Below are 125,282 nucleotides of genomic sequence, written 5' to 3'. Positions count from 1 at the left end.
GTGCTTTGAGAGCCACAGATTGAAGACACCAGCTAGAGGGGAAGGATGGCCCAGTGGTTGTTGGGCACTACTCTAGGACTTGGAAACTCAGGCAATACACTACAGACTTCCTCTATGGGCTGGGGCAAGTCACTTTAGGCATCGAGATTCCATTGAAATCAACGATGCTGCCTGAGTCTGCAGAGAGCCCAATGTAGCAGTAGGATTTTATGTTTGCATTTTATATAATGTAGAATGAAGAATAATAATGCATCATGTATTAAATGTATTGGTGTATGAATTGATTATATTCTGCCAGCCACCCTTTTTGAATAGCAGAACGGAATGGCCTAATGGGCCATTGGTAGAGATGCATCAGTCAGCATCTGTGTCTGAAGCTGATTTTTAAGGCAGTGACAGACCTTTAGGGTCACCACTTTGTTGTAGGTTTAGCATTTTAAAATAAGTAAAAGAATGCAATGAGTGTTTTCTCCTGCGTTGCAATTTGATGTTCCTGTTCACATGCCCTGTGTAAATCAATCCTGGTTTGTGTGCGAATAAGGAACGTGTGTGTTAGAAGATAAGTGTGAAGGCCATCACCGAACCAGATGTTCTAGGGAGGAACCGAGGACAGACGCAAGGGCGCTAGAAAATTACAACACACCCCTGTTGACATGTTGGAAGAGGGCAGATTGAGACAGGCACCTATTAATGGGAGCAAGATAGCTGTGATCAAAACCAGCATGGGGTAACTCCCTGGGAGACTTAATTAAAAATAAGAAAAACAATTTAAGAAAACAAGCACTCATCAAACAACAATTGATTACAGCATGATGGTGCAAAACTCATTGGCCCCAATGAAGGAAAATCTCTATATAAACAGGGGGCCTTGCCATGAAACTTTGGGTTCGTCCTGCCAAGACTTCCCTGGGTTCGATGGAACCCGGCTTTTCCCTACCTGTGATCAACCTAGCTGGCCACTAGATTGATCCCGACTCTGGACTGGTAACTATAACATCAACTGGCAGGATAGCGTGTGTGTGGTGTGATTGAATGCCTATGCTAATCGTTGTATTTCCAATACACGCGGCGTATTGCCTTCCCCCCCGAAAAAGATCCTGTGTGCTTCTTACAAGCATAACATTTTTGGTGGAGAATTGCGAAAGGGGAAAGACATGCAGCATGATTATTGAAAATATTGCTAAAAGCTGCACCATACGTATAAAGTGATCAATCATTCAGGTGTGCACACCCCCGGTCATAAAGATACCGGGCAATAGGGGGAGGATTAGCGTCTTTGCTCCGACCCGTCCGTCAGGGAAAACTATACAGATAAGATATATGTGTAAATTGTACAAACTGTCCAGGTACAGGTCTGGCCCATCTTACGCGGGATTCCGTTCTGCGGTTAGCGTGTAAAGCGAAAACCGCGTATAGCCAAAACCCCATTGAGTTCAATGGCGGGCGAAATTGCCCACACTACAGGTATAGTATTAAAATTGTTGTTTTTCTCTTGCTTTTTTTGTTTTTGCTGACCGCGTAAAGTTGAAATCGCGCATGTTAAATGCGCGTAAGATGCAACAGACCTGTACATGCACCCCCCGTCGTAGAGGTACCGGGCCCTAAGGCCTGTTTGTCCGGGAAAAATTGCATAGGTGAATATACCCTCAGTCGTAGCAGGATTGAGCCCAAAAGGTAGAGGGCTTAGGGTTCCCCCCTCCTGGTCTGTCAGGAAGAGTTTTTAGTGGGTATTGATGTTTTGTGTTGTGTACGTCCCAGCACAAGCGTGGGCACGGAAAAGTTATAAGGGTAAAAAATATATATATATGTTCAGGTGGTATTTTCTATGTGAGACCCAACTCTGAAGGATATAGGAGTTTGGGCAGTGTAGTATTTTTGTGAGTGATATTGTGGTAATTTCACAATTTTGAGAGAAATGTTTAAGGAAAGGGACCAGGAGGGGGTGGGGGCTAGTTGAGAAGCCCACTCTCCTTGCTAAATGGGTAGTGGAACAAAGCCTGTGTCCATGGAAGGTTCAGCGAGAAAAGCCGGATCGGGCCCAGACAAGCAGGCAGGCAACAAATAAAGAGATTGGAAAACAGGTTGGAAGCCCTGAGGGGCAGCGTGGCAGGAGTAAGGAAAGCAGTAAGTGCAGACATGGGGATTTCAGATCCCTGGGACAATACTTGGAAGGGTGATATCTGGGCTGATGGAGGAGTCATTTTGGAAAATAAGCAAGTGATTTAAGGAAAGAGAGTGAGACGTTAACTCTGCAGAGGCTGGAGGGAAATAAGCAGTTGAACGTTGTAAAAATGTTTTTTAAAAAAAGTGTTATAGAAAGCGAATTCTTGGTTTCCTTGCAGCCATTCTGAAGGGAAAATGGGCCTCTTTCCAAAGGAATGTATGTAAAGAAGCCAGGCAAAGAGACAGTCTGATTGAAATCATCTGACTATGAACAATTTAGTCCGATTCGCTAAAAGAACGTAAGGGGTTTCTATTGGAACTTAACTGCCCCCAAATGTATACAAATATAATCTGTGAACAGCTGTGTAAAAATTAAAGCAGTGTAAGGGATGTTAAGCAAAAGAGTATGTATGTATCTGTGTGTATAAATATATTGGGTAAATATGTGGAGTGTTTAGGAGCTAAACCAACACTCCTGGTTTGTAAAACTCTTGTTTTGTAGGTTTAAAATGAACTGGTTTGGTTTGGTTTTGAAATAATACCACTCAAATCCATTTGAATCTTTCATTCAAAGTTGCACAACTGAGAAACACTTTTTGCCAGACACAGGTAACTAGTGTGGTTTGGCTTTGGGATTTAGCATTTAACCCTTAAGGTACCTCAATGCTTTATAATGTTCACTATCTTCTCAAAGACCAAAGTCGTGGCTGCAGCAGGGCAGTCCAACCCAGAAGAATGGGAAGAAAATCTGGATTTGTTTTGTGGTAACAAAATAGCAAATAAAAACTGTAGGAAAATAATAAAAAAAGTTAAAAAAAGACAGAGCCCCTCTGGAGCAACAGCAGGGGTGAGGTGCACAAAATAAAAAAGGCAACATTAAAACCACTGAGCCTTAAGGTGGCTCTGAGTAATCAGACTGTCACTTTGATAAGGATACATAAAAACTCTAAGCACAAAAGAAACAGTTCCACCTTATCTACAAATTGATATGGCTAATGTTATAGAAGTTAAACTATGAAGGGAATGTGCATTCTCCCCAGGCCGTGTGCAGTGTATATTGTAGAAGGGATACAAGAAATGCAAACAAAACATGCCACTTAAAATCCTATTAGGGCTCCAAAGGGAGCCACCATAGGTTGTGTTTTCTTTTTCAGATCGCTGGGTGTTTTGGAAGCAGGAGTTGAAAGTGGAAAGAAATCAAAACTCTGGTGGAAGTTGATTGTGTCCCTTTTAAAACAAAGTCTCTGAGCTGCTTGGCTTTGGACCCAAAAGCAAGCCAGAAAGTGTCTGAGTTAATGCAAATCACCTGACTGATAGAGGAAGGAGAGAACTGTCCATAAATGGCAGCACAAAGGAGCCGCAGATAAAGGACAGACCTGGTCAGCAAACAAACTACCTGAAACCAAAAGGCTCAAATTCTGACCCTCCAGAGAAAGGTGGAAAAAGGAGTCAAACCTACAAAAAAAAAAAAAGAATAAAACAGGTTAACCCTAAGTAGAAAAAAATATTCTTTTTGTATTTGTGTGCAGTGCTAAAGTCTAAAGATAGGTACAAAAGGGGTCTGCTTATATACGACACCCCTACCTTTCAATTCACCAAAACCCCAAGGCTATAATTAAATTAAAAAGCCTATGCAAAAATTTCAAGAGGGCATTGAACACACTGGCCTCAAAAACAAATTGTCTAAATAAAAGGCCTGGTATAACAAAATACTTTTAATACATTTGATAATATTAAACGTTGGAATAAATGTAAAGTTAATAAGTACTGCTAAAAGGATTCGATTTCCTTAGCCCACACATTTATAAATATGCTGAAATCACTCACCCATTGTGGAAACTGCTAAAGAAAAAGACAGAATGGGAATGGGGAAAAGAGCAGGACTCCGTGTTAACCCTGCTAAAACACAAGGCTCTCCCAACCCTAAGGTTACCATATTTCCACAAGCAAAAAAGAGGACACTGGGAGGGGGGAGGAGCCCCGCCCCTGCCCCACCCCCATCCACTCCCTCCCACTTCCCACCCCCTGATTGCCCCCCTCAGAACCCCCCACGCTCCTTGTCCCCTGACTGCCCCCTCCTGGGACCCCTGCCACTAACTGCCCCCTAGGACCCCACTGCTTATCTAAGCCGCCCTGCTTCTTGTCCCCTGACTGCCCCCTCCTGAGAACGCCCTACGAGCCTACCTGTCCCCTGACTGCCCCGACTCTTATCCACACCTAGGGTTACCATATTTAAAAAAATTAAAAAAGAGGACACTCCACGGGGCCCTGGCCCCGCCCCTTTCCCGACCCCACCCCAACTCCACCCCTTCCCTGCCCCAACCCCGCCCATTCCCCAAAGTCCCCGCCCTAACTCCCCCTCCTCCCTCCCAGCCACGCGAAAAGGGCTGCCCAAGCACTACCGGTTTGCCGGGCAGCCTCCAGACCCTGCGCCCCCGGCCGGCGCTTCCCCAGCACAGCTGGAGCCCGGGAGGGGAAGCGCCCAGCCGGGGGCGCAGGGTCTGGAGGCTGCCCGGCAAACCCGTGAAGCGGGTAGCGCTCGGGCTTCGGGCAGCCCCTATGCCTCCGGACCCTGCGCCCCCGGCCGGGCACTTCCCCTCCCCAGCTCCAGCTGCTCTGCTCCTCCCCTGACTCTTCGGCTCTGTTTAAGAGCCGAGCTGCCCAAGCCAGCGCTACCGGCTTCGGGCAGCCCCCCTGCCTCCAGACCCTGCGCCGCTGGAGCAGAGCAGCTGGAGCCTGGGAAGGGAAGTGCCCGGCCGGCGGCTGGGGTCCGGAGGCAAGGGGGGCTGCCCGAAGCCGGTAGCGCTGGCTCGGGCAGCTTGGCTCTTAAACAGAGCCGAAGTCTGAGTTAGGGGAGGAGCAGAGCAGCCGCGGGAGGGGAAGATCCCGTCCGGTATTTTTCCCGGACATGTTCGGCTTTTTTTTTTTTTTTGGCAATTCCCCCCGGACGGGAGTTTGATTGCCGAAAAGCCGGACATTTCCGGGAAAAAACGGATGTATGGTAACCCTACCCAACCCCAGCCCTGCGTTTCCCTGATGAATCACAGCCTTGTGTTATTTGTTTGGCAGCTAATAACATGGCCTTGGCTGCCACACTATTAAAAATCAATGAAAAGGAGAAACTAGTGCCAGTAGCATACGACTCTAGAAAATTACAAGGAGCAGAAATAAATGTTGATCCCTGTGAATGTGAGTGTCTAGCAGCCGTCTGGGGCAGTACAATCTCTTGAGCCTCTCACAGGTACAGCCCCGATTACTATCCAAAGCACCCACACTCCTCTCAAGTACATTTGATCAGGGAGACTGATGGGAGGTAAAGTCTCAAACACCCGAATGGCCCAATGGACGCTGACTTTAGTTAACAGAGGGGTGATAACAGAAACAGGGTCCAAGCCGGACATGCTAACACATGCCCTGATTGAGAAAGGGAACCGACATGAGTGTCCAGAGGTCATTCTGGAGCAAAGAATTGCCTTGGTAGAGGCACCCCCACTGCAAGAATTAGATACCGTGGGTCAAGAAAAGCACGTCTGGTTTACTGACGGGAGTGCAATGGTAGTAAAAGGGAAAAAAATGTGTAAAATATGCTGCCATTAACTTAGAAGAGGAAGTCATTCAGGGATGTCTACACCATGGATCAGCTCAGAGTGCCGAGCTCCATGCAATTTATCAAGTTTTAAGGCAATATGAAAATTCCCCACGGCCCGCGTATATTTATGCTGACGGTGATTTTTGTGTGAACGGGATACAGTTTTGGATACATGATTGGTATAGGAACAGGTGGAAAGCAGCATATGGAAAGGATATTGCATATTCAGAGGAATGGAAATGGATTTACCAGTGGGTAACAAAGAGCCCTGAACAGTTAAAAGTGCAACATGTAAAGACACACAGTAAAGGAACGGGTATGGAATAATCAAGTAGATCAGGCCAGCACAACAGGCGGCCCGCGGGGGTTGAGTAGATGGGCTCACTGTGCGGCCCGCGGGGGAGTGAGTAGGCAAGCGGCGGGTAAGGGAGGGGGGCTGAGTAGGCAAGCGGGTGGGCAGTGGCGAGGAATGAGTAGGCGAACCGGGCCAGTGGAGGGCTGAGGAGGCGAGTGGGTGGGCAGTAGCGGGGGGGGGGGGCGGGCAGGTGAGCTGGTGGTGGGGGAGGGAGGGCTGAGGAGGGGAGTGGGTCGGCAGTGGCGGGGGGTAAGTAGGTGAGCCAGCGGGCGTGGGGGGCTGAGGAGGCGAGTGGGCGGGCAGTGGCGGGGGGTGAGTAGGCGAGCCGGAGGGGTGGGGGGGCTGAGGAGGCGAGCGGGCGGGCAGTGGCGGGGGCAGGTGAGCCGGCGAGCCGTGGGAGGGGGGCTGAGGAGGCAAGTGGTGAGTCGGTGGCTGACCTGTTCTACTGATCTGGTCTGGCTCCCATCCCCTCTCCCAGGGCCGGCTCCAGGCACCAGCAAAACAATCAAGTGCTTGGGGCGGCACATTTCTAGGGGTGGCATTCTGGCGCCGGCCATCATAGGTGCTGACTCCGGGGCATGGGGAAAAAGGGCCCCTGCCGCCCCAGCTCGCCGCCCCAGCTCGCCTCTGCCTGCTCCCCTGAGCGCGCCGCCACCGCTCCGCTTCTCCCCCTCCCTCCCAGGCTTGCTGCGCACGACAGGCTGGGAGAGAGGAGAAGCCAAGTGGTGGGGCGCTTGGGGGAGGCGGCAGAGGTGAGCTGGAGCGGGGAGTAGTTCCTCTACCCCCCGTTACTTCCTGCGCCCCCCCACCCTAGCTCACCTCCACTCCGCCTGCTACCCATGAACGCGCCGCCACTCCGCTTCTCCCCGCTCTCTCCCTCACAGGCTTGACACGTGTGAAACCGCTATTTCGCGCAGCAAGGCTGGGAGGGAGGAGAAGCCGAGCGGCGGGCGCTCGGGGGAGGCGGTGGTGGTGGAGCAGAGGTGAGCTGGAGCAGTGAGCGATTCCTCTACCCCCCCCCGTTACTTCCTGCGGCCCCCCCACCCTAGCTCACCTCTGCTCCGCCTGCTCCCCTGAATGCGCCACTGGTCTGCTTCTCCCCCCTCCCTCGCCTGAGAGGGAGGGGGGAGAAGCGGAGCAGCGGCACACCCAGGGGAGCAGGCAGAGTGGAGGTGAGCTAGGGCAGGAGGTCATGGGGGGGCCGCAGGAAGCAATGGGGGGGGGAGAAATGTGGCACGCCGGGGGAGGAGGCGGTACTGGGGATTTGGGGAAGGGGTTCGGAAGGGGTGGAGTCGGGGTGGGGCTGGGGGAAGAGGGGCACAAAAAAGAAAGAGGAGGCAGGCAAAAGTTTTTTGCTTGGGGCGGCAAAAATCCTAGAGCCGGCCCTGCCCTCTCCAAGGGTTGCAGCTGTCTGCGTGCCTGCCTTCCACGCCTTCCTCATTCACACCTCATTTATTCAACAGGGCAATTGATTACAAAGTGGGGGGGGGGAAGATCTTATTCTACTTCTAGCAAAAAGACATTTTTCTTTTACCTTAATTATACTACCTTAGGGGCCCGCTATAACATATTACCGAGGTTCAATACTGCTGTTTCGGTGGGGCGGCGCTGGGGAAGGAGGTTTGTTTCCACGGGGCAAGTGGTGCGGGGTGTGTGTATGTTTCGGTGGCACTCGAGTGGTTGTTTCCGTGGGGTGGGCAGCGCTGGGGGAGGGTGTTGTGTTTCAGGGGGGGTTGGGTGGCGCTGGAGGGGGTGGCGGCGCTTGGGGGGTTTCGGCCCTCAGCTGTCTTCTTTGGAGTAATATGGCCCTCGCCACTTTACAAGTTGTGCAGGCCTGATGTAGATACAGTAGCCCAACAGCACGACATAGCAGTTGTAACCAGAGGTCAGAAAAGGAACGTCTGTGCTGACACATCTGAGCAACAGATGGCACTACAGACTGCCCTAATCGAGTTCTGGGAAAAACGGAAAGACAGGAGTTACTTAATGTAGCCCATCAGTTTATGCATGAAGGAGTGGAAGAGACTTTAAGAAGGCTAAAGCAAGTAGAATGGGAGTGTATGGAAGATGATGTTAAAACATGGGTGTGAAATTGTGTGCGGTGAGCTCAGGGCAAGGCTCGTCCTCTGCACTGGCAACCCATGATGCACCAATGAAGGCTTGGGCCATGGCCCAGGGTTCAAATTGATTTTATTAATAAATTGCCAAGGAGTAAGGAAGGATTCCAGTATTTATTGGTAATAATTGATTCCTTTTCAGGATGGGTGGAGGCATTTCCCACTAAAAATAACAGCACCAGGGTGGTAGCCCAAAAGTTCTTTCACGAGGTAGTGTGGAAATATGGCACCCCCTGAAATAATAAATTCTGACAGTGGGGGAGCCTTTGTAGGAGAAATCTTTACAACAATGATACAAGCCTTGGGAATTAAACAAAAGCTCCATATACCATACTGGCCTCAGTCCTCAGGCCAAGGAGAGCGCATGAGTCGCATTATTAAGAAAGCGCTCCGGAAGGTAGTAAATCACACAGGGAAAGACGGGCCGGATAAACTGCCTCTGATTTTGGCTGTCATCCACAGCAGTAATAGACTAAGGACAAAAATTCAACCCTTTCAAATTCTGTTTGGACGTCTAATGTGCCTAATAATTGATCCTAGTTACCAGGTACAGGGTCAAGAAGAGAGCTCAGATATAACCCAGCATGATTATTTTCAATGGCTCAAACAGTTACAAGAAGATAAAACCACCCTCCAGTATGGGGTTAATCAGGCCTTTGAACACACGAACAACAAAATTCAGAACCAAAGGCCCACAAAGGCAGCCCTGTGGGAAACAAGGGACCAAGTCATGTACCTTAAAATGGGAAAAAGGGGCCACTCACTGAAATCAAAATGGATAGACCCTTACTCCATAGTGGACCTCCTTAGCCCACTGGTACACCGGACTGAAAAAATGGAAAACGAAAATGGGTCCATTTTTCATGAATTAAACTGTTTACATAAATAATGTCTGAATTCTTTACAGAAAAGGACTTCCCAGAACCTGAGCACAAGGCGCTGCTTAACCACCACCATTTTAATCCACAGAAAATGAGACTCCAGTGCAAGGTTTGGCTTTACCTGCTTCCGGGAACTTTCAGTTCCCAAACAATTAGAGGAATCATAGAATATCAGGGTTGGAAGGGACCTCAGGAGGTCATCTAGTCCAACCCCCTGCTCAAAGCAGGACCAACCTCAACTAAATCATCCCAGCCAGGGCTTTGCCAAGCCGGGCCTTAAAAACCTCTAAGGAAGGAGATTCCATCATCTCCCTAGGGAACCCATTCCAGTGCTTCACCACCCACCTAGTGAAATAGTGTTTCCTAATATCCAACCTAAACCTCCCCCACTGCAACTTGAGACCATTGCTCCTTGTTCGGTCATCTGCCACCACTGAGAACAGCCGAGCTCCATGCTCTTTGGAACCCCCCTTCAGGTAGTTGAAGGCTGCTATCAAATCCCCCCTCACTCTTCTCTTCTGCTGTCTAAATAAGCCCAGTTCTCTCAGTCTCTCCACGTAAGTCATGTGCCCCAGCCCCCTGATCATTTTTGTTACCCTCTGCTGGACTCTCTCCAATTTGTCCACATCTCTTCTGTAGTGGGGGCCCCAAAACTGGACACAATACTCCAGATGTGGCCTCACCGGTGCCAAATAGAGGGGAATAATCACTTCCTTCGATCTGCTGGCAACGCTCCTACTAATACAGCCCAAAATGCCGTTAGCTATCTTGACAACGAGGGCACACTGCTGACATATCCAGCTTCTCGTCCACTGTAATCCCCAGGTCCTTTTCTGCAGAACTGCTGCTTAGCTAGTCAGTCCCCAGCCTGTAGGGCCGTCCCTACCCATAAGCAAAGTACGCAGCTGCGTAAGGCACCAGAAAATGTGGGGCACCAAAGTTCCTGGTGCCCTATACAGCTGTGTGCTATTCCAGCCCCTGCTCTGCCTCTTCCCCATGGCCTCCGCCCCTGTTGTGCACCAGCCCTGCCTCTTCCCATCCCTGCTCTGCCCCAGCCCCACTCCACCCCTTCCCCAAAGCCTCCGCCCTGTCCCGCCTCTTCCCACCCCCGCTCTGCCCCACCCCCACTCCCCTGAGGACTGCAGCAGGGGTCAGGCACCCTGCCCTCACCATCAGCAGGAAGTGGAGCGACCCGGCCCCAACCTACTCCACTCCGCTGGTTCGTGCTGGGGGGCGGTTCCCCCTTGCCCCCGAAGCCTGCTCCTGCCCCACCCCTGCAGAGGCCTGGGGCCAGCCCCCCACTGGAGGCCTGCCCCTCCCCCTGCAGGGGGGCTGCGAAGGGGACCAAAATGGCTAGGGATGGCCCTGCCAGCCTGTAGCAGTGCATGGGATTCTTCCGTCCTCAGTGCAGGACTCTGCATTTGTCCTTGTGAAACCTCATCAGGTTTCTTTTGGCCCAATTCTCCAATTTGTCTAGGTCCCTCTGGACCTTATCCCTACCCTCTCCCCCCAGCTTAGTGTTATCCGCGAACTTGCTGAGGGTGGAATCCATCCCATCATCCAGATCATTGATAAAGATGTTGAACAAAACCAGCCCCAGGACCAAGCCCTGGGGCACTCCGCTTGATACCGGCTGCCAACTAGACATCGACTGAAGTCCCCCATTAGAAATAGGGACTGTGTTCTGGAAACTTCAGTTAGTTGTCCAAAGAAAGCCTCGTCTATGTCATCCTCCTAGTCCGGTGGTCTATAGCACACGCCCACCACGACATCACCCCTGTTGCTCTCGCTTCTAAACTTAACCCGAACACTCTTAACAGGCTTTCCTCCAGTTTCATACTGGAGCTCTGAGCAATCATATCGCTCTCTTACATACAGTGCAACTCCTCCACCTTTCCTCCCCTGCCTGCCCTTCCTGAACAGTTTATACCCACCCATGACAGAAGAAGCAGCCCTCCTCATAAGCTAATATCTAAGAACGAATTCACTCCCCGCCACCAATCATGGATTCCTACCCGTGATCCAGTACTCCTCATGGAATGGTATAATAAAAACACCAGCCAACTCTTAAGACCCTTAGGAAATACCAATGTATTTGCCTGGGAAGGGGAAGTGAGGCTTAAAGTGTACCTTATAAACACCACAGAAATACCAAACCACGGGAAAATAGGGATTAAAATAGAAGTTCCCTATGGGGATACCACCTGGAGTTCCAGCTACACACAATTACCATATCAGTGGGATGAGCCTGTTAAGACAGGAACAATTCTAACAGTTACTGTGGGTTATTGTCCAATACCCCATGGTGAATTGAACCTATGGTTCCTGGACACATACACCTGAACCTGTACCAGGGACTATGCGTTCAAAAGAGGTCCCCCAATTAAAATAAAGAAACCAAAATCGTTTGTGACTCAAAGTAATCCATTAAAAGTCTTGTTAAATCCACTATTTGTAAAAATAAAAATTGGTATGAATTGGACTCAGCTGAACGTGTCTAAATTGGAACCCAAATGTTCACCCTACTCCCTTCCCATTATAACGGCCTAAATAAAAACACATCAACGTCCCTATGGCCGAGCAAAATGATTCATAGATTCTAGGACTGGAAGGGACCTCGAGAGGTCATCGAGTCCAGTCCCCTGCCCTCATGGCAGGACCAAATACTGTCTAGACCATCCCTGATAGACATTTATCTAACCTACTCTTAAATATCTCCAGAGATGGAGATTCCACAACCTCCCTAGGCAATTTATTCCAGTGTTTAACCACCCTGACAGTTAGGAACTTTTTCCTAATGTCCAACCTAAACCTCCCTTGCTGCAGTTTAAACCCATTGCTTCTTGTTCTATCCTTAGAGGCTAGGGTGAACAAGTTTTCTCCCTCCTCCTTATGACACCCTTTTAGATACCTGAAAACTGCTATCATGTCCTCTCTCAGTCTTCTCTTTTCCAAACTAAACAAACCCAATTCTTTCAGCCTTCCTTCATAGGTCATGTTCTCAAGACCTTTAATCATTCTTGTTGCTCTTCTCTGGACCCTCTCCAATTTCTCCACATCTTTCTTGAAATGCAGTGCCCAGAACTGGACACAATACTCCAGTTGAGGCCTAACCAGCGCAGAGTAGAGCGGAAGAATGATTTCTCGTGTCTTGCTCACAACACACCTGTTAATGCATCCCAGAATCATGTTTGCTTTTTTTGCAACAGCATCACACTGTTGACTCATATTTAGCTTGTGGTCCACTATAACCCCTAGATCTCTTTCTGCTGTACTCCTTCCTAGACAGTCTCTTCCCATTCTGTATGTGTGAAACTGATTGTTCCTTCCTAAGTGGAGCACTTTGCATTTGTCTTTGTTAAACTTCGTCCTGTTTACCTCAGACCATTTCTCCAATTTGTCCAGATCATTTTGAATTATGACCCTGTCCTCCAAAGCAGTTGCAATCCCTCCCAGTTTGGTATCATCTGCAAACTTAATAAGCGTACTTTCTATGCCACTATCTAGGTCATTAATGAAGATATTGAACAGAGCTGGTCCCAAAACATACCCCTGCAGAACCCCACTTGTTATGCCTTTCCAGCAGGATTGGGAACCATTAATAACAACTCTCTGAGTATGGGTATCCAGCCAGTTATGCACCCACCTTATAGTAACTCCATCTAAATTGTATTTGCCTAGTTTATCGATAAGAATATCATTCAAGACCGTATCAAATGCCTTACTAAAGTCTAGGTATACCACACCCACAGCTTCTCCCTTATCCGCAAGACTCGCTATCCTATCAAAGAAAGCTATCAGATTGGTTTGACACGATTTGTTCTTTACAAATCCATGCTGGCTGTTCCCTATCACCTTACCACCTTCCAAGTGTTTGCAGAGGATTTCCTTAATTACTTGCTCCATTATCTTCCCTGGCACAGAAGTTAAACTAACTGGTCTGTAGTTTCCTGGGTTGTTTTTATTTCCCTTTTTATAGATGGGCACTATAGTTGCCCTTTTCCAGTCTTCTGGCATCTCTCCTGTCTCCCATGATTTTCCAAAGATAATAGCTAGACTAGAGGCTCAGATACCTCCTCTATTAGCTCCTTGAGTATTCTAGGATGCATTTCATCAGGCCCTGGTGACTTGCAGGCATCCAACTTTTCTAAGTGATTTTTAACTTGTTCTTTTTTTATTTTATCTGCTAAACCTACCCCCTTCCCATTAGCATTCACTATGTTAGGCATTCCTTCAGACTTCTCTGTGAAGACCGAAACAAAGAAGTCATTAAGCATCTCTGCCATTTCCAAGTTTCCTGTTACTGATTCTCCCTCTTCACTGAGCAGTGGGCCTACCCTGTCTTTGGTCTTCCTCTTGCTTCTAATGTATTGATAAAAAGTCTTCTTGTTTCCCTTTATTCCCGTAGCTAGTTTGAGCTCATTTTGTGCCTTTGCCTTTCTAATCTTGCCTCTGCATTCCTGTGTTGTTTGCCTATATTCATCCTTTGTAATCTGTCCTAGTTTCCATTTTTTATATGACTCCTTTTTATTTTTTAGATCATGCAAGATCTCGTGGTTAAGCCAAGGTGGTGTTTTGACACATTTTCTATCTTTCCTACCCAGCGGAATAGCTTGCTTTTGGGCCCTTAATAGTGTCCCTTTGAAAAACTGCCAATTCTCCTCAGTTGTTTTTCCCCTCAGTCTTGATTCCCATGGGAACTTCCCTATCAGCTCTCTGAGCTTACCAAAATCAGCCTTCGTGAAATCCATTGTCTCTATTTTGCTGTACTCCCTTCTACCCTTCCTTAGAATTGCAAACTCTATGATTTCATGATCACTTTCACCCAAGCTGCCTTCTACTTTCAAAATGAGATGTAGTAGACACCATATTAGGAGGAATTGGTTTTGGAGCAGGGATTATGAATACTTTAGACCTGGAAGTAATTAAGAATAAGTTAAGTTTCTTGTCACAACTGCAAGATATTCTCATTCACAAGCAGGCAGATACTACTGTGGACTTGGTACAAATAGGTCTGGGAAACCTAAAAGCAACATGGAATATGGGTCAGTGGCTGAGCGCCACCTCCTGGCTGCTGTATAAACAACCAATAGAATTAGGGAATAAAACTGCCTTGGCCATAGGATATACTGAGATGCAAATTCTTAGTTTAGCATCACTTAAACACTAAATGTTTTGGGTAATATCTGGGAATGTTTGGGTATCTTTTAAAACAACAGATGCGGTCCTTGTCCGACACCTACAGACATGAATGGATGCAATATGTTTCCAGCATGGTTAAGCCTGATTTGTTATTAGGTGAAATTATTGTTCGAATTGCTCACCCAGTCTGTGGACACAGACATATGGAAAGCGAGCCCGCTCCCAAAATTGACCATGGGATCCTTTTGGCTACCCCAGTATGGGTCAGTGGGCTGGGAAAGAGGAGAAATTATTGGACATCCGCGGGTGTATGGAGTGGAGCCCTCAGAATTAGGTGTGCTTGTCCCCTACCTGTCACTACAGAACCATATAGCAGAGATACATCATTGGAAACGTGTTTGGGACGAACTAGAGAATGTGACGTGTGTTTTGTACAACGGACAATGTGTCTGTGTTACAACCTGGAAACAGTATTTTGGGAAGATGCAAGTATCAGCCAACCCTCAGTGGATGAATGTAGATGTAACGCCCGTGTATTACATACTAGCAATCACACGTACTATTTACCAAAAATAGAAAAAGCACAGAGCATTATAACCTCTACCCTGGTTAATTTCTCTGTTACCCTTGGTCCTCATTGGCGAGATCTAACTGATCACTTGTTGTCAGAAACCAAGGTGACTCCGTTTTTACAACAAACACAGAGAGATGTAGGGAAACATGTCATTCAGATATTACATGCAAATGGAGACATGCTAAACATAGCTAGGTCTGAAAAGAACTGACAGCCTATCACTGGTACGACATTTTTACAGGCTGGTCCCCGACTTCTAAGGGCATATTGTCCATTATGTTTCACCCATTAGTAGTTGTGTTAATATTGTCCTGTGTTTGCGTGCTAGGAATGTGTCGTATGTGCGGTTGGACAAAGCGAATGTTTGTTAAATTACAACTACAAGCTCAAATGGCCATGAAATAGTTGTATAAAATAGGACCCACTCAAGAATTGTTCTTGAGGGGTCAAAAGGGGGACATGCACTAGTAGGATTTTATGTTTGTATTGTATATAATTTAGAATGAAGAATACAGAATAATAATGTAGCATGTATTAAATGTACTGGTGTATGATTTGACCATATCCTGCCAGCCACCCTTTCTGATTAGCAGAAAGGAATGGCCTAATGGGCCACTGGTAAAGATGCATCAGCCAGAACTTGTGTCTGAGTTGATTTCAAGGCAGTAACAGACCTTTTAGGGTCACCACTTTGTTATAGGTTTAGCATTTTAAAATAAGTATCATAGAATCTCAGGGTTGGAAGGGACCTCAGGAGGTCATCTAGTCCAACCCCCTGCTCAAAGCAGGACCAATCCCTAGACAGATTTTTGCCCCAGATCCCTAAATGGCCCCCTTAAGGATTGAACTCACAACCCCAAGTTTAGTAGGCCACTGAACTATCTCTCCCCACAAAATGTGTGATTGGCATGACCCAGATGGGACTTGAACCCACAATCGCCAGCGCTAGAGGCTGATACCTTATCCATTAGACCACTGGGTCAACCAACTGTGAGTAGATGAGACCAAGGCACTACTGGGACTTGAACCCAGGATCTCCGGCTTCCTAGACAGGTGCTTTAGCCAGCTAAGCCATGGTGCCTGAATTCAATGATTGTTTTCTCCTGCATTTCAATTTGATGTTCTTGTTCAAATGTTCTGTGTAAATCAATTCTGTTTTGTGTGCAAATATGGAATGTGTGTGTTAGGAGATAAGTGTGAAGGCCATCACCGAACCGAGGACAGACGCAAAGGTGCCAGAAAATTTCAACACACCCCTATTGAAATGTCTAAAAAGAGCAAATAACAACTCTAAAATTAAAACAGGCACCTATCAATGGGGACAAAATAGCTGTAATCAAAACCAGCATGTGGGTAACTTCCTAAAAAAAATAAAAAATTAAAAAAAACAAGCACTCATCAAACAACAATTAATTACAGCATGACGGTGCAAAACTAATTGGTCCCAATGAAGGAGAATCACTATATAAACAGGGGGTCTTGCCGTCCTGCCAAGACTTCCCCGGAGCATCGTGTTGCGACCGATGGAACCCGGCTCCTCCCTACCCATGATCAACCTAGCTGGCCACTAGATTGATCCGGACTCTAGACTGGTAACTATAACATCGACTGGCGGGACAGTGTGCGTGTGTGTGGTGTAATTAAATGCATATGCTAATTGTTGTATTTTCAATAAATGCAGCGTATTGCCTTTTCCCCTGAAAAAGATCCTGTGTGCTTCTTATAAGCATAACATGGCCAGGCTGCAGCTCCGACTCCCCTCCCTCCCCCAGCCACTGGAGCTGGGCCGGAGAGAGCTGTGCTGGCAGCTGTGGGGAGCCTGGGTCCCCCCACTTGCCCTGGGTGGGAGGCCTGAGCAGCCCTCGCCCAGCGTCTCTCAACCCTGCCCCCCAGACCCGCTGTCCAGGGCAGGTGGAGGGTCCACACCACGGTTCCTCACAGCTGCCCACACGGCTTTTACCGTCAGAGCCCTGCGCGGATACAAAATTGGTATTCGCCTCTGTCACGGAGTCCTTGGGCGATGCTCTGGAACTGCTCCCCACAAAGCCAGTCAGGACTTTGGGGAGCCTCCTCTCCCTCGGAGCAGACCGTCTTCAGGGCAAGAAGCTCACACGCCTTCACCTCCTGGGTCTGACCTTGGAGCATTCAGCATATGCCCCTCCGTGCGCATCCCACAGTGAGTCCGCCCAGGCGGGGTCTTGGGGAAGACAGAGGTCCTGCATGCGCCCCCACTTTGCAGTCAGACGTGACTCTTAGCCAGCCAGTAAAACAGAGGTTTATTAGATGGCAGGAACACGGTCTAAAACAGAACTTGTAGGTACAGCGGCAAACGGGACCCCTCGGCTGGGTCCATTATGGGGTTCAGAGAGCCAGACACCCACGACTGCTCTCACTCCTCGTCCCCAGCTAGCTCCAACCCTGAAACCCCCTCCAACCCCTCCTTCTCTGCGCTTTGTCTCTTTCCCAGGCCAGGAGGTCACCTGATCTCTTTGTCTCCAACACCTTCAGTTGGCACCTTTGCAGAAGAGGGGCCCAGGCCATCAGTTGCTAGGAGACAGAGTGTCGGGCATTTAGGTACACTGGCCCTTTGCTCTGCAGCAACCATACACCCTTATCCCACCCCCTAGATATTTAAGAAAAGCATAGGGGAAACTGAGGCACCCACACAGTATTCAGAGAAAACACTAAGAACATTCCCAGTGCGTCACAGCCTCCACCCGGGTATCCGAAAAATGGTCTAAGTTATACAGCGGATCCCTACGGATTTGCAGGCTCTAGTGATGGGTGCACGTTCCCAGCTGCGTATGGCAGTGATACTGGGGGCTCTTCCCCCTGCCGAGCGCGACTGTGGATACCAGCGAGATCCCCGTATCTCAAGCCAGAGAGATGCCCAAGAAGCTGCAGGCAGCGGCGTGTGTTTAATGCACCTTTATTAAACCAGCGTGGTGACTGTCAACCCAAAGGCAACAAATACCGAGATTAGTGAATGAAGGTAAATGCGATACACGCTGGCTGGCGGGGGTGGAATGTAACGGCGTTATTACATTAAACATAATCTGCCGCAGGGAGTGAATGAGTCAATAAGAATGATGGCAAGACGCTGTGATTAGAATCGATACTGACTGTCAGCCTGTTGATACAGCGATGGCACACGGTACCCGGTCAATCATTGTGAGTTGTTTGTATTACAGTAGCAAATAGAAACCAGGGCCCCATTGTGCCAGGTGCTGTACGAAGATGTAACAAAAAGACAGGCCCTCCCAGAAGCGCTTTCACTCTAAGTGTAAGACTATTGGCAATAGGTAGATTCAACAAACAGGCCAAGAAATAGTGCGAGGAAACAACCAGATGATACTGGTCAGAATGAAACACCCCACGCAGCAAACCACTACCCCAGCATTGCAGCTAAATGCAACTGATCAGATTCACAGGGCAGGATTTTAATGAGGCTTTTAGGCCTTGTCTTCAAAGGCCAGGTGTACTGGGTCTGCTGCTCTAACCCCCTGCCCCAGGGACGCTCTTGTGCCGGTAGAACAGTGACATTCTCCAACTCAACTTAACCCCCTCCCAAGTGACATAAACGAAACTGAAAAAAAGTCATTTTTCTGCTGGAGTGAGAGCGTTCACACACGAGGTTACGCCAGGATCATTCTATCGGTTTCAATTCACACCTTAGGTTATACCGAAAAACTTTCCCATGAGGACAAGGCCTTTAGCTTCTAACCTGCAATGGAGCTACAGCCGACTGACCCCAGCTGGGATCTGGCCCCATTGACCCGAATGGAGTGGCAGCTGATTTGACCCAGTGCGGGGATCCGGTCCATTCATGGTTGTAAGGTGCTCAGATACTGAAGGGATGGAGGAGCCCAGCGGGTCCTAGGTTGATAGAACCGGATTCAGTATAATTTTATTTTTGTTGTATGCATGTCCAGAAGGAAGCTGCCTCATTCCTTGTGGGGTAAAACTTCAGGAGCGTTGAGCTGACACTGAATGTGTCTCCTTCATGATGGGGGCTTTGACTGGTGTGCAACGGCGCCCCAGATGGCTTATGGGGGCTGAACATGTGTTATGCTTATAGGAATCACATGGAATCTTTTAAAGGGGATAAGGCAATACGCCACATTTCCTGAGAGTACAATTTAATTATTAAAATCAGCATGTGCTTCCATTCACACACTCTCTCTCTCACTCTCACACTCACACACACACAAAGGTTGCAGTTGGATCTTATAGTTACCAGTCCTTAGTGCTGCTCGGTCAGTTCCAGTGGCCAGCTGAACCTGCACAGGAGGGAAGGGAGCTGGGCCTCTGTCGAACGTGTTCGAAGCTCCGATGTTGATGCTGAATGAACCCAAAGTCCCATGGCCATACACCCGCCTTTTATAGTGATAAGTTCCCATACAAGTCTCTGGGCCTTGCTGTGTCACACCGGCGCTGTCAATCACGAGGTAGTCAAGGTTGCTCTTAATTAGCATTATTTTGAGTTGTTATCGGGAGGATCTGCAGCTGTTTCTTATCTCGTCCCTTTGGCTCAACTCTTTATCTCGTCCGCGGGGCATATGCCTTTGGTTTACGGTCGTCAATCTGCCATCCGGGGATTGATAAGAAAGTTGGTTCCTCTTGACTCCTCCACTCCCTTCTTGACCATCCAGCCCAGTTGTCCTATCTCAGTTAATTACCAGACATTCTTCCCTCACACCAAACAGTAAATAAGGCAATTACAGCCATAGAACATCTATCCTTCTAAGCACAAATGTTAACACAATCAGCAAAAAATAAACTCAGAACAATGTCTTCGTACTAATTCAAAGCTGGCAAAATGGAGTATAAGGCAAAATAAGCAAAATTTTACTTGAGACAATTTCTTCCAACTAGGCTTTTGGCCTACACATGCAACTCCTGGATGGAGAAGCATGAATCTTTCCTGCTTGAAGTCCAAGACTGTGTCTTCTACAGCAGCAGGCTCATCCAATGCAACACCAAATCCTAGATGGTGTTTTCCCTTTCTGCTTCCAGTGCTTTGCTCAGAACCCGCTGGGTGTCGTCAGCTACAGAGGCCAAACACTTCCGCAGCATGAAGTACGTGGTAACGAGTGCCACCCCTCCAGACACCATGGCACCAAATACGGGGAGGCGCTTCCACGAATATTCCCTTACCATCACAGCGGCCCCCACCGAATCCAACAACAGCTTCAGAGCCGTCATGGGGGTCATTCCCAAGGACGTCATCACGGCCGTCAGCTCCTCCACGGGCTTCCCAACCTGTCGGGCGAGAGCAGAGAGGGACCTGTTGTCCACGCCGAAGTTGCTATAGTATCGGAACAGGTGTTTCCTGAAGACGACGAAGGTGCCCAAGAAAGAGAGACCTGGGACAGGAACGGCAGCGAGAAGACATGAGAAAAGGGCTATTTTCCAAATCTCCCCCTTCAGGGCGGCTTTTTTCTGGTTGATGATGGGTGAGGTGACAGCAGGCAGGCTAAGCAGGAAGGCGTGTCTCTTCAGGTGCGGCAGCTCCGTCTGCAAAGTTTGTCGCAGGAGTGGGAAATCGTAGCGGTTGGGTTCCCAGCTGGACACGACAAAAACCTGTGGGTGGCCCACTCCTTCAGCAGCTACGCCTCTCCTGCAATCCTCCCTGATCTGCTCCAGGATCCTCTCCTCGTTGTAGCTGGAGGGACGCTGCCTCCTGGAAGCGTCCAGGTCCATGTCGGCTTTGGAGCGCACAAAGTAGAACCTCTTGCCCATTCTCTGGATCTCACAGGCCAGCCTCGCATGGTCGGAGCGGAAGCGCTGGGAGCCGACGATGATGTAGAACTCAAATCGGCTCAAATTGAGCTGCTTACAGTAGCTGTCTAGAGGGAAAGAGGATGTCCCCACCCCTGGCAGGTCCCAGAGGGTGACACCTGGGAGGACGGGATCTGGATAAGCCACCGGCATCGTCATGGTATCGAGCATCCCGGTTTCAGCAGCGCCTTCATCACCAGCACGTAGCCCCCGCATGGCGTTGATGAGGGAGGACTTCCCAGAGCCCGACTCCCCCGTGACGGCGATGTGGAGGGTGTGGCTGTTAAACGACTCTGGTGTTCTCTGCTGCACATTAGAAATCGCATCTGTCAGGCTCCCTTGCTTAACAGCGGCTCTGAACCCATCGAGAGCCATGGCGCTCTATCTGCGGCAGAGAAGAAGAAACATTTTAGCTCCTCGTTAAGGCTGCGTCTGGAAAATCCTGCACTGACAGTGCAGTGTCAAGCCCTCAAAAGTTAGGAACAGGCACATTTATGGTGGCTCATGCAACCTTAACTCTGCCCCTTGCGTATCCAACCCGTGCACTGAATGAGGCAGGGGCAGAGTGGAAAAAACAGGAGTTGTTTGGTTTTAATCCTTATTTATTATTTGTAGTGTAGTGCATAGAAACGCCGACCGAGATCGGGACCCCATTGTGCCGGGTGCTGCACAGACCCCGACCGAGATCAGGGCCCCGTTGTGTCAGGTGCTGCACAGACCCCGACCGAGCTCAGGGGCCCGTTGTGTCAGGTGCTGCACAGACCCCGACCGAGCTCAGGGGCCCGTTGTGTCAGGTGCTGCACAGACCCCGACCGAGATCAGGGCCCCGTTGTGTCAGGTGCTGCACAGACCCCGACTGAGATCAGGGCCCCGTTGTGTCAGGTGCTGCACAGACCCCGACCGAGCTCAGGGGCCCGTTGTGTCAGGTGCTGCACAGACCCCGACCGAGATCAGGGCCCCGTTGTGTCAGGTGCTGCACAGACCCCGACCGAGATCAGGGCCCCGTTGTGTCAGGTGCTGCACAGACCCCGACCGAGATCAGGACCCCATTGTGCCGGGTGCTGCACAGACCCCGACCGAGATCAGGGCCCCGTTGTGTCAGGTGCTGCACAGACCCCGACTGAGATCAGGGCCCCGTTGTGTCAGGTGCTGCACAGACCCTGGCTGAGATCAGGGCCTCCATTATTCTGAGCGTTGCGCAGCCCCACAGGTGAGAATTTTCACTAGATCTCAGCTCCCACGAACTCTCGGAAATAAGTGGGGAGATTTTCGAGCCAGCCCAGCACCCTGCCGCTGACGGGGACAATATCTCAGCTGTGAACAGGCAGAGCCAGGCTCAGACCCAGCCTTCTCCCTTGGCTGCCCTCTAGACACAGGAGCCGCGGGGAGCCCTGCAGCTGCTCTCCGTCGCCCCAAAGGCCTGGCAGGAAGACGGGGAGCGCACGGCTCTCTCGGCCCCCATCCCAGCTCCGCGCACAGGAACAGAGGACACTGGAATTGGGGCCCGGCTATTTCAACTGAAGCCAAGGGGGAGTCTGAGGACCCAGAGCTGGACGCAGTTTTTTCAGCCGCAACTTTTGCAGGTGAAAAATGCAGATACATGGATTGCGGAGCCGGAAGGGGACTGCCCTGGGGCCCATCTAATCCGCCCGCCCACGGGCCACAGACCAGACACGTCCCCAGCACGAGTTCCTCTGCAGGGCCCCGTAGCAGCTGCCCCTAACACAGCCCCGAACTGCAGCCACACCGGGGGGGAGCGAAGGGGGCCCGGGGGCCGGGTGTTCCCCAGGGACTGACAGGAGAGGGGATGTGCCACTGTACGGGGGGGTGGAAAATGGGTAAATTGACAACAGTGCAGCTGACCACTAAGGGGGGGAGGGGGTGGTAGGAAGAATTCAAGGGGGGGGCAGTAAAATCCCAAGCAGGGGGAATCTCTTACCCCCCCCAGGCTGGGCTGCGCTCAGGTGGGGTTGCTGGTCTCCGGGAAGGGGCAGCAATCTGTGGGCACAGCTCACCCCGCCCCGCCCGCAGTGTCTCCGCTGCTCCTCGCTCCCCCTCTTCCTGCCCCCCGCTTTGCCGGGGCCTCCCCCGCCTGCCTTTGTCTGGGTCCCCGGCTCCCTCCTGCGGCCCCGCTCCGGCTCCGGCTCCGGCTCCGGCTCGCTCCTGACCGGCGAGCAGGGGAAAGGGAAAGTGAAAGCAGCAGCTGGTGAGGGAGCAGGGCCGGGCCTCACCCCGGGGGGAGGGACAGAGCGGGGCCTAGATACCTCCCCCCCCAGCGCGTTTCCAGGTGGAGACACAGCCCTAAGTGTCACCATGCAGTCAGGGGGTGACAGTGTGTACTTACAACACACACACACACAGCAGGGCTCATCATACCCAGCAGGGGGCAGCAGGGACAGGGACACACACACACACACACACACACACAAACACACACACCCAGCACTCATTTCATGCAGCAGGGACACACACACACTCTTTAGGGCTGTAGGAGAAAGCGTGGGCTTTCCCTTGAGTCCCTGCCCCCAGCCCGTCCCTTTCCCCGAAGCCCCAACCTGCCCCTTCTTCACAAGCCCCTGACCTCACACCACCCCTTCCCCTGAGGCCCCGCTCCCACACCGCCTCTTCCCCCCCAAGATCACTATAACCCCCCCATTGTTCCTCCTTATGGCCAGTAAAAAGTGGGAGCGCCATGGCCCTGGTCCGGCACCCCTGCCCCAACGCTGTCCAAGTCATAGCTATAAATCCTCTTGGCCTCTCAGCCGTTAGGCATTTGAGAGCTAAATGCTTTTGCTCTTACGGGTGTGAATTCTGCTCCCGTATGGAGAATATGGGGGGCAGTGTCACAGTCCCCACCTGTTGTTTTGTTTCTGTAACCGCTACGGGACAAGGATCGTCTCCCTGTGGTATGTGTTTGTGTAGCACTAAACTCCATGGGGCACTGACCTGTGACTCTCTGACCTAGGATAGACGGCAGGTCCCACTAAAACAGTGATTCTCAAACTTTTGTACTGGAGACCCCTTTCACATAGCAAGCCTCTGAGTGCGACCCCCCCTTATAAATTAAAACTTTTTTATATATTTAACACCATTCTAAATGCTGGAGGCAAAGCAGGGTTTCAGGTGGAGGCTGACAGCTCGCGATCTCCCACATAATAACCTCACGAGCCCCTGAGGGGTCCCGACCCCCAGTTTGAGATCCCCTGGGCTAGAGTATCACCAGGGTCCCTCCTGGTCTTAAAATCTATAACTCTGTGAGCATGAGTATATAACTGGGACCCCCTGGTGCTGCTGTAAGACCAATAATCACTATGGATACGATTTTTGTCATGGTAAAATTAGACAAAATTCACAGAACAGTCATGGTAAAAATGTACAAAATCAGGATATAGTCACAGAAACAAAACATGTGTTACAGTTTAACAATAAAGTATTACAGTGTCACATTTACATGAAACAACGTTAATGCAACAGTTTTCATTTCCTTGTCAAAGTAAACGATTTTGAAATGAGATATGCATATTGTGCAATCATTTTTTAAACAAAAATAAGGAAAAATTATATAACAAAAATAATGGATTCTTTTTAGTAAAGGCCCTTTTGCAAACTGTTGCGATTTTGGTGTAACAAGTTACGCGTAGGTAGATTGTTATTTTTTATGCGGCGTCTGTTGTCCCCAAGCACATTTGTATAAGACAAGAAGGCGCGTTCTGTAGCCGGGTACTGCTAAGCATCGCAGGGTAACTACAGACAGAGCTGGGAATTTGTCCATCCTGCTTCTCCAGAACTGGAAAAAGTCCTCGTTCCTCAGTTCTTGAACTGCTCCCAGTAAGACCGATATTCTTTGGGCTGGAATGTTGTCTTCAAACAGTGGTATATTTCCAAATACGATGGTCTCACATGTGCCAAGGTATTTGACTTGAGTTGACACATACACAGCATGCAGTGGAGAAAGCGGCATCAGGTTGGCAAAAAGTTTAGTCAGTGTCCATGTCTGACTTGTTCTTTTTTGAGTTTTCCAAGAGCGTTGTTTTTGCTGTTGGCAAGTTTCGGAGCAGGTCTCTGCCCACAACGCAAGCTCATGAACTGTGGGCTCTTCATAAGCTGTAAGCATGTTCCTGATTCAGGGTGCAAACTCTTTTAGAGCCGGGACTTCTTCAATAACTGCTGCGGATTGGCAAAGATCAACAATCTCTTGAACACTTGAACTGCTTCTGTGACCATTCTCCTCTGTAAAGAATGAAACGGAATCCTCAGTGTGTTTACTGTGGTAAAGAGAAGCATTGAACCAGCTGTTCCAGCTGGTTATTATGGGGTTGGTGGGAGGGAAGGACTTTTCCCTCTTTCCATTAGAAACATGCAGAACCAGGCTTTTCTTGCAGGACAGGCAGTGAAAGCACATTGTATAACCACAACTAATTCATTTACTTTCAAAAGTATCTGCTTCCACAGATCGCCCACAATGTTAAGCAAATATGCCATACATGTAAGATGTACAACATTTTAAAACAAAGGTTTCAAACCTCGATCCTAAGTTTCCCCCATGTACGTGGCATGATTGGTCACAAACACAGTGATGCAATCAAATGGTATTGTGAATTTTTCAACAGTTTCCCATATTGAATAATTCATTTGAGCAATTGGAGACTCGGATAAATTGCTGCTGGTTTGGCCATCTGTATAGCCAGTGTGTCAGCCTCTGTCTTCCCTCAATAACCCATTGATTTGTTGATTTTGTTTCCATAAAAAGAAGAACAGGAGTACTTGTGGCACCTTAGAGACTAACAAATTTATTAGAGCATAAGCTTTCGTGGACTACAGCCCACTTCTTCGGATGCATGGGCTGTAGTCCACGAAAGCTTATGCTCTAATAAATTTGTTAGTCTCTAAGGTGCCACAAGTACTCCTGTTCTTCTTTTTGCGGATACAGACTAACACGGCTGTTACTCTGAAATTTGTTTCCATAATTATTAGAGGTCCAGTTCTCGATCCTTTCACACCCCCAGAACGGGCCCCTCTTGTCTTGTAGAAATGATTTAATATTTCAATTATAATAAACTTGCATTTAATCTGGACTAAGAGCCCGTGTCTCTGAATTTCACCATTGCTAAAGGCCCATGGTTTAAGGGCATTGCTCTGACTAGACAGGAGCTCTTCCCTCCGAGTGTCACTAACTGGGAGATTTAACGAGGGGGGGGGGGATGCAGCCGTAGGGTGTTTGTGAGGAGAAGAAGCAAAACCCTGAAGCAGCAACGTCACCAGCAACAAGGGTCGGGTCTTTACCTGAGGGGATTCTCTACAATTCCTTAACTGTGACTTGAGCCCCCACCCAGTGATCTGGGAACCTGTATCCAACTCTGGGCACCTTTGCTGGGCAAATCTGTACCCACTTGCCAGCACAGTCACCAGAGGGTTAAACAGAAGAACTTTGTTGGCGGAGGAAAGAGAAAGGACGGGGTGAGCTGGGACAAACCTTTACTGTTCAACACCTTCCACCATCTTCTGTCTCAGGGTGTATCTGTCACAGCCCCGACCAATTGCCCCCTGAGCGGCTGATACAGTTTGTTCTGCCTCCCAGCCCCTCACTCACAGTTTGTGGCTGCAGGAGAATCAGGGTCCTTGTGGCTCTACCCCCATCCTGCTCTGATGATGTCAGAAGTGGGTTTAAACCTGTGCAGGGACACGTCCATTGGACCTTAAACCTAACACTGCCACCACTCAGCCGTTCTGGGGCTGTTACAATGATTTCAGCAGCTAGAACAGGGAGCCTGCACCAGGGTCTTTAGGTGAACGTAGACCCTGAACCCAGTCACTGTTCAGGCTTTGCCCAGCTGGTTCCCACCAGGGAACTCTCCAGAGTATCAGTCCAACTACAGAACTTGGCCACGTTTAACCCCGATGTCCTCAAACCATCCGCAACTGATATGTAAATGAGCTACGGCCTCACTCAGTCCCTTTGCCCTCCAGCAGATGGCAGCAGAGAGCTCCCTCTGGTACCGTCCTTCTCTCATGGACTTCAGGCCCCAGGGCTCCCACTCCTCTCTCCTGGCTCTGCCCCAACTGAGTTCCCCTCCTTTGTGTCCTCTTTTCGTGGCCCTGGCCCAGCTGGGGTCACAAAGTATCATTAGAAATAAACCATCAGAAATACCCATTGCCTCCTGGGGGGAGGGGGAGAGTGCTGCCTGTCTCCTGCAGCAGCTCTGATTGGCTGCCCTTCCCCAGGAGATGGGGCAGTGGGTATTTCTGATGGTGCAACAGTGACACCTGGTGACCAGTCTGGGTAACGTTTCCCTCATTAGCACAGCAGTGACATCCAGTGGCGAATTAGGGTAATGCAGAGAGTGTATTTTGTAAGTGGTACAGCAGTGACTGTGCATTGCATGTTACTGCTGCTTCATTAAGTAATAAAATCTGAATTTAGAGCAGTTGCACTGGGAGCCAGGACTCCTGGTTGCTATTGTGAGCTCGATGTCTATAGCTGTTGTGCAATCTTGAGCAAGTCACTTATTTTCTCTGTGCTGCACTTTTCCTCCTGTGAAAGGGGGAATCCTGCTCCTTTGAGATCTGTGGCACAAACCCTACTAGCTCCAATGGGAACAGTGCTGTGCCCAGAGAGGGCTCACAGGGTTAATTCATATGTAGAAAGCTCTGTGGTGAAAGTCTCAGGAATAGCTCGTTATTAGTCAGTAATTCAAGGGCAGTGGGAGCAAGACAAACAGTTTCACAAGACAGTGAGAAATCGTGTGTGAGGGGAGAGGGGACCTTAATTTTGTCTTATGATTTAAGAACAAACCTGCGTACGTGACTGGGAGATTCTTCTCCTGAGACTCAGGCAGGTTTCTGTGATTCCCAGACCACCCTGGACTCTCTTCACTTTCCTGCCGGGTGTTAAACGAGGTGACTGATGTCTGTCACGGTTCCTCTCAGCCTCTCTTTGCACTGTGTGTGCAGTGGGGTGGTTGATTGTGGGAGGTGTCACAGGCTGGCCGGCCCTTTAAGGCAAGCCAAGCTTGGCCTGGCCTGTGAGCTAACAGCGAGCCTCCCCCCCCCCCCCCCCCCCCCCCCGCTGTGGGCGATAGGGCAACTTAATGATAATTGGTGACCCCAGCTGGGCCAGGGCCAGGAAAAGACAAGAGGGAGGGGGAACAACTCAGTTAGGGGCAACCCCAGTAGAGAGGGCTGCTGTGTGTGTGTGTCCAGGGGCCAACATCTGGTTAATTATGGAGCCAGAGCTGTGGTGTGAATACCGATGCTCCACAATTGTGTCACTCACACGGGAACTTGGCTTTGGTTCTTGGCTGAACGTTCGGCTGAGCAGGTTCATTTCATGCCTGCGGTACTGCCCGGGCCTGTGAACATCTGGCTCCTTGGGGTCCTGTTGGAAGCCGTCCCCATGGGGGAGCAAGTAGCAGCTGTCAACAGCTGGAATCTGGAGTCAGGGCCAGGCCACGATGTTTTGCTGCCCAGGGTGTGTCTGTGCCCTACCCCGAGTGTGTTGGGTCTCTGCACCGTGTGTCTGTGCCCTACCCCGAGTGTGTCGGGTCTCTGCACCGTGTGGCTGTGCCCTACCCCGAGTGTGTCGGGTCTCTGCACCGTGTGTCTGCGCCGTGCACTGAGCGTGTCCGGTCTCTGCACTGTGTGTCTGTGCCGTGCACTGAGCGTGTCCGGTCTCTGCACCATGTGTCTGTGCTGTGCACTGAGCGTGTCCGGTCTCTGCACCGTGTGTCTGTGCCTTGCACTTAGCGTGTCCGGTCTCTGCACTGTGTGTCTGTGCCGTGCACTGAGCGTGTCCGGTCTCTGCACCGTGTGTCTGTGCTGTGCACTGAGCGTGTCTGGTCTCTGCACCGTGTGTCTGTGCCTTGCACTTAGCGTGTCCGGTCTCTGCACCGTGTGTCTGCGCCGTGTACTGAGCGTGTCCGATCTCTGCACTGTGTGTCTGTGCCTTGCACTGAGTGTGTGCGGTCTCTGCACCGTGTATCTGTGCCTTGCACTGAGCGTGTCCGGTCTCTGCACCGTGTGTCTGCGCCGTGCACTGAGCATGTCCGGTCTCTGCACCATGTGTGTCTGCGCCGTGCACCAAGTGTGTCGGGTCTCTGCACCGTGTGTCTGTGCCATGCACTGAGCATGTCGGGTCTCTGCACCGTGTGTCTGTGCCATGCACTGAGCGTGTCCGGTCTCTGCACCATGTGTGTCTGTGCTGTGCACTGAGCGTGTCGGGTCTCTGGACCGTGTGTCTGTGCCGTGCACCGAGCGTGTCGGGTCTCTGCACCATGTATCTGTGCCGTGCACTGAGCGTGTGTGCTATCTGCCCTCTGTGAATCTGCCATGCACCGGTGTGTGTGTGAGTGTGTGTGTGTGTGTGTGTGTGTGTTTCCCTGGCGCCCCATGCTGGAGGGGCTGAGTCTGCTCTTTCTCTCTCTCTCTGTGGGTGAGAGAGAGGGTCCCCCTGCGGGTATGATGTGTGTGTGTGTGTGTTGTAAGTACACACTGTCACCCCCTGACTGCATGGTGACACTTAGGACTGTGTCTCCACCTGGAAACGCGCTGGGGGGGGGAGGTATCTAGGCCCCGCTCTGTCCCTCCCCCCGGGGTGAGGCCCGGCCCTGCTCCCTCACCAGCTGCTGCTTTCACTTTCCCTTTCCCTGCTCGCCGATCAGGAGCGAGCCGGAGCCGGAGCCGGAGCCGGAGCCGGAGCGGGGCCGCAGGAGGGAGCCGGGGGCGCAGACAAAGGCAGGCGGGGGAGGCCCCGGCAAAGCGGGGGGCAGGAAGAGGGGGAGCGAGGAGCAGCGGAGACACTGCGGGCGGGGCGGGGTGAGCTGTGCCCACAGATTGCTGCCCCTTCCCGGAGACCAGCAACCCCGCCTGAGCGCAGCCCAGCCTGGGGGGGGTAAGAGATTCCCCCTGCTTGGGATTTTACTGCCCCCCCCTTGAATTCTTCCTACCACCCCCTCCCCCCTTAGTGGTCAGCTGCACTGTTGTCAATTTACCCATTTTCCACCCCCCTGTACACTGGCACATCCCCTCTCCTGTCAGTCCCTGGGGAACACCCGGCCCCCGGGCCCCCTTCGCTCCCCCCCGGTGTGGCTGCAGTTCGGGGCTGTGTTAGGGGCAGCTGCTAGGCCGCCCTGCAGAGGAACTCGTGCTGGGGACGGTGTCTGGTCTGTGGCCCGTGGGCGGGCGGATTAGATGGGCCCCAGGGCAGTCCCCTTCCGGCTCCGCAATCCATGAATCTGCATTTTTCACCTGCAAAAGTTGCGGCTGAAAAAACTGCCCAGCTCTGGGTCCTCAGACTCCCCCTTGGCTTCAGTTGAAATAGCCGGGCCCCAATTCCAGTGTCCTCTGTTCCTGTGTGCGGAGCTGGGATGGGGGCCGAGGGAGCCGTGCGCTCCCCGTCTTCCTGCCAGGCCTTTGGGGCGAGCGAGAGCAGCTGCACGGCTCCCCGCGGCTCCTGTGTCTAGAGGGCAGCCAAGAGAGAAGGCTGGGTCTGAGCCTGGCTCTGCCTGTTCACAGATGAGATATTGTCCCCGTCAGCGGCAGGGTGCTGGGCTGGCTCGAAAATCTCCCCACTTATTTCCGAGAGTTCGTGGGAGCTGAGATCTAGTGAAAATTCTCACCTGTGGGGCTGCGCAACGCTCAGAATAATGGAGGCCCTGATCTCGGTCGGGGTCTGTGCAGCACCTGACACAACGGGCCCCTGAGCTCGGTCGGGGTCTGTGTAGCACCCGGCACAATGGGGTCCTGATCTCGGTCGGGGTCTGTGCAGCACCTGACACAACGGGCCCCTGAGCTCGGTCGGGGTCTGTGTAGCACCTGACACAACGGGGTCCTGATCTCGGTCGGGGTCTGTGCAGCACCTGACACAACGGGCCCCTGAGCTCGGTCGGGGTCTGTGTAGCACCTGACACAACGGGGTCCTGATCTCGGTCAGGGTCTGTGCAGCACCTGACACAACGGGCCCCTGAGCTCGGTCGGGGTCTGTGCAGCACCTGACACAACGGGCCCCTGAGCTCGGTCGGGGTCTGTGCAGCACCTGACACAACGGGGCCCTGAGTTCGGTCGGGGTCTGTGCAGCACCTGGCACAATGGGGTCCCGATCTCGGTCGGCGTTTCTATGCATTACACTACAAATAATAAATAAGGATTAAAACCAAACAACTCCTGTTTTTTCCACACTGCCCCTGCCTCATTCAGTGCATGGGTCAGATATGCAAGGGGCAGAGTTAAGGTTACATGGGCCACCATAAATGTGCCTTTTCCTAACTTTTGAGGGCTTGACACTGCACTGTTGGCGCAGGATTTTCCGGACGTAGCCTTAACTAGGAGCTAAAATGCTTCTTCTTCTCTACCGCAGACTGAGCGCCATGGCTCTCGATGGGTTCAGAGCCGCTGTCTATCAAGGGAACCTGACAGATGCGATTTCTAATGTGCAGCAGAGAACACCAGAGTCGTTTAATAGCCACACCCTCCACATCGCCATCACGGGGGAGTCGGGCTCCGGGAAGTCCTCCCTCATCAACACCATGCGGGGGCTACGTGCTGGTGATGAAGGCGCTGCTGAAACCGGGATGCTCGATACCATGACGATGCCGGTGGCTTATCAAGATCCCGTCCTCCCAGGCGTCACCCTCTGGGACCTGCCAGGGGTGGGGACGCCCTATTTCCCTCTAAACACCTACTGTGAGGCGCTCAATTTGAGCCAATACGACTTCTTCATCATCGTCGGCTCCCAGCGCTTCCGCTCCGACCACGCCAGGCTGGTCCGTGAAATCCAGAGAATGGGCAAGAGGTTCTACTTTGTGCGCTCCAAAGCCGACATGGACCTGGACGCTTCCAGGAGGCAGCGTCCCTCCAGCTACAACGAGGAGAGGATCCTGGAGCAGATCAGGGAGGATTGCAGGAGAGGCGTAGCTGCTGAAGGAGTGGGCCACCCACCGGTTTTTGTCGTGTCCAGCTGGGAACCCAACCGCTACGATTTCCCACTCCTGCGACAAACTTTGCAGATGGAGCTGCCGCGCCTGAGGAGACACGCCTTCCTGTTTAGCCTGCCTGCTGTCGCCTCGCCCATCATCAACCAGAAAAAAGCCGCCCTGAAGGGGGAGATTTGGAAAATAGCCCTTTTCTCATGTCTTCTCGCTGCCATTCCTGTCCCAGGCCTCGCTTTCTTGGGCACCTTCTTCATCTTCAGGAAACACCTGTCCCGATACTATATCATCTTCGGGGTGGATGACAGGTCCCTCTCTGCTCTCGCCTGGCAGATTGGGAAGTCTGTGCTGGAGCTGACGGCCGTGATGACGTCCTTGGGAATAACTGCCATGATGGCTCTGAAGCTGTTGTTGGATTCGGTGGGGACCGCCGTGATGGTAGCGGAATATTCGTCGGAGCGCCGTCCCGTATTTGGTGCCATGGTGTCTGGAGGGGTGGCACTGGTTACCACGTCCTTCATGCTGCGGAAGCATTTGGCCTCTGTAGCTGACGACACCTGGAGGGTTCTGAGCAAAGCACTGGAGGCAGAAAGGGAAAATGCCATCTAGGATTTGGTGTTGCATTGGATGAGCCTGCTGCTGTCTAGAAGACACAATCTTTGATTTCAGGCAGGAAAGATTCATGCTTCTCCATCCAGGAGCTGCATGTTCAGCCCCCATAAACCATCTGGGGCATCGTTGCACAGCAGTCAAAGCCCCCATCATGAAGGAGACAGACTCGGTGACAGCTCAACACTCCTGAAGTTTTACCGCACAAGGAATGAGGCAGCTTCCTTCTTGACATGCATACAAAAAAATAAAATTATACTGAATCCGGTTCTATCAACCTAGGACCCGCTGGGCTCCTCCATCCCTTCTGTATCTGAGCACCTTACAAACATGAATGGACCGGATCCCCACACTGGGTCAAATCAGCTGCCACTCCATTGGGGTCAATGGGGCCAGATCCCAGCTGGGGTCAGTGGGCTGTAGCTCCATTGCAGGTTAGAAGCCAAAGGCCTTGTCCTCATGGGAAAGTTTTTCGGTATAACCTAAGGTGTGAATTGAAACCGATAGAACGATCCTGGTGGAACCTCGTGTGTGGACGCTCTCACTCCGGCAGAACAGTGGCTTTCTTTCAGTTTCGTTGATGTCATTTGTGGGGGGGGGGGGGGTTAAGCTGAGCCGGAGAATGTCACTGTTCTACCGGCACAAGAGCGTCCCTGGGGCAGGGGGTTAGAGCAGTGTAGCCAGTATACCTGGCCTTTGAAGACAAGGCCTAAAAGCCTCAGTAAAATCCTGCCCTATGAATCTGGCCAGTGGCATTTAGCTGCAATGCTGGGGCAGTGGTTTGCTGTGTGGGGTGTTTTATGCTGACCAGTATCGTCTGTTTGTTTCCTTGCACTTTTTCTTGGCCTGTTTCTTGAATTGACCTATTGCCAATAGTCTTACACTTAGATTGAAAGCTCTTCTGGGAGGGCCTGACTTTGTGTTATATCTTCGTACAGGACCTGGCACAATGGGGCCCTGGTTTCTATTTGCTACCGTAATACAAACAACTCACAATGATTGGCCGGGTACCGTGTGTCATCGCTGTATCAACAGGCTGACAGTCAGTATCGATTCTAATCACAGCGTCTTGCCATCTTGTGATGCTTTATTGACTCATTCACTCCCTGCCGCAGATCATGTTTAACGTAATAACGCCGTTAGATTCCACCCCCGCCAGCCAGCGCGTATCCGCATTTACCTTCATTCCCTAATCTCGGTATTTCTTGCCTTTGGGTTGACAGTCACCGCGCTGGTTTAATAAAGGTGCATTAAACACACGCCGCTGCCTGCAGCTTCTTGGGCATCTCTCTGGCTTGAGATACGGGGATCTCGCTGGTATCCACAGTCGCGCTCGGCAGGGGAAAGAGCCCCCAGTATCACTGCCATACGCAGCTGGGAACGTGCACCCATCACCAGAGCCTGCAAATCCGTAGGGATCCACTGCATATCTTGGACCATTTTTGCGATACCCGGGTGGAGGTGGATACCAATTTTGTATCCGCGCAGGGCTCTGACAGTAAAAGCCGTTTGGGCAGCTCTGAGGAACCGCGGTGTGGACCCTCCACCTGCCCTGGGCAGGCCCCCCACAGTTGCCAGTGCAGCTCTCCCCGGCCTGGCTCCGGTGGCTGGGGAAGGGAGGGGGTTGCAGCTTCAGCCTGGGCATGGTAAGAGCCGGGTGGGCAGCTGTAGGGAGCAGCTGCAGACCCTCCACCTGCCCTGGATGGGGGCCCGGAGCAGCCCCGGGGCAGCTCCACAGGTCACCTCCTTTCCCTCCCCCACCCCGGCCAGGTCAGCGTGGAGCCCAGCCGGGGAGCTCTGGGGAGCCGCGGCAGACCCTCCACTCCCTGCTGTGTTCCCGCCCCCCCAGGCTCCCCACCTGGCCGAGGGCAGGTGGAGCGTCCACGACTCCGCACCGGCTCCCCACAGCTGCCCATGCAGCCCTCCCCAGCCCGGCTCTGGCAGGGCTGGAGGGTGCCTCAAAACCTCAGCCTGCCCCGATGTAAAGCCCTGCAAAGCCGCTCATATCTGCAGATCTCCACAGATAATTTTTGCAGCGCGCACATCGGATATGGAGACACAGTTTTATATCAGCGCAGGGCTCTACCCGTAATAAACAAACTCCCAGACGCCGCACCGGCTTCATCATCAGGGCAGATTTCAGCTGCAGCTCCAGTTAGAGTCCTCGGCTGGAATATGGGGTCCAGTTCTGGTGTTGGCACGTTCCAAAAGGGTGTTGAAAAAGCTACAAGGATAACCTGCCTGACCCTGAAAGCACGATCGGATTGGTTTATCCAAGAGAAGGTTAAGCGGTGCCTTGATCACTGTCTGTAAGAAACTCTGTGGGGAGACTGATTTTACTGGGGGGGGGAGGGAATGTTTGGGCCTGAGGGTCACATTGGGGAATAGAAATTGTATGGCGGGCCATGAATGCTGACAAAATTGAGGTTGGGTTGCGGAAGGGGTGCAGGTCCTGGCTGGGGGTGCGGGCTCTGGAGTGGGGCTGCGGATGAGAGGTTTGGGATGCAGGAGGGGATGAGGACTCTGGTTGGGGATGCGGGCTCTGGGGGGGGCTGCGGATGAGAGGTTTGGGATGAAGGAGGGAGCTCTGGGCTTGGATCGAGGGGTTCGGGCGGGAGGGGGATCAGGGCTGGGGAGAGGTGCGGGAAGGGGTGCAGGTTCCATCTGAGTGTGCAGGCTCTGGGGTGGGGCTGCGGATGAGAGGTTTGGGATGCAGGAGGGAGCTCTGGGCTGGGATCGAGGGGTTTGGAGAGCGGGAGGGGGATCAGGGCTGGGTAGAGGTGCGGGAAGAGGTGCAGGTTCCGGCTGGGGGTGCGGGCTCTGGGGTGGGGCTGCGGATGAGAGGTTTGGGATGAAGGAGGGAGCTCTGGGCTGGGATCGAGGGGTTTGGAGAGCGGAAGGGGGATCAGGGCTGGGGCAGGGGGTTGGGGCCTGGGGAGAGGCTCAGGGGTGCAGGCTCCAAGCAGCACTTGCCTCAAGTGGCTCCTGAAAGCAGCGACATGTCCCTTCTCCGGCTCCTACGTGTGGTGTGGCCCTCGGCCCAGTGCCCCGGCTGGAGCGAGGCCGAGCCGCGTGGTGTGACCTCACCCCTGTCCCCAACGGGAGATTGCGGGCCGGCTTAAAATGGCTCCGGCCCGAGGGCTGTAGTTTGCCCATCCATGTGTTAGAGGAATTTTTGACAGGGTTAAACAAAGACAGAACCAGACCCAGGGGTTGGAAGCTGAAGCTAGACAAATTCAGACTACAAATAGTTCCCCACCTCTCCCATCTGCATTTGCCCTCTAGCGGCCCTGGGCCATGGTGTGTCAGGGACTCTGTCCCCCGTACAGGGTCCGGACTGGGGAGAGAAAGGGCCGGAGCTGCCCCGACCCAGGATTTTGTGGCTGGGGGCGGGTGGGGGGGAAGTGGCACCAGGAAGGGAGAGGGGGTTCAGGGAGCTGCCTGTTTGCACCCCATGCATGGACAGGCTGCGGGTTTGGAATGCTGGAGGTGCTGTGGAAATGTGGGTACAATCCTGCCATGGTGGGGGGGGTCTCTCTATGGTTACGGCTCTCCTGTGGGGTGTGCGCGGTCTCTCTATATAGAGTCTTTACATGGTGGGGATTCTCTATGGTTAGAGCAAGGGGGGCTGGGAGCCAGGACTCCTGGGTTCTAGCCCCAGCTCTGGGAGGGGAATGGGGGTCTAGGGGGTTACAGCAGGGGGCTGGGAGCCAGGACTCCTGGGTTCTATCCTCAGCCATGGGAAGGGAGTGAGGGTTAGTGGGTTACAGCAGGAATGGCTGGGGGTCTGGACTGATGGGTTCTATCCCCAGCTCTGGGAGGGGAATGGGGTCTAATGGGTTAGAGCAGGGGGTGGAGTGGAGCTGGGAGTCAGGACTCCTGGGTTCTTATCCCGGCTGGGGGAGGGGATTGTGCTGAGCAGTGATGGCACATCTTGAATGGGCCACAAACACCGCGTCCCTTTTCTCTCGGGCAGGGGGGTGACATGTCTGCAGCGTATTTGCATTCGGGGGTGGGGGGTGGCTCTGCTTTCCACTCACCCTGCGGTGGGGAGGAACACAGCACCCGAGCTCTGGGAGCACCGTGCCTGTAGCTCAGACAGATGTTAGAAGCTTGTTGCACAGCTGGATTCCCACTCGGTCTTTTTTTCCGTGTTGCCTGATACATTGGATGGTTCAGAACACGTGCATTGGTTGCCCACTGAAGTGATGAATGAGCTGAGGGGAAGAGGGTTCTTGTCCCAGAATCAGGCTACACAGAACTAAACCAACGAGTTCAATATCTCGTCGGGAATCTCGGGGTGAATGACGAGGACACACACAATGAAGGCAAAGCAAAGCCTCGATGATTTTTATTAAAATCAGTGATAAAGCCAAAAACGCTCCAACCCACATAACCAGATAGGAATAAGACAGTACTGGGGATATCTATGGTATCATTCTTAGCATATGCTCTTAGACAAACTAAACATGACATTAAACACTAAACTAGCAAATAATAACAAATGAGTAACTGTTCCCCAGGAGTGCAAGGCTCAGAAGGCAACTCCACATGCCTTTGCTGCTGCAAACTGCCCTTGCTTGTAACAGGTCTCTGTTTGGAGCCACAGCCTTCTCGATAGACAGGGTGGCCAGCAAAGAGAGCCTGTCGTCTCCCATGGTCAATCGCAAATAGGTTTTTATGAGCTTCAACGTCAAGAAGCTCCGTTCGCTGCTCACCAGCAAAACGGGCCTGGTTAACAGGCTCCTGACAAGCCCTTTCGTTTGATATATAAAACCACAGCATCCGAGATGAACCTGTACTTGACCCTTAACCTTTAGCCCCAACTTTTCTAGCTTGCAGAGACAGTTGTGCCTGGACTCTTTGAATCAAAATGGTTATTGTTAACACCCTCTTGACCATGGCGCCCTGGGGGTCGCCCACATGTAAGGCCGGCCCTGGGGATGGGATCTGCCCCATGGCTGAGCGGTGACCAGTACCGGGTTTATAATGGCACCAATGGCGCCAAGCCCATTATGGAAGGGGCCCATTATGGACCCGTTTAGCCCATCCACACAGCTGGGACTGGCCCCTCGCCCAGAGCAGTCCAGTGCCCAGGCCTTGCTGTGCCAGTGGCTCCCAGCCAGCAGGTTCTGCCTGCCTGTAGGGGGCTCACTGCCCAGCAGCCGGGCTCTGCCATGTGGGCTGGGCAGGGATGCTGCCTGTGGCCGGGCTAGGTGGGCTCTCGGGGGTTGCGTCCCAGGGGTCTGCCCTGCGTGGCAGCAGTTGAGCATAGTTATTTAACCCATTGTCGTTGCCCCCTTCCCCTCTCCCCCCCCCCCAGCCAGGCAAGTGGGTACTGAAGGCCCCACTCCAGCTCTGGCCTGGCTGATGGTGCCACTCGCGGGGGGCTGGAGCGATTCCCGACCGGGACCGGCCCTGGCCGTGCTGCCGGCTCAGCCTGCTGGACATTGTAACGGGGCCGCTGAGTGCGGCTGGGGGGCAGGGCGCAGGGAAGTGGGTCTCGGAGGTTTGTAGGGGGGGTGCTGGGCAGTGAGGGGGCGGGGGTGCTGGGCGGGGGGGAGGTTTGTGTGTTTTGGGGTGCTGGGCAGTGGGGGAATCTGTGGGGGGGGTGCTGGGCAGTGGGGGATCTGTGGGGGGGCACTGGGCAGTGGGGGATCTGTGGCGGGGTGCTGGGCAGTGAGGGGGTGGGGGTGCTGGGCAGGGGGGAGGTTTGTGTGTTTTGGGGTGCTGGGCAGTGGGAGATGGGGGGGCACTGGGCTGTGGGGGATCTGTGGCGGGGTGCTGGGCAGTGAGGGGGTGGGGGTGCTGGGCAGGGGGGAGGTTTGTGTGTTTCGGGGTGCTGGGCAGTGGGGGAATCTGTGGGGGGGGTGCTGGGCAGTGGGGGATCTGTGGGGGGGGTGCTGGGCAGTGAGAGGGTGGGGGTGCTGACCAGGGGGAGGTTTGTGTGTTTTGGGCAGTGGGAGATCTGTGGGGGGGCACTGGGCTGTGGGGGATCTGTGGCGGGGTGCTGGGCAGTGAGGGGGTGAGGGTGCTGGGCAGGGGGGAGGTTTGTGTGTTTTGGGGTGCTGGGCAGTGGGAGATCGGGGGGGCACTGGGCTGTGGGGGATCTGTGGCGGGGTGCTGGGCAGTGAGGGGGTGGGGGTGCTGGGCAGGGGGGAGGTTTGTGTGTTTTGGGGTGCTGGGCAGTGGGGGAATCCGTGGGGGGGTGCTGGGCAGTGGGGGAATCTGTGGGGGGGGTGCTGGGCAGTGAGAGGGTGGGGGTGCTGACCAGGGGGAGGTTTGTGTGTTTTGGGGTGTTGGGCAGTGGGAGATCTGTGGGGGGGTGCTGGGCAGTGGGGGATCTGTGGCGGGGTGCTGGGCAGTGAGGGGGTGGGGGTGCTGGCCAGGAGGAGGTTTGTGTGTTTTGGGGTGCTGGGCAGTGGGGGATCTGTGGGGGGGCGCTGGGCAGTGGGGGAATCTGTGGGGGGTGCTGGGCAGTGGGGGATCTGTGTGGGGGGATGCTGGGCAGTGGGGGATCTGTGGGGGGGCTGGGCAGTGGGGGATCTGTGTGGGGGGATGCTGGGCAGTGGGGGATCTGTGGGGGGGCTGGGCAGTGGGGGATCTGTGGGGGGTGCTGGGCAGTGGGGGGGGTCTGTGGATGGAGAGGCGCTGGGCGGAGGGTGGTGGTGTGGTCTTGGAGAGGTCTCTGGGCAGCAGGAGTGCTGGGCGTAGGGGACTGTGGGGGACGGTCTCTGGGTAGGGGGGCAGTGTGGTGCAGCGCACTGGCTGCCTTCAGAGTGGGGTGGCCAGAAAGTGGCAGCTGCTGGCTGGGCCCTGAGTTCTGGAGGCAGTGCTGCTGTCAGCAGCTGCCCCGAAGTCACAGTGGGCCCGGTACTGACTGATGAGTCATTGAAAGAGTTCCTGCTTGTACAGTACAGCGTTAGGCACACATCTTCCAAAGATTTTCCTGGCTACTTGGTGAGCAATCAACCACTGCTGAGTAAGATACGCTCTACCGAGGAATGTGCCTGGGTACAACAGGAAGAGATGCAGTAGAAAAGGCCTGACTGCATGTAAAAAGGTACATTTCAATTTGCTGTACATTTATTTTTGAGGCCTTTACACTTGTTGTTTATAAATGTTAGGTAGTCAAGGTAAAAAGAAACTGTTTAGTAGAAACTTGTACCCTCATCCCCCTCCAACCCCCTCTGCCCTTTCAGTGTTCTCTATTTGGGAACTTGAAATAGGGTAACGCTAAAACTGTCAAAGGTCTGGGGCATAGACCATGGCTGAGATTTCTCTCACTGGCCCTATTAGCAGCTACACTCTGCAAACATTTCGCAGCGGAACCATTATCCCCATCACACTGTAACACAATGTACAGGAGAGGGGAGGAGCCCTGAGGAGTCACATGGCAACTGCGTGGCCTAGTGGGAGACCCCGGGACTGGGACTATCCCTAGCTCTGCCACTGGCCTGCTGGGTGACCTTGGGCAAGTCACTTCCCCTCCCCTTGCCTCAGTTTCCCATCCATGAATGGGGGACAATGATATACAATTCTTTGAGATGTCCTGGTGAATAGCACTGTGTAAGATTTAGGTATTAGCATTACCTGGCCATAGGGTGCCTCAGCTGCACATCTGCATGATAATTACAACTGCCTAAATGACCATGAACTCCTACAAACATTTCTCTTCCTGTAGGAAACACCCAGGAGCCTGATTGACTAAAAACATGGTTCCGGCAGAGTTGTGGTTGCCCAGAGGTACATTGTGCCTTTCCAAAACATCCAGTTCAGCACAGCTCAAACGTCTGAAAGCCAGGAAATACAGAGGAGAGGTAAACGCCCAGACAACCCGAACTCAGCACCCCGGAGCTGGCAACAGCCACTGGGAATTGTCTGTAACTCCAGCTGTGCAATCACCCTGCTAGGTGCAGCTGTACTGAGTGATGGAGGCATTAGCTGGAGCAGCATGGTAGAGGAATGACTGTGATATGAGGCAATCCCTCCTCCCCTCTGGGTGTGTGATCAGTGGAATGAGGAGCACATGTTCCTTGGGGGATCCAGTATGCACCATTTCAGTGCTCCATTGTATTGGTTGTGTCATAGCAGGACATCGTGGTCTTCCTGGAAGAGTAAGCAAAAGTGCAATGGTAGATGGCAGTGTGTGCAGAAGGGTGACGGGGATGCAAAACTGAGCAAATGGGGGGTTGTTTCTGGGGGTAGACTCAGTGTCTGACTGTAGAACAGGTGTAGGTAGCTCCTGGTCAGTACAGCTCATCTAAACACAAGGTCTGCCTTAGCACAGGGAAGGTGTTTGAATTTGTGCTGCAGCTGACATGGGCCCTATTCCCTGAGGGACATGCACTGTCTGCAAAGGCAGAGGGTGAGTATGTGTGTTAGGGGTGTACTGGGGCATCACTGAAAGAGGGCAGAGTTAAGGGTGTGGGGGCTTGTAGCTAACTCTGTATTTCCTGCTGTTCACAGGCTGGAGTTTTGCTGAACTCGCTGTTCTGGAAGGGCCCAAGCTATTGCCAGGCGAGCTGAACTCTGCATTAATAAGATTTGTTTGTCAGTGAAGGATAATTGCTCCTGCCTCCCCTTGCCCCGTTACATTAGCAGCTGATGAGCAGGAGTCACTCCAGTTTTAGCCTATAGCGCCTCTCAGGCCAGCTAAACCACCAAGTTGAAACCACCACCACACTTGAGTGAAGCCCTTTATGTGTTTGCACAGCACCTACCCCAGTGGGGCCTGATGATTCATTTATGCTGCAGCAATACAGAAAATAAGGGGGGAGGGATAGCTCAGTGGTTTGAGCATTGGCCTGCTAAACCCCAGGTTGTGAGTTCAATCCTTGAGGGGGCCACTTGGGGATCTGGGGCAAAAATCAGTACTTGGTCCTGCTAGTGAAGGCAGGGGGCTGGACTTGATGACCTTTCAGGGTCCCTTCCAGTTCTAGGAAATGGGATAAAAAAGAAGATTTTCTGGGGCATCATCTTACTTCTCCAAATAACTGTTTTCCCAGGGGCTGAAGACAGGAACCATTTAACCTGACACTTAATGGGAGAGGAAAAATGAAAAAGAAAACAGAAATGGAAGCAGAAAACATCCCTTGCTGGTGATGCTGTTCATTGGTAACATGTTTCCGGCACTGAATCTGCTTCAGGAGACCCTCTGCACTGGTGATAGATAATCCTAACCCTATAGAATATATAACTGGAGTTCACTGATCCATCTTTAATGCAATGGTTAAAACATCCCAATCAGAAACCCTGGAAATCTCATCTGGTCTCGCTCTCATTTTTTTGCAATCACTTTAAGAATTTTTGATGGTGGTTAAGTCCGTTAATGGCTATTAGCCAGGCTGGGTAAGGAATGGTGTCCCTAGCCTCTGTTTGTCAGAGGGTGGAGATGGATGGCAGGAGAGAGATCACTTGATCATTGCCTGTTAGGTCCACTCCCTCTGGCGCACCTGGCATTGGCCACTATCGGTAGACAGGACACTGGGCTAGATGGACCTTTGGTCTGACCCGGTACGGCCGTTCTTATGTTCTTATGATATTTGATGCACTGGATTATTTGCTCTTATTTGAATTTTTCATCCTCAAGAGCCTTGCTCAGAACTTTCTGAGCATCTTCCGCGGCCTCACTCAGAAAGCTCTGCAGCATGTAGTACGTGGTCCCGAAAGAAACTCCTGCAGCCAGCAGAGACCCCACCACTGGTATTGGGATAAAACTCAGAGCCGTTTCAGCTGCCATCGCTGCCCCACATGCAGCCTTGCTTAGCAGCTTGATTACAAGCTCTTTAGATATTTCTGCAGCCAGTGGGGACTTCATAACCGCCCTCAGCTCTGGGACGGTCGTCCCCACCCTGTTGGCGAGATTAGTGAGTGAGGTTGTATCCAGTCCAAAGGCCTTACAGTAACATCTCATGGATGTCACCAGGATGGTAATATCACAAGCAAGACCAAGACCTGGGAGAGGGATGGCAGCGGCAGCAGAAGACACAAGGGCTAGTTTCCATATCTGCTTCTGCAATTCGGCCTTTTTCTTTTCCAGGATCTTTTCCGAGATGTTGGGCAGGGCCAGGATGAAAATGAGTCTTTTGTGAGCATCCAGATCCCGCTCCAGTGTCTCCTGCAGGAAGTGGAAATCATATTTAAGCAGTTCCCAACTGGAGATCAGGAAAACCCGTGGGGAGGCCTCACCTGCTTCCCTCAGGTTCTTGATGCAGTTCTCTCGGATGACCTGCAGGATCTGTTCCTCGTCGTAGGTGCTGGGCCGGCGGATCTGAGCTGCGTACAAGTCGGCATCCACTTTGGAGCGCACGTAATAAAACCTCTTCCCCATCTTGTGAATCTCTTGGGCGAGGCTGGTGTGGTGGGAAGTGAAGCGCTCTGAGGCGATGATGATGAAGAAGTCGAAGTTGTTGAATTTTACCTGCTTGAGGTATTCGTCTGGCTGAAAATTGGGTGTCCCGATTCCTGGCAGGTCCCACATCGTTACGTTGGGGAGTACAGGGTGTGGATAAGCCTTTGGCTCCATCGTTGTTTCTACCACCCCAGTCTCAGCGGCACCTTCATCCTCATCTTCCAATCCCAAGATGGTGTTGACAAAGGATGATTTTCCAGAGCCTGAATTCCCTGTGACTGCAATGTGCAGTGGGGTATTTTCTGATGACTCTAGAGACTTTTTCAGTTTCACTGCTATTCCTGGGAGGTTTCCTGCTCTGGCAGCAGCTTCTAATTCTTCACTGTCCTCTTTGGAGAACATTGGCATGTAAGCTGCTGGCAATGGGTCACTGGGTTTTAGCTGCAAGTCTTAGAAAAGGGAAAGACAGATTGCAATTAGTTATTTTATCAGACAACGTCACAAGAGCTGGTTCATCTGTAGTTTGTTGAGGGACAAGGTTAATTTCAACACCATGAGTTTAAAATGCACAAGTTTGTAATGGAAATGTAACAATGGATAATAATATAATATATGGAGATACACCTGTCTCATAGAACTGGAAGGTCATCGAGTCCAGCCCCCCGCCTTCACTAGCAGGACCAAGTACTGATTTTTGCCCCAGATCCCTAAGTGGCCCCCTCAAGGATTGAACTCACAACCCTGGGTTTGGCCAATGCTCAAGCCACTGAGCTATTCCTCCCAGCCTTGGATGGGATGATTTCCCAGTCTATTTTTGCAGTGTTGCCGTAGCTGTGTTGGTTCCAGGATATTAGCGAGAAGGTAAGTGAGGTAATAGCGTTTGCTGGACCAACTTCTTTTGGTGAAAGGGACAAGCTTTCAAGCTCTGCTGTACGTGCTGGGCCGGTAGGTCTGAGCCACATACAAGTCAGCATCCATTTTGGAGCTCTGTGGAGTTTGAAATCCTGTCTCTTTTGCCAACAGAAGTTGGTCCAAAAAATGATATGACCTCATCCACCCTTCCTGCATATCACAATGAACATCACAATGACATGCCTCACATCCAGGCTCACACAGCCCAGTAGGACCATCCTAATAGCAGAAGCTACCTGCCCATACTGGGAGAGCGCAGATGTCACAGTCTCATTGTGAAGCGGGGGGGGGGGGGGGGGGGGGGGGGGGCGTTGAAAAGAAAAACAACTGTAGTGACAGGAGTAACTGAGGGAAAAGTGGAACAAAAGATTCCTTGACACAGAGTCGATCCTGGACCAAGAGATTCATAAACTGCTCCTAGGCCAAAAACATCACTATTGATTTGAGACAGATTTCATAGTAATACAGTCAGTAACCTTAGCTACGCTCCAATACATCCCCAGAGAGCAGGAGACAGCGGGCACAGGCGGGACCCCACGTCTGCGGGTCAGAATGTTCCCCCATTCAACCTCAGCTCCTGCCTTTATTGGCCTCTATTTCCCTTCATGTCCATGTCAGCTCCCCCTTGCCCCCACCTTCCTTTCAACTCCTGCCTCCCTTTTCCCCACTTCCCTCTACCCCACCTCAGCTCCCTCCCCCTCATCCTCCTCCCCCCACCCCACCTGCGGTCCTGCCCCTGTGTTCCCAAATCCCATCTACCCCACTTAGCTCCTATCCCTTGGTCTCACTTCCCCTCTATCCGCCCCAGCTCCCATCCCCTCGTCTCTCCTACTGCCACCTCCGTGGAAGAGCCCTCGAGCAGTTCTCCAGTTCAGCACCCTGCACTGAGGCAGGACCTAGACCTTCCCTGGCAGGTGTTTGTCCAACGTGCTCTTGAAAACCTCCCGTGGCGGGGCTGCCACAACCTCCCGTGGCAGCCAACTCCAGAGCTTCACTCCCCTGAGAGTTGGAAAGATTTTCCTAATAAATGAGGCTAAGATTTTGGCATGGGTATTTTTAGTAAAATTCACGGCCAGGTCACGGACAGTAAAGAAAAATTCATGGAAGCCCGTGACCTGTCCGTGACTTTTATTAAAAACATCTGTGACAAACTGGGGAGCTACAGAGTCCCCACACTGCCTGCAGCAGCTGGACAGCTGCAGGGCCCTGGCTCAGAGCTCAGGGGTCCCCCATCGCCTGCGGCTCGGAGCTGTGGGTTACCCCCACCGCCCACAGTGGCTCAGAGCTCCTGGGAACCACCGCAGGTGGCAGGGGGACCTTGCAGCTCCCAGCTGCCGTGGGCCGAAGTCATGGAGCTGTCTGGATTCCTAGACTTCCGTGACCAAATCGTAGCCTTACTAATATCTAATCTAATTCTTCCTTATTGCCGTTTGTGTCCATTATTTCTAGTCCTATCTTCAGTGGTCACAGAGAACAGTTGATCACCGTCCTCTTTATAACAGCCCTGAAAATGTCTGAAGACTCTTATCAGGCCCCCCTCAGTCTTCTTTCCTCAAGACTAAACATGATCTCAGTGAGGAACTCCTTGGGGTGAGGATCAAAGGGGGCATGGGGTGTGGGAGGCATTAGATTAATTCTGCATTTCCTTGTTCTCAGAGGTTTTACTGTTAGGGTTTCAGCTCCCTACTCTGGAAGGGTTTATGGATCAGAGGTTCTGCTGAGCCACCTTAACTTTACCGATGACTTTTGTGTGTTAATAACAGAGGTCAGCTCTGTGACGGGCATCTGAGCTTATCGGAAAGATCAACGTCCAATGCCTTGTTCAGGCAAAAGTAAATAACCCTGGATGGCCCCAAGGGCACAGAGCAGTCAGACTGGGGAATGACTTAGTGGTTCCTTCCCAAACTCCGCCCTCAGACTAAACTCTGCCCACTTCAGACGTCTCTCACAGCAGACTGTGCAGACTCTCCTTTTCCTCCCTCTCCCCTGCTGTCAACAGCAGTGAAATCATTCACAAAGGCACCATTTAAATGATCATCACCAAGGTTAACACCTCAGCTGATGAGCATGGGGCAGTTCACCACTCTCGGAGTGATTGTTTCAGGCTCTCTGCAGACTCAGGTAGACAACACAGCAATGGTTATACGCGGGTCACATTCTGAAGGTTTTCTATGTAAGCATTAGAGCCAGAGACTAAATTTTTGCAAATAGTGGATATTTTAGAGAACAAGATGGCCTCACGGGACAGGTGCTGATAAACCATCCTGCTATGTAACCCCCTGATTCAAGCCCTATGATAATATCACAAGCAAAAGTAAAACCTGGGTCAGGATCAGCAGCGACAGCAGATGAGACCGGGGCACATTTCGATCTATGCTGCAGTGGTTTCACTTTATTTTTTTTCACGATCTTTTCCGAGATGTCAGGCCGGGCCAGGATGAAAGCGAGTCCCTTGTGAGCGTCCAGCTCCCTCTCCAGTGTCTCTTGCAGGAGCTGGAAATCGTACTTGTGCGGTTCCCAGCTGCACAGCAGGAAAACCCGTGGGGAGGCCTCACCCCCTTCTCTCAGGTTCTCTATACAGTCCTCCCTGATCTCCTGCAGGAGTCTCTCCTTGTTGAAATTCTTTTTCCTTTTCCCAGCATTCAAGTCATTATCCACTTTGGAGCGCACGTAGTAAAACCTCTTCCCCATCTTCTGAATCTCCTGGGCGAGGCTGGTGTGGTGGGAAGTGAAGCGCTCTGAGGCAATGATGATGAAGAAGTCGTAGCTGTTGAATTTTACCTCTTTGAGGTATTCGTCTGGCTGAAAATTGGGAGTCCCGATTCCTGGCAGGTCCCATATTGTTACATTGGGGAGTACAGGGTAAGCGTTTGGCTCCATTGTTGTTTCTACCACCCCAGTCTCAGCGGCACCTTCATCTTCATCTCCCAGTCCCCGGATGGCGTTGACAAAGGACGATTTTCCGGAGCCCGACTCTCCCGTGACAGCAATGTGGAGTTGGGTGTTTTCTATCAACTCTACAGACACCTTCAGCTTTGTTGCTATTTCTGTGAGGTTTCCTGTTTTGGCAGCAGCTTCTAATTCTTCAATGTCCTTTTTGGAGAACTTAGCACCCATGGCTGCTTGGCAGCGGTTCGATCAGTCTCAGGTATTTCTTAGGAAAGGGAAAGAAATATTGCAATTAGCTGTTTTCATCAGGCAAAGTCACAATAGCTCGTTTGACTAAAATTTGTCAGGGGAAAAGGTTGATTTCAGCAAAGATAAGAGTTAAGAGGAGGAGGTAAAAGCAGAGGGAGAATTTTGTTCCGAACGGGGGAAATCTGTGTCTGGCCAGTGAGCAAACCCAGCTCCTAGCTCAGTCCCTCTCTGAACCTTCATCTTTCCAGAATGGTGCTCATTTCTCCTCCTTTACTGACGGCCTCATCTTGAGAGAAGGCTCTGCCCTATCGACCGAGGTACCTATGCAACGCCCATCACAGTGATATCTGAGCACCTGATTGGGTACCACGGATGGATTAAAAGTGGATTCTGGGATCTGAGGCCCACAATCTGAATAGGACAATAAGTCAGGAGCAGAACAGCTATTGGCAATGCATGGGGCCCTGCTGATTGGCATCATCCAGCCAGCTGCTGGGGTGAGCTTGGACTGGCCAGACTGCAGGGAGATCAGAGAGGGACAGAGGAGAGAAAGATCAGCACGTCTCTGGGGGCAGGTAGCAGAGACAGGAGTCAGAATTGGCCATGGGCTGGGAGCCAGATCACTATGCTGAGGTGTTGAGGGGTCTGAGCCCCATCTTCCCTCCACCACCTTCTGCCTGACACTGAATCAGCCACAGACACTGGGGGTGAGGAACCCGTCACAGTGCCACCAAACTCTCAGAGTCCGATTCCACCGCCTGCTTCCAGAAAGGAAGTAACGACCCTCAGAGCAAGTAATGAACCTCAGAGCAAGTAGCCCTGCCCAGGGAGCAATCAGAAATCAGCAGCATCTCCCATCCTGCTGGCAATCACAGCAGATTGGTTTTTGGATTCTTCCTATGGGTGGAGACAGCTGCTGGGCAGGGCCGGCTTTAGGAAGTGCAGGGCCCAATTCGAACAGTTTCGACGGGGCCCCAGCAGGGATGACTAAAAAAAAAGCCATTTAAAAAGAACCCCTTCATTTCTTCCACGTATTATTTACTTTCCATGACTATATAAATAATAACAAAATGATATATTACATACGTTGCGTCATATATTAATTAGCTGATTTTCACTTTCATATTAGGAAAATAATTCTTGTTTTGATAGTTGTACAACTGATTTTCTTCAATAATGTTTATTTTATTAAAATTTATACAATATTTCCTTATTAATATAAAATTGTGCCCTCCTCCCCCCCCCCCCCCCAGCGCCTCCCGGCCCACGGAAACAAACCCTGCTTCCCCAGCGCCGCCCCGCCGAAACAGCTGTGGGCCAAAAAGGAAGGTTTGCGGGGGGGGGGGGGGGGGGGGGGGGCGGAAGAAATGGCACACATAGGGTGACCAGATCACAGCAGTAAAATAGGACCCGACCCCTCCCCGCGTGGCCCCACCATCACACCCCTCTTCACCCCCTAGCCCCCCGCTGGCTTGCTACATCCCTCCTAGTTAGTCCCCCACCAACCACTTGCCTCCTTTCACCTTCTCCCTCCCCTGCCAGAAACCCCCATGCCCGCCCCTAGAACCCCTGCTGGCTCACTGCTTGCCTCTTTGCCCACCTGCCCCTTGCCCACCTGCTTGCCCCCCCCCCAAGTATAAAGCCTCATTCAAAGACCCAGGGATCACTATATTACTGGACACAGCAGTCAATCAGTGCAGTTGTAGATAAATCTCTGCATTATGCATTTTTGTATAACTTTTGTATGACTTTGTATTGAACCTTGGTAATGTTATAGCTGGCCCCTAAGGTAGTATAAATTAAGGTAAAAGAAAAATGTCTTTTTGCTAGAAGTAGAATAAGATCTTCCCCCCACTTTGTAATCAATTGACCTGTTGAATGAATAAGGAAGGTGTGGAAGGCAGGCACTTCCAGACAGCTGCAACCCTTGGAGAGGGGCTGGGAGCCAGCCAAGGAGAGCTTTGCCCAGGGCTGAGTGGGACAGAGTTTGGGTGCAGGCTCTGGGCTGGGGCATGGTGTGGGGTGCAGGATGGGTGGAGGGGTGCAGGCTCTGGGAGGGAGTGCAGAGGGGTGGGTGCAGGCTCTGGGACAGAGTTTGGGGGCCGGAGAGGGGGTGGTGGGTGCTGCGGGGGAGGGGACTGCCATCACATGTGGCTTCCTTCCTCCCCTGCTGCCCCTCACCATAGCCTCGGTGGGGGATGGGGCTGCCCCTTGCCCAGTGTTTGCAGGAGGGGTGGCTGGGGGGGAAACCCAGTCAAACTCTCATTTTACTCTTTCATTGATGGGTCACTTTAACCCCTTACAAACCCCTTCCTGCCTCTCTCACCCCCCCTTTTCTACTGGGCTTGTTTGATCTTTTCGGTGGAGCCAGATGAAAACCACAAATCCCAGAGAAAGCAACAGGCTGGAAGACTAGACTGAACCCACCACCCACCCAGCCTAGTCCATCCCAGGGCCCAGGACTGAGGGCAAATGTCCCCCCACCCCCGGGCCACCTGCTTCCACTCCTGGCCTCTCCTAGCGCCGCCAGAGATTCTGTGTGGCTGCATCGGGTGGGATTTCAACTGGACCCCCCCCCCGCTAAATTCACCCCTGTTTTGTGACCACTCTGCACCAAGAGCACCTTCCTTCCCTGCCCTAGAGCTGCTGGATGGCTAGAAAGCTGAGTGGGCGTTTGATCGATCCAGAATATTATCGTGCCCCTCCCCCCAAACCTTAATGTCCACACAGCTTTGGGGGGGATATTCCTCCCCCCAAAGCCAGTCTATTTTATTGTTGCAGAGCAAATGAAGGAGCCAGAGTTTAATGGAAATATTCAGCCCCTACAGTGGTCTTGCAGCAGGGGAAGCAGAGTTGATGGGAAGGGAACTGGTTTGGATAGGCGCCCCCGTCCCCCTCCTTTGCAAAATAATTTGGGGAGGGGAATCAGATCACTCCGTGCCTCAGTTCCCCCTCTCTCGGGGGAGCGGGGAGAGATAAAAGTCTCAGCCTGCCGTGTTGCAGACCTTTCACATTCTCCCCTCTTGATGTATTTGATTTCCTCCTCCAACCCCCCCCTCCCACTCTCACCTGGAATTCACAGCACTAAGTACCGGCTCGGGGCTTTCTTCCTGGGTTACATGATCCCGAGTTTAGTTTTGAAACAGACACAGGCAGGCACAAACTCACCCTCAAACAGCAACACCAGCGAAAACCACAAAACCAACCCAATATTACACACCTAGGGGGAATCACGGGGTCAAACTCTCACCGACCGGAGCCCCAGCAGCTGCTCAGTGAGTGAGGTCCACTGCCGAGATTCCTGTCTCCCACCGACCGGAAGCCCCCTCGGCGTCTCCTCCAGGTGAGTGCTGGGGGGAGGGGAGGGGAAGGCTGCAAAGCACATGTGCCTTCCTCCCCCCTCCTGACCTGCAACAGCCCCCGCTGCCTCTGCCTCAGCCCCCCCCACCCCCCGCCAGCCAGCATCTCTCGTTGCCTAGCAGCAACAGCTGCTGCTTCCGGGAGAGCCTCAGAGCTTTGCTTGAGGCAGGGACACCGCCCGATCTGCACGGGGCCCTCTGAAGGGCGGGGCCCAATTCAGGGGAATCGGTGGAATCGGCCTAAAGCCGGCCCTGCTGCTGGGTGCTTCTCAGCTGCATCTTCATATGCAGGGCCGGCTCTAGGCACCAGCAAAACGAGCTGGTGCTTGCTTGGGGCGGCACATTTTTAGGGGCGGCCTGGCCGGCGCCAGAATGCCGCCCCTAAAAATGTGCCCCGGCCGCCCTAGCTCACCTCCACGGCGCGCGAAACAGCTGATTCACACACCGCTGCTCCCCCTCCCTCCCAGGCTCTCAAACCTGGGAGGGAGGGGGAGATCCCGAGCGGCCGCGGTGCGCGAAACAGCTGATTCGTGTGCCGCTGCTCCCCCTCCCTCCCAGGTTTGAGAGCCTGGGAGGGAGGGGGAGACTCTGAGTGGCTGTGGTGCGCGCGCCGCTTCTTCCCCACCCTCCTATGCTTGAGAGCCTGGGGGGAGGAGGCAGGGCTGGGGATTTGGGGAAGGGGCGGAGCTGAGGTGGGGCCGGGGGTGGGGTAAGAAAAAACGGGGGAGCGGCCAAAATTGTTTCTGCTTGGGGCAGCAAAAATCTTAGAGCCGGCTCTGTTCATATGGCCCTGATTGTCCCTCCCCTTCCGGTAGAAGTTGCTGAAGCAAGATGGAAGGACACACATCAGCGGGGGGCTGTATTACCTGGCTATGAGCTATACAGGCAGGACAGAGGAGCTGAGGGAACAGGGGCAGATCAGAGGAGGGGAGGGGGCATCTCAGGACTTCTGTTGTTTTCAGAGATCTGTAGCCTCAAGTGCTTTAAGAGTCAAGTGGCTGCGGTTAAGCCTGTGTGCCTGGTTCCCCCACCATGCTGTCCCTGAAGGGGTTAAACGAGAAGGCCAGAGTGCCCCCAGCTGGGTGAGCTCTGGGGCAGCGTGTGTAAATGGCTGGAGCTGGGGGAGGTCTCAGCACCGGTTACAGGTCTGGATGACAGTGTCCCACATCCCAGGGAAGGGCATCAGACAAGAGGTTGACCCTGGGGTTGGGCTCTATAGACCCAGAAACAGCGACTAGCCCCTGCCTAGACTCAGCTGGTCTGGAAGCAGCAATTGGCTCCACTCACACCAGACTGGGGACTGTACAGTGTGTAACTGGGTCAGTTTGTAACAGTCTCCTCTGCTGCGGGGCCGACGGGAAACTTGAGGGTGGTTAGGGGACTGGTGTGCTGTGACTTCTGCCTGCCACGCTGGCCACTGCTGTCTCATTGTTACCCGGTGCTCTTCCTGTCTCTTTGTTGTCCCCACCTGTTGCTTTGTGTCTATAAGCGCTATGGGGCAAGGGTCGTCTTGCTGTGCTCTGTGTTTGTACAGCACCAAGCACCACGGGGTGCTGATCTATTACTCTCTGACCTAAACAGCAGGTCTGACTAGAGGATCCCAAGGATGCCTCCTGGCCTTAAAATCTATACCTCCGTGAACATGAGTGTATAACTGGGGCCCCCTAGTGCTACTGTAATAATAATTTTAATGAGTCTTCTCTCCCCTCACCAAGCTCTACGCAACATGGCAGACAGGAGAGACACCCCCTCACTGCCCAGCTACCAGTCTCAACCATGCCTGAGGCCTGTCCTACAGCCATTCTGTGTCACCTGAGTGCAGCGAGATTGGGGGGTTCAGCTCAGTTCCCAGGGGCCCCACCCAGCACCCCCAATCCTGTCAAAGGCACTAATCTTCCCCATCAGCACAGAGGCCAAGGACTGGATGGATCTGGATCTCCCCTCTTGCCTATCGAGGAACGTCTCGCTGGAGTACGTTGGCAGAGCCATGTCCTGGCGAGAGGGGGAGAGAGTTTCAGTCTCCAGGAACTGCCTCTCACCAGCCCCTTTGTGCATGTCCGTCCGTCTGTCTGTCCTTCTTATCCCTCATCTCCGCCCTGTGATTCCCAGAAGTCCTGAGCACCGGCAGCTCCAACTGCAGCTCCCGTTGCAGCTGTGGGAGCTCAGCGCTTCTGGGAGAGAAGGTGCATGCACAGACACCAAGGTTTTTTGACCTGAAGCGCCAATGCTCGGGAATTGGCGGAAGGGGAACATTTTTTTAGTACGGGGAGGCACTGTTTGAGGGGTACATGTAAGGGCTTTTGATACTTAAAGCGCTTGATATTTTTTGCCCTTGGGGGTGGTGGGGGCTGGGCAGCAGCTTTCTGCCCAGTTTCGTTTGGGGGGAATTGCAGGCTAGGGTGATTTTTAGTGTACCAGTTTTACTGGTTGAGGGACCATAATTGGAGTACATGTACACGGCAGGAGTGCCCTTTTTTGGCATGGGAATTTGCTTAGATTCTCCCGCCCCCATTATGGATACCTGACAGACAACCACAACCAAGGGGCCAGGCACCCACAAAGGGCTAATTTAACACATAGGCTAGCACAGTGGACAAAACATACACCACCAAAACATATAACATTTACCATTTACCATTTACTGCGTGCCCCCTTTTTATACCGGCGAGGTGTGACCAGTGGTGAGCTGGAGCCGGTCCGCACCGGTTCGCGGGAACCGGTTGTTAAAATTAAAAGTCCTTTTAGAACTAAAAGGGCATTTAAATTTAACAAGCGCTCCCCGCCGCGGCCCCAGCTCACCTCAGCTCTGCCTCTGCCTCCTCCCATGAACGCTCCGCCCTGCTTCTCCTCCCCCCTGCTTCCCGCGAATCAGCTGTTCGTGCGGGAAGCCTGGGAGGGCTGAGAAGCAAGCAGGCTTCCCGCTCAGGTCCAGGAAGACGGAGCTAAGGTAGGGGGTGGGTGGGAGCGAGGAGGGCCATGCGCCCCGGCAGGTCTCCGGCCACGTCCCCGTCCGGCCCCGCCCCGCATCCCTGGCCATCCGTCTCCGGCCGCGGCTGCCCGTCTCCGGCCGTGGCCCCGGCCGCCCAGCTCCTGCTGTGGCGCGACGCGGCCCGGCTCCGGCAGCACGGGTTCAGGCGCGACGGTGGCCCCGCATCCCCAGCTGCCCAGCTCCGGCCGCGTCCCCGGCTCCGGCCGCGTGACTCCAGGCACGGTGGCGGCCTGGCCCCGCGGCTCTGGCCGCGGCCCTCCCCAGCCGCCCGGCTCCTGCCGCGTCCCTCTCTCGCTCTGGCCGGTCGCCCGGCTTCCGCCGCGTCCTCTGGCCCCGGCCGCCTGGCTCCCACCGCGTCCCCTGGACCCGCGTCCCCGGGCTCCGGCTGTGCGACTCCTGCCCCGGCCCCGGGTCCCTGGGCTCCGGCATCGCTACTCCTGCCCCGGCCCTGCGGCCCCGGCCCCCCAGCTCCGGATGCGGCCGGACTGTAGCGCAGCCAGCCAAGTCCAGTCAGCGCAGTAAGGGGGCAGGGAGCAGGGAGGGGATGTTGGAGAGAGGGCAGGGGAGTTCGGAAGGTTGTGGGGGGGGTGGATAGGGGTCGGGGCAGTCAGAGGGCAGGGAACAGGGGGACTGAATGGGGGCAAGGGTCCCAGGGGGCAGTCAGGAAGGAGCAGGGGTTGGATGGAGCGGTGGGGGGCAGTCAGGGGCAGGAGTTCCAGGGGCAGTCAGGGGACAGACAGAAGGGGTGGTTGGATGGGGCAGGGGTCCCGGGGGGCCATCAGGAATGAGAGGAGGGGTTGGATGGAGTGGCGGGGGGCAGTCAGGGGACAGGGAAGGGGGGTGGATGGGGGGGGGTCCCTGGGGTGGGGGGGGTCAAGGAACACAGGGGGTTGGATGGGGCAGGAGTCCCGGGGGGGGGCCATGACCCCCTTGTGGGGTGAGGAGGGAACCGGTTGTTATGATTTTGGCAGCTCATCACTGGGCGTGACCCAAACCCCAACATTTAGACATTTATACCAGAAAGGGTTTGGAAAGTCGGGGTTTTTGCACATACCCCTTCCGGCAAAGATTACCAGCCCATTTTTAGGAGAATGGTGTTGCTTGCCCTACTGCCTTTGCTACGGTGGGCGGTTTTTAGGGGCCCCCCTCTCTTTAAGAGGGGGAGGGAGCCTAAGGCTTTAAGAGGGGAACTGGGGAAGGGAACTCGGTTGCAGGGCATACAGACCAGAAGGGGTCAGGAAAGGCTCGGTTTTTGCACACCCTCCCCCAGCAAAGGACACCAGTTTGTTTTTGAGAGAGTGGAGACAGTTACCCTACTGCCTAGGAGTTTGTGGACGGTTTTTTAGGGCTTCCTCGCACTCCGAGCGGGGAAGGGAGCCTAGGGCTTTAGGAGAAAAACAAGGGTAGGGGACCCTGCAACCCCTACTTATTTACAAACATACGACACACCCTTTAAACTGGAATTTAGCCCCAATTACAGCCCCTCCACCACCAGCCTATTGCTGGTGGTAGCTTTGGCCAACCTTAATCTTAGGTCTACTTTGCGGGCACTGACTTTTCTGAGATTTGTGGTGGCCCCTATCTTGGGGGTTTTAGCCCCGTACCTAGGACAGACACAAAACAACCAGAACAAGACAAAACGAAAGGGCGTTAGGCGTGTCTGTCAGCAAAAAGTTTAGATTCAGCGTGCAACTCACCCAACCCTGAGCCTATGGGCAAATCCTCCACCAGAAACCCACGATAGAGATTTTAAAATGTTTTTTACCTTTTAGATGGGCCCCGGGTCTGGTGGGAGATTGCCCATGGTCCTCCGGTTTGGGGGAGTTTTTTGTGGATCCCGGATGAGCCCCCAAATTGTTGTGGAAAATTGACCAGACGGTTGATTTTGGATTAGACAGCCTGAGGCTCCTTTATTGATTAATTAAACCTTCATGCATGGGGGAGTCAGCCAAGACATCCAACCCCCCCGTCCCCCCTCGACAGATAAAATGCGAGAGATTATATAGGATAAAACCACAAATATGACATATACTTCCTTAAAGTTTTACATCCATATAAGGAATAAAGCAAAGCAAGCTTTCTCCTGTTTTTCCTTATATTTGCCCTTTGTGGTTTTTTCCTCTGTTACCTGGCATTTATTAATTATAGTCTGTTACAAAGGTTAATTCTTTTTTATAATTTTTACAGTTAGTTCTGCTTTTATAGTTACTACAGTTAGTTTTGCTTGTATGATTTTTGTCTACCCTTCTCCTTTTACTCCTCCCCCTTTTCTCCTTCCTCCAGGCCACACATACAGTTTACCTGACCATACATACAGTTCACTTGACCAAAGTTTAGGCCCCAGACCATTTTTCCTCCACAGGAGAGAGATGGTATAAAGGCAGGGGTGGGGGGAGCTCAGCACAACCTGTAAATCTGCTACACAGCCCCTAAATGAGCCCCATTCCTACTTACTGTGTAAGTAGGGGAAATGGCCCCGCTATTGTGTGGAACTTTCCTGGCTTGTACACTACCCCGGTGAAGTGGGCGAGCAAAAGGATCTGAGTCCTTGCTCCCACTTCCTTTACCCAGAGGCCTCCCTGCCCTGGAGGGCTCCCCTTCCACTCTCCTGTCTGGCAGAGTCCTCGTAACCCCGACAAGACTGGGCCCAGGATTCCTGGAAGGCTGGACCCCAACCCTGCTGTGGTCACCTAGGACAGGGGCTAGGGTGTCCCCACTCCAGGGGGCTCTCTCTGCACTGGACGCTTCCCCGACCCACTGATCATTTCATACAGTTCAAAGCAAATGCAATTTATTAAATAGCAGGCTGACCTGGAGCATTGGCCTCTCCGCATTGCTCCTGGGGACTGTCAGTCTCAGGTTTCTGATTTCCCATCGACCCCTCCCCTTCCTTTGGTACTGGTGTAACCCTTCTGCCAGGCGGAGCCGGCAGCAACCAGGGCTGGGTTCAGTATCTAGGGGTTCCTTTCCATCGATACAACACAGAACTGGCTCGAGCCCCCACCCAGTAACCTGGGAAAATTACACACCACCCCTGGGCACCTCTGAGAGGTAAAACTTCCCCACTCGCAAGCACAGAGTCTGAGTGTAGAAAAGAAACTTTTAATGAAAGGAGGGAAGTAATTCGGAGTTAATTTGGGAAAACACCGCAAACAGGGTTCAGAAACATGGGCGGCAGGTATCAGCGGCAGGCGGAGGCTGAGTCTCTCCAAACAGCCAGATGTGGCCCGCCCACCCTGCAGTCAGCTGGCTCTCCCATGGCTGCCTGGCTTCCTGGCGCTCCAGGGCTGGGAATGCTGGAGCCATGCTGCTTGGCCCCCTGGCGCTCTGGGGGAAGGACAGCTGGGGCCACACTATCCGGCCCCCGGCATTCTGGGGCCGGAAAGGCTGGGGCCATTCTGCTGGGGCCGGAGAGGAGGGGGTTGTGCTGCCCAGCCCCCAGTGCTCTGGGGGGGGTGTGCGCTATAGTGGCCACAATGAGGGGAGCGGGGGCATGGGCAGGGGCCAGCGGCCACAGTGGGGGCTGGGCTCTGGTGGGCACAGAAGGGGAGGGGCCTCAGGTGGAAGGGGTGGGGCTGGGGGGCTAGTCTGCCCAAGCCAGCTGTTCACCTACCATCCATGTTCATAAACACAAACCATGAGCAAAATACCCACCCCCACATAGGTTACCCAGTGTCCTTTTCCCCTCAGGTTCTTAAGTCCAGCAACCCAAAATTCCCTTTCACATGCCTGATCCTTTTCTGAACCCTACCCACAGTTGCTGTCCTTGGTCAGTGCAGAGCCAGAGTTCAGAGATGCATCTGCAGGGTTCAACTCCCACCCTGGGTGGAGCGGGAGGGGGGGTAAAGAGGCACCTTACTCACTCTGCTGCTCAGGCACTTGCTCGCCACCTCTCTCTGCCAGCCACCCTGCTGGCCACCTGCTCACCGCTCTCGCCACACCTCTCCACAGCCTCTCACTGCACCTGTCTGCCTCCCCAGCCACTCATTCACCATCAGTCACCTTCTGCTTCCATCCACCTCTCTACTGTGACCTCTGCACATCAGTCTCTTAGAAATTGTCAGTTTTTTGCAGGCTGGGCAGAAACACTGCCCCCTGCCAAGCAATTTCAGCTCTCAGTGATTTTTAGCTCTTTGCAGACAGGGTAGAAACACAGTCCTACCACAACCAATTTCAGCTCTGATTGAGTATTTAACATAACAAAGAGACTCCTAATGAACTCTATGTAGCTTCTTCTTTGAACAGTGGGGGGAACAGGTTAAACCAATCCAGGGAAGACCCTTGGGGGAGGGCCCACACCTTCTGGCTGGGATATCTGTCCCCACCCCTCTTATTTTCACAGGGCTCTGGCATTCGAGCCCCTGGCTTAAAGAGGTTCTTTCAGTTGAGGCTGACCCCCTCATCTGGGACAGGTTCAGCACAGTCCTGCTTCCCTGTATTCATACAATAATGAAACAACATTGAAACAGCATTTCACTACCCCTGCATTCAGTTTTTAAATTTTTTTTAGGATGATGTTTAAAAAAAGTGAACGGTACAGAGTTTAAGCATAGAAGTTTCTGGTTATCAGGGAATAATGTACAGATTATCAAGGGGTGCAAAGTTCGATTTAAGATCGGATGGCGTAAGGAATACATAAAATGCAATATCCCGACTGGGTGTAAAAGGTTAACAGGTCAAAGTACAGACATTGAGATATGAGGGTATGTTGCTCATATAATGGCTATGTTCAGGTGTGGAGTATAATGAGTGGATATGATGGTGAGGATGGATTGACCCTCATTTGGTGAGATTTCACATTCAGTGAGTTTATGATTCCAGTTCATATGGTCCAACGGAAAAATGATTTGTAACCCAACACCAGCCAAAGTTGGTTATTTTGAGCAGCACGGCTCTGTCTGCCGGATGTCTAGGCAAAGTAGGTGTGTTCATGCAAATACAGTCTGCTCCAGAAATCTCTCCCCCTTCCAGCTAGCTGTCAGGGGAGAATTCATTCAATTCATTTTAGACCCTTACATCAGGATAGCGTTGCCGACTTTCTACTCACACAAAACCTAACACCTTTGAGAACCCCCTGCCCTGCCCTTCTTCTCCTCTGAGGCCCCACCCTGCCCCTTCTCTGAGGTCCTGCTCTCCAATCACTCCATCCCCCCCCGCCTCTGTTGCTCGCTTTCCCCACCTTCACTCACTTGCTCATTTTCTCCGGGCTGGGGCAGAGGGTTGGGATATGGGAGGGGGGATGAGGGCTCTGCTGTGGGGCCACGGATGAGGGATTTGGGGTCAAGGGCTGGAGCTGAGGGGTTTGGATTGTTGCTGATTTAGGAGGTTAATAATATTAATCTGGATAGAATGGGTTTTAGGCTCACCAATCTGTTTGATCAGAAGATATTAAGGTTCTTGTCCCAAATCAGGCTCCACAGAATTTGCAAAGGACCCTCGGGGATATGACACACTGAGACCGATACAGCCTTAAAGAATTTTTATTAAGATAAATGAAGTAGTAATTAAATGGTAAAATAATCGGAGTTACAAAGTTACAATTGCATTACTGCTATTCAAAAGATCCATATGGTATTATGGTATTTTATGCTATAAAGCAGGGGTTGGCAACCTATGGCACGCGTGCCGAAGGCGGCACGCGAGCTGATTTTCAGTGGCACTCAAACTGCCCAGGTCCTGGCCACCGGTCCGGGGGGCTCTGCATTTTAATTTAATTTTAAATGAAGCTTCTTAAATATTTTAAAAACCTTATTTACTTTACATACAACAAGAGTTTAGTTCTATATTATAGACTTATAGAGAGAGACCGTCTAAAAATGTTAAAATGTATTACTGGCATGCGAAACCTTAAATCGGAGTGAGTAAATGAAGACTCGGCACACCACTTCTGAAAGGTTGCCGACCCCTGCTATAAAGCTTTGGTTAATATACTCACACCCTTCCTTGATAACCTGGAGGTGAGAGACATAGAACCAGCCTCACCTCTGGTGGTTCCGGTGCCTCAATTCTCGAGGGAGAGGCACAAAGCTTAGAAGAAGCTGGAGCTAAGAGCTATCGAAGCTAACTTAGAGTTTATTTCACTAACTTAAACTTCAAATTAAAACCTAATAAACAAAACTAAGAGCAAAAGGTTAGGGAAACCAAGCTTAGCCTAGTCCCCTTGGAACTTAGAAAGTTTAAGAAAAACAAGCACAGACACTAGTCTACTCTAACGAGGTGGGTCACTTCTCTTATAGGGCACAGGTGCCTGAAATCCTTCCTCCTATGCCCAGACTTCATTCCTCACCCACAAAAAATGTTAGGGCCACTTACTCCATAGGCTAGTATGTTTGTACATATTGATGACATTAGATCATACACACATGTTATTTTTGTTCTCCTGGTTATTTTGGTTCTTTCCTTGTGGTGTGCATGTTAAGTTTGAGGGTACAGACTTGGAACCCCCCTATGCCATTCTACCATTATCTATCTGTCTAGGTGAAAGATCTTAAACATGTGTGTTGACTTTGCTATCTGGGTGAAAGGTCCCAGACATGTTAACTTTGCCTTAGCTCAACATACAGGATATGGCCTGTAGGTCCCTTGCATTACAGCCTAACTTACTTTAATATAAATCTATAAACCTATTACAATGAACCAAATACTTAAACTATAAGAATATATATATATATATATGCGCAAACAAGCAGGTTAATCCTATAGGCTACAAGATGAATCAGTCAATTGAGAGAGATCACCTGATATAAACAGCAATAGACTATGTAATATAGTAAATCCAAAGGGTCAGGTTCAGAGATACACATACAGCCCCCATTGGAATCTGATGCTGGGTACAGAGAAATGAATAAGAAAAAATATATAAACTCCTAACCAATAACTCAAATCACAGCTCTGCATGGAAGCGATAATTTCAGCTCAGATATTTTCACCATAATGCCTTTGAAATGGATTTAAGAACATCCAAACCTATCTCAGTTTACAATGAAGTGATGATTACAGGGTTAACTCTCTGCCCAGGCTGCAGAAATGTAGGGACATGATGACCCAGTTATTCCAATCATCCAGGAGTTTCTTAAAGAGTTTATTCCTCATGCTCTCAGAGTACAAAGATGATGTGCTGGATACAAGCATTGGGAGTGGGGCAGAGTCATCTTTGTGGTTGGAAAAAATATATCGTGTGTTTTTGTTTCGACCTTCACACAGCCCGATTCCATTTTAATTTGTTTTGCCCTCGTCCCTAAATGCCACAATGTGGAACCCATCAAACCTGGCATTTAATGGCAAGGGAAACATGAAAATCAAGTTTCAGAGTGGTAGCCGTGTTAGTCTGTATCAGCAAAAAGAACGAGGAGTACTTGTGGCACCTTTGAGACTAGCACATTTACTTGGGCATAAGCTTTCATGGGCTAAAACCCACTTCATTGGATGCATGCAGTGGAAAATACAGTAGGAAGATATATATACACAGAGAACATGAAAAAATGGGTTTTGCCATACCAACTGTAACAAGAGTAACCAATTAAGGTGGGCTGTTATGAGCAGAAGAAAAAAAAACTTTTGTAGTGATAATCAGGATGGCCCATTTCAAACAGTTAACAAGAAGGTGTGAGTAACAGTAGGGGGAAAAATAGCATGGGGAAATAGTTTTTAGTTTGTGTAATGACCCATCCACTCCCAGTCTTTATTCAAGCCTAATTTAAGGGTGTCCAGACTAAAAACTATTTCCTCGTGCTATTTTTAGCCCCTACTGTTACTCACACCTTCTGATTATCACTACAAAAGTTTTTTTTTCTCCTGCTGATAATAGCCCACCTTAATTGATTACTCTTGTTAGAGTTGGTATGGCAACACTCATCTTTTCATGTTCTCTGTGTATATATCTATCTTCCTACTGTATTTTCCACTCCATGCATCTGATGAAGTGGGTTTTAGCCTATGAAAATCAAGGGAAGCTGCAAGCATCTATTGCTGTTGGTGCTGGAATCTAATAACAGGTTTCCTGCATTCAATCTGCTGCACTAGATACTTTCCACTAGTGAGAGAGAAATGGGAAAGTTTAACACTTCCTTAACTATCCTTGTACGGGGCTGAACATTGATTAGGGAACTTTCTCTCAATTTCAGGTGGCTTTATCACTTTACTAATATATCTTTGACCCCATGAAAAAAGAATTTCCAACCAAAACTCCGAGGAGTCTGGTCCGGCCTCTTTCTCTCTCCTCCTCTTGTTCACTTTGTTTTTAATTTTGTTTTATTTGGGCTGGTTTTGGTTGATCCACTTTGAGAGATTCTGGCATAACTGAAATGGGATTTAAGCCTTTTTTCTGGGTGGTAGCAGTGGATCTTTTGTTGCGGATATTTGTGCTCTTTACCTTTTGCTTAAGACAGAGCTTTGGCCAGAACATTTTGGGCATCTTTGACAGCATCATTCAGAAAGCTGTTCAGCATGTAATAGGTGGTTCCAAAGGAAACTCCTCCAGATAAGAAAGGACCAATGATTGGTATCAAATCTAAAGCCTCTTCAGCTGTCATCACTGCAGCACATGCAGATTTAGACAGAAAACTCACTACCCACTCTTTTGATATTGAGTTGGCCATAGGAACTGTTTTAATTACAGACTTCAGTTCTGCAACGGGCTTGCCAACCTGCTTAGCGAGTCTAGTAAGGGAATTATCATCCAAGCCAAAGGCAGTGAGGTAAAGTTTCATGTTTACCATCAAGATGGCTACATCACAAGCAAATGAGAGACCGGGAAGAGGAATAACGGCAATAGCACATGACACAAGGGCCAGTTTCCAAATATGTTTCTTCAGTTCAGCCTTTTTCTTTTCCAGGATCTTTGCCGAGATGTTGGGCAGGCCCAGGATGAAAGCACGTCTCTTCTGAGCGTCTAGCTCATTCTCCAGTGTCTCCTGCAAGAGCGGGAAATCATACTTGTCCCAGTTCCAGCTGCAGATCAGGAAAACCCGTGGGGAGACCTCACCTGCATCCCTCAGGTTCTTGACGCAGTTGTCCCGGATCTCCTGCAGGATCCGCACCTCATCGTAGGTGCTGGGCCGGCGGGTCTGAGCTGCGTACAAGTCAGCATCCACTTTGGAGCGCACGTAGTAAAACCTCTTTCCCATCTTGTGAATCTCCCGGGCGAGTGTGATGTGGTGGGAAGTGAAGCGCTCTGAGGCAATGATAATGAAGAAGTCATAGCGGCTGAAGTTTACCTGTTTGAGGTAACTGCCTGGCTGAAAATTTGGTGTCCCAATTCCCGGCAGATCCCATACTGTTACATTGGGGAGTACAGGGTGTGGATAACCCTTTGGATCCTTTGTTGTTTCGACCACCCCAGTCTTCGCAGCACCTTCGTCTTCATCTCCCAGGCCTCGGATGGCATTGACGAAGGATGATTTTCCGGAGCCCGACTCTCCTGTGATGGCGATGTCCAGTGGGATTTTTTCTAATGATTCCAGCTCCTCCTTCAGTTTTGCTGCTGCGCCATTGAGGTTTCCTGTTTCATAAGCAGCCTTCAGCTTTTCCAATTCCTCTCGGGAGAGTTTTCCGGCCATGGCAGCTCCTGGCAATGGTACAGCTGGTCTTACCAGAAAATCTTAGAAAAGGAATAGAAAGATTCTAACAATGTATTATTAACTGTATTATTAATTATTAATAATTAATTAATTATTAAATTCCAAATGACCTGCTCACATGGGAAACTGTCGTTTGCTGGGGGTGAAAAGGATAATTTCACCAATCTCAGTTTAACGTGAATGAGTTTTCAACAAAGGCAGATCAATTTTGCTATCTAGTCACTGCCTAAATAATGATGTTAAAGTAGAATTAAGGCTGCCCAGTTCTGCCTTATGTTTGGGGAGTGGCCAAATGCAACCCTCTGAACACTATGAAATGCAGAGTTAAGGTACCACCTCACACCCCGCACACCTCCAGCCAACCGAAGCTCTCTGCTAAGAAAGGTTTTTGGCCACTGTGATGGATCTCTAAGAAGGGACTACAACTGCAATTGTGCCCACAGAAATCAAGCCTGGATGTGCACTGGCAGAGGCAGGGCCACACAGAAGGCAGGGAAACCCTCTGAAGTGTCCCATATCTGGCCCGAAATTTAAAGTTGCCCCAAGCAGTCCTGCATTGCCATTGCAAAGTCCCCACACTGGCTGCTCTGTCTAGCAACAGGTTTCACTTGCCTAGGGTTACCATATTCTGTGCCTCCAAATGGAGGACACTCCACGGCCCCCGGCCCCGCCCCCAGCCCCGCCCATACCCCCGCCCCAACCCCGCCCCCTCCCCAAAGTCTCCGCCCCCTCCCCTGCTTCCCGCGAACATTTGATTCGCGGGAAGCCTGAAGCAGGTAAGGGAGGTGTGGGGGGGAGGAGGCGCGGCCCAGGCTGGCCCCCCGGCGGCTCCAGCCTGGGTCGGCTCGGGCCCTGGGGTGCCGGCCCCGGCCGACCACCCCCGGCCCGCCCAGCACTGCCGGCCCCCGGCGGCCCGGCGCACCCCCGGGCTCCCCGCGGGCCCGCCGGCCCGGCTGACCGGCTCCCCGCGGGCCCGGCTGACCTGCTCCCCGCCAGCCCGGCTCCCCGCGGGCCCGCCGGCCCGGCTCCCCACGGGCCCGGCTCCCCGGCTCCCCGCGGGCCCGGCTCCCCGCGGGCCCGCCAGCCCGGCTCCCCGCCGGCCCGGCTCCCCGGCTCCCCGCCGGCCCGGCTCCCCGCCGGCCCGGCTCCCCGGCTCCCGGCTCCCCGGCTCCCCGCCGGCCCGGCTCCCCGCGGGCCCGGCTCCCCGCGGGCCCGGCTCCCCGCCGGCCCGGCTGACCGGCTCCCCGCCGGCCCGGCTCCCCGCGGGCCCGGCTGACCGGCTCCCCGCCGGCCCGGCTCCCCGCGGGCCCGGCTGACCAGCTCCCCGCGGGCCCGGCTGACCGGCTCCCCGCCGGCCCGGCTGACCGGCTCCCCGCCGGCCCGGCTCCCCGCCGGCCCGGCTGACCGGCTCCCAGCCCGGACCCCGGCCCGGCACCGCGCTCCCGGCTCCCCGTCCGGCCCCGCGCCCTGCACTGCGCCCCTAGTTCCCGGCCCGGCACCATGCCACCGGCCCCGCACCGCCGGCCCCGGCCGAGCACCACCCAGCCCTCCCGATTTTCCCGGACATGCCCGGCTTTTGGGGATTTCCCCCCGGACGGGGATTTGAGCCCCCAAAAGCCGGACATGTCTGGGAAAATCCGGACGTATGGTAACCCTACACTTGCCAATCAAAAATTCAGCAGAGCAGCCAATTGACATCAGCTCCAAGCTGAGTCACAGAGCCAGGAAAAGGGAGGTTTCTCTACTGGCAACACCGAATGTGGCCACTCCCAAATATGCACCAATGGAAAAATCCAGAGGCAGGCCCACTCCTATTGCAATCCTGCCTAGCAAGATCTTATTAAGTGGCAAAGGCCTTGCAAACTCAAGACAGATTTAGCCAATCAGGAAGGTAAATAAGGTGATTGACAGACCAATATTAACCCTTTAGGCTGGCCTGTGCTGCTGCTGGATTGATGCCTCCTGGAGCAGAGACAGACCTACAGAGAGACGCAGTGAATGAGCCATGGGTTCCAGGCACAGGGTGGGGGATAGCCCACTTCTCCCCACCTGGTGCATGGGGCTTTGGTTTGAGGGATCTAAAGCCCCTGCCAAAAAACTGGTTCAAGAGGCAGTCCCCAGCTCCCTATGCATGGGGGGAATACCTGTGTGTGGGGCCAGAAGGTCGTCTAGATCTCCTTCAGGATCATGGACAGCGGGTATCGTAGATACGGGAAGGCTCTGCCTTCCCAAACTGCCTGACGTGGCCCCACCCATGCTCCACCTCCAGACCCCTCCTGTCCGCTGTTCCTGTGTCAGAGGCTGGGGCAGGCAGGCTGGGGGCGGTGGTGCACCCCTGGGGCCACGCCACAACACCTGTCCTCCCAGCACTGGAGCTGCTCCGACCGCCCAGCGCTGGGGGCTGGGGGGGCTCTGGCCGTGCCGCCTGCTCAGTGCTGGGGCTGGTGGCTTGGCTGGGAGGGGGGCTTCATGGGCAGGGGGGCCGGCCGGCCAGGGGTCAGGCCGGGCAGTGTGGCCCAGGGAGGCCTAGGGAGGCTGGGGCCACGTCACCTGTCTCTCAGGCGCTCCAGGGGCTGGGAGCGCTACCCTGGGGCAGGGGCCAGTGGCCACCGTGTGGAGTGGCTGGGGGCACTGGGCAGAGGCCAGCAGCCACAGTGGGGGTTGGGCTCCAGTGGGTGCAGAAGGGGCAGGGCCTCAGGCAGAAGGGGTGGGCTGGGGGGCTAGCTTCCCCAAGCCAGAGGGTCATGCACCGCCCATGGTCAGGATCTTCTAGATAGCTCCTCCTCCTTTCCCAGTATATCTTTATGTCTACACTGCACACCACTTGCAGTAGCATGTAAGGTATGTGTAGTTACACATGGCAGTGAAAAGCCGGCTGCATCCACACTGTGGGCAGGGAGGCAATGTGACACTATACTGCAAAAAAAAGCAACGTAGACCTGATATGTCCTAGGAGTTCAGGCCTGTCTTTGCTCACCTAAGCCATGCGTAGCCATCTACATTGTTATTGATACGTGTGCTGGGGCGTGTGCAGTGTTCTGTTACTTTACATGCCACTGTAAGGTGTGTGCAGTGTAGACATACCCTGAGATCCGGGCTAGCCAAGCGGTGGTGGGGATAGTCAAAAACAGACTAAACAAGTGCTTAGGGCCCCAAGCAGCTCAAGGGGCCCCCATTTTAGTATTACCCCCTCAAAAAAACTGTTCATCTTAATTAACGTAGGGTATTTAACAAGAGTATCAGGATGTATGATGGTGGTATATTTTTTTATCTCTAAAAATAAAGCAATTTGTATTTTGAGGGGTTGGGTGAGGAGTCAGGGAGGCAAAATATTCCTGTTAGGGCCTCCAGTAGGATATCACCACCTCTAGGGTTACCATATCTGAACTTTCAAAAAAGAGGACACTCCATTGGGGGGGGTACCCCCATCCCCTAGCCACTCCCTCCCACTTCCCACCCTCTGACTGCCCCACACAGAACCCCCAACCCATACAACCCCCCTGCTCCTCATCCCCTGCCCCTAACCACCCCCGGGACTCCACCCCCTATCTAAGCCTCCCTTCTCCTTGTCCCCGACTGCCCCCTCCTGAGACCCCCCTCACCCTAACTGCCTCCCTAGGAACCCACTCCCTACCTGTCCCCTGACTGTTCTGACTCTTCTCCACACCCCTGCCCCCGCCAGACCCCCGGGACTCCCACGCCCCATCCAACCACTCCCCACCCCCTGACAGCCCCCCCCCAGAACTACCGGCCCATCTAAACCCCTCTGCTCCCTGTCCCCTGACTGCTCTGATCCCTCTTCCCATCTCTGCCAGCCCCGCCTCCAGAACTCCCAACCCCCCCCCCTTGTCCCCTGACTGCCCCATCCTGGGACCCCTGCTCCTAACTGCCCTCCAGAACCCTACCCCCTACCTAAGCCTCCCTGTTCCTTTTCCCCTGACTGCCCCCTCTTGAGACCGCCCCCACCCTAACTGCCCCCCTAGGACCTTACCCCATACCTGTACCCTGACTGCCCAAAACCTTATCCACACCTCCATCCCCCCCGAACTCCCAACCCATCCAACCCTGCTCCCTGTCTCTTGACTGCCCCCTCCAGAACCTCCCTGCCCCTTCTCTGACCCCCTGACTCCCTTACCGTGTGGCACGCTGGGCAGCAGGGGAGGGGGAGCAGGGGGAGGAGCTCCAGACCGCCGGAGGCCCGATGCAAACGGCCGGCAATCTGCGAATGTGGGGGGGGGGAGGGGGAGGGAGAGAGAGGAGGGGAGTGATTTTAAGCTGCAGGGGAGAGGAGGGGGAAGCGGAGGAGGGGCTCTGGCTGAGGCCCGTGCGAGTGGCACAATCCGGCCGGCTGCCCTGTCAGCCGCGCGTGCTCTGCATGGGGGGTGATATAGAATTATTCTACTTAACGGCCAGGAGGCAAATTTGTCACGTACACGTGGGAAACATGCAGTGTCAGTTATAGGTTGTCTTAACTCAGGAAGTTCCTTCGAGAGGAAATGTAGCCAAACTCCAAACCTATAGACAATGGAACTCCCTGTGCCTGTATCCTATAGATAACTAACCACTTAGTTTGCAAAATAAGCAAGGAGGGGGCAAGTAAATGAACAATAAGGGGTCACCAGAGGGGCAGATATATGTAACTTGCTAATTATGTATGGTAATGATAGCAAATTTTGACCAATCATAGAGCGATAGATTATCATAAGCAACTGCATATAATGCTTTGGTGTAAGTGTTTTCTTTGTTCTTGCTGACTTATGAGCTCGAACCCAATTGCAATTGAAATAAACAGATCACCCCTCCCGGGGCTCCTTGCTTGACTATCTGTATCTGTCTCTCCTTATTCCTCAGCTGGAACGGACAGAAATTTCTATGACAGGGGGAAATCCGGACATTTACAAATTCCCCCCGGACGCTATTTTTAACTCAAAAAATCCGGACATGTCCGTGAGAATCCGGACGAATGGTAACCCTACCCCAGGCACTGAGCCTGAAGATCCCTGCTTCTTGACTGGATGGCCCCCAGGGCCTGCTTTCGTTCCCTTTGAACTGTAGCTGTTACCCTCTGTACCTGGGGTACCTGCAACCTTCCCCTTTCCTGCCAGTCCTCAGAAACTCCCCTGAGCCATGGGTCTGAGAGGTTATTGGGACCCACCAGGGTTAGCAGCACCTACACGATCTAGCTCCTGAACCCACCAACAGTGCTTGCGTCCAAGTCACGGTAAACCTGGCACATGACTGGCACCCCAGGGGTTTAATGTACCCCAGCACTGCATGACTTCCAAAAACTATATCGCCACGTACATGCTGCTGGGCCTGGCTGGGGATTAAGGCTGGTTCTGAGCCCTACAATCAGAAGAGGCATCTACTCTGAAGACAGGCAAACACGGTGGTGCAAGGCAGAAGTAACCAGGGCCAGTCAGTTTGCTTGGTTTGGCCAGGCTGCGGGAAGTTCAAAGATTCAAGGGTGAGAGAATGTGAATGTTTCTCCAGTCGGGTAGGGAGAAGAGTTTGTCAAGGGCTGGGAGAGAGACTGCGTCTGGGGAGGGTCACTGCAATATGGTAAGTCTGACCACATTCTTGCCGATATCTCCTCGTGTCTGACACCAAATTGGCCACAGACTGCGGGGTGAGGAACCTGACGCTGTGCCCTGAGATCTCCAGTCAGAGTCCATTCCACTCCTTGCTTCCAAAGAGATAGAAACAAGAGCGTTCAAGGAACTGCACAGAAGCCTATAACAGTCCAGCCGCTCAAGTTTAGAGGAGTCTCTGCTGGTTGCCAAGAGTCACAATAGACTTTGAATTCATTGACATCATGACTGTGAAAAAAGCTGCCAAGAGCTTCCCAACCACCCCCTCATGTGGCCCAGATTGTCCCCTCCACATCTATGAGTACAAGGCTTGTTCTGTCGGGGGAGGGATAGCTCAGTGATTTGAGCACTGGCCTGCTAAACCCAGGGTTATGAGTTCAATCCCTGAGGGGGCCATTTTGGGGTCTGGGGCAAAAATCTGTCTGGGGATTAATCCTGCTAAATTTTTACAATATTTTTTTTAATTAATAAAAAAAGAAAGGGGGAGAGGGATAGCTCAGTGGTTTGAGCATTGGCCTGCTAAACCCAGGGTTGTGAGTTCAATCCTTGTGAGGGCCATTTGGGGCAAAAATCTGTCTGGGGATTGGTCCTGCTTTGAGCAGGGGGTTGGACTAGATGACCTCCTGAGGTCCCTTCCAACCCTGATATTCTATGAAAGGGCTCAAGGTGGGGACGAGCTGCCTTCACCACATCGCTTCCCCCCCCCCTTAGGATCCCATACAGGCCCCTCTCCCTGAGCTCCAGTAATTCAGAGCTCCCCTTGGTTTCGTCCATGGCTCAGCGACACACGTGCAGACAGGCTGAAGTGAATGCTGTTGAACTCAGCCTCCATGTTGGGAATTCGCGTCCATGCTGCAGCCATTTCATGCCAGCCACGTTGTGTGTGGCTCTGAGGGCACAATGTGGCTGCAAGTGAGCCACACGCTACCCACACCTCCCTTTCTGGGAATCACCCCAACACACCAGGGGCTTTCTGCCAGTTTCAGAGCTGGCTCCTGCACAGACATGTCTAACAATGTATTGGGCAAACCCAGTTCCAGTTTCCTTTCGACGGGCCTGGTTTTTAGAAGTTTCTCACCGGGTTGTGGTCTGGAGTACTTTTCTCTGTTATTTCAGACGAAATGTCTGAGAAGCTCTTGTGACATCAAGAGCTGCTCCAGTGCAGTCAGTTACAGACTTGCATGGAACCAATGGAAGGGACCTTGGACTGCCATTAAGTCCTTCCCCTGCACCCAGGCAGAAAAACATGGTTACTACCCTTTCCGTAACTGTTGTTCTTTGAGATGTGCTGCTCGTGTCCATTCCCACGTAGCGTGTGCGCACTGCGTGCACAGTTGCCGGAAGGTTTTTCCCTCAGTGGTATCTGTTGGATTGGCTGCGACGCTCCCTGGAGTATATAGGGGTCTGCCACCCCATCACCCCCTCAGTTCCTTCTTGCCAGCAACTCTGACTTAGGGGTAGGAGGGCGGGTTTTGGAAGGGACATGAGCAGCACATCTTGAAGAACAAGGGTTACGGAAAGGTTAGTAACAGTTTTTAATTCTTCAAGTGTTTGCTCATGTCCATGCCCCTGTAGGCGACTGCCAAGCAGATTCAGGAGGTAGGTTCAGAGTTCAAGGAGAAGCGGACTGCAGCACTGCTCTGCCAAATCCAGCATCGTCTCTAGCTTGCTGTGTGATGGCCTAGTGGGTTGCGAAGGTGTGGACTGAAGACCACGTTGGCACTCTACAGATATCCGGGATGGGGACCTGTGCCGCGAATGTTGCTGAAGATGCTTGTGCCCTTGTGGAATGTGCCATCTGTGCTGAAGCAGGGTCTTTCGCCAGATCATAGCAAATACAAGAAGTAATCCACAAAGAGATTCTTTGGGCAGAAACTGGGAGGCCCTTCAGCCTATCAGCCACTACCACAAAGAGCCGAGTAGTCTTCCTAAATTATTTGGTCGTTTCTAAGTAGATGGCCAGAGAGCGCCTGACATCCAGCAAGTGAAGACTCTGTTCCTGGCTATTGGCATGTAGCTTTGGGAGGAAGACTGGTTATTGTGGAACTACAACACCACTTAGGGAGGAAGGCTGGGAGAGGGCACAGATGGACCTGCCCTTGGAGAAGACTGTCTATGGTGATTCTGAAGTAAGGGCCCTGATTTCTGAGACCCTCCTGGCTGAGGTAAAGGCTACCAGGAAGGCCACCTTCCAGGACAAGTAGAGTAAAATGCAGATTGCCAAGGACTGCCCCTATAAACTCTATCCTTTGGGTGAGGACAAGGGTTGACTTCTGTGTGTTTAATAAGAGGCCTAACCTCTGGAAGGTTGACAGTATTAGTTGAATATGTGCCTCCACCTGAGCTCTGAACTGACATCTGACCAGCCAGTCATCGAAGTAGGAATACATAGGGTTACCATCTTTTAGTTTTTAAAAAGGAGGACACTCTATGGGGACCCGGCCCCGCCCCAACCCCGCCCCTTCCCCACCCTCAGCCCCGCCCCAACTCTGCCCCCTCCCCTGAACGCTCCGCCCCCTGCTCCTCCCCCGGCCCCGCGGGCCTGGCTCCCGGCCCGGCCCGGCCCCGCGACCCCAGACCCCGGCTCCCGGCCTGGCCCGGCCCGGCCCTGCGACGCCGGCCCCGCGACCCCAGACCCCGGCCCAGCACTGCATCCCCGGCCCGGCACCGCGCTCCCGGCCCCGCGACCCCGGCTCCCGGCCCGGTACTGCGATCCCGGCTCCCGGCCCGGCCCAGCTCGGCACCGCGCCCCTGGCCCCGCGGGCCCGGCTCCTGGCCCGGCCCCGCGACCCCGGCTCCCGGCTCGGCCCCCCGCCCGGTACGCGACCCCGGCTCCTGGCCCGGCCCCGCACCCGGCTCCCGGCATGGCACCATGACCCCGGCTCCCGGCACGGCACCGCGACCCCCACTCGGCACTGTGCCCCCGGCTCCCGGCCCCGCGGGCCCGGCCCCGCGCGCCCGGCTCCCGGCACGGCACCGCGACCCCGGCCCGGCACCGCACCGGCCCCGGCCCCGCACCCCCGGCTCCTGCCGAGCACCACCAGCCCCGGCCCGGCCCCGCACCGCCGACCCCAGCCCCAGAGGCCCCGGCCGAGCACCGCTGAGCCCTCCGTCCCTCCCGATTTTCCCGGACATGTCTGGCTTTTGGGGATTTCCCCCCGGATGGGGATTTGAGCCCCCAAAAGCCGGACATGTCTGGGAAAATCCGGACGTATGGTAACCCTAGAATACACCTGTACCCTTTGTTTTCTCAGGAAGGCCGCAACCACTGACATGCACTTTGTGAAGACCCGAGGGGCTGCTGACAGGCTGAATGGCAGTACCGTGAACTGACAGTGTACTTGTCCCACAACGAACCGGAGGAATCTCTTGTGGCCTTGGAGAAATGAAATGTGAAAGTACGTGTCCTTCACCTCAAGGGTGGCATACCAGTCCCCTGGATCCAAAGAGGAGATAATGGAGGCCAAAGAGACCATTAGGAACTTCAGCTTCTTCATGAATTTGTTGAGGTTTCCCAGGTCCAGGATTGGTCTGAGACCACCTTTGGCCTTGGGGGATTAGGAAATATCAGGCGTAAAACCCTCTGCCCATTAATTCCAGAGGAACCTCCTCTACTGCTCCCATTTGTAGGAGAGTCCACACCTCCTGAACTAGGAGTTGTTCATGAGAAGCGTTCCTGAAGAGGGAAGGGGAGGGAGGGTGGGAAGGAGGGTGAGAACTGAATTCCAGAGTATATCCCAGTCCTGTCATGTGTAACACCCAGCGATCTGAAGTATTATGGGCCCATGCCTGATAGAAGTGGGATAGCCAATCCACAAAAATAGGTGAAGTTGAATCCAGACATTGTTCTGATACACCTTCCTCGGGCACATCCTCAAAAGGCCTTGGGGCCAGCGGTTTGTCTGGCAGGCCCAGATCTATGGGTCAATGAGTGTTGGGGAGGAGGCTTCCTCTTGGAGCTGCCATCCCGCCTCCTAATATAGTCCTGCCTTGGCTGAGACTGGTAGAACCGAGGCAAAGGCTGTGGTGTGAAATGTTTTCTCAACGGGGCCAGGGTATGTAGTCCCAGGGACTTCAGCATGACCCTGGAGTCCTTCAAGCTGTGGAGTTTGGAGTCTGTTTGTTCAGAAAACAATGATGTGCCCTCAAATGGCAGGTCTTGAATTGTTTGCTGCACCTCATGAGGAAGGCCTGAGGCCTGCAGCCAAGAGCACCTCCTCATAGCCACAGCCGAAGCCATGGTCCATGTGGCTGAGTTAGCCACATCTAGAGCAGTTTGCAGGGATGCCTTCACCACCGCCCTGCCATCCTCAATGAAAGCCAAGAACTCCTTAAATGTAGTCATTCTGCCCCAGGAGTTAAAGTCTCGGATAAGGAGCACCTGCTGATTAGCAATACTAAACTGAAGCCCTGCTGTGGCAGAGATCTTCCTGCCAAAGAGGTCCAGCTTCTTGGTATCCTTAGCCTTAGGGGTAGGTCCCTGCTGCCCCTGCCTTTCTTGCTCATTCATAGCTAAGACTACCAGTGACCCTGGAGGGGGATGGATATACAGGTACTCAAACTCCTTTGGTGGAACAAAATGTTTCCTGCCCACCCTCTTTGCCATGGGCTGCAAGGAGGCTGGAGTCTGCCACTGTGCCTTGACAGGTTCTAAGATGGCACTATTCAGGGCAGAGCTACCTGTGAGAGGCCTGAAGGTGCCAAAATATCCACCAGGGCAAAGGAGGTTTCCAAAATTTCCTCCACCTGGATCCCCAGCTTTTGGGCCACCCTTCTTAGTAGTCTTCGTGCGCCCTGTGGTCACCCTGTGTGTGTGCGATCGAGGTACCCGCAATCACCTTGTCTGGTGAGGAGGAAGAGGATCCTAGAATTCGTACTGGGCCTTGCTTCTGTCCATTGGCTTCTGATGGGTCCCATGATACCAGTCCCTGGGGATCTGGATTTCATGGCTAGAAGAGATGGTGGCAGCAGAGCTCTACTCTCCGATGCTACTGAGTACGACCTCCTCGCCTGGGGTCCTTAGGCCTGATGAGAAGCCCATGGAGCCCAAAAGGCCCATTGCACAGTCATCTGCCATCCAGTACCAATAGTCTGACTGCTACTGGCTCCCAGGAGAGGTGTAGGATTCCGGTTCTGAGGCTGAGGATTCACTCCATGGAGGGAGGGGTGCCAGATGGTACTGGTGAATGGTGCCGAGATGGAGTTTACCGGTGCTCTAGCAACATCACTGGCTTTTCTTTCAACAGCACTTGGGGCATTTCTCAATGCTCTAGTAGCCCTTGCCTCCGGTGCAAGCTCATGCCTAGTCGGCAATGGCAGTACCGGTAAGAACATCAGGTCCCCCGGTGCCTGGAATGCCTCTGTCATAGATGGAAGCACCAGTCCTGCACTCCTGTGGCTCTCCCTTGGAGGAGAGTCCAAAGGCGTTGGACACAACGGCTCCCTCCCTGGGGCTAGAGTCAACGGTACCGTGCTGGCAGCTGTGCAGCCCGAGTGGCCCTGCACAGGTCTCACTCTACCGGTGTCCCTGTGACCCCCTGTCCATCTTGCGCTGTTTCTTATGTGGTACCAGTGAGCGGGATTTGTGCCTCATGTTCTCAAACGCAAACTTCCTCTGCACTAACAAACGTTGGTGGTGCTGGGAGTCCCGGCACACCCATGCGGAGTCCCTCCTCCATGCCAGAGAGGCTGGACTGCGGTGCCTGTCCCTCAGAGAAGAGGCAGAGGTACTCGGTGCTGAGTTGGGATGACCCAGCTCCAAGGGAGCGCAAAGAGCTGCCTCCATCAGGAGGAACTTAAGTCTCTGGTCCCTTTCGTTCGGGGTTTGAAACCTTTACAAATCCTTCAGCAGTCACGCAGGTGGGATTTGCCCAAACACTTGAGGCAAAGTGAGTGGGGGTTGCTAATGGGCATAGGCTTGTGGCAAGCCTCATGTGGCTTAAACCCCAGAGACCGAGGCAGGGAAGAACCCCGTTAAGCAGAGTCCTATTCTATTCCTAACTACTTCTACCTTTCTGTAATAACTAACTTCTAAAATTTTAAAACTATTTACAAGAGAAAAAGATAAAAGTCCACTGGGGAGAGAACTTCCAGAGCAACGAGCCATTCCAGCGACTGTCACTGGCGGAAAGAGGGAACTGAGAGGGTGGCTGGCCCCTATACACGGCGCCATGAGGGTGCAACTCCAGTGGGTGCCGGATCTTATCCAACGGATACCACCGAGGGAAAAACTTTCCAGTGACTGTGTACATGGCACGCACACACCTACCTTTGGAATGGACATGAGCAAGCCCTCGAAGAAGAATCAAGTAAGCCTAGACAGATGTTTATCTAACCTGTTCTTAAAAACCTCCAGTGACAGGGATTCCACAACATCTCTAGATCACCTATTCCAGAGTATTGGGAGCATAAGCTTTCGTGGGTAAGAACCTCACTTCTTCAGATGCAGTCTTGCATCTGAAGAAGTGAGGTTCTTACCCATGAAAGCTTATGCTCCCAATACTTCTGTTAGTCTTAAAGGTGCCACAGGACCCTCTGTTGCTTTTCACAGATTCAGACTAACACGGCTACCCCTCTGATACTATTCCAGAGCTTAACTATCCAATTTTTCCTAATATCTAACCCGAATTCTCCTTGCTGCAGATTAATCCCATTACTAGTTGTCCTACCTTCAGTGGACATGAACAATTGATCACTGTTGTTGTAACAGCCCTTAATATCATCATCATCATGTTCCCATTACGCCTCTGGCGTTTAGGGCAGCGACGAAACTCCTCCACTCCTGTCTGTTTCCGGCAAGTCTTTCAATGGTTTTCCAGCTGTGCCCCAGGTTTTTCAGCTCGGCTTCCACATCTCTTCGCCATGTTGTTTTCGGGCGGCCTCATTTTCGCTTGCCTTCAGGTGTCCATCTTATTGCTACTCTGGTGATGGAACCAATTTCTATCCAAAGCACATGGCCAATCCATCTCCAATGCCTCCTGGCAATAACGGTGCTCATATCCTGTTGGCTGCACTGTGTGAATAGGTCTTGGTTTGAGATTGTTCTGTTCCAAAAGATACGGAGGATTTTTCTGAGGCAGGTTGTATGAAATGAAGATAGTTTGGCCATGTTATACTTTATTATTCCCCAGCATTCTGCACTGTAAAGTAATGTTGAAAGTACGCAGCTCTGATAAATCTTGAGTTTGGGTTTGGTGTTCTATGTTGATGATTTCCAGACTGTATTTAAGCTCCTGAAGGTGTTCCTGGCTTTACTGATTCTGTTCCAGATGTCCTGGCTTGTTCCACTGTCCTGGGCTGATGGTGCTGCCCCAAGAATGTGAATGTTTCTACATTGGTGAGAACATGATCCTCTATCCGTACTGGTGATGGGGAGGCAATATTAAAGTTCAGATAGCTGTCTTATTGCAATTGATTTTCAGTCAAATTTGCTGGCTGAATGCACTGAGTCAAGTTTTTTGTCTTGTATATGGTGTTGGGTATATGATAGGAGAGCGAGATCATCTGCGAAGTCCAGGTCTTCAGGGGATGAGAAGGGTGTTCATTTAATGCCTCTTGGCATGTCTTCTGTTGTACATCGCATTACCCAGTCGATGGCAATGTTGAAGAGGATTGCAGACATGACACGTCCCTGATGTACTCCTGTTTTGACTTCAAAACTGAGCTCATTGTGATCAACACTGCATGTAAAGTTGAAATAGAAGCTTTTGATGATGTTGATGATACGGAGAGGGATTCCATATGCCCACAGAAAGCACCATAGGCTGGTCCTGTGAATGCTATCAACAGCCTTCTTAAAGTCCATGACGTTTATGTAGAGTTGCCGTTGCCATTCTCAGCACTGTTCTATGATGTTTCGTAGAGTGAAGATCTGGTCTGTGCATACACGCCCTTTCTGAAAACCAGCTTCCTCTTTTCTGAGAACGCTATCAACGGCCTCTGATATACGCTGGACTATGATCTTACACAATAGTTTGCTTGGCACAGATAAAAGTGTGATACCATGCCAGTTATTACAATCACGGAGAGTTCCTTTTTTTAGTATCTTCACTATAACCCCATTGGTCCCCTGTATACAAATCTTTTTCCAATGTAAAACAAAATGATCACAGTTATGGTATGGAAGCTATTAACGCTGTACTAGACTTGCCTTTTAATTAACATAAAGACGTTCTGTGGTTACATTTCAGTCTTAAAACATGTAGAATATAGTTAAGTTAATTCAAAAGAGCCTATTTCTTACCTTAGAACAGCTGTTATATTCGTTTCTTTCTGGGAAGGAGTTTGGGTGCAGGAGGGGGCTCCAGGCTGGTGGATAGTGATGGCGTGCAGGAGAGGGTGAGGGGTGCAGGCTCTGGGAGGGAGTTTGGTGCAGGAGGGGATTCTGACCGTGAGCTCCGGCTGGGAGGCGTTTACCACAGGCTGGGAGCCAGTGGCATAGCAGGGTTCAGGCAGGCTGTCTGCATGCCGTGACCCCACACCGCTCCCGGAAGCAGCCGGCTGCATGCATGTCTCTGTGCGCCCCTGAGGGGAGGAGTTCCATGTGCTGCCCTGCCCCGAGCACTGGCTCTGCACTCCCATTGGCCGGGAACTGGGCAGTGCCTGTGGGTGAGAGCCACACGGAGCCACTTGCATACCTCCACCTAGGAACTGGACCTGCTGCTGGCCGCTTCCGGGGCACAGCACGGTCCGCGGTGCCAGGAGGCAGGAAGCCTACCTTAGCACCCCTGCTGCGCCGCTGACTGGGAGCCCCAACCCCATGCCCCAATCCCCTGCCCCAGCCCTGACCCTCTCCAAACCTGGAGCCCCTTCCTGCACCCCAAACCACTCATCCACAGCCCCACCCCAGAGCCTGCACCCCCAGTCCAGAGCCCTGAACCCCTCCTGCACCCCAACTCCCTGCCCAAGCCCTGAGCCCCCTCCAACACCCTGAACCCCTCATTCCTGGCCCCACCCGGCACCCCAACCCTCTGCCCCAGCCCTGAGATCCTCCCACACCCCAAACCCCTCATCCCCAGGTCCGTTGGGTCGCGGGCATCAACAATTTTCTTCAACTGGGTAACTAGAAAAAAAGTTTGAAAACCACGGCAGTATAACCTCCAGATCCCTTTTAGCAGTACGGCTGCCTAGCCAGTAATTCCCGATTTTCCTTCAGAGACTGTAGGGCGGGTCCTTGTCAAGGCTCTCTGAAAATCCATGTGTGATGGGTTCCCCCTGGGGTGCCATCTGGAACTGGGGTACCGCTGCGCCCCCCTGACCCACCAGCCTGGGCTCCTTCTTGCACTGTGCTGCTGTGACAAGCTGCAAAGCCCTTCATCCTTCACTTTCACCAGCATTCACACAGGTACGGACCCACCCAGCTGCAGTTACATGCAGACTCTCTGACCAACCCCTGCATGGGAAGGCTACAGCTAAGGGAACTCCCAGCTCCCAGGAGTATAAACCCAAAATTATACCATCTTGTGCTAAACAGGTAGGGTTACCATATTTTGAGTGTCCAAAAAGAGGACACTCCACGGGGCCCCGGCCCTGCCCCCAGCCCCACCCCCGCCCCGCCCCAACTCCACCCCTTTCCCAAAGTCCCCGCCCCAACTCCGCCCCCTCCCCTGCTTCCCATGAACATTTGATTTGCGGGAAGCCTGAAGCAGGCAGCAGGTAAGCTGGGGGAGGGTGGGGGGAGGAGGCGCGGCCCAGTCTGGCCCCCTCCTGCAGCCGGCCCTGGCCCTGGCCCCGGCCCCAGCGTCTCCAGCCTGGCTCGGCCCGGGCCCTGGGGTGCCGGCCCCCGGGCCAGGCCACGGCCGAGCACCCCCAGGCCAGCACCGCCGGTGCCTGGCCCCAGCCCGCGGCCCAGCGCGGCCCCGGTCCCTGGCCCGGGCCCCGGCCCAGCACCCCCGGCCCCGGCCCAGCACTGCCGGCCCCGGCCCCCGGCCCAGCACCCCCGGCCCCGGCCCAGCACCCCCGGCCCCCGGCCCAGCACCGCCGGCCCCGGCCCTCAGCCCAGCACCCCCGGCCCCCAGCCCAGCGGCCCCGGCCCCCGGCCCAGCACCGCCGGGCCTGGCCCGGCCCCTGGCCCAGCCACCGGGCCCGGCCCCCGGCCCAGCACCGCCGGCCCTGGCCCGGCCCAGCACCCAGCGGCGCTGGATTTTCCTGGACATGTTCGGCTTTTTGGGATTTCCCCCCGGATGGGGATTTGAGTCCCAAAAAGCCGGACATGTCCGGGAAAATCCGGACGTATGGTAACCCTAAAACAGGGAACTGCACAACATAAGCTCATGAAATTCGCACCCTTCCTCAATGTGGAGAGGAATATGCAACAGCCTTTGCCCCTCAGTTATGAGTCCCACACACTTCACTCCAACTCCCTGGTTCAAATAAAGCAAAACCAAGTTTTTTTAGCTACAAAAGTTAGATGTTAAGTGATTATAAGGAATAGCAAACAGATCAAAGTAGATTACCTAGCAAATAAAAAAAATGCAAACTAAGCTTAATATACTAAATAGATTGGATATGAGTAGCAGATTCTCACCCTAAGAGATGATGCAAACAGGCTGTTGATTCTTAAGGGGCAAGCTGCACTTGCTTACATCCCAGGTGTTCCATTCACAGGCTAGAAATCCCTATAGCCTGGGTCCAGCACTTCCCCCAGTTCAGTCTCTGTTCCTCAGGTGTTTCCAGGAGTTCAGTCTCTGTTCCTCAGGTGTTTCCCTGTGTGGGGAGTGAAGAACAACAGATGATGTCACTTCCTGCCTTATATAGATTTTGCATATGGCGGAAACCTTTTGTTCCCAAAGCTCGGTTCCCAGACCAGTCTATGGAAAAATACTGACATCCTAAGATGGAGCCATCACATGTCCTTGTAGAGTCCTAGCAGACATTATTCGGAGGCTGTCCGTAGTGTTCTCAGGAAGGCTTCCCAGGTGTAGGGTGACCAGACAGCAAGTGGGAAAAATCGGGACAGCAAGTGGGGGGTAATAGGAGCCTATAGAAGAAAAAGACCCAAAAATCGGGACTGTCCCTATAAAATCGGGACATCTGGTCACCCTACCCAGGTGGGAACTAAGCTTCTCCTAAGGCCTATTGTGCTTTCCTAATGGTCCATTACCCTGAATAGGCCCTTCCCCACCCACTATCTAGACTGAAAACATCTTGTCTAGTGGGTGTTACCCAGGTGTAACTACATTTGAAATACAGATACATAGTCAATAATAACTTCAGATACAAAAATGATACATGCATACAAATAGGATAATCATATTAAGCAAATCATAACTTTTCCATTGACACCTCATGATGTATCTTGCATAAAATGCATCATAATTATGCTAGAACACTATTATAATAATATCACTATGAATAATATGGGATGCAGTGTCACACCGTTTAGACTATATTGACTGGATCACCTTTTTCCACATGCTTGTTGACACCTTCAGCGAATTCTAGTAGATTGGGGAGGCATGATTTCCTTTACAAAAGCCACGTTGACTCTTCCCCATCAAATGATGTTCCTCTATGTGTCTTTATTACAGTTTCTACCAATTTGCTCATTGCGGAAATTAGGCTAACTGGCCTGTAATTGCCAGGATCAACTCTGGAGCCTTTTAAAAAAATCAGTTTTTCATTAGCTACCTTCAAGTCGTCTGCGACAGGGGCTGATTTCAGTGAGAGGTTACATCAGGGGTGAGCAAACTATGGCCCGGGGGCCACATCCGGCCCTCCAGACTTTTTAATTCAGCCATCCAGCTCCTGCCGGGGAGCGGGGTCGTGGGCTTGCCCCGCTCCGTGCAGCTCCCGGAAGCAGTGGCATGTCCCGCCTCCGGCTCCTATGCGTAGGGGTAGCCAAGGGGCTCCGCACACTGCCCCTGCCTCCAGCGTCGCCCCTGCAGCTCCCATTGGCCAGGAACCGTGGCCAATGGGAGCTGCAGGGGTGGCACCTGCGGACAGGGCAGCCTGGCCGCCTGGTCACACCTCCGTGTAGGAGCCAGAGGGGGGACATGCACTCCTTCTGGGAGCTGCTTGAGGTAAGTGCCGCCCGGAGCCTGCACCTCTGACCCCCTCCTGCACTCCAACCCCCTGCCCCAGCCTTGATCCCCCTCCTGCCCTCCAAACCCCTTGGTTCCAGCCTGAAGCACCCTCCTGCACCCTCAACCCCTCATGCCCAGCTCCACCCCAGAGCCTGCACCCCCAGCCGGATCCCTCACCCCCTCCTGCTCCCCAACCCCCAATTTCGTTAGCATTCATGGCCCTGCGTACAATATCCATACCCAGCTGTATTCACCTCTTCGAATAGATCCTGTGCTTTACTTAGGACTAAATCAGGAATTGCCTCTCCCCTTGTGGGTTCCAGGACTATTTGCCCCAAGAAACACTCATTTATGGGGTCTAGAAATTTTATCTCTGCATCTTGCCCTGAGATGCCATTTACCAAGTCAATATGAGGATAGCTGAAATCCCCCATTATTGCTGCATTTTCGGGTTTTGCAGCTTGTCTAGTCTCCCTGAGCATTTCACAATCACTATCACATCCTGCTCAGGTAGTCAGTAATATATCCCTACTGCTGTACTCTTATTATTCAAACGTGGAATTTCTATCTGTAGAGGTTCTATGGTACTGTTTGGTTCCTGTAAGAGTTTCACCTTATTTGACTCTATTTTGTCTATTTAGAGATTGGCAGTAAGGTCCAACTTGTCCTTATGTATGTTCACAACAGTCAGATGAGCCTGGCATTCCTGTTCCCTAGTCCCAGGAAGTGATTTCACCTTCCTGGCCAGGAATACGGGTAACTTTGCTAACTGACCACAAAATGTTCCCACATTATGAATTACAGCCAGAGACACCATTGCCTCCTGAGCGGTGGGGTGGGGGACAGAGAATACAATCTAGTCAGGATAGATTTGTCTTTCCCACTGAGCTCCATACGTGTTCTGTTGCTTTTATCAGGAGTACCTCTTCAGCCTGCCAGGACCCAAGTTTTGGTACTTTATGAGACTCCCATTGATGTCAGTGGGCTTTGGATCAGGACCTGGATAAGAAACAGATGCTGGAAAAAGGCCTTTCCCAAAATATTGGGGGAACATGTCCCCCCCACACCCACACATGCCCACGTCCATCCCCTTCCCCTTGGGGTTGCTCCCATGGTTGAACAAGGCACAAAAGAATCTCTCACCGTCAGCCCACAAATGCTTCAGTTCTTCTGAGCTTTCTTGGAGAAACAGGCCAGTCTCCAGGTGTTTGGTCACAAAACCCTCCTATCTCTGAGTCTCTCTCGCTTTCTCTCTTCTCTTTATAGAGGACGCCAACTACATAGATCTGTTTAAGGCCAGAAGTGAACGTAGCACGTCCCAGTTTGTTTTATAGAAGCAACCACAAGACAGTCAGTTCTGCGCACTCACTGCTACCTATCACACGAAAGGAATTTTATTTTCACTTTCTATTTTCGGGACGATTACACTTTGTGTGGAAAGGCCTGGGAGGGGTAAGTAAACTTCACAGATTAGAACCGGTTGGAGACGCCCTTTCACACCCAACAGCAGAACAAATACACAAAAACATGGAAACTCACACAAATAAATAGCACTGCTGCACGTTTCCTGTGTGCGGTGCCCTCCCTTAGCCACCCCAGTAACACATGGTGGGAATGTCACACTTAGGGGCTCTGGATTGGTGCCTTCATGGTGTAAACAGGGGGCTTCTCCCCACCAAGAGATGGACCCATTTCCCCCCCCCGACTCCTTCCCCCCATTATTATTTCTATTCTCTCTGTCTGGAGACCAGTTATTCAGGGTGTCACCATGTCAAACTCAACTGGGAAGATGGGCAGAGCTGAGGTGGGGCTCTTGTTCTGATGGAAGGTGCAGAACCTCGCTTCACTCAGCCAACAATTACAATAATGATAAGTTATCATCTCCAGGCGGAGAAGTCCAGAAGGCCATCAAGAGCAGGGGCGGCAGCAGGGTCCTATAAAAACAAAGGGGGAACTGATTGATTTTTGTGGGTGTAGGCGAAAGAGAGCATGGAGCACTGGGCCTGGTGGCTAGTACCATAGTCAGCAAACTTAGGCCATGCCATGAACTAAAGTCAGGCCATGGATTAACGCAGATGCTTACAAGTTTACTGTTCTATATGACCTTGGCAAAGGTATTGCTGGTGTTGCTGGAACACAGGCATTCATAAGAAGCAACGGATACTGGGCATGTGTGTGAACCCGCTCCAGAAGATTAGCCCAGGTACATCCTGACCTAACACCAGATAACAGGGTTTGAGAGAAGTGATGAACAGGGATGTTTTGCCTGAGACACCTGGAGCAAGCTACAAGGGGAGGTAACAAGCAGATGTCATGGAACACATAAAGTGCAACGTAAGTCATTTGTCTCAGTCTATAAATGTCGGGGTACCTCGCCTTAACCCTTTGTGTGGCTGAGGGGACAATAGAGATTCCTGCTGCTGACTGAGTCACACCTTGCCATTGGGGACTAATGTGTCAATGTACCTGTAACCAGGGCTGTCCCTACCCATACGCAAAGTACGCAGCTGCGTAGGGCACCAGGAAATTTGGGGCACCACATTTCCTTGTGCCCTATGCAGCTGCATGCTGCTCAAGCCTGACCCTGCGGTGGGAAGTGCAGTGACCTGGCCCCGGCCTGCTCCACTCCACCAGCTCCCAGCGGTGCCACCGGTGAGTGCTGGGGGGGCAGTTCCCCCTGCCCCCCAAGCCAGCCCCCCTCCCGCAGAGGCCTGGGGCCAGCCCTCCCCCCAAGGCCTGGGGCCCCATACCCCCTCCCTCGCGTAGGGGCTGCATAAGGCCCCAGAATGGCTAGGGACGTCCCTGCCTATAACCATGGAGCCAGGGCACTAGGACTGTGCCTTCAGGTCAATAAACCTGGCCAAGTGCCTTTGTCAATGAACCATGCCTGTGGTCTTTCTTTCTGGGTAGTACTAGCGAGGTCTGCTGAACCAACTGTCTGCGCGGGGCTGGGACAGCATATGGAGAGAGCACACATGCACATAGGGTGACCAGATGTCCCGATAAAATCGGGATTGTCCCGATATCGAGCAGTTTGTCCTGTGTCCCGACCAAAGTATGGTCGGAACGCCATTTGTCCCGATAGTTTGTTTCGGGCGCTTTTTTTTTTGTTTTTTTCTTTTTGCTTAGGCTTTGCTTAGGAAAATATCGGGACGTCCTTCAGTCGCTGACGGTCTTCGGCGCCATTTCGGCGGTGGGTACTTCTTTCTTTGGCGGCAAGGTTTATTACCCGCCACCGAAATGCCGCCGAAGACCGTCAGCGACTGAAGGACCCACCGCTGAAGTGCCTCCGAAGACCAGGCCGGGTGAGTGTCACAATTGAAAAGGCGCTCCACCTGCGGCGGTCCTGATATTTTCCAGTTAGCAACTGGTCACCCTACATGCATACCAACGGACAATAGATGGGAGTGTGCAAAGGCAGCAATTGTTTGATTTGAATAGGGAAGGGATATGTCACAGGGCTCCAGCCCCCCATCACATTCTTTGATGCCTCCCCAAAGTCTACCCATTTCTATATACTGGCTCCAGGCCCTCATTATGCCACCTGGGAACTTCCTTTGCTGTCAATGACATTGGTGGGGCTTGGTGGTTCCTATTTCTCACTTATTTTTCCCAGGAATGGGAGTTTGGAGGTGGGGCAGTGTTTGAAGAGATCTTCCAGGTCATGTGTTGATTTCCTGAGGATTGGGTGACCTATGGCGTTTTCCAAGGGGTTTGGTACATGCCCTTCTCTGAAGGAGACATTGTCTATTTCTATTAGTAATGGGCATAACGGGCTTTCACCAGCCTGGAGGGGCATGGATCCATTTCACAGATTGTGGCTGTGGCGCTGTATGGACTATGGGTGACCATTTATAATATTATTTATACCAATATTACAAAATTGCAATGATTTTTGCTATGTCCCTAAAGCCGGAAAAATCCTGAAAATTTAAGGGCAGTGAGTGTCCTTCTATCTTTGTAAAGGTTTTTACTGGCAAAAAGTTCCGGGACTACACATTCCTAGCGCACAATTTCAAAGGTTATGATGCGTACTTCGTCATTAGACAGTTACTGAAGGAAAAGATGTACATAGAACTGATAACTCAGGGTAGTAAACTAATGTGTGTGGAAGTTAAGGCCCTGGGCATTCGTTTTATAGACTTCTAACTTCTTGCCCATGAAGCTTTGAGCAGGGGGTTGGACTAGATGACCTCCTGAGGTCTCTTCCAACCCTAATCTTCTATGAAGCTTAGCAAGTTCTCACAGGCAATGAGGGTTGAAGGTGGCAATGGGTATTTCCCACATTTTTTAACACTTTAGAAACACAAAATTATGTGGGGCCTATGCCCACGGTGGCGCACGATGGGAGAGACAGCATGATGCCCAGGGAGAAAGCAGAATTTCTTGACTGGTATCAGGACAACAGATATGAGATGTTTGACTTGCAGAAAGAGCTCACATATTATTGTCAGCAGGACGTCAAGATTTTGAGATGGGCCTGTATCATGTACAGAGAAGAGATCATGAAAATGACAGACGGGAGATATTGTAGAGAGAGGCCCAGGTAAATTCACAGAGGCAAAATTGTGTATAGATCCTTTCCGGTACATAGCCATGCTGACAGATGCCAGTGTTATGTACAGGTTTATGTTTTTGCAGCCTAACACAGTAGCTCTTCTCCCTCCAGACAACTATCATAGGCAGAAAAAGAGATATTCGACTGCCTCTATTCAGTGGCTGTTGTATACCGCTCACAAAGACAATATACGGATATGGCATACTTTACGGGGTGGGGAATTACAGGTAGGCCCCTACTTTCTCGACGGTTACACTGTTATTGATGGGGTACGCACAGCCTTTGAATTTAACGGGTGTTTTTTCCATGGCTGTGTCACCCCTTATTGTGAAAAAGCACAGAACCCTATGATGGGGACAACTTTTGGGGACAACTTTACTACAAGACGCAGCTCAAGACCAACTCTCTGAAAAGACTTGGTTATGTATGTCTTTGGGAGCACGAGAGGGAGGTGATGAAAGAAACAGACAGGGAGCTTGAAGGTTTTTTAAACTGAGCCCAGCCGCCCCAGCCTCTTGTGTCTAGGGGTTCTCCTTTTCGGGGGGAGGACGAACGCTATCTGTCTGTATTACAAACCTAACCTTGGGGAAGAAATCCACTGTTATGATTTTACCAGCCTGTAACACCCTTTCGTAAACAAAACCAAAGAATACCCTATTGGACACCCTGATATAGTATATGACAAATATGGACCCCTCGTAAATTATTTAGCAAAAGCTAAAGTGCACCCAAGTGTCTCCAGCGGTAACATGCTTGTTAACAGCAAAAATGTTTTTAGAGTTACCGGAAGACGCCCAGAGTATTCTGTGAAGTTGTTTGGCTCATGACCAGAAATATTCTAACGCCAGCCCAGTAACTAGAGGATCCGTAGAAGATCCGACCCACGGTGGGCTGACTCAGCCTGGCATTGTCCGGCGAGGAAGCTACCTGGGTCTAGGTGTGTGTGAACACATCTTCCCTCCCCCTTTCCTCTCTGTGAGCCACTGACAGTCTGATCATCTCGCTGAATGCAACGAGAGTAAGCGGTGCCGTCTCTCTGAGACTAGCTGACTCTCTTTGCTGAAGGGAGGTGTAGGAGGGTCGTGGCCATCCTCATTAGCTTCTCCTGTGTGAGTACCCTGTAGGGAGAGATCCTTAGTTTCTGAGCCGCTAGCGCGGACAGGGCATTCTCCCTGTGTGTGTGATTGGAAAATGGGTGGGGGACAGTCTAAGCATTCCCTCTCACCCCCTACTTCATGTATGTGCATTATGGTCCGAAAACCTGCAGGTATTTAGACAATTGGAATCATTACACGTGTGAAAATCCATCTAAACAATGCCCACTAGAAGGTACCTTCAATCTAGATAAGATCATATATCTCAGAGGAGCTTTTAATCACCAAAAAGCCTCTGACACACAGTGGGAGCAATTTGCCTATTGAGGAAAGGAACGGGTTAATTTGAAATTCAGCTTGGTCCAGAGATAGAGAAAGTTGCTCTGCGTTCAAGGTCAAGAATCAACGCAGACCATGCTAATAGGGTGACCAGATAGCAAGTGTGAAAAATCGGGATAGGGGTGGGGGGTAATAGGAGCCCATATAAAAATAAGCCCCAAATATTGGGACTGTCCCTATAAAATAGGGACATCTGTTCACCCTACATGCTAAGTACAAAGGAAAACTGCTTTCGGCCCCAGTTGGCTTTGAAAAAATATAGACATAGTCAAACCAAAGGCAATACAAGTTACAGTGCTGAGATTACATTTGCAAAGCTTAACTGTCCAGTGATATCCAACAGTCTGTCTTTGCGACCCTGGAACCGACGTGGTTTGGGGACGCTGAAGAAGCCACAGGCAGCCGTCCTGGACTGGAATCTCTGAAAGAGATGCCGCAGGAGACCTCAGGGTGTAAAAGAACTGCCCTCCCAAGAGTGCAAGTTGGAGATTGCACAGCGCCTTCTCTGGACGTTATACACAGATGTGGCCAGTCTGGACGTACGTGTGTGAGTATGAAAGTGTGCCTACTCTCAGCCGCAGTAAGTCTGAGAACCGGAAAGGAATTTAGCATTCCTCTTTCCACCCCGGCTGACCGGGAAGGGTGTCAGGTGGATCTACCCCAGTCGTAGCAGGACTGGGCAATAAAAAAGTTGTTGTGTACTTGATAACTAAAATTAAGCAATTAAGAGCATAGATCATGAACCAGGCAGCAACTCAAACCTACGCCCAGGGCAAGTTGCAAGCCTTGAGACAGGACTTCCAGGCAGAAAAGGAAGCTTCAGGGACTTGTCAGAATTTAACCGTTTGTGTTTGCATATGCTGTAACAGCAGTGTGTTTGCCACAAGCGAAAATTGAATAGTTAAATGCCAATGGGCCATGTGTTTTGCCCAAGTGGCAAGCCTCACGAGAGCGGACTCGGGTAGCCTTGTGAGTAAGAATGTTTAAGGGAAGAGCCCAGGAAGGGTGGGGGCTAGTTGAGAAGCCCACCCTCCTAGCTAAATTGATAATGGAACAAGCTGGTGCCCATGGAAGGGACGGTTCAGAGAGAAAAGCAGGATCGGGCCCAAGCGGGCAGGCAACAGATAGAGGAAAGGAGTAAGTAATTATAAGCATGGGGATTTCAAATCCCCAGGACAATAATTGAAATGGTAAAATCTGAGTTCATTGGGTGTCGTTTTGGGAGACGAGTGATTTAAGGAAAGCGAGTGAGAAGTACCCTCTGTAGTTGCTAGAGGGAATCAAGCAGTGAAACTGGGTAGGAATGTCTGCAAGTAATCCAGGCAAGAGGTTATTTAAGTGGAATTATTCAACTATGAATAATGTAGTCGAATTTGCTGAAGAACACTCCTGCTGTGTACAATCTGTGTTTTATAAGTTTGAGATGAATTGGTGTTGTTTTAAAGTTGCAAAACTGAGAATACTTTTGCCAGACACAGGAAACTAGTGTTGTTTAATATGGTACTTAGCAGTTAATCCTTAAGGTGATTTAATGCTTTACAAGATTTAAAATGTTTTAGATAAAGACCAAAGGTTGTGGCTGCAGCAGGGTAGTCAAAGCCAGGAGAATGGGAAAAGATTTGAATTTGGTTTTGAGTAACAAATAGCAGATAAAAGATCTGGTAAAGAGAGAGAAGGACAGTGCCCCTGGCTCTGTGTGGTCGAGCTGTCACTTTGCTGTGGGTGCATGGAGATTTTGGAAGCACAAAAGAAACAGTTACACCTTGTGTAGAAATTGATGTGGCTAGTGTTGTGGAAATTGAATTGTGGAGAGGATGTGCATTTTCCCCAGAACATGTGCAATGTATATTGTAGCGGAGGTAAAAGAAATGCAAACCTACCAATATAGGTTGTGTTGTCTTTTTCAGATCGCTGTGTGTTCTGAAAGCAGGAGTTAGAAGTAAAAGGCAATCAAAAGTCTGGGAAAGTTAATTGTGTCCCTTTTTAAGTAAGAATCTTTAAGCTGTGGATAGCTTTGGCTCCAGAAGCAAGCCAGACAGCATCTGTATTAATGCAAATTATCTAACTGATAAGGTAGAAGCCACTGAAACCTGGGCTGCCTATGAAACAAATACAAGGAAATGTGGGTAATTCCTTTGTTTTGCCTGAAATCAACAATAAACCTAACACATTTCATTAATGCCTGGCAGTGTTTTGCAGATCTCACAGTTGCTTGGGCACATTCAGGCCAGAACACCATAATATTAGCTAGCTCCCTGCTGGTAGAAAACATATAAGTAAAATTGGTGGATTTAAGTCTAACTTTTCTACCCACAGGGTCGTAGTTCATGACTACCTCAGACAGTGCAGAATGACGAGCCACGGCGCTGTTCATATGCTCCAGTAATTTGGGTATGGTTGAGTAATAACCTCATTGTAGGATAAAACTCCATGTCTTATCTCCAAAGGTGATTTTGAAAGGGGTTTCTTCGTTGATAGTGTTCCAGCTGTGTGGGTACTGTATTTCCACTAACCCCACCTCCCAAGCACCCGGGAGATCCAAGGGCTTAATTAGCCATATTGTAAAGTTCGAGCTGGTGTTTTGGGGAAAAACTGCAGAGCTGGTGTTGCTGGGCAAAGTAATGTAAAACCAGCCGTCACTCATTTTTCTCTGTCTCTGTCTTTGCAGGAGGAATCTTTTTTTGTTTGTGTCTAAATGTCAGAATTGAGAAGCTTCCACCCAGCTGTTAAACTTATTGGGCCACCCCAACCATTTCACCAGTAGCTGCTTTTTTCTCCCTTTTCCTTTCTCCGCTAGAACTTTTTCAATCCTGTAAATCCTGTCTCGTTTGGGGTTTACTTTTTGTTATTCTTCAAGGTAAAAAGATCCAGTAACTGACTCACCCTCGTAATCTTTTAATCGGTTACAGGTCTCTGGCCCCTGGTTAAAGCTTCATCCACTATGAATATCTCATCGGTAAATGTTTGTTCATAACCTGTTTCAAAAGCTCCTTTGGTTTTAGATAGTCTCACATGGTCACCTTTTCTAAAAGGGGCAACAACCAGTTTTATTTTAAAACCAGCTCCGTAAACCGTTTTCCATACCTTCAGAGAATTTGAGGGGTTAACATCAGCGGGTCGGGTATGTATAGTTCTGTGAAAGCTCCGGTTGTAACTCTTTATAAAGTCAGGTAACACATCGATGTAGCAAAAGGTGTTATGGGCTGTAAAATATCTCCACATCCTAGATTTTAAAGTTCTGTTAAATTGATCCACAACCTCTGCTTTGACTTCATTATTAGTAACAAAATGGTGAACGCCATTAATGCCACTTTAACAATCTGCTTAAAGCTTTGTTTAAAAATTCTTTTCCCCAATTGGTTTGTAATTTTTGAGGCATGTGACCTTCACTGAAAATAGCTTTAAAGGCGTTGGATACCTCACCATCCATCTTGTCTTTTAGGTCTAAGGCCAGCCATATTTAGATAGAATGTCTATCACTGTTAAGATGTACTTAAACCGCTGTCGGTTGTGATTGGAGAACCGGTGCATATCCACCAAATCTGCCTGCCATTGCGGATCCACATCTGAAACAATGGTCTTGTTTCTTTTAAAATGTATTCGAGCCAGTTTGTATAAGCGTAAGTGTCCTGGTCTGAAAGCCAAGCTCTTACCTGTCTTCTATTCAAAGTTTTGCTATGCTTTTTGGCTGCTTGAAACAGAGGGTTCACCCCACTGAAGCTCCCATCTTCTCCGGGGGTGTAATATATTTTCTTTAACAGAGCCGTCCGCGTAGACATGTCTGTTACTTGTATTAGTAAAAGACATTACAAGTATGGAGGGGACACATTCACACTGACAGATTTAAACAACTTTTATTAATCGCCTGGTTTAACGCACCCTTTTACAGCTGCCTGCGAAAATGGACACTATGACCCCTACCATTAGGGAATCCGAGCTGGTTCATTCTTCCATTTTGTCCTTTCCGGATTTTCCTCTCGAGATCTGTGTCTCAGACACGAGCAAAAACAGCTGATGCATGATAGATTTATTCCCACCGAACTACCAATGCGTAGGTTTTCAAAGGCCTTTAGAAAGACATCATCTAGCAGTCAAGAGATTTTCAGAAAAGAAAGAGTGTAAGCCCCCACTGCTTCTTTGTACGCAGCCCAGGGTTGGTTCCTACCCCATTACACCCCATCCTTGACTGTCACTGCTTAATCTTTCATTTACCTGTGTGACATCTTTTCCGTTCACCTTGTCCGCCAGTGACTCCAATGAGCCTCGGTTGCCTTCCTCAACAGGGGTGGACAATGGGAGGCCGTCTCGCTCATGCTTCACAAGCCCTTGGAGTTTGGGGTCAGGTTCCGGTGTATCCATAAACGGCTGGGCCAAAGGGCTGCCCTTGACCGCTCCCTCCTCCTCGGAACTGTCACTGATGTAGCACTTTCCCACCCCACCCAGGAAACCCCCCCCGATTGGTCAAATCTGCTCTCAGGGTGGTCCTATGAGTGATGAAACCCATCTCAATTGGTAGAAGGAAGTGGGAGGAGTTCTTAGAGGGGTCACATGACACCCTTTGCTTCCTGTCATGTGTCCACCTTGACCCTGGAAATAATACCCCCAGGGGGCGGGTCTTAGGGTGACAGGTGGGCGGGTCCTGAGAGGTCAAGGGGCGGGGCCAACGTTAGTTTGATGGTAGGGCCCTTATACTACTTGTGGGGGGTGAGCCTGTGTGAGGAGGCAGGAGCCACAGCCCCAAAATGCTCATTCTATGACACTACCACCATGTGGGTTTTTTTTTTAACTAATAAAAGAACAGGGACAGGAGTGCGGTCAAAGGGTCAAACAAAGTGAACTAGAGGGGGACACCGAGCAGAGAACCCCGGACAGCGCCCAGTGCTCCGGATACATGAACGGACGGAGGACCGGAAATAGGCCCCACAGTCACAGGAGACTCCATCGGCCAACCTCCTCTCCCTGGTTTTATAGATGGCCAGTTTTGAAAATACAGTGTACTGAGCAGGTGGGTTTGAACTGAACTTTAGCTGTTTATTTCCCCCTCTTTAATTGAATTAAACATCCCAGAGCATCTTCTATTGCTAAAAGTTGGGTGTTTGCTTCTAGGAAAATCAGCCTGTGTTAAACTTTATTACAACCTCATATGGTTAAAATTGATGTCAAAATGAACCTTTCCCCAAGGAGTTGCAGGTTCTGAAGGAAAGGGGTTGATCTGGTTTATCCTGATAAAAATAAATCACTGGAATTTTTCTTTTCCTTTTTCTAAGATCTGTGATAAGAGCAACTGAGCCACCACCAGAGGCTGCCATGGCTGGTAGACTCTCCAGAAGAGAAATTGAAGCACTACAGGCCACTGTTGGGAGAGGAAACCTCACGGCAGCAGCTGCTGAACTTCAGGAGAAGCTGGAATCATTAGAAAACACCCCACTGGACATCGCCATCACGGGAGAGTCAGGTGCAGGGAAATCATCCTTGGTCAACGCCATCCTGGGCCTGCATGATGATGATGAAGGAGCTGCTAAGACTGGGGTGACACAAACAACGATGGAGCCAATGGCTTATCCACACCCCAGACTCCCAAATGTAAAACTATGGGACCTGCCAGGAATTGGGACAAAGAACTTTCAGGCAGACAAATACCTTAATCAGGTTAACTTCAAAAAATACGACTTCTTCATCATCGTCAGTGCTACGCGCTTCACTTCCCACCACATCACCCTGGCCCGCGAGATTCACAAGCTGGGGAAGAGGTTTTACTACGTGCGCTCCAAAGTGGATATTGACTTGAATGCTGAAAAAAGGAAAAAGAATTTCAATGAGGCGAGAACCCTGCAGGAGATCAGGGAGGACTGCCTAAAGAACCTGAGAGAAGCAGGTGAGGCCTCCCCGCGTGTTTTCCTGCTCTCCAGCTGGGAATTGGCCAACTATGATTTCCAGCTCCTGCAGGAGACCCTGGAGAATGAGCTGGACGCTCAGAAGAGACACGTTTTCATCCTGGCCTTGTCCAACATCTCGGCAAAGATCCTGGAGAAGAAAAAGGCTGAACTGCAGGAGCATATTTGGGCAGTGGCCCGATTGTCATGTGCTATTGGTGCTGTTCCTGTTCCAGGCCTCTCTCTCACCTGTGATGTAGCCATCTTGGTGGGTCACATGAAGCGTTACTGTGAGGCCTTTGGCTTGGATGATGAGTCTCTCAGTAGACTGGCTCAGCAGGTTGACAAGCCTGTTGCAGAGCTGAAATCTGTTATCAAAAAGTCTCCACTGGCCTCAGAAATAACAGAAGAGTTTGTACTGACTGTACTTTCCAGATCTGGATGTGGAGCACTGATGGTGCTGGAACTTGTTCTGAATTTTGTACCAGCCCTTGGCTCCCTGGCCGGGGGAGTAATTTCTTTTGTGACCACGTACTACCTGCTGCAGAGCTTTCTGGATGACACTGCAGAAGATGCTCAGAATATTCTGACCAAGGCTTTTGAACCCAAAGCTAAAAAATCCATATAACAGCACCAAGACCACCTATGCATACTGTGACAAAGTTCCTCCTCTACCTTGGTGGGTCCTGCGCTTATTGGCGGATTTGCTCGCTTCACAGATTCACCCTGTGGGTCAGAAAACAGTCCAGAGACCTTCCCCTCTGGTAGAAGCTATAGTCCAGGTCTATTCCTCCTGTGTTTGATCAGGAGTTGGGAGGTATGGGGGGAACCCGGGCCCGCCCTCTACTCCGGGTTCCAGCCCAGGGCCCTGTGGACTGCAGCTGTCTGTAGTGCCTCCTGGTACAGTTGCACGACAGCTACAACTCCCTGGGCTACTTCCCCATGGCCTCCTCCCAACACCTTCTTTGTCCTCACCACCAGACCTTCCTCCTGATGTCTGATAACGCTTGTACTTCTCAGTCCTCCAGCAGTATGCCTACTCACTCTCAGCTTCTTGCACACCTCTTGCTCCCAGTTCCTCACACGCACGTCCTCTCCTCTGGCTCCCCCTGGCTTGACTGGAGTGAGCCCTTTTATAGCATCAGAGGGGCCTTAATTAGAGTCAGGTGCTTAACTGCCTCACCTGACTCTTAGCAGGTTAATTGGAGTCAGGTGGTCTATTAGCCTGGAGCAGCCCCTGCTCTGGTCACTCAGGGAACAGAAAACTACTTATCCAGTGGCCAGTATATCTCCCTTCTGCTACTCTGCTGTTCCCAACTGGGCTGGGTCTATCACAATGCCCACAGAAAACCAGACACACCTGGCCCAGTCAAGACTGAACCTCTAGACATGGGTGAGCCCAGTGAAAACAAAACGACATCCTAAACTGACAAACATCAGAGAGACCGACCAAATCAGGTCAGACAGGATTCTGGTGAAACAAAAGCTTGTCCCTTCCACCAACACTATATGTCAGGTTAGATGGTTTCTTTTTGGGCAAAACTAACTGGAATGGAGCTGATCTCTAAACTAGGAGAAATGTTCTGAGAAGAGACGATGCTCGGCTCGCTCACCCTGGCCTCATGTGAAACAGAGTCTGTAAGTAACCCCTGTGAAGTCTGGTACAACTGCGTCTTCAGGGCTAGATCAATGAAAAGGAGTTAGGTGTTGTTTTAACCCCCCAAGTCCAGCATGGGGCACCCTGGGCACTCAAAAAACCACCACTCAGCTGCCACCTGACCCTGTAGGTGCCTAAAGTCCCTCGACAGCTACATTTCCACCATTATAGCCCCCAGGTGCCTACGTTTCTGCCAGTGAGCAGGCACACAGCCGCATCACACCTGGGAACCTGCCTCACGCCGACACCCCAGAGGGTTCCATTCTCTCGTCTGTCTGGCCTGCAGGGCCTGATCCAGGAGCGTTCTCAGGACACACCTAACCCCACACAAAATGGATGGAGAGGGAGGTGGCGCTCAGGGATCAGGACCTGCAGCAGAGCAAGTCTCTGGGTAAGCTAATGAGTACAGTCAGCCTGTAGCAGGCTGCCTAATTGGCTCCATGGCTGATTGGCTGGAAGAGTCGACAGAGCAGCTCTCGAGTCCAGCAACAGCAGCAGGTCAGCAGCTGCTCAGAGCGTTCACCCGCGGCTGAGATGGCTCCTGCTCATTCCAAGCCTTGCTCCTGCCTTGGACCCAGCCTTGCCTCACGCCAGGTAACCTGGTTCTGACCCTCGGCTCCAATTCCTGCCTTGGACCCAGCCTCGCCTCACGCCAGGTAACCTGGTTCTGACCCTCGGCTCCAATTCCTGACTCCTGCTCTGAGCCTGGGCTCTGGCATCTGGCCTCTGACTCCTGCTCTGACCCTCAGCTCCAATTCCTGCCTCTGGCTGTGACCCTGGACTCTGATTCCGGGCTACTGATGCCTGCTCCAACCACTGGGCCTGATCCTGCTCTAACTGCTAGGCACGGCCACCCATGTCCCAGTCACTGACAGTGGCGGTGCCTCTCTAACAGTTTAGTGCTTCAAGCACTCTCCTGGGGTGGGAAAATCCAAGTTGAAATCCTCTCTCCACATGGGGGGAATTGACGGTGTATTTGACGGATTAAAATACTTTGATGAAATGACGTTAAATTGAGAAGGAAAGTCAGCTAGAAGTTGGTAATGCTTTGGGCAAGACACTGTGAACATTATGCCAGGGTTTGCCGAGGGGTGATCCTGTTAGGAAAATGAAGGGGTTGCATTCGTATTGATTTTTTTAATTAGTGATAAAAGTAAGAAGTAAGGATAATATTTGCCATCAAGCATGCTTATGTTACCACAAATACGTGAAATACACCTGGGCTGGCAAGGCAGGAAATAAAAGGGGATGAAACTGAAAAATGTCTGATAAGAACAGTTGGTCACGGAGTTAAATAATCAGCAATGTAACTTCTGGATCAATGCGGCACAGGCCCAGCTCAGCCACACACAGAGATCCTGCCACAATTGTAAAATAAGGAGACCAGGATGGCAGGTTTATGGAGCTGCTCCAGCCTGCCGGAGAACAACAGTTCAAGTGACTCCATGGTCCTGCAGAGTGGACTGTTCCAACACATTCAAACAATGTGGCAAGACTTTGTATAAAACTCCATTTGAAAGTTAAACTGGACATTTCAGCAGCCAGCGAAGTGCCGAGGGCAAACGGCAGCTTGGCCAGCACAGCGTGCAGTGGTGATCGGAGTGCACTGCAAGAGGGGCCCATGGAAAGCAATTTGTGAAAGGAGGTTGCTGAGCGGAGCTGAGCAGCAGATATTCACTGGCTGTCCCAAGATGGTCGTACTCATGGCTATGGCCTAATTGTCCTACACAACCTGATGTGACACCAGGAGTTTTGCACAAAAGAGACTGGAATTTGACACCCCCATGTAAGAACTCACAAGACATGCCTGTGGTTGGGTGGCGAGAAGACAGAAGTTTAATTTTGGTTGGACATTTCCAGCCTTCATCACAAGCATGGGTCACCGTTTGATTGGTCCATGCCAGCTTCTCCAAGCAGAGGAACCAAATTGAACTCACAGCAGAAAGGGGATAAAATGTCCTGCCTCCTTCAGCACATCACTTCCTGAAAGCCGAGAAAAGGAGAAGACTGGAATTCTGAGCCGGCCCCCTGGGAATCCTCACTGCTGGTGACATTAAGTACCTCTCAGTTAGGCACCTTTAACTATCTCTCTCTCTCTTTTCCAGCAGCTTGGGTTGCTTGTTAGCACAAGAGGAAAACACAATGTCCGTCCTTCACTCCACCTGTGTTTGCAGTGTCAGCCCTGCTGTGATCAGTAACGGAGCTGAAGGCTGACAGCTGAGCAAAGATTTGGTGATAAGTAACACACAGCCTTTCTCTTTGGCAAGGACCCAGATCAGTCACTTGACTCCTTCCTCAGCTGGGTACCTAATTACTAAGGACATGTACATACTTGTGTACGTGGTGTATAGATTGTCACAGAGTTATAGATTGTGCCTTTGTTTTGATAAAGTTTGTTGTAAAGTAGCTTTTAAATAGAACTCGTTACAAGTCCTAAACACTGTTTATCCCCCGTAGTTAATAGCTGCGCGCTGCCTGTCGAGTTCTAGATGTACACAGACATCAAATAAGACTTTGTGTGAAAGCCTGTCATAAAAAAATAGATGTTCTTGTTAGGTGGTTAGGAGTGTTTATCAGACCCTGAGCTAATATAACTGGTGTGAGTATTGGTGAAAAGGGGTAACCACAACAGATCCATTGGAAGGAGACTATGGTGGGTTGGCATGTGAGGAATTGCTCAAGTTGTTTTATGCATTAGCCTAGAATTGTTTTCCACTGTTGAATCAAGTAAGAGTGGAGAGTTTTACTAATGGGCTTGAGTGTTTTCCTTCTGCTTTAAGGACTTGGTCAAAATTCCAAACAAAGTCAAAGGATAATTGTTGAATAGGAATTTCGCTGCTTTCTGCTATGGATGTGTTATGTGATTCTTAAAACCTGGATGGTTCGCGTGTGGACCAGTTTTTCCCGTTTCTCTCATTCCAATCATAAACCAGTGCTACTGTGCATGATCTTATATTATATACTCTTGGCTGCTGTTGATAAGGGTAGCCAATAAAAATGTAAAATCAAATCTGAGTCCTTTTCTTTTGTTAAGCAGTCAATATCCAAAGACCCCCTAAGACAGACGAGTTGGGTAATCAGCCGAGCAATTAACTTAACCAAGGTTTTATTTGATACCTTCCTTTCTTACATGTTCCAGGAGGAAAACACCCTCTGTGAATTACCCTGACTGGCCACCAGGTGCCAGCACCGGGGCCAGGGAATGTTATCTCACTAATGATAATTAGTGATAAAGGGGCAGGGGGTGTATCCCACAGATGAATCATGAACTCTTATCATTTCATGGTCGCCTTCACCCAAGCTGCCTTCCGCCTTCAAATTCTCAGCCAGTTCCTCCCGGTTTGTCAGACTCAAACCCAGAACAGCCTCTCCCCTAGTCACTTTCTCCACCTCCTGTAATAAAAAACTTGTCTCCAGCGGAGCAGGTCACTCGCCCATGGGAACCTGAGCGTCCTCAGCCAATCAAGTCACTCACTCGCCCTGTCCTCTGCAGACACAGAGTCAGCTCACCCCAGAGACGTTGGCCTCTGCACAATGAGGCTTCTCCAGGAACGGCTCCCAGATGGGCCAAGACCCCCTACCCCTGCAGCCCCTTGTCCTCATTCACATCTTCGGTCCTTGGGGATCTTGTGAGGGCGGTAGGACGAGAGCCCTGTTCCTGCTGGATTTAGGGGAGAGGTGGTTGGGGGCGTCTGAACAGGCAAAAACCTGGAGGAAGAGCAGGGACATATTCCCACCAGTCACTGCTGCTCCATGGGAAATACGCTCTGTGCATCCCCTCAACTAGCTACGAGGTGTCAGTGCTGCTCCCATGGTAGGCAGGGGTGGAGGACACACTCTGTGCATTACCCGAACTGGCCACCAGGTGTCACTGCTGCTCCAAGTCTGACATGCTGCAGGATGGTATGAAACGGCGCAGGGTCAGTTCTCAGGGTCAGATTTCCAGACGGGTGCAGCGCACAGCAGCCCCCCATGAGGAACAAGAGGAGCTGCCGGATGCGGGTCTGTTTGGAAAATCCAGTGAGAATTGTGCATCTCGTGAGCATGGTGTGACCCCCCCAGCGGCTGAACGTGTTCCCTGCGGTGCCCAGTGACGCTGGGATGAGTCCTCCCCTCTCAGAGCATCTGCCCCTAGCGAGGGGCTCGTCTCAGCTCGTAGCTGGATGCACCCGCTCGTTCCCTGCCTTGTGTCTGGGACAGTTGCACTCAGCAGCACGGACACAGAAGTACAGTGTCCCCCCGACAACCAGTGCGTTCTGGGACTCTGGACGAATGTATCCCTTAGAGCCCAGCAGCATCACTGGGAGCAGGGGCTTTTGGATAATTCCCATCTGCGGAGCATTGCATTATGGGAAGGAGTCAGTCAGTAGGATGGGTTGAACCATGACTGCCCCAAAGCCAGTGGCTCCTAGCCCATCCTGGGAACCAGCTTACAGGGCCCGGCCTTGGGGGTGCTGGGCCTGCGCTGGAGACACCATCCCATGTGTCGCTACCAATCCTGTGACCAGCCTGTGACAGCTGCAGTGTGGGGATGCCAGGTGCTGGGAGCAGGATACCAGCCCCCAATGTTCAGAAATTGCAAGTCAGACCCAAAAAATCATGAGATTTTTTTCCCCAAAACCCACACGTTTGGTCCAAAAATCATGAGCTATTTTGGAGAGGATGATACTGAGGGGTTTGGTGCTCTGGTTTCTGAACTCCCCCTGCCCCGGCGTGTGTGTCAGAGACAATGGCTGTGCCCGGCTCTCCCAGACACACAGAGCAGGTAACTCTGGCTCCGTGGCTGCTGGGTAGAAAGGAGCTTCTAGCTTCTCCCCAGACCCCCACATTATAATTCATTCATTTTGTGCCCCCTGCCCAGCCCCACATCTGCCCCTCCCCCATTAATTGCACACCACCAGCCCCACATCGGCTCTGCCCCCTAGTCCCACTGCTGCTCCGCTTGTGGCTCTGGGGGGCTCTTCACCCCTCTCCCCCTCCCCTACCCAAACACTCCTCTGCCTCCTGGGGGGAGGGGGAAGGTGCTGCCTGTCTCCTGCAGCAGCTCTGATTGGCTGCCCTTCCCCAGGAGGTGGGGCAGTGGGTATTTCTGATGGAGCAACAGTGACACCTGGTGGCCAGCCTGGGTAATGTTTCCCTCATTAGCACAGCAGTGACATCCAGTGGCGAATTAGGGTAATGCACAGAGTGTATTTTGTAAGTGGAACAGCAGTGACTGTGCATTGCATGTTACTGCTGCTTCATTAAGTAATAAAATCTGAATATAGATCTGGGCACTGGGAGCCAGGACTCCTGGTTGCTATTGTGAGCTCAATGTCTATAGCTGTTGTGCAATCTTGATCAAGCCTCTTATTTTCTTTGTGTTGCACTTTCCCCCTGTGAAAGGGGGAATCCTGCTCCTTTGAGGTCTGTGGCACAAATCATGGTTTTACAAAAGCTAGATCGTGCCAAACCAACCCAATCTCCTTCTTTGAGAAGGTAACAGATCTTTTAGACAAAGGAAACGCAGTGGATCTAATTTACCTCGATTTCAGTAAGGTTGATACGGTTCCACATGGGGAATTATTAGCTAAATTGGAAAAGATGGGGGTCAATATGAAAATTGAAAGGTGGATAAGGAACTGGTTAAAGGGGAGACTACAGTGGGTGGTACTGAAAGGTGAACTGTCAGGCTGGAGGGAGGTTACTAGTTGAGTTCCTCAGGGATTGGTTTTGGGACCAATCTTATTTAATCTTTTTATTACTGACCTTGGCACAAAAAGTGGGAATGTGCTAATAAAGTTTGCGGATGACACAAAGCTGGGGAGGTATTGCTAATACAGAGAGGGACCGGGATATCCTACAATCTGGTCCTGAAGCCTTTCCCCCCAGCCCCCAGCTCATCACTAGCTGTCAGGGAGAGCTCATTTAGACTTTGCTGACAAATCATCATTTGAAATGATTAGGTTGGCCAACATCACCGACATGCATGCCCTGACATTGTCATAAAAACAACAGCTGTATAAGGAAGCTAGTCTATGTTCATACTTTTCAAATCTATGATACTTTTTCAGATACACGTATTTTATGATACACTTTACATGCTTTTAAAGTGTGTATTAATGTTTCAATTCAAATTTCCAAACAATCACTAAATTGGGAACACTGTATGTAACTAGTTCACAAAACTGGGGCAGGGGGAAGGGAGAGTGTTGGGGAAATTCATGGTGGGGGTGTAGGGAAATCCCTGCCGTAACATTATTTTCAGATCTAAAGAATCCCATGGCATGTATCTTCTTTGTTCCCTCCTGTGAATTAACACTGGAAGACATGATAGAGTAGGTGCCTTTTCCATTGCCATTGCTAATTGCTTACCTCTGTTCAAAATCAAAGTAACGATCACACTGACTCACAAGCAGCGAGCAGCGGCACCGGAGGCAGCAAACAGGGCGGCTAACAGGGGAGTTTGCAGGGGGAGGTCAAGGGGGGACAGGAGGGCGTGGTGTGTTATGTGCTCTGTGTCCCCAGGTGCTGTGGGCAGAGACTGCAGCAGCCATGAGCCAGACAGCAGCAGACAGAATGCAGATGGCTGCATGTGGAAGCTGTGGTATGTATATAGTCCTAGCAGGGGAGCTGGAACAAAGGTATGTTTGTATGAAGTGTCGCCTTATAGTGTTACTGGAGGAAAAGATTAAGGGGCTGGAGATGCAGGTAGATACCCTGGTGGAGTTTAGGCGGGGGTTTGAGCAGCTGATGGAGGACAGGCAAGGCGGGGCTGAAGGGGAATGCTCTAGGGTGCAGGAGGAGGTAGAAGTAGACGACAGTGAAAGGGGAATGGAAGGGGGAGAACAAGGGAATTGGAAGAATGTGACTGTGAGAAGCAGGCCAAAGAAAAGGAGGGCCAGTGAGGGGGGAATAGAACTCAGGAACAGGTTTGGGTGTTTGGATAACGAGGTGGAGGGGCAGCAGGTGGTGACGGAAGGTGGGAGGGTGAGGAAGAAGAGAAGAGCGGCTAGTCCATTAGAGAGAGGGGAGGTGTTGATGGAGACAGCACAAGACCTGGGCCCCCAGAGGATAGAGGAAGGCACAAGGGGGAGCATAAGAGAAGATAGGAACAGACACAGGTCAAGACTAGAGGGATCAGAGACTAGATTACTAGATCGCACTGTTGACAGGCGACGGCAGGTATATGTAATTGGAGACTCTTTACTAAGGAGATTGGACAGGCCTGTGACCAGGGCGGACCCGGAGAACAGAAGGATGTGCTGTCTACCGGGCACAAAGATACGCGATGTGGACCTGCGGTTGAAAAGGATCCTAAAAGGAGCAGGTAAGAACCCCTTGATAATCCTTCATGTGGGAACGAATGACTCGGCTAGGTTCTCGTTAGAGAGAATCAATGGAGATTATGCCAGGCTGGGGAAGACGCTTAAGGAGATAGAGGCTCAGATTATCTTTAGTGGGATTCTGCCTGTTCCTAGGGAAGGGCAGCAAAGGGCTGATAGGATTGTGAGAATAATAGTTGGCTAAGGGAGTGGTGCTATAAAGAGGGCTTTGGGATGTATGGCCACTGGGAGGCTTTCGGGGACAGACAGCTGTTCTCGCGGGATGGACTTCACCTGAGTAGGGAAGGAAATAGACTTCTGGGAGGGAGGCTGGCTCATCTTATCAAAAGAGCTTTAAACTAGGAAGTATGGGGAGACGGTTGGGAGATGTACAGTTAATCTCCACGCCAGATTCCAACATTGAAATGGTGAGTGAGATAAGAGGAGATATAGCCGGGGAGATGAGATTGGACATAAGAAGGATAGGGGGGAAGGACACAAAGAGGCCTGTAACATATAGTGTTACTAATGGGAGACAGGCTAAACAACATACATTAGGGTGCTTATACACCAATGCGAGAAGCCTAGGTAATAAAATGGAGGAGTTGGAGCTCTTGGTCCGAGAATTGCAACCGGATATCGTAGGAATAACTGAAACGTGGTGGAACGGCAGTCATGACTGGAATACAGGTATGGAGGGGTATGCGCTGTTTAGGAAAGACCGGAACAAAGGTAAGGGTGAGGGGGTGGCATTGTATGTCAATAATGAGATAAGCTGTAAAGAAATAATAGTTGATGGAATAGATAAGACGGAGTCTGTCTGGGCAATACTCACAGTGGGTAAAAGGACTACTAGAGCCTCTCCGGGGATAGTGCTTGGGGTGTGCTATAGATCGCCGGGATCGACCCAGGATATGGATAAAGAACTATTTAATGTGTTTAGAGAAGTAAATACTAATAGGAACTGTGTAATTATGGGGGGACTTTAACTTCCCGGATATAGATTGGGGAACAAACGCTAGTAGCAATAATAGGGCTCAGATGTTCCTAGATGTGCTTGCTGATCATTTCCTTCATCAAGTGGTAGCCGAACCGACGAGGGGGGAGGCCATTTTAGATTTGATTTTGGTGACTAGTGAGGACCTCGTTGAGGAAGTGGTAGTAGGGGACAACTTGGGCTCCAGTGATCATGAGCTAATCCGGTTTAAACTAAACGGAAGGAGTAACAGAATTAAATCAAAGACTAGGGTTTATAATTTTAAAAAGGCCAATTTTAACAAACTAAGGGGACTGGTAAGGGAAGTGGATTGGGCAAACATATTAATAAATCTTAAGGCAGATAAAGCCTGGGATTACTTTAAGTTAAAGATGCATGAGCTGTCAGAGGCCTGTATCCCAAAAAAGGGAAAAAGATTACTAAGCAAGAGATTTAGACCGAGCTGGATGAGCGACCGTCTCAAAGGGGCGATTAGGAAAAAACAGAAAGCGTACAAAGAGTGGAAGAGGGGAGGGATCAGTAAGGAAACTTACCTTAGTGAAGTCAGAGCATGTAGAGATAGAGTGAGAAAGGCCAAAAGCCGTGTAGAGTTGGACCTTGCGAGGGGAATTAAAAGCAATAGTAAGAGGTTTTACAGCCATATAAATAGGAAGAAAGCAAAGAAGGAAGAAGTAGGACCGCTGAAGACTATAGCCAGAGAGGAGATTAAAGATAATCTAGGCATGGCACAATATCTCAACGAATATTTTGCATCGGTGTTTAATGAGGCCAATGAAGGTATTAGGGATACTAGCACCGTGACAGAGGGGCAAACAGAATGGGGGATTACCGTATCCGAGGTAGTAACAAAGCTCGAACGCCTTAATGGGGCTAAGTCGGGAGGACCGGACGATCTTCATCCGAGAATATTCAAGGAATTGGCGCGGGAAATAGCAGGCCCATTAGCGATAATATTTAATGAATCTGTAAACTCGGGGGTGGTTCCATTAGACTGGAGAATAGCTAATGTGGTTCCTATTTTCAAGAAAGGGAAAAAAAGTGATCCAGGTAACTACAGGCCTGTTAGTTTAACATCTGTAGTGTGCAAGGTGCTAGAGAAAATTCTGAAAGAGAAACTAGTTGAGGACCTTGAGGTTAATGGCAAGTGCGATAAATTACAACATGGTTTTACGAAGGGCAGATCGTGCCAAACGAATCTGATCTCCTTCTTTGAGAAAGTAACGGACTTATTAGATAAGGGAAATGCGGTGGACCTAATATACCTGGATTTCAGTAAAGCGTTTGATACTGTACCCCATGAGGAATTATTGGTTAAGCTGGAAAAGATGGGGATCGATATGAAAATCCAGAGGTGGATAAGGAATTGGTTAATGGGGAGAATGCAGCGGGTCGTATTGAAGGGTGAACTGTCAGGTTGGAGGGAGGTTACCAGTGGAGTTCCTCAGGGTTCTGTTTTGGGACCCATTTTATTTAATCTATTTATAACTGACCTCGGAACCGATTGCAGGAGTGGGCTGATAAAGTTTGCGGATGATACGAAGGTGGGAGGCGTTGCCAATTCGGAGGAGGATAGGGATATTCTGCAGGGAGACTTGAATGAGCTTGTGAATTGGAGTATCAGAAATAGGATGAAATTTAATAGTGAAAAGTGTAAGGTGATGCATTTAGGGATGACTAACAACAATTTTAGTTACAAGATGGGGACGCATTGGTTAGAAGTAACGGAAGAGGAGAAGGACCTAGGGGTTCTTGTAGACCGGAGGATGACTATGAGTCGACAATGTGACGTGGGGGTGAAAAAAGCCAATGCTGTCTTGGGATGCATTAGGCGAGGTATATCTAGTAGGGATAAGGAGGTGCTGCTTCCGTTGTATAAGGCGCTGGTGAGACCTCATTTGGAGTACTGTGTGCAGTTCTGGTCTCCCATGTTTAAAAAAGATGAACTCAAACTGGAACGGGTGCAGAGAAGGGCCACTAGGATGATCAGAGGAATGGAAAACCTGTCGTATGAAAGGAGACTCGAGGAGCTCAGGTTGTTTAGTCTGACAAAACGAAGGCTGAGGGGGGATATGATTGCTCTCTTTAAATATATCAGAGGGATAAACCAGGGAGGGAGAGGAATTATTCCAGCTTAGTACTAATGTGGACACGAGAACGAATGGATATAAACTGGCAGTGGGGAAGTTTAGGCCTGAAATTAGACGAAGGTTTCTGACCGTCAGAGGGGTGAAATATTGGAACGGCCTTCCGAGGGAAACGGTGGGGGCGACAGACCTGTCTGGTTTTAAGATTAAAATAGATAAGTTTATGGAGGGAATGGTTTAATGGTAAAACACATTAGCTGAGGAATACCGAGCAATAGCAGGTAAATAGTATAATGGCTAACAAGGGTCAGGCTGGAGACTCTTGCCTACATGCTCGGGGTCTTACTGATCGCCATATTTGGGGTCGGGAAGGAATTTTCCTCCAGGGTAGATTGGCTGAGGCCCTGGAGGTTTTTCGCCTTCCTCCGCAGCATGGGGCAGGGATCGCTAGCAGGAGGGTTCTCTGCCAATTAAAGTCACCAAGACACAGGATTTGGGGACTTCATCAGCAGGGTCAAGGGAAGGGTGGGGACCGTTTTGTGGCCTGCGGCATGCAGGGGGTCAGACCAGATGATCATAATGGTCCCTTCTGACCTTAAAGTCTATGAGTCTATGAGTCTAAGTATTTATTTGATCAACATGAAAAGAACAGAACTTCTTTGTAAGACTCTGATTAAATACATCTTGTTGAACAAAACCATCATTCTAACAGGTCTGGTCGTTTAGCATGAATTTGTTTACTCTTGATTTAAGTATTTTTAAATGTACTATGGGAGAGAGGAGAATTGCATCTTTGTCTGACGGGTTCTTTTTCTATTGCTATTTGCCTTGGTAAAGCTAGAAGTTTCCTTAAAAAAGCAAACCAGCCACCAACAAGGGTGTTCTTCATGCATTCACTGACAAGGATTTGACTGTGTTTCTCTCTTGGAAAGTAAGACCTAATACGATCTCATTATAATGCATCTATACTGTGGGAGTACCCACCGGCCCTGCTCATGACTGCATCGTGGGGTCTACAATCTGTAAGGCACAGGAACTAGTTGTTGGAGTCTATCCACTCCTGAAAACTCTGACACATAAATCATCCCATCTCAGGCAACTGGTCCCTCTGTCTGAAGTCTCACATGACTGAGGCTTTGCAGGTTCATGTTCTTATTCCCCAGCTCTGTGTGCTGGGATAGTGCTAAACCCATGGCCGGGACTCAACAAGTAGTAATCATTTACACACTGTTTGTAGGCCTAGGTTGACAGGATGTTTCTGTCACTTGAGACGCTGTTAGTTGGATTTGAATCTAGAATGATCCTGCCTCAGGAGAACAGATTGTCCAAACAGACCATGCCCAGAGTGCAACTACAGTTGGGTTAGTCTGCCTGCCCATCTACCTCTTATTTCGGTTCTCGCCATAGTTCCCAGTACTGCCCAATGAAAGTAGTGTATTTGGGAATTACATGTAGTAGCAGACAATGATGAGTAATGGTCAATATTGTGATACATCTCTCCAGGAACATACTGCCTTCCAGAGGTTTCACATCATAATCTCAGCACTCCTGGGGTCGTTCATAAAGTACAAAATATTTGGAAGAATCTGTGCTTCAGGTATCCCCAGACACTGTAGATCAGTCTTTACTAATAATCTCTTCATAACATTATTCTTTCATGCATAAACTTTTAAAGATACAGGGCAAAATCCTGGGTCCATTGAAGTCAAAACTCCTATTGACTTCATTAAAATCAGGATTTCACCCACAAAGCTTTTTGAATTGTGACACACAATATTCCACTGGCTATTACCGACATGTGACTTAGAACCAGTTTTCTGAACTCAACATAAAAAATAATCTGAAATGTTGAGTTCTCCACTAAAAAATTTTCTGCATAAATTTATGTTTCCTTTTGGGTCCAAAGTGAATGTTCTGTATAGTTATTGGTAAATAATGGTGAAGTCCAGCCAGATAGCATTTTAGGTAATAGCTTATTGACTAGGTGACTCGATTAATTTGAATGGCAAGAATTAATTAACAAGCTTGCATGCCATTCAATTGTGAGACCCATTGTGCTTGAAATATTTAACAACTGGCTGTATATTATGATGTTTCCTTCTGAAAGCTAAAACTTCCTAAGAGAGGGAAACGTTTGCAAAACCTTTCCTTGCATCATTGAAAAATTGTTCATCTGTATAGTCCCATTCAAGGGAGGGATTATGCCCTGCAATGAAACATCACAATCATTCTATTGTCATTTTATCCCCTAATCAGTAACCTACTAAATAACCTATCGTGTGGCTGGACTTCATCATTTAACAACTCTCTGTGGGCTTCTCTACGCTGTGCATTCGTTTGCCTACACGGGTGTATATTCAGTGCACACTGGGGTGTCACTTCCTAGCTGGTTCATGTGGACTCTGCTGCCGCACATTAGAAGTTCTTCATTGTCCCATTTCAAACAGTACAACATTAATGCAGAGTAGGGGATTTCCACTGCGCAGCAGTCCATGCGGGCCAGTTAGTGCATAATAATGCAGCGCACACTAGAATTTACATCCCTCGAGTGAGGATTAATGCCCAGTATAGACAAGCTTTACGGTAGGTTATTGTACATGAATGGAGCTACTTTGATGAGCAGTTATCTGTGTGAATAAAGGATTTACAATCTGTTCCTCTGGAGAGATTACAGTCTTCAGAAAACTGGACCCTAGAAAGAAATGTAATGCATTAGATTTAGAGCTGCATATATATCTAGATTTTGCTTGTGCGGCTGAGGTTGTTACTTTTAACGCTCGTGAAAATAGACTCCTTTGTATTAATTACAGTCACATACCGCCTGCACGGTGTATGGAGTGGTCCTCCTCATGACACTCTGCCAATGCGTCTCAGTCCTTGCTTGCTACACATTTGCTGTTCCACAGAATAAGCTTCATTTGAGCAGTGAACCTTGACGTTGCCGAAGTGTGTGGAGATTGCATGATGTGAGCAAATGTCCATTATATTATTGGCCTCACATGCAGCTACCTGGTATAAACTTCCCCCTTAAACACACTTTCCCAGTTCCCCAAAACTCAGGGTGACTGTAGGGCCATTTATCTGTGCCAGAGTTCACAGTCCTCAAAGACTTATGCTAACTGCTTCAGTGAATGTCTTACAGGAGACAGGCTTGTAGGGTCCTTTGCGTTACTACTTAGTAAAATAAAATGCGAATGCTAGCTCTGTGGGGTGCACTTTGTGCCAGGAGATATAGTAAACAGTTTACCATCATAAGTCTTTCCCATCTTCCTCCCACGGCCCAGGAAAATAAATCTTTTTCAAAGTCCTAATGTTTAAAGTTTTCCCACTCTTAGCCCTCTGTTCTTCCAGAGCAGTATAAAGAGGTGTTACTGCAGGTGTGAATGTAACTTATACCCACTTTATGGTCACTTTACACTGCCAGAGTGGTGGAGAGGAGGATCAGGCCCATTCTATAGTTCAGTAAGCTGCTTTCTTTGTCCAATTGTATTAGGGTGACCATACGTCCTGTTTTGGCCAGGACAGTCCCTTTTATAAGCCCTGTCCCAGCTGTCCCGACTTTTTTGGCAAAATTGTGCATTTGTCCCGTTTGCTCTTGCCAACTGATCATCAGATAATGCAGCGGTGTAATCAGGAAGGCCAAAGCACAACTGGAGTTGCAGCTAGCAAGGGATGTGAAGGGTAACAAGAAGGGTTTCTAGAGGTATGTTAGCAACAAGATGAAGATCTGGAAAGTGTGGGACCCTTACTTAATCGGGGAGACAACCTAGTGACAGAGGATGTGGAAAAAGCTGAAGTACTCAATGCTTTTTTTGCTTCGGTCTTCACAGACAAGGTCAGCTCCCAGACTGCTGCACTGGGCAACACAGCATGGGGAGGAGGTGAGCAGCCCTCGGTGGTGAAAGAACAGGTTAAGGACTATTTAGAAAAGCTGGGCATACGCAAGTCCCTGGGGACGGATCTAATGCATATGAGGGTGCTGAGCTTTTGATACGATCTTGCCAGCAAGTTAAAAATTTCTGATTTAATGAATGGTCTATAAGGTGGATAGAAAGCTGGCTAGATCGTCAGGCTCAATGGGTAGTGATCAATGGCTTGATGTCTAGGTGGCAGCCGGTATCAAGCGGAGTGCCCCAGGCGTCTGTCCTGGGGCTGGTTTTGTTCAATATCTTTATTAATTATCTGGATGATGGGATTAATTGCACCCTCAGCAAGTTCACAGACGATACTAAGCTGTGGGAAGAGGTAGATACGCTGGAGGGTAGGGATAAGGTCAAGAGTGACCTAGACAAATTGGAGGATTGAGACAAAAGAAATTTGATGAGGCTCAACAAAGACAACTGCAGAATCCTGCACTTAGGAAGGAAGAATCCCATTTACTGTTACAGGCTGGGGACCGACTGGCTAAGTGGCAGATCTGCAGAAAACGACCTGGGGATTACAGTGGATGAGAAGCTGGATATGAGTCAGCCGTGTGCCCTCGTTGCCAAGAAGGCCAAAGACATATTGGGCTACATTACTAGGAGCATTGCCAGCAGATCAAGGGAAGTGATTATTCCCCTCTATTCAGCACTGGTGAGGCCACATCTGGAGTATTGCATCCAGTTTTGGGCCCTCCACTACAGAAAGGATGTGGACAAATTGGAGAGAGTCCAGCAGAGAGCAACAAAAATGATGAGGGGGCTGGGGCACATCACTTGCGAGGAGAGGCTGAGGGAACTAAGGTTATTTAGTCTGCAGAGGAGAAGAATGAGGGGGGATTTGATAGCTGCTTTCAACTACCTGAAGGGGGGATCCAAAGAAGATGGAGCTTGGCTGCTCTCAGTGGTGACAGATGACAGAACAAGGAGTAATGGTCTCAAGTTGCAGTGGGGGAGGTCTAGGTTGGATATTAGGAAACACTATTTCACTAGGAGGGTGGTGAAGCACTGGAATGGGTTACCTAGGGAGGTGGTGAAATCTCCATCCTTAGAGGTTTTTAAGGCCCGGCTTGACAAAGCCCTGGCTGGGATGATTTAGTTGGTGTTGGCTCTGCTTTGAGCAGGGGGTTGGACTAGATACCTCCTGAGGTCCCTCCCAACTCTAATTATCTATGATTCTATGATCTGCTCGAACCCACTTTGAAACTCAACCATAGTTTCTGTGATGAAATGGGAATGTTCTTAATGTTTTGTCTGAATACTCTGTGGATGCCTCTGTTTCCCCTATGCATTTCTTAAGTATCTAGTGGGATAACGGTGTGTGATTGTTGCAGAACCTTAGAGGGCAGTTGTGATGCTGTCTGCACAGAGAATAGCCGACACCCTGTCTCTTGGCAACTGATGGCCTGGGCTGCTCCTCTGCAAAGGTGCCAACTGAAGGTGTTGGAGAACAAAGAGATCAGGTGGCCTCCTGGACCAGGAAGGAGACAAACGCAAGAGGAGAGGCTGGAGAGTTTCAGTTTGGAGCTGGCTGGGGAAATGGAGGGGGGCCAGATGGGGCTCTGGCCTCCCTGGCCCCAAGATGGACCTGAATAAGGGGTTCTGTTCTCTGTACCTACAAGCTCTGTTTTAGACCGTGTTCCTGTCATCTAATAAACCTTCTGTTTTATTGGCTGGCTGAGAGTCACGTCTAACTGTGGAGTTGGGGTACAGGGCCCACTGGCTTCCCCAGGAGCCCCACCTGTGTGGAATCAGTGCGGGAAGTGCACGGTGTGGAAGGGGAGGCTGAATGCTCCGAGGTCAGACCCAGGACAGTCGAAGCTGTGGAAGCTTCTTGCCCTGGAGACAGTCTGCTCAGAGAGAGGAGGCTCCCCCAGAGTCCTGACTGGCTTCGTAGGGAGCATTTCCAGAGCATCGCCCGGAGACTCCATGACAGCCTCAATCTCCCCATGTGTTACTCAAGTATCTAGGTGGTTGTGTTACCTCAGTATCTGACATTCCTGCATGTACCCCAGAACTTGACAGTACTGCAGTAATCGATTTTGTATGTTCAGCCACTGCCAGCTGAAAACCAAACATCCCATAGCTAGGAAAATCTTAGGCCTTTGTGAGGCCAAGTCAGACAGCTGTGTACTTGCAGTTTATTATTCAGAACAGGATGGGACAGCAAGTTATGGAAGAGAGTGAGTGGATAATGACCTTGGTTTTAGGTGCCCTTGACATGTTCTTATGGCTAGAAATACTAGAAATGTTTCGAGATAATGAGTAGTTTGTTGAAATTAGGGGAACTGGTGACCCAGTAGAGGTTATTATGCTGACCCACTAGGTGTCACTATAGGTTGTGTTGTGTTACAATTAGCTATAAAAGATTAGGTAAAAGTAAACACCTCAGAGTAGTCCGAGGGATCTTTCCTTCAGGCAAGGAGCTGACATCTAAACTCCCCTTCAGCTGGATGGAAAGGGGGCCCCTGGAAGCCAGGGTGGTGACCACTAGAAACCAGGTCAGACTGTGGGTAAGTATGTCTGAAATGTCCTAAACCCATTGGATATGTGTGTGTGTGTGTGTGTGTGTGTGTACGCTTAAAATCTAATAAATAGTAGCTTTAGATGAAAGCCTGCATTTGTATCAATCATTCATCAGATGGAAGTGCTGTGTTCCCATTGATTTATTCCTGGAGAGAAACAGTTAAGTTACCACTGCTTTGGGTTCTGGGAAACCCCGGGTAACAGTGAGACAAGGGTGTGTGATTGTTGCAAAGACCCCAGAGGGCAGGTGTGACTGCCGTCTGGCTGCCTGGGCACAGACAGTGGCTGTCATTCTGTGTCCTAGGAACTGATGGCCAGGTTGGAGAACAAAGAGAGAGGTGTCTGAGGTTGGGCTGCAGGAAGCAAGTCAGTCTCCTGTTTTGGGACTCGGGGGAAGAGCCCAGGGCTCTGGGCTCTGGACTCCCCCAAGATGGACTTTGCTGAATGTTCCTAATTTCTGTGCTAAGAAAATCTGTTCTATGCTGTGTTCCCGAGGACTAATAAACCTCCTGTTTTACCTTCTGGCTGAGTCACTGCTGACTGCGAGTTTGGGGTGCACGGCCCCTTTGGGGCATGTGAGGCTTCCCCAGGTGTCCCATTCCAGCAGATCCACTGCAGGGAGCTCACGGTGAGAACAGGGGCTGAATGCTCCGAGTCAGACCCAGGAGATGCTGAAGCCAAGGAGGCTTGTCCTAGCGAGAGTGTGCCCTGAAGGGTGTCACACGGCAAGAGGGGCCTGTCTGAACTTCATTCGAAGTGGCTCCAGAGCACCCAGCCTGTGCTCTCCGTTACAGTTTCCACCTGCATCTCCAAGCCTCGGACCTTCTCTTCCATCAGATCTGTCAAGCAGCACTTAGTACAGACAAGCTCTTTTCAGGTTATCGCTCTAGCATCATAAACATCCCATAGCTCCCATATCCGGTCATCTTCATTGTCTCTCCCATGGCTTCAGTCTCTGCCGCTGCTGCCTCCGTACCTGTCATAGCCTTCCTGCCCAAATTCTCACTGCCCCTAAAGACCAGGGGCTTCTTCCTCCTTCTCCTTCACCAGAACTGCCACTCAAACTCCCCTGTTTACAGTTCTGTTTGTCACACTTGTGCTGCTGGCTGACGGTTTGGCTGCCTTTATAATTCCCCTAACCAGGGCTCTGCTTCTCTCACAGCACACTGCCCTCTACCAGCCTCTACAAACTGAACAAGGGAAAACAAAGAACACACACACAAAACCCTGCTGGGTTTAACACGGCCCACAGCTCCATCAGCTTTACTCATGGCTCCACCCGTAACCCCCATAACCAGACAAGCTCCCGATGCCAGGTCCTCCTGAGGATCCCACGAGGGTGTGCTCAGAGTGAGAGGTGAGAGTTGCCCCCCAAATGTCACCACCGCTGGAGCAGGATAGATCACTGCTCTAGAGCCACCAAACCCTGTAGAATAGGTGTCGAAGCAGCTAACACATGGCTGTGGGTACTCCCTGCCCCACAGGGTGGGCAGCAGGACCGCTCTCTGCGATGGAGGTACACCCGAAACACGTGCTAGGGAGTCGAGTACCCAGTAGGCACAAGGGAAAATGGATTAAGAGATTCAAAGCTGGAATATTATTGTGATGTGACCCATGTAGGCCCCAAGACACAGAGACAGAGGGAGCAGAGCGATGACGACCCGGTCATCTAGTTCCTGGCTTCTTCTCTGCTCACATTTCCTCTTCTGAATCCTCTCGCTCCATTCACCCTTTGCCTGCCTCCGAACCAGCCGCCGGGATCTCTTCTCATCTTCCTCCATGAAGTCACCAAGCAACCTCCCTGTTCCGCTGGGCTGTGCCCATGAAGTGCATTTCACCTGCAAAGTCTGCCTTGTGACCTTTCCTAGGGATCCCCACTGCTTGGAGCCTGTGCATCATCCTCATCCCGTCACCTCTTGTCTCCATGCACGCTGCTTCCTGAGCCTGCAACCAGCAACTCCCAACTCCCCATCCAGCTTCAGACACTAATACTATCAACTCAATAATACTGATAGACTGTGTGTGTGTGTGTGTGTGTGTGTGTGTGTGTGTGTGTGTGTGTGTGTGTGTGTGTGTGCGGTCCCCTTTCAGATGGAGAAATGCCTAAATCTTTAGCTTCCTTAGCAAATCATAGCCAGACATCCTCCGCTGAACACCGCAACACTGTTACACTCCGGCGGAGAAGATGAAAGCTGAGCTCTTTAGTTTTATGAAACAGTTGAAGTTAAATCCTCAGTCGCTGGAAATACGTCTGTGTCCACTGAAGCCAGATGAACAGCTGTTGAGTTTTTTAAAATACCCAGTTCAGTCTTGGCTAGAATCAAGGTACTTTGGGGCTGAGATTTTCAAAGCTATTGCAGAGATGTGAATATCCCAGTGCCCTCAAAATTAATGTACATACGGCATCCAAATCCCTTTGAAATTAAACTCTTCACTTACAAAGCCTGTGTTCACCAATGCCTGCTACTGGGTAACCCCAAAATAATTCTTTTAGGAGAAGAACCCTGGGAGTTTGCTAAGAACTGGAAAAGATCTCTGTGGGATTCAGCCCGAAATTTCAACTATGAAACAGCACATTTTGATAGTTGTAACGTGAAGGAGTCGAATCAGACTTACCCAGTTCACTCAGGAGAAGACACGAAGGGAAGTTGTTAGAAAAGCCCTGAGCTGCTTGTGCTTTTATATGGTGTCTTACAGCACGTGGAGGGTCTGAAGCAACTTTGTATATGATGTCCACACTAGTTACCAACCACAGTTCATTAACAGGTAACTCCTCCAGCTGATGTCCTTGTTTACTCATTGTTTATATGGGTCTTTTCTCAGCCTCTCCTAACATGACAGGTAAGTTACACCCTGCAGGGTCCTTTCATTTAAAAACATTACGGGCCAAATTCAGGCCTGGTGTCATTCCACAGACCTCAGTGGAGATGAGTGGGGCTGGCCGGAATGCAAGAATTCATTTTCAAAAAAAATTCAAGAGTTCAGCATTTTGTTTAATTTCTTATCAGAACAAAACTGAGACTTAATCTTTTTCACACACAAAAACAAACCAGAGAGCGACACACCGAGTCCCCATAGCAGCCAACAGACGGATCACTACACCGCTCCTCTGGGATCTTGGAGGTCCATGAGTCAGGCAGAACAGGACCTTGGACCTGTGACTCCCACATGTCAGGTGGGTTCCCTAAGCACTGGGCTACTGTGCGGGGAGGGAGTGTCTCTCTCTGTGACCAGAAACCCCATCCTGGAGCTGAGAGCCCTGGCTGATCATGTTTAAACTGATCTATTTCTCTAAAAAGTTTTGGTTTTGATGAATTATTATTTTTCATCAAAAAACCTACGGCTGCTGCAATATCCTCAGTGCGCTGTAATGGTGGAATTCTCCCTTGTGACTCCCCAGAAGGAGAGAGCCTTGATTCTGTGAGCTCAGCACCTCCGCCCCAATGGGTCTGAGCCACCTCCCATTGAAATCAAAGAGAGTCATCCCATTGAATTGGCTGGACTTTCTATCAGGACCTACAGCTTCAAATTCACCCCAGAGAGAGTGGACGTTGCAAGTTCCGTGCACCATTTAAACCTTCAAAGTAGGCTTTAAGTGCAACTTAGCTGGAGCATCGGCCTTTGTGCTGACCCTCAGCCCAGTTACAAATATCGTCCTATGGTGATTAGAAATTCAAGCCTCATCCAGACTCCAGTTATGTCTCAAATGCACTGGGACCGGGGATCAGGGAGATCATCAGGGCAGAAGCTCAGATCGCTGCCCATTGCAGGGTTTCTCCTACGTGAGATGAAGGACAGCAGTGGGTAGAAGGACGCAGGGCAGGTTTGTATAAAGGGTTTGAGTTAATCCCTTGATTCTGTTCTGCCTCAGCTCCATCCACAAGCAGCCAAATAAGCTATGGTGTGTTGAGAAAACGCAGCTGACAAAGGGCAGAAGTACTTGAGAGATGGAGATCAGGTGTTTTTGGCCCAGGTGGAGACGGCTGTGGGGTGAGATTAGATTAGTTCAGTAACTGACCATTTTTAGGTCCTGCTGAGAGAATTTTTCCTTGGAGAAATGTTTCCTCTCATACTGGAATCATTTTTAAAGTGTAGCCCACACACCAAACAGGGCTTCCTCTCACCAGGGAAGGGAGAAGAGCATTTTTCAGAGAAAAATTTAAGGCCCAGCGCAGTCCATGGAGCCAGGCCCACTTACACCAGTTAAGGATCAAACCCTCACATATATAAAAACAATGAATAAAAATAGGAAACTAAAAGCTACTTTTGAAAGTAAATCAAATAGCCCTAAAATCTGAGGTAACGTTATGAATTGGTATCGGGATGGACATGAGAGACTTTGACATGTTGTGAGAAAAATAACTATTATTAAAAACAAACTAACAAAACCCTGGGACATCTAATTCCAGTAACAATCGATTGATATTGAAATAAGACAGCACTCCGTAGGTACAGCACTTCCAGGAGTGTTTGTGACGTGCTTTGAAATCCTCCTTTCTGAGGAAGCCTCAGGACACTCATCTGTTTCTGTTCATCCTTGTTTTGTATGCAAAGGAGCAGAGACCTTTGGAGGTGCAGGTCACACAGGAAGTCAGGGCAGAGTCACAAATAGAACCCAGGAGTCCTGATGCTTCATACAACATGGTAACCACCAGTCGTGACCCCTCTTACACTGTGGGTACGTCTTCACTACCCGCCATATCGGCGGGTAGCAATCAATTTATCTGGGATCGATATATCGCATCTCGTTAAGACGCGATATATCGATCCCGACTCCAGAACTCCACCAGAGCGAGTGGCGGTAGCGCAGTCAATGGGGGAGCCGCGGCCGTTGATTCCGCGCCGTCTGGACCCCAGGTAATTCGATCCAAGATACTTTGACTTCAGCTACGCTATTCGCATAGCTGAAGTTGTGTATCTTGGATTGATTCCCCCCCCTCCAGTGTAGACCAGCCCTGTGTGACAAGACAGCATTAGTAACAGATCTTGTTAAATAATATTTAATGTGGCTTCCAAATATGTGACCAACAGGACAGTAATTGTTGTAGAGACTTATTCATATTTTTTTCTGAGCTTCTGGTTGAATCGTCTTCTGATCTAAACTTACCCTTTGACACACTAGTCAATGTGGGGATCTACTTTAACTCTGAGCCTTCTTTGTGCATGAAGATAACGACTCTCCATAGGAATGAGCAGGGTGTAAATTTCAAGCTTGTTTGTAGGTGGTGTAGGATTGTAAATCTCAACAGATCATTAAAGAATCAAAAACTACATTATAAGACCCTTACATCAGGGGCAGTGAAGCCAATGTGTTCTGTGGCCAGGCGTCATTGCCAAGGGGCCAGAGGCAGTGGATGGGGAGAACTGGGGTGTGAAAGATGGGGATGCTCAAAAATTACTTAAAAAAAAAAAACAAGGCAATTCCACAGCCCCAAATCTTTGTTAGCACCACATTAAAGTTCCCCAGAGCTACCCTCTGCCCTTCCAGAATGCGGAGAGCGGCTAAATTTTGACCTTTGAAATCCAGGAAGTAAAGAGCTAAGATCCACACCACCCGTGCAACACAACCTTTACTCTGCCCTATTTGAATGATGCCCCAGTGCACCAATGACACACAGACTAGCACTCTGCCCTTACAGATGCCTCAGATCACCCTGGGAAAGGAGCACAGGAGCATGTAGGACAAAGCCCTTGGTCTCCACAAGAGGGTGCGCTCATTGGAAGGCTACGACAATTGAGGAGGAATCTGAGGACATCTCTTAGGTCTGGGATGCTCTCAGCAGAGCACAGAATAGAGCTGAAAAAGCCCAACGGCCCCACAATTCATGCCCCTAGGAACGTTCCCCTCCCCCTAACAAACAAGAGCTTATGGACCTGGTGCTCTGGGAACCACAGAGTGGGCAGAAGAACCAGCAGAGTGGGTACCGCTGTTGGGCAGTGTAGAAAAGGAAAATGGGACCCTTCGCCTCGTACTGACCCCAAAATTCAGTAGGTAATAGGGGAACATTTCCCCCACCCTCCAAGGGGAGGAATGCTGGGGAGCATGGCTCATACCAGATATTATTCCAAGCTGGATGGGCCAGCAGGGGGCTGGCAGGTGCCCTCAGGAAAACGGAGCGCAAGTCTCCCACACCCTGTTTCTGCAGCCTGCTGCTTGTCGGGTGCTCAGCACTGCAGGTGTTTCACTGGAGCACCCAGCACTTTGCTGATGGTATAGTGGGTTGTAAGGTGGCACTTGGATGTGAAGAAAAACAGCAGAAGAGCCTGACCAGAGGCTCTGAGCAGCCAAAGCCACAGGCTAGAGCTAAACAAATCAATGTAAATTCCGTGTGACAGAAATAACATCCCTGGGAGAGACGTTCACCCAGGAAGGGGGACAGGTAGCTCACAGCATGGCTGTGCCCATCAACAACACGCCTGGCTCAGCAGCGGGGGCAGGGTACAAAGACGCTTGGCATGGCGCTGAGTTAGCACATGTCTGGATAAGGCAGGGAGGGGGAGGGGAGGAATGGGGCAGGAGATTTCACCTGATGGAGGGAGGAGGGGGCAGCTTGGCTGTTTGCCAGGGGGTGGCTGGGCCTTTCCGGGGTGGATATGGATGGCCCCGGAGAGACAAGGAGGGGAGGATGCCCAGCCATGGCCAGTGTCTGGGAACCCCTGATGTGTCACCCCAGTGGGCTCTGGCGAGGAAGGGAGAGGGGCTGGCTCTGTTTTCGGCTGCCCCTGTAGCCCATCAGGGTCTCCACAGCCCAATCACCACGTCTGCTCAGCCAGGGGTCAGTCAGCTCCGGGTGGCTTTGCACAAACCCCATCTCAGCCCAGGCTGGCGGCTGGTTGCATGGGCTGTCTGAAGGAGGGAGTCTGTGCAGGGAGACAGGGCAGCAAAGCCACACACCATGTCCCTAGGGCTGGGCTGTAGGGGGGAGCCCTGTGTAGGGATTTCCATCAAACTCTGCTCCTCTCAGCCTCAGGATGTGGGATACACCCCTTGCCCCTTTATCACTAGTGAGGTAACATTCACTGGCCCCGGGCTGGGATCAGCACCTGTGCTGGCACCTGGTGGCCAGTTAGAGTGATGCACAGAGGGTGTTTCCCTCCCGGAACATGCAAGAAAGGAAGGTATCAAATAAAACCTTGGTTAAGTTAATTGCTCAGCTGATTACCCAACTCGTCTGTCTTAGGGGTCTTTGGATATTGACTGCTTAACGAAAGGTAAGGACTCTTTGATTTGATTTTACACTTTTATTGGCTACCCTTATCAACAGCAAAGATTATAAAAGAACGCAAAGTAGCACTGGTTTATGATTGGACTGGGAGAAACTGGAAAAACTGGTCCACACGCGAACCATCCAGGTTTTAAGAATCACATAACACATCCATAACAGAAAGCAGCAAAATTCCTATTCAACAATTATCCTTTGACTTTGTTTGGAATTTTGACCAAGTCCTTAAAGCAGAAGGAAAAAACTCAAGCCCATTAGTAAATCTCTCCACTCTTACTTGACTCAACAATGCAAAACAATTCCAGGCTCATGCATAAGGGTGCCCAACCTATGGCTCGTGCAGCATTTCATAAGGTCCTGGGCCTGCTTCAATGCAATATACTAACGGCCAATTCATTAGCATTTTAGCATCACATTTACATCATTTTAGTTTACACAAGTGTGTAAATAGACAATGCTGTACATAGGCTGTTTCTAGCTAAATACATACAAAACAAGCTGACCTAAAAATATAAATCAATACAGGTGACTTTAAATCTTATTAAAATATGTAGAATCTCTCTGGCCCACACAAGGTTGTGCTTAGGTTTATATGGTCCTCCTGTGTAACAAGGTTAACATGGGTTCCCTAGGGAGATGGTGGAATCTCCTTCCTTAGAGGTTTTTAAGGCCCGGCTTGACAAAGCCCTGGCTGGGATGATTTAGTTGAGGTTGGTCCTGCTTTGAGCAGGGGGTTGGACTAGATGACCTCCTGAGGTCCCTTCCAACCCTGAGATTCTGTGATTCTATGATTTTAAGGTGGTGCACCATTGCATAAGAAAATTTGAGCCATTACTCACATGCCAATCCACCAATCCCCTTCCCAAAGGATCTGTTGCAGTTACCTCTTTTAACCAATACTCACACCAGTTATATTAGCTTAGAATATGGTAAACTGGTAAACAATCCGAACCAACTAACAAGAATGCCTATATTTTTATGACAGGCTGCATGCAGTTCAAGAGGCTTTCACACGTAGTCTTATTTTCTGTCTGTACACACCTAAAATCCCTATTCAACAATTATCCTGTGAAGGTGACTGTCTGGAATTTTGACTGAGTCCCTTAAAGCAGAAGGAAAACACTCAAGCCCATTACTTAAAATCTCCACTGTTGCTTGACTCAACAGTGGGTATTGGTCCTGCTCTGAGCAGGGGGTTGGACTAGATGACCTCCTGAGGTCCCTTCCAACCCTGATATTCTAGGTTAATGCATAAAACAACTTGAGCAATTCCTCACATGCCAATCCATCATAGTGTCCTTCCCAATGGATCTGTTGTAGTTATCCCTTTTAACCAATACTCAAACCAGTTATATTAATTCAGGATCTGATTGTGACGAACTGGGACTGTTCTTACTGTGGGCTTTGAATGCTGACAGGGGAGTGTGGCTAGGATAGTCTGCATTGGGGGATGGGAGACTGACCGACGGAGAATACCTGAGCATGTAACATGAGAACCCAGGAAGGAGTTAGAGGCCAGGTGACACCTTTGCCCGGGAAACTGAACAAAGGCTGTGGGAGGGGTTGCTGAAGGCAGAGTCTCTGGAGCTGGCTGGTGCTGTGGCTGGGAGGGAGACAGGTCTCTGACCTCCCAAGGGGGTTGTGGTGCCCTGGAACCCCAAGATGGACCTAACTGAGGGGGGTCCTGTTGTCTGTGCCTGCAAGACCTGTCTTGGACTGTATTCCTGTCGTCTAAATAAACCTTCTGCTTTACTGGCTGGCTGAGGGTCATGGTGAATTGCAGGAAGCCAGGGGTGCAGGGCCCTGAGTCCCCCATACTCCGTGACACTGATAAACACTCCTAACCACCTAAGAAGAACACATATATTTTTATGACAGGCTGCTCACGGTTCAAGAGGCTTTCACACGTAGTCTTATTTGATGTCTGTATACACCTAGAACTCGACAGGCAGTGTGCAACTATTGACTACCCTGACATCTGGTGGTGAATTGTGGCAAGTTGTGGAAAAGAACTTCAGGGGCTGATCTTGTTTGCATAGGCACACCCACCCCGCCTAGCATGAGCCCACAGCAGCCCCAAATGGTCACTTTGACTGCTGTGGGATCCCCAGTTTCTCTCTAATTGGGGCAGGAAGAATAAAGTATTGTTACACTGACTATGTGAATCAAGGACAATGGAACTGTTTATGACAGAGGGACTCGCCATCAACTAAGTAGCACTCACTAGACAAGGGACATGGGTTCCAACTTCCAGTGAAGGGGGAAGCTGGAGGTGATGGGGGGTGGTGTCTGAGGCATTGATTGCACTTCCTCCTCCATTGTGGACTATCAGATCTAATTTTAATTCTATGAGAAGTCTAGTCAGGCTGCTGAACTAAATGCACTTTGGGCCAATGGTGTATCTGCACTATGGCTCTCCTACTGTAAGCTGAAATCACTAAAGAGTTAAAATTGCTAAGAAGTGAAATCATTGAGTGATGGGGGGGGCTTGAAGATATGTTGCTGACTGGTGCAGTTTGTGTGACAGCTGGTGGAGTAGAGCAGTTTGTGGAATTGTGCTCACAGCAGAACCCCATGGAGGGGTGAGTGTGTGGTTGGCCTTGGACCATGTAAGGTGCTCCTTAACACTGCAGTGCCCCCCCCTCCCCAGGTGGGAGGTAAAACTCTGCAGATAAAATTTTGAAGTCTGGGGCTGCACTGACCAGGGACAGAGACTTTTGGGTTGTTGGAGTTTTGGGTGCTTTTTGGGTTGCTGGACCCATGAGACTTTTTGGGGTATTGGACTTTTGGGATTTTGGGTGATTTCTTGGGTTGCTGGACTTAAGACCCTGAGGGGAAAAGGATACTGCCAAACTTACTTGGGGGTCAGTCTTTTGCTCATGGTTTCTGCTATGAACCCTGTTTGTGGTGTTTTCCCAACATAATGCCGCGTTGTTTCCCTCCTTTATTAAAAGGATTTTGCTACACTCATACCCCGTGCTTGCGAGAGGGGAAGTATTGCCTCTTAGAGGCACCCAGGGGGTGGTATGTAATTGTCCCAGGTCACTGGGTGGGGGCTCGAGCTGGTTTTGCATTGTGTTATTGAAACAGAACCCCTAGATACTGAACCCGGCCCTTGTTGCTGCCAACTCAGACCGGCAGAATGGTTACACTATTTAAAAGCTACTTTACAAACTTTATCAAAACAAGGGCACAAGCTATAACTCTGGAAAAGAGAGAGAGAGAGAGAGAGAGAGAGAGAGGTGCCTAACTGAGGGTACTTAATGTCACCAGGAGTGAGGATTCCCAGGTGGCCAGCCAGAATTCCAGTCTTCTCCTTTTCTTGGCTTTCAGGAAGTGATGTGCTGAAGGAGGCAGGCCATTTTATCCCCTTTCTGCTGTGAGTTCAACTTGGTTCTTTTTCTGGGAGAAGCTGGCATGGACCAATCAAATGATGACCCATGCTTGTGATGAAGGCTGGAAATGTCCAACCAAAATGAGACTTGTTTCTTCTCCCCACCCAACCATTTCTTTTGAGTTCTTACTTGGGGATGTCAAATTCCAGTCTCTTTTGTGCAAAACTCCTGGTGTCACATCAGGTTGTGTAGGACAATTAGGCCATAGCCATGAGTACGACCATTCTGGGACAGCCAGTGAATATCTGCTGCTCAGCTCCGCTCAGCAACCTCCTTTCACAAATTGCTTTCCATGGGCCCCTCTTGCAATGCACTCCGATCACCACTGCACGCTGTGCTGGCCAAGCTGCCCTTTGCCCTCGGCACTTTGCTGGCTGCTGAAATGTCCAGTTTAACTTTCAAATGGAGTTTTATACAAAGTCTTGCCACATTGTTTGAATGTGTTGGAACAGTCCACTCTGCAGGACCATGGAGTCACTTGAACTGTTGTTCTCCGGCAGGCTGGAGCAGCTCCATAAACCTGCCATCCTGGTGTCCTTATTTTACAATTGTGGCAGGATCTCTGTGTGTGGCTGAGCTGGGCCTGTGCCGCATTGATCCAGAAGCTACATTGCTGATTATTTAACTCCGTGACCAACTGTTCTTATCAGACATTTTTCAGTTTCTACCCAGTTTCCTGCCTTGCCAGCCCAGGTGTATTTCACATATTTGTGGTAACATGAGCGCGCTTGATGACAAATATTATCCTTACTTCTTACTTTTATCACTAATTTAAAAAATCAATACGAATGCAACCTCTTCATTTTCCTAACAGGATCACCCCTCGGCAAACCCTGGCATAATGTTCACAGTGTCTTGCCCAAAGCATTACCAACTTCCAGCTGACTTTCCTTCTCAATTTAACGTCATTTCATCAAAATATTTTAATCCGTCAAATACGCCGTCAGTTCCCCCCATGTGGAGAGAGGATTTCAACTTGGATTTTCCCACGCCAGGAGAGTGCTTGAAGCACTAAACTGTTAGAGAGGCACCACCACTGTCAGTGACTGGGACATGGGTGGCCGTGCCTAGCGGTTAGAGCAGGATCAGGCCCAGTGGTTGGAGCAGGCATCAGTAGCCAGGAATCAGAGCCCAGGCTCAGAGCAGGAGTCAGAGGCCAGATGCCAGAGCCCAGAGTCACAGCCGGAGTCAGGAATTGGAGCCGAGGGTCAGAACCAGGTTACCTGGCGTGAGGCGAGGCTGGGTCCAAGGCAGGAATTGGAGCCGAGGGTCAGAACCAGGTTACCTGGCGTGAGGCAAGGCTGGGTCCAAGGCAGGAATTGCAGCCGAGGGTCAGAAACAGATTACCTGGCGTGAGGCAAGGCTGGGTCCAAGACAGGAATTGGAGCCGAGGGTCAGAACCAGGTTACCTGGCGTGAGGCGAGGCTGGGTCCAAGGCAGGAATTGGAGCCGAGGGTCAGAACCAGGTTACCTGGCGTGAGGCGAGGCTGGGTCCAAGGCAGGAATTGGAGCCGAGGGTCAGAACCAGGTTACCTGGCGTGAGGCAAGGCTGGGTCCAAGGCAGGAGCAAGGCTTGGAATGAGCAGGAGCCATCTCAGCCGCGGGTGAACGCTCTGAGCAGCTGCTGACCTGCTGCTGTTGCTGGACTCGAGAGCTGCTTTGTCGACTCTTCCAGCCAATCAGGCCGTGGAGCCAATTAGGCAGCCTGCTACAGGCTGACTGTGCTCATTAGCTTACCCAGAGACTTGCTCTGCTGCAGGTCCTGAGTCCTGACAACCACCTCCCCCTCCATCCATTTTGTGTGGGGTTAGATGTGTCCTGAGAACACTCCGGGATCAGGCCCTGCAGGCCAGACACGAGGGAATGGAACCTTCTGGGGTGTCGGCGTGAGGCAGGTTCCCAGGTGTGATGCGGCTGTGCGCCTGCTCACTGGCAGAAACGTAGGCACCTGGGGACTATAATGGTGGAAATGTAGCTGTCGAGGGACTTTAGGCACCTACAGTGTCAGGTGGCAGCTGAGCAGTGGTGTTCTGAATGCCCAGGGTGCCCCAGGCTGGACTTGGGGGGTTAAAATGGCACCTAACTCCTTTTCATGGATCTAGCCCTGAAGACGCAGTTGTACCAGACTTCACAGGGGTTACTTACAGACTCTGTTTCACATGAGGCCAGGGTGAGTGCGCCGAGCAGAGATACTGGGGCATTGTCTTGTTCTCAGAACACTTCTCCTAGTTTAGAGACCAGCTCCATCGCAGTTAGTTTTGCCTGAAAAGAAACCATCTAACCTGACATATAGTGTTGGTGGAAGGGACAAGCTTTTGATTCACCAGAATCCCATCTGATCTGATCTGGTCGGTCTCTCTGCTGTTTGTCGGTTTAGGGTGTTGTTTTGTTGTTGCTGGGCTCACCCACGTCTAGAGATTCTGAGAGGGCTGGGCCAGGTGTGTCTGGTTTTCTGTGGGCATGCATAGGCGGTCTTGGTGCTATTATATGGACTATTCAGCTCTGGGTTCAAGAGCCTTGGTCAGAACTTTCTGAGCATCTTCTGCAGCCTCATCCAGAAAGCTCTGCAGCAGGTAGTACGTGGTCACAAAAGAAATCCCCCCCCTACCAGGGAGCCAAGGACTGGTACAAAATCCAGAACAAGTTCCAGCACCATCAGTGCTCCACATGCAGATCTGGAAAGTACAGTCAGTACAAACTCTTTTGTTATTTCTGAGGCCAGTGGAGACTTTTTGATAGCAGATTTCAGCTCTGCAACAGGCTTGCCAACCTGCTGAGCCAGTCTAGTGAGAGACTCATCATCCAAGCCAAAGGCCTTACAGTAACACTTCATGTGAAAAACCAAGATGGCTACATCACAGACGAGAGAGAGGCCTGGAACAGGAAGAGCACCAATAGCACATGACAATAGGGCCACTTCCCAAATATGCTCCTGCAGTTCAGCCTTTTTCTTCTCCAGGATCTTTGCCGTGATGTTGGGCATGGCCAGGATGAAAACGTGTCTCTTCTGAGCATCCAGCTCATTCTGCAGGGTCTCCTGCAGGAGCTGGAAATCATAGTTGGCCAATTCCCAGTTGCAGAGCAGGAAAACCCACGGGGAGGCCTCACCTGCTTCTCTCAGGTTCTTTATGCAGTCCTCCCTGATCTTCTGCAGGGTTCTCGCCTCATTGAAATTCTTTTTCCTTTTTTCAGAATTCAAGTCAATATCCACTTTGGAGCGCACGTAGTAAAACCTCTTCCCCAGCTCATGAATCTTGCGGGCCAGGGTGATGTCGTGGAAAGTGAAGCGCGTAGCACTGACGATGATGAAGAAGTCGTAGTTGTTGAATTTTACCTGATTAAGATATTTGTCTGCCTGAAAGCTCAGTGTCCCAGTTCCTGGCAGGTCCCATATTGTCACATTTGGGAGTCTGGGGTGTGGATAAGCCATTGGCTCCATTGTTGTTTGTATCACCCCAGTCTTAGCAGCTCCTTCATCGTCATCATGCAGGCCTCGGATGGCGTTGACCAAGGATGATTTCCCTGCACCTGCCTCTCCCGTGATGGCGATGTGCAGTGGGGTGTTTTCTAATGATTCCAGCTTCTCCTGAAGTTTAGCAGCTGCTGCCGTGAGGTTTCCTCTCTCAACAACGGCCTGTAGTGCTTCAATTTCCCTTCTGGAGAGTCTACCAGCCATGGCAGCCTTTGGTGGTGGCTCAGTTGCTCTTATCACAGATCTTAGAAAAAGGAAAAGAAAAATTCCAGTGATTTATTTTTATCAGGATAAATCAGATCAACCCCTTTCCTTCAGAACCTGCGACTGGCTGGGGGAAAGGTTCATGTTGACATCAATTTTAACTGTATGAGGTTGTAATAAAGTTTAACACAGGCTGATTTTCCTAGAAGCAAACACCCAACCTTTAGCAATAGCAAATGCTCTGGGATGTTTGATTAAATTAAAGGGGGGAAAAGCAACAGTTAAGTTCAGTTCAAACCCACCTGCTCAGTACACTGTATTTTCAAAACATTCCCATACACACACTGCAGCTTGTCCCTAGCATGACCAGCTGATGAACTGCAGTGACCCTGCCATCTCTTCCCTCTACCCCAGCTGAGCTGCAGGGAAATGATCTACCAAAGATCTCCAGTGGAATGGTGCTTCACAGCAATTACAATACCACCCTAAGGTGATTACTTTGAAAGAAGCCACAGAGACATGTATAGAAAGTAGAGTTGTTGCTTTTAGTTTGTAATCA

At 50.9% G+C, this 125,282-nt stretch overlaps 5 protein-coding genes and 1 pseudogene across 5 annotated transcripts; 2 read left to right on the top strand and 4 right to left on the bottom strand.

Annotated features, from left to right (window-relative positions):
• Nucleotides 1–16,133: 16,133 nt before the first annotated feature.
• Nucleotides 16,134–22,775, bottom strand: LOC128827476 (interferon-inducible GTPase 5-like). Its single transcript, XM_054011370.1, has 2 exons — nucleotides 22,699–22,775; nucleotides 16,134–20,987 (listed from the first exon to the last, which is right to left on the bottom strand). The coding sequence occupies exon 2, from the start codon at nucleotides 20,975–20,977 to the stop codon at nucleotides 19,808–19,810; it is 1,170 nt and encodes a 389-aa protein (XP_053867345.1). The 5' UTR covers nucleotides 20,978–20,987; nucleotides 22,699–22,775; the 3' UTR covers nucleotides 16,134–19,807.
• Nucleotides 22,776–30,930: 8,155 nt separating this feature from the next.
• On the top strand, nucleotides 30,931–32,724 carry LOC128827278 (interferon-inducible GTPase 5-like). Its single transcript, XM_054011130.1, has one exon. The coding sequence runs from the start codon at nucleotides 30,931–30,933 to the stop codon at nucleotides 32,131–32,133; it is 1,203 nt and encodes a 400-aa protein (XP_053867105.1). The 3' UTR covers nucleotides 32,134–32,724.
• An 8,374-nt stretch (nucleotides 32,725–41,098) lies between these two features.
• Nucleotides 41,099–78,661, bottom strand: LOC128827276 (interferon-inducible GTPase 5-like). Its single transcript, XM_054011128.1, has 3 exons — nucleotides 78,580–78,661; nucleotides 45,721–46,553; nucleotides 41,099–42,936 (listed from the first exon to the last, which is right to left on the bottom strand). Exons 2-3 carry the CDS (start codon nucleotides 46,514–46,516, stop codon nucleotides 41,702–41,704), a joined length of 2,031 nt encoding a protein of 676 aa, XP_053867103.1. The 5' UTR covers nucleotides 46,517–46,553; nucleotides 78,580–78,661; the 3' UTR covers nucleotides 41,099–41,701.
• LOC128827277 (interferon-inducible GTPase 5-like) lies at nucleotides 60,818–78,726 on the bottom strand. The gene is made up of 2 exons (XM_054011129.1): nucleotides 78,638–78,726; nucleotides 60,818–62,483 (listed from the first exon to the last, which is right to left on the bottom strand). The coding sequence occupies exons 1-2, from the start codon at nucleotides 78,651–78,653 to the stop codon at nucleotides 61,264–61,266; spliced, it is 1,236 nt and encodes a 411-aa protein (XP_053867104.1). The 5' UTR covers nucleotides 78,654–78,726; the 3' UTR covers nucleotides 60,818–61,263.
• Nucleotides 78,727–91,375: 12,649 nt separating this feature from the next.
• LOC128827279 (interferon-inducible GTPase 5-like) lies at nucleotides 91,376–92,569 on the top strand. The gene has a single exon (XM_054011131.1). The coding sequence runs from the start codon at nucleotides 91,376–91,378 to the stop codon at nucleotides 92,567–92,569; it is 1,194 nt and encodes a 397-aa protein (XP_053867106.1).
• A 30,963-nt stretch (nucleotides 92,570–123,532) lies between these two features.
• Nucleotides 123,533–125,282, bottom strand: part of LOC128826847 (interferon-inducible GTPase 5-like) — a 6,440-nt pseudogene continuing 4,690 nt past the window's right edge.

Source organism: Malaclemys terrapin, chromosome 21 (genome assembly GCF_027887155.1).
Source record: "Malaclemys terrapin pileata isolate rMalTer1 chromosome 21, rMalTer1.hap1, whole genome shotgun sequence".
Classification (NCBI taxonomy): domain Eukaryota; kingdom Metazoa; phylum Chordata; order Testudines; family Emydidae; genus Malaclemys; species Malaclemys terrapin.
Note: the sequence above shows the minus strand (reverse complement) of the source record. Positions and strands in the feature narration are given on the sequence as shown.

Coding starts and splice junctions, on each gene's coding strand:
- LOC128827476 (XM_054011370.1), bottom strand. CDS start 20,977: ATGGCTCTCGATGGGTTCAGAGCCGCTGTTAAGCAAGGGAGCCTGACA.
- LOC128827278 (XM_054011130.1), top strand. CDS start 30,931: ATGCTTCTTCTTCTCTACCGCAGACTGAGCGCCATGGCTCTCGATGGG.
- LOC128827276 (XM_054011128.1), bottom strand. CDS start 46,516: ATGGGTGCTAAGTTCTCCAAAAAGGACATTGAAGAATTAGAAGCTGCT. Junction 42,937..45,720: donor CGCTGCTGATCCTGACCCAG/GTTTTACTTTTG, acceptor CCCTTTTCTAAG/ACTTGCAGCTAAAACCCAGT.
- LOC128827279 (XM_054011131.1), top strand. CDS start 91,376: ATGGCTGGTAGACTCTCCAGAAGAGAAATTGAAGCACTACAGGCCACT.